The sequence below is a fragment of the Urtica dioica genome, chromosome 1 (assembly GCF_054948205.1).
Source record: "Urtica dioica subsp. dioica isolate 48M chromosome 1, U.dioica_male_clone48M_v1_H2, whole genome shotgun sequence".
Taxonomy (NCBI): Eukaryota; Viridiplantae; Streptophyta; class Magnoliopsida; order Rosales; family Urticaceae; genus Urtica; species Urtica dioica.
The window spans coordinates 9,354,315-9,495,413 of NC_142756.1; the positions used below are offsets into that span (position 1 = coordinate 9,354,315).

At 38.1% G+C, this 141,099-nt stretch overlaps 14 protein-coding genes across 24 annotated transcripts; 7 read left to right on the top strand and 7 right to left on the bottom strand.

Moving 5' to 3' along the window:
* Window positions 1-14,515: 14,515 nt before the first annotated feature.
* LOC149407060 (Nucleotide/sugar transporter family protein) lies at window positions 14,516-19,877 on the bottom strand. 5 transcript variants are annotated; one of them, XM_089610712.1, is made up of 13 exons: window positions 19,709-19,873; window positions 18,656-19,065; window positions 18,379-18,548; window positions 17,824-17,909; window positions 17,659-17,708; window positions 17,124-17,191; window positions 16,798-16,898; window positions 16,654-16,666; window positions 16,343-16,527; window positions 16,089-16,175; window positions 15,746-15,840; window positions 15,328-15,461; window positions 14,516-14,921 (listed from the first exon to the last, which is right to left on the bottom strand). In XM_089610712.1, exons 2-12 carry the CDS (start codon window positions 18,904-18,906, stop codon window positions 15,344-15,346), a joined length of 1,224 nt encoding a protein of 407 aa, XP_089466838.1. In that variant the 5' UTR covers window positions 18,907-19,065; window positions 19,709-19,873; the 3' UTR covers window positions 14,516-14,921; window positions 15,328-15,343. The 5 variants fall into 5 exon arrangements, with proteins under 5 accessions (XP_089466838.1, XP_089466827.1, XP_089466830.1 ...); XM_089610701.1 differs by having other exon boundaries at window positions 18,656-19,281; XM_089610704.1 differs by having other exon boundaries at window positions 18,656-19,281; window positions 19,685-19,873.
* Window positions 19,878-23,329: 3,452 nt separating this feature from the next.
* On the bottom strand, window positions 23,330-25,196 carry LOC149407061 (heat stress transcription factor A-4c-like). Its single transcript, XM_089610723.1, has 2 exons — window positions 24,767-25,196; window positions 23,330-24,367 (listed from the first exon to the last, which is right to left on the bottom strand). Exons 1-2 carry the CDS (start codon window positions 24,980-24,982, stop codon window positions 23,573-23,575), a joined length of 1,011 nt encoding a protein of 336 aa, XP_089466849.1. The 5' UTR covers window positions 24,983-25,196; the 3' UTR covers window positions 23,330-23,572.
* A 14,564-nt stretch (window positions 25,197-39,760) lies between these two features.
* ACD32.1 (alpha-crystallin domain 32.1) lies at window positions 39,761-43,263 on the top strand. The gene is made up of 7 exons (XM_089610738.1): window positions 39,761-40,092; window positions 41,003-41,143; window positions 41,243-41,368; window positions 41,720-41,972; window positions 42,521-42,635; window positions 42,740-42,889; window positions 42,989-43,263. The coding sequence occupies exons 1-7, from the start codon at window positions 39,997-39,999 to the stop codon at window positions 43,023-43,025; spliced, it is 918 nt and encodes a 305-aa protein (XP_089466864.1). The 5' UTR covers window positions 39,761-39,996; the 3' UTR covers window positions 43,026-43,263.
* A 5,302-nt stretch (window positions 43,264-48,565) lies between these two features.
* Window positions 48,566-55,583, top strand: TBL43 (TRICHOME BIREFRINGENCE-LIKE 43). Its single transcript, XM_089610742.1, has 5 exons — window positions 48,566-49,064; window positions 52,449-52,620; window positions 52,871-53,046; window positions 53,827-53,985; window positions 55,060-55,583. Exons 1-5 carry the CDS (start codon window positions 48,727-48,729, stop codon window positions 55,358-55,360), a joined length of 1,146 nt encoding a protein of 381 aa, XP_089466868.1. The 5' UTR covers window positions 48,566-48,726; the 3' UTR covers window positions 55,361-55,583.
* Window positions 55,584-72,597: 17,014 nt separating this feature from the next.
* LOC149407064 (Leucine-rich repeat transmembrane protein kinase) lies at window positions 72,598-80,381 on the top strand. Of its 2 annotated transcripts, XM_089610745.1 has the most exons (24): window positions 72,598-72,839; window positions 72,914-73,094; window positions 74,739-74,810; window positions 74,897-74,965; window positions 75,074-75,145; window positions 75,252-75,323; window positions 75,424-75,495; window positions 75,575-75,646; window positions 75,718-75,789; window positions 75,888-75,959; window positions 76,052-76,123; window positions 76,229-76,300; window positions 76,387-76,452; window positions 76,541-76,606; window positions 76,692-76,733; window positions 76,820-76,875; window positions 77,496-77,872; window positions 77,995-78,190; window positions 78,301-78,447; window positions 78,582-78,700; window positions 78,849-79,059; window positions 79,184-79,424; window positions 79,516-79,666; window positions 79,758-80,381. In XM_089610745.1, exons 1-24 carry the CDS (start codon window positions 72,710-72,712, stop codon window positions 80,130-80,132), a joined length of 3,075 nt encoding a protein of 1,024 aa, XP_089466871.1. In that variant the 5' UTR covers window positions 72,598-72,709; the 3' UTR covers window positions 80,133-80,381. The 2 variants fall into 2 exon arrangements, with proteins under 2 accessions (XP_089466871.1, XP_089466874.1); XM_089610748.1 differs by lacking the exon at window positions 72,598-72,839 and having other exon boundaries at window positions 72,959-73,086.
* A 129-nt stretch (window positions 80,382-80,510) lies between these two features.
* On the bottom strand, window positions 80,511-83,201 carry EMB2816 (Small nuclear ribonucleoprotein family protein). The gene is made up of 6 exons (XM_089610753.1): window positions 83,036-83,201; window positions 82,469-82,528; window positions 82,270-82,351; window positions 81,739-81,810; window positions 81,083-81,135; window positions 80,511-80,984 (listed from the first exon to the last, which is right to left on the bottom strand). Exons 2-6 carry the CDS (start codon window positions 82,469-82,471, stop codon window positions 80,898-80,900), a joined length of 297 nt encoding a protein of 98 aa, XP_089466879.1. The 5' UTR covers window positions 82,472-82,528; window positions 83,036-83,201; the 3' UTR covers window positions 80,511-80,897.
* A 1,440-nt stretch (window positions 83,202-84,641) lies between these two features.
* On the top strand, window positions 84,642-89,358 carry LOC149407066 (SWAP (Suppressor-of-White-APricot)/surp domain-containing protein / D111/G-patch domain-containing protein). Of its 5 annotated transcripts, none has more exons than XM_089610768.1 (9): window positions 84,642-84,746; window positions 86,419-86,883; window positions 87,506-87,635; window positions 87,743-87,852; window positions 87,947-88,093; window positions 88,279-88,392; window positions 88,513-88,695; window positions 88,804-88,982; window positions 89,096-89,358. In XM_089610768.1, exons 2-9 carry the CDS (start codon window positions 86,499-86,501, stop codon window positions 89,120-89,122), a joined length of 1,275 nt encoding a protein of 424 aa, XP_089466894.1. In that variant the 5' UTR covers window positions 84,642-84,746; window positions 86,419-86,498; the 3' UTR covers window positions 89,123-89,358. The 5 variants fall into 5 exon arrangements, with proteins under 5 accessions (XP_089466894.1, XP_089466900.1, XP_089466887.1 ...); XM_089610774.1 differs by having other exon boundaries at window positions 86,452-86,883; XM_089610761.1 differs by having other exon boundaries at window positions 86,473-86,883.
* Window positions 89,359-92,116: 2,758 nt separating this feature from the next.
* LOC149407067 (Amidase family protein) lies at window positions 92,117-96,385 on the top strand. The gene is made up of 10 exons (XM_089610791.1): window positions 92,117-92,648; window positions 93,471-93,782; window positions 93,910-94,089; window positions 94,192-94,286; window positions 94,540-94,615; window positions 94,782-94,859; window positions 95,092-95,185; window positions 95,286-95,335; window positions 95,742-95,855; window positions 96,041-96,385. The coding sequence occupies exons 1-10, from the start codon at window positions 92,166-92,168 to the stop codon at window positions 96,134-96,136; spliced, it is 1,578 nt and encodes a 525-aa protein (XP_089466917.1). The 5' UTR covers window positions 92,117-92,165; the 3' UTR covers window positions 96,137-96,385.
* A 100-nt stretch (window positions 96,386-96,485) lies between these two features.
* On the bottom strand, window positions 96,486-98,294 carry LOC149407068 (uncharacterized). Its single transcript, XM_089610825.1, has 7 exons — window positions 97,899-98,294; window positions 97,712-97,811; window positions 97,513-97,608; window positions 97,351-97,403; window positions 97,137-97,185; window positions 96,885-96,932; window positions 96,486-96,781 (listed from the first exon to the last, which is right to left on the bottom strand). The coding sequence occupies exons 1-7, from the start codon at window positions 98,174-98,176 to the stop codon at window positions 96,704-96,706; spliced, it is 702 nt and encodes a 233-aa protein (XP_089466951.1). The 5' UTR covers window positions 98,177-98,294; the 3' UTR covers window positions 96,486-96,703.
* Window positions 98,295-102,514: 4,220 nt separating this feature from the next.
* LOC149407069 (citrate synthase, glyoxysomal) lies at window positions 102,515-105,923 on the bottom strand. Its single transcript, XM_089610797.1, has 13 exons — window positions 105,493-105,923; window positions 105,242-105,422; window positions 104,932-105,017; window positions 104,640-104,744; window positions 104,458-104,520; window positions 104,241-104,350; window positions 103,937-104,056; window positions 103,773-103,848; window positions 103,600-103,673; window positions 103,399-103,519; window positions 103,189-103,286; window positions 102,986-103,109; window positions 102,515-102,880 (listed from the first exon to the last, which is right to left on the bottom strand). The coding sequence occupies exons 1-13, from the start codon at window positions 105,748-105,750 to the stop codon at window positions 102,749-102,751; spliced, it is 1,548 nt and encodes a 515-aa protein (XP_089466923.1). The 5' UTR covers window positions 105,751-105,923; the 3' UTR covers window positions 102,515-102,748.
* Window positions 105,924-106,130: 207 nt separating this feature from the next.
* On the bottom strand, window positions 106,131-109,642 carry COQ3 (coenzyme Q 3). 2 transcript variants are annotated; one of them, XM_089610813.1, is made up of 10 exons: window positions 109,476-109,642; window positions 109,079-109,372; window positions 108,898-108,987; window positions 108,387-108,465; window positions 108,153-108,230; window positions 107,662-107,710; window positions 107,232-107,281; window positions 107,003-107,152; window positions 106,463-106,543; window positions 106,131-106,387 (listed from the first exon to the last, which is right to left on the bottom strand). In XM_089610813.1, the coding sequence occupies exons 2-10, from the start codon at window positions 109,336-109,338 to the stop codon at window positions 106,277-106,279; spliced, it is 948 nt and encodes a 315-aa protein (XP_089466939.1). In that variant the 5' UTR covers window positions 109,339-109,372; window positions 109,476-109,642; the 3' UTR covers window positions 106,131-106,276. The 2 variants fall into 2 exon arrangements, with proteins under 2 accessions (XP_089466939.1, XP_089466932.1); XM_089610806.1 differs by having other exon boundaries at window positions 109,079-109,642.
* Window positions 109,643-119,475: 9,833 nt separating this feature from the next.
* Window positions 119,476-121,234, bottom strand: RLP29 (receptor like protein 29). The gene has a single exon (XM_089626543.1). The coding sequence runs from the start codon at window positions 121,158-121,160 to the stop codon at window positions 119,766-119,768; it is 1,395 nt and encodes a 464-aa protein (XP_089482669.1). The 5' UTR covers window positions 121,161-121,234; the 3' UTR covers window positions 119,476-119,765.
* A 3,222-nt stretch (window positions 121,235-124,456) lies between these two features.
* Window positions 124,457-125,242, top strand: LOC149407072 (uncharacterized). Its single transcript, XM_089618481.1, has one exon. The coding sequence runs from the start codon at window positions 124,457-124,459 to the stop codon at window positions 125,240-125,242; it is 786 nt and encodes a 261-aa protein (XP_089474607.1).
* Window positions 125,243-128,352: 3,110 nt separating this feature from the next.
* On the top strand, window positions 128,353-129,516 carry LOC149407073 (uncharacterized). Its single transcript, XM_089618495.1, has 2 exons — window positions 128,353-128,481; window positions 128,542-129,516. Exons 1-2 carry the CDS (start codon window positions 128,353-128,355, stop codon window positions 129,514-129,516), a joined length of 1,104 nt encoding a protein of 367 aa, XP_089474621.1.
* Window positions 129,517-141,099: the final 11,583 nt, after the last annotated feature.

Here is a 141,099-nt window from a genome sequence, read left to right on the forward strand (position 1 = left end):
ACCTGGATGACGATGCAGGGTGTCGCTCCCGGCGCCATGTGCCAAGCTTTTAGTCTTACCCTCGCCGGACCCGGCTTCGAGTGGTTCAAGAACTTAAGGCCGGGAAGCATCCGATCGTTCAAAGACCTGAAGGACATGTTCCTGGCACGCTTCGCTACATCTATGGTCCAAAAAGAAGACCAAGATGTACTTGTGGTCAATCAGGCAAGAGAATGGCGAGTCTCTTAGACGATACCTCGCCCGATTCACTGAAGAATCAAATAAGGTCGACCGTTCTGACGACAAAGACGCAATCACTGCCATCATTGAAGGCTTGCGCACAAGTGACTTCCTTAAGTCCATCGTCGGCCGTGTCCTTTCTACGATGGCCGAGTTAATGACTCGAGCCAAGACCTTCATGGGAGTCGAAGATTACCTCGATGGCCGCAAGGGCAATAATCAAAGCCCTCACGGCCGAGACGAGCCTAGCAACGAGCAAGGCCACTCCCGTAAAAGACGAAACATAGGGGGTCAGACTTCCAATAGCCGACCTCCGATGCCCCAAAAGCCGCGACTTGCGGAAAACTTCAAAGGGTACTCGTCGTTCACGCCATTGAACACGCCGCCAGAGCGGATCCTGGCTTTGGCACGTGACAAGTTCACTCCCCCGGCTCCAATAAGCAAAGATCCCGCGACTCGCGATAGATCTAAATATTGTGAGTTCCATCAGGAATACGGTCACTTGACCTCCGAATGCTACAGTCTTAAAAGGCAGATCGAGGCATTGATCCAACGGGGTGAGCTAAAAGAGTTCGTGTTACGCATGATTAGCGCTGCGGGCCCCACCTCGAACAGACCACAGTCTGGCAAGGGAGGAGGAACAGCCGCTTCTGCCGACCGAACCACCGCTACTGCCAATGTCAATCCACAACTCCACGTTGTGACCCCCATATTGGGAGGTCCACAAGATGGAGATTCGGCCCGACAACGAAAAAAATTCCTAAGGGCCGTGGCTCAAGAAGACGCTGCTATGCACGTCAACCTTACGTATGAAGAACCTCCGTCCATGCCTCACGAGACGATGTATTACACCAATGAAGAGGCCAAGCGAGTTGTGCATCCGCACAATGACGCGATCGTGCTCAAAGCCCAAGTGGCTAATAACCTGGTGAAAATGGTTCTCATCGATAACGGCAGCGCTGCCGACATAGTTTTCAAGTCCACCCTAGAGCGCATGAAGCTCGGGGGGCTACGTCCAACTCCAACCCAAACGCCTCTATTCGGGTTCACTGGGGAGAGAGTCATGACCGAAGGCATCATCGATTTGCCGGTCACCTTCGGAACTCCCGGAGACATTGAAGTCGTTCACATGGTCCCATTCCTAGTGGTCGATCAAGAGTCGCCCTACAATGTAATCATCGGGCGACCCACGCTGAACCGACTAAGGGCTATTACTTCAACATACCACCTACTGGTGAAGTTCCCAACTGAGGATGGAATCGGCATCATGGCTGGAGACCAACCCCAAGCCAGAGTATGCTACATCCAAGGAATCGATGGAAAGACTGCTAGAAAGACGGTTAACACGATCTCCCAATTCAGAGATAGCGTCGAGTCAACCAAGGTCCTCCGCGAAATCCACAAAGACCTCTGCATGACACCCAAGTGCAAGGTGCCGGCGTCCTCATCCCAAACAGGGGGAGACCCTTCAAAGTCTACCAAGTCATACATGACGGGACATACTACACGGACGAGACACCGATCCGTCGCCTGTGGAATGCGGAAAACTTGAGAGACTACTACCACTAGCAAGCACTCCCCCCATTTTATTTCTTTGCTTCCCAACATTCAATAAGGCCTACGAGCCAATGTTTTAGGATTTCAAATTTTTGCAATATTAATAAAGTTCGAGGTTTTTCTTTCAAAATCCACTTTATCAAAGGTTTTCAGTCATCAAAATACGATCGTAAACCCAAAAACTCGGGGGGCTAGTGACATAGGCAACGGCAAGTACACTCAAAACCCTCAAAAAAGTACGCTCCACAAAAAGAAAGAACGCTCCACCAAAACAAAACACCCGAACACAAACGGGGATGAGCGTTCAACTAAGACGCCTTCGCGGCGCGCCGTAAGACATCCACGAGATGCAGGCTAAGATGCCTCCGCGGCGCGCCATAAGCCATCCCAGAGATGCAGGCCAAGACGCCTCCGCGGCGCGCCATAAGCCATCCCAGAGATGCAGGCCAAGACGCCTCCGCGGCGCGCCATAAGACATCTCTGAGATGAAGGCTCAAGACGCCTCCGCGGCGCGCCATAAGACATCCCTGAGATGCAGGCTGAAGACGCCTCCGCGGCGCGCCATAAGCCATCCCAGAGATGCAGGCCAAGACGCCTCCGAGGCGCGCCATAAGCCATCCCAGAGATGCAGGCCAAGACGCCTCCGCGGCGCGCCATAAGACATCCCTGAGATGAAGGCTCAAGACGCCTCCGCGGCGCGCCATAAGACATCCCTGAGATGCAGGCTGAAGACGCCTCCGCGGCGCGCCATAAGACATCCCAAAGATGCAGGCTCAAGATGCCTCCGCGGCGCGCCATAAGCCATCCCAGAGATGCAGGCTAAGACGCCTCCGCGGAGCGCCATAAGCCATCCCAGAGATGCAGGCTAAGACGCCTCCGCGGCGCGCTAAGACGCCTCCGCGGCGCGCCATAAGCCATCCCTGAGATGCAGGCTCAGACGCCTCTGCGGCGCGCCATAAGACGTCCCAGAGATGCAGGCTAAAGTCGTCCCTCGCGACGCGCATAAGACGCCTACATGGCGCACTTAAGACGCCTACATGGCGCACCAAAGCCGTCCCTCGCGACGCACCAAAGCCGCCTACATGGCGCACCCAAGACGCCTACATGGCGCACCTAAGACGCCTACATGGCGCAACCTAAGACGCCTACATGGCGCAACCTAAGACGCCTACATGGCGCAACGTGAGACGCCTACATGGCGCAACCTAAGACGCCTACATGGCACAACTAAGACGCCTACATGGCGCAACGTAAGACGCCTACATGGCGCAACCTAAGACGCCTACATGGCGCAACCTAAGACGCCTACATGGCGCAACCAAGATGCCTACATGGCACATCTAAAACGCCTATACGGCACACCTAAGAAGCCTGCATGGTGTATCTTGGCCATCCCTTGCGACGTGCCTAAGACACCTAAACGACGCATAGAACCGTCTCTCACAACGCGCTCTGAGTCGCCACGAGGCGTTGCATATGATGACTAAATCGCAACGCACCTGAACCGTCATACGAGGCGCAGTTCATGCCATCTTCGCCACCGCCAACTAAACACGATCACACTCACCTTGGGAGACTCCTCATTCCATCCGAGTTAATTGAAGCTGCTCGCAAAGACTCGCGAGCCCCGCCTCTGAGCAAGAACCTCGCTCGGCCTGAACTAGCTGAGACTTCGCTCCTCGAGTCGAGTCACGCTCCTCGAGTCGAGCCATTCTCCTCGAACCGAGCCTCGCTCCTCGAGTTGAGTCATTCTCCTCGAGTCGAGCCTTGCTCCTCGAGCCGAGTCATCCTCCTCGAGTCGAGCTTTGCTCCTCGAATCGAGTCATTCTCCTCGAGTCGAGCCTCGTTCCTCGAGTCGAGTCATTCTCCTCGAACCAAGCCTCGCTCCTCGAGTTGAGTCATTCTCCTCGAGTCGATCCTTGCTCCTCAAATCGAACCATTCACCTCGAGTCGAGCTTCGCTCCTCGAGTCGAGTCATTCTCCTCGAGTCGAGCTTCGCTCCTCGAGACAAGTCACTCTCCTCGAGTCGAGCCTTGCTCCTCGAGTCGAGTCATTCTCCTCGAGTCGAGCTTCGCTCCTCGAGTCGAGACATTCTCCTCGAGTTGAGCCTCCCTCCTCGAGTCGAGCCACTCTCCTCGAGTCGAGCCACTCTCCTCGAGTCGAGCCTTGCTCCTCGAGCCGAGTCATCCTCCTCGAGTCGAGCCTCGAGTCGTCCTCCCCGAGTCGAGCCTCGAGTTGTTCTCCTCGAGTCGAGCCTTGAGTCGTGCTCCTCGATCCGAGCCTCGAGTCGCTCCTCGAGTCGAGCCTTGAGTCATTCTCCTCGGGTCGAGCCTCGAGTCATTCTCTTCGAGTCGAGCATCGAGTCGTCCTCCTCGAGTCGAGCCTCGAGTCGCTCCTCGAGTCGAGCCTTGAGTCGTTCTCCTCGGGTCGAGCCACGAGTCGTTCTCCTCGAGTCGAGCCTCGAGTCGTCCTCCTCGAGTCGAGCCTCGAGTCGTCCTCCTCGAGTCGAGCCTCGAGTCGTCCTCCTCGAGTCGAGCCTCGAGTTGTTCTCCTCGAGTCGAGCCTTGAGCTGTGCTCCTCGAGTCGAGCCTCGAGTCGCTCCTCGAGTCGAGCCTTGAGTCGTTCTCCTCGAGTCGAGTCCCGCTCCTCGAACAAACATCTGGAGCGACCTGAAGAACAGGTCAGCCAAAGTAGAGACCCGCGCCCGCGCCTGGGGAATAAGGGCCGATCTTCCGAATGCAGACGGGGAAGCGTCACCAGGGTGGGAATGGCGGATGCCCGTGAGACCGACTTATGCTTGATGCGTGGTCAATTTTTTAGCGTTGATCCCCGAGTAGTCGAAGTCCTCCGGTGCGGTAGAGCCTCCCACCACGTGCCACTCCGTCTTCTCGAAGCGTCAGCCCGCAGCATCAACTTCCATCTCCGAGACCTCGGAATGAGCACGCCATTGCGGAACGCAAAAGTGCAGTCGCCTTCCAAGCTGGCCGAGATGGACGCCATGATCTTCCCCCAATAGGTCACGATTACACAATCTTTGCCCTGCTAGTCACCGTCAAGTCCCATGGACTCCGGGATGATGATATCGTCAAAACAAAGCTCCATCGAAGAAAGACTTGGGTGTGACTTCACCAAAAGATCAACAGGCCACGACACGCCGGGCCGCCTCTACACAAATGCGTGCCCCGCTTGCCCACGCATGTCCCCTTTGCTCCGAGGCTAGAGCGACGGACGCAAACGCGTCTGCCTCGCCCACGTCGAGCTACGTCTCCTATCCGCTTGGATCCTCCTCCACGTGTCGATCACACGCTCGTGTCGAGAGAGACGGAAAAGCGAGAGAGAGCACTAGCAATTATGAGAATATTCTTTATAACCACAAAAGCTTTGTGACAGTGAAGCTCTAGGAAGTCTATTTTCTTCAAACACCCGGCGGAAACAACTAAAAGTTCACCGTCTGGGGTCTCCCGAGCAATGAACTTGGGGGGCTAATGTTGTCGGTCGTTTTCGGAAAACCCGAGACCCCAAGAAGGCACGTCGCTCAAAGGGCCGATGGTCAGGCCGGAGGTCCTGAAGAGCGGCAAGTCTTCAAACCCTCGCCCAAACTCTTGACTCCTTGAGTCGAGCCTAGCCCCTCGAGTCGAGACTTGAGTCGGCTCCCCGAGTTGAGCCTCGCTCCTCGAGTTGAGACTTCATTCAGACTCCTCGAGTCGAGCTTCGCTCCTCGAGTTGAGCCTTGAGTCAGTCTCCTCGAGTCGAGCTTCGCTCCTCGAGTCGAGCCTTGAGTCAGTCTCCTCGAGTCGAGCTTCGCTCCTCGAGTCGAGCCTTGAGTCAGTCTCCTCGAGTCGAGCTTCGCTCCTCGAGTCGAGCCTTGAGTCAGTCTCCTCGAGTCGAGCTTCGCTCCTCGAGTCGAGTCACTCTCGTCAAGTGGAAACCTTCATATTTCACGTGGTAAGAATGGAAATCGAAGACCCCTAAAGGCCCACAAGAGTCCGGCAAGACGAGCCATTCGCCGCGTGCGCAGCACGTTGCGCCGGCCAGCCATGCAGCAAGCCGCGCGCCGCGCCAGGAAGGCAGCGCGCCGCGCCAATACATGCCCGCGCCGTGCATCCCGCGCCGCGCATCCCACGCCGCGCCCGTTGACCTAAGCGCCGCGCCCCCTGCGCCGCGCGACGCGCGCCGCGTGTTGTGCGCCGCGCCTTGTGCGCCGCGCACGCCGTGCGCCTCCAATTGACGGTGCGCGCGACCCTAGTCCCACATGGACGAAAAAGAGCCTTCTAAGGCCCTCAAACACCTATAAATACCCCCTCTCATTGAGGGGAAAGCCATCCCATTCATTCTCAAGGAACTTGAGACTTCTCTCTGCTTCTCTGGATGCCATCCTTGGCCTGAAGCAGATTCTCCTCGATTTCTCGTTCTCAGAGATTCTGAAGCGCTTTCCGGGGACTCCCGAGTGCCGCCTCTCTTGATCGAACGATTAATCTTGAGCCCACGAGTGCTCTAACAGTTTTCGACTGAAAATCGCCTACGCGTCTAGCACCCTAGACGCGTCCACCATTTCTGACAAGAAATCGCCTACGCGTCCGGCATTTCCAACTAGGAATCGCCTACGCGTCCGGAATCTCCGCCACAACAAGGAACTCTTGACTTAGAGCCTTCCACGTCTCCAAAAGAGAGAAAACACACATTCTCTCTCGCTCCCGCGATCTCCGAGGTTCTGAGACGTCGCCGAGGACTCCTCTGCGCACCGTCTCCTTCGTCGAGTACGCCCCTCCATTAAGGCTCTGCGCCTCACACCGCGTTACATACGCTTGAACTACGTTCTGACCTTATCCCACACACGCGTACGTAGGCAGCCGACACCCAAGGCACGGTCACTCCTCCTCCTCACCCCCTACCTCTCCCGAGAGGCGGGTAGATCGGAGAAAAACCTAGCTCGAAACTATCGAGTTCACACTCTTGGCCCGGGTGCGATCACTTGGTCCGGCCTTGGATCGAACCGCCCGAGGTTTTCAATAGTTGTTCATTTTCGTGCGACAACAAAGGTGTTGAATTTTCCTCAGGAACACATGGACAGGGTCCGACAACAACGCGATGCTGATCCGAACGATCACACCACAGATGAAGAAATCATGAGTCAAATATTGAAATTTGGCCGCTCGTACACCAAGGGAATTGGACCAAAGTTGCCAGCGAAGGTTCTCCTTTATACACGTGGTGATGGAGCATCTATGCCGACGCATGAGAATTCATCTTTCATGATCGATGGTCTTCGAAAGGTGGCATCAAACGTAGAGAAGATTGTGGCATACTTGAAGTCGATTGATCCAAATTTTCTTTTTGAAAGAACAAATATCGAGTCGACCTCGCCTCAACACCCATTAGGAGACAATGACGAGGAAGACGATGATTAGGGTTAGTTTTCAAATGTGCTTAGCTTTCTTTTTAGTTCTATAATCTATGAATTTTTTTGTTTCACACTTAACAAAACACCATTAATGACTATGTAGGAGATTTTTAGCTTTCAAAATATATTTTGGTTACTTGTTCATATTTTTAACTGTGAATGATCATGAATATCAGTTATTTTTTATTATCATTTATATTTTCAAGATCAGCTGTGGTTAAAAATCGATATTATTAAAAAAAAAAAAAAAAAAAAAACCAACAGCGACTACAATTGTAGTCACTGTATGAAAGCGCGACAAGGAATCAGCGACTACAAATGTAGTCGCCGCTGTAGTCGCTGATTCCAAACAGCGACTACTTCCGTATGAAATAGCGACTACATATGTAGTGGCTGTTCTTATAATTTCTTGTAGTGATAATAAATTGATTTTGAGTTTATTAGTTTTGGGCCTTAATAGTTTTAAGCCCAAATATGTGTTGTAGTAGGTCCATATTTTAGAAGCTTATTCTAGAGAAATCCATAGACTATTCTAAAAGATAAGGAGAAGATAGGAAATGTGGAGAAAACTCAAGAGAATTATTTCCAGCCATTAGATTAAGTTTGTGGTGGCAAAATCCTATCCATTGATTTAGGAATGCCACTAGTATAAATAAGGATGATGTATTTGAGTTTTCATCAAGCCAAAATAAAAAGTTCTCTTTTCTACAAAGAAATTCTCTCTCTCTAGTTTTTACCCAAGCCTCCAAATTTCTAAACCTCTTCCCTAAACACCCAAAATATCTAAACATTTTATCCACCTACCCAAAACTTCCTTCCAACAAAGTGGTATCAGAGCTACAAGATCCTCCTAAAGATGGCGAATACCGATGTTCCCTTCCAAGTCCCTATGCTCACAAAGAACAACTACGGCAACTGGAGTCTTAGAATGATAGCTCTCCTTGGTGCACATGACGTGTGGGAGATAATCGAGAAAGGCCACGCTGACCCAGAGGACGAAGGTAGTCTATCTCAAACTCAAAAGGATAGTTTGAGAGACTCGAGGAAGAGAGACAAGAAGGCTCTCTGTCTAATCTACCAAGGGTTAGATGAAGACACGTTTGAGAAGATCTCGGGAGCAAAATCAGCCAAAGAAGCTTGGGAGAAGCTTCGAACCTCTTACAAGGGAGCGGATCAAGTCAAGAAGGTACGTCTTCAAACTTTAAGAGCAGAGTTTGAAGCCTTGCACATGAGAGAAGGTGAACTCGTCTCCGATTATTTCTCGAGAGTCTTGACGGTTACCAATAACCTCAAAAGAAATGGCGAGAAGTTAGATGACGTGAGAATCATGGAGAAGGTTCTTAGATCCATGGATTCGAAGTTCGAGCATATCGTCACTATCATCGAAGAGACGAAGGACTTGGAGGCCATGACAATGGAGCAACTCATCGGGTCGCTTCAAGCTTATGAAGAAAAGAAAAAGAAGAAGGAAGATATCGTGGAGCAAGCACTCAAGACACGAGTTGATTCGATAAATGAAGATCGTGGTGGAAGCCAACAAAGAAGAGGTGGCGGTCAAGGACGAGGACGTAGACGAGGTCGGAGGCCCAATGACAACAACAACAACCAAAGAGGAGAAAGCTCATCCAGAGGTTCGTGGGAGAGGAGCCACAAAACCAAGGTATGACAAGTCACGGATCAAATGCTACAACTGCGAGAAGTTTGGGCATTATGCTTCCGAATGTAGAGCTCCGCGCAACAATAGAGTTGAAGAGAAGGCCAACTATGTTGAAGAAAGAACTCAAGAAGACACGACGTTACTGTTGGCTCACAAGGACAATGAAAGGGGTTGAGATACACAATGGTATCTCGACAGTGGCGCGAGCAACCACATGTGCGGGCGAAAAAGCATGTTCGTAGAGCTTGACGAATCGGTGAAGGGGAACGTTGCTTTCAGAGATGAATCAAAGGTGGCGGTGAAAAGAAAAGGAAACATTCTAATTCGACTGAAGAATGGCGATCATCAATTCATTTCCAATGTCTACTACGTGTCAAACATGAAGAGCAACATCTTGAGCCTAGGACAACTCTTAGAGAAAGGTTATGATATTAGATTGAAAGATAGTAACCTTTCTATAAGAGACAATGCGAACAAATTCATTGCTAAGGCGCCGATGACAAGAAATAGGATGTTCATCCTCAACATTCAAAATGACGTCGTATAATGTCTCAAGATGTGCTACAAGGAGGAGTCGTGGCTTTGGCATCTTCGATTTGGGCATCTCAACTTTGGAGGATTGGAGCTGCTCTCCAAGAAGGAAATGGTCAAAGGATTGCCCTCCATCAGCCACCCAAATCAAGTCTGTGAAGGATGTCTACTCGGAAAGCAATTCAAAATGAGCTTTCCAAATGAGTCAAGCTCAAGAGCTCAGAAGCCGTTAGAACTCATACACACAGATGTGTGCGGTCCGATCAAGCCAAGATCACTTGGTAAGAATAACTACTTCTCTTTATTGATGATTATTCAAGAAAAACATGGGTATACTTCTTGAAGGAGATATCCGAAGTGTTTGAGAACTTCAAAAAGTTCAAAGCCCATGTTGAAAAGGAAAGTGGCCTTGTGATCAAAGCCATGAGATCCGACCGAGGAGGAGAGTTCACTTCAAACGAGTTCCAGAAGTATTGCGAAGACAACGGTATTCGACGATAGCTAACGGTGCCAAGAACCCCCCAACAAAACGGAGTGGCGGAGAGGAAGAATAGAACAATCCTTGAGATGGCAAGGAGCATGCTCAAGAGCAAGAGACTACCAAAGGAGTTATGGGCAGAAGCAGTAGCATGCGCGGTTTATCTATCAAACTGATCCCCGACTAGAAGCGTTCTGGGAAAAACTCCACAAGAAGCATGGAGTGGAAGAAAGCCCGGAATTTCTCATCTCAGAGTCTTTGGAAGCATAGTTCACGCTCATGTGTCGGACGAAAAGCGAAGCAAACTAGATGACAAAAGCGAGAAGTACATCTTCATCGGCTATGACACCAACTCCAAAGGCTACAAGCTCTACAATTCAGATACGGGAAAGATGGTCATCAGCCAAAATGTCATCGTCGACGAAGAATGAGAATGGGACTGGAGATCGAGCAATGAAAATTTTAACTTCTTTCCACAATTTGAAGAAGATGATGTGGAGCAGCCAGAGCAACCAGGAGAAGACGCGGCTACCCCACCGACTTCACCAACTCCGAGTTCTCAAGAAGGCGAAAGTTCAAGTGAAAGGACTCCCCACTTTAGAAGCTTGCAAGAGTTATACGAGGTAACAGAAAATCAAGACAACCTTACCCTCTTTTGTCTATTTGCGGACTGCGAGCCTATGAACTTTCAAGAAGCTTTGGAAAAGAAGACTTGGAGAAACGCCATGAATGAAGAGATCAAGGCAATAAAGAAGAATGATACCTGGGAGTTAACTTCACTTTCAAATGGGCACAAGGCGATCGGTGTGAAATGGGTCTACAAGGCAAAGAAGAATTCCAAAGGAGAAGTTGAAAGCTACAAGGCGAGATTGGTGGTAAAAGGATACAGCCAAAGAGCCGGCATCGACTATGATGAGGTATTTGCTCATGTTGCTCGATTAGAGACTGTTAGACTAATCGTATCTCTAGCAGCTCAAAACAAATGGAGGATACATCAGATGGATGTCAAATCGGCATTCTTAAATGGAGTTCTTGAAGAAGAAGTCTACATTGAGTAACCACAAGGCTATGAAGTTAAAGGAGAAGAAGACAAAGTCTTGAGGCTGAAGAAGGCGCTCTATGGGATGAAGCAAGCCCCAAGAGCTTGGAATGCTCGAATCGATAAGTACTTCAAAGGAAGAGGCTTCATCAAGTGTCCATACAAGCATGCACTTTATATCAAAATTCAAAACGATGATATATTGATTGTATGCTTGTATGTAGACCACTTGATCTTCACAGGGAGCAATCCAAGCATGTTCGAGGAATTCAAGAAAGAGATGACGAAGGAGTTTGAGATGACTGACATTGGATTCATATCTTACTACCTCGGCATTGAAGTAAAACAAGAAGACCATGGAATCCTAATCAGTCAAGAAGGCTATGCCAAAGAGGTGCTCAAGAAGTTCAAGATGGATGACTCAAACCCAGTCAGCACGCCAATGGAATGGGGAATCAAGCTGTCAAATCACGGGGAATGAGAAAATGTTGATCCAACATTCTTCAAGAGTTTGGTTGGAAGCCTGCGATACTTGACGTGTACGAGGCCTGACATCTTGTATGATGTGGGAGTCATCAGTCGACACATGGAGCATCCAACTACCACTCATTTGAAGGCGGCAAAGAGGATTCTTCGCTACATCAAAGGTACGACAAACTTTGGCTTGTACTACTCTGTTTCTAACGATTACAAGCTTCTCGGATATAGCGATAGCGACTGGGGTGGAGACATAGACGATCGAAAAAAGCACAAGTGGCTTCGTGTTCTACATTGGAGACACAGCCTTCACGTGGATGTCGAAGAAACAACCGATTGTCACTCTTTCTACTTGCGAGGCGGAGTACATAGCTGCCACTTCATGTGTCTGCCATGCAATCTGGTTACGAAATCTATTAAAGGAGTTGAGTGTACCGCAAGAGGAGCCGACCAAGATCTTTGTGGACAACAAGTCAGCAATAGCCTTGGCAAAGAACCCAGTCTTCCATAATCGAAGTAAGCATATTGACACACGCTATCACTACATTAGAGAGTGTGTTGCCAACAACGAGGTGCAGTTGGAGTATGTGAAGACACATGATCAAGCAGCGGATATCTTCACCAAACCTCTCAAGCGCTAAGACTTTGTGAAGTTAAGAAGTATGCTTGGAGTAGCAAAATCAAGTTTAAGGGGGGGTGTTGAATAATAAATTGATTTTGAGTATATTAGTTTTGGGCCTTAGGAGTTTTAAGCCCAAATATGTGTTGTAGTAGGTCCATATTCTAGAAGCCTATTCTAGAGAAATCCATAGACTATTCTAGAAGATAAGGAGAAGATAGGAAATGTGGAGAAAACTCTAGAGAATTATTTCTAGCCATTAGATTAATTTTGTGGTGGCAAAATCCTATCCATTGATTTAGGAATGCCACTATTATAAATAGGGATGATGTATTTGAGTTTTCATCAAGCCAAAATAAAAAGTTCTCTTTTCTACAAAGAAATTCTCTCTCTCTCTAGTTTTTACCCAAGCCTCCAAATTTCTAAGCCTCTTCCCTAAACACCCAAAATATCTAAACAATTTCTCCACCTACCCAAAACTTCCTTCCAACAGTTTTGTCAACGATGTCGAAATTGAGAGAACGAGTGAATTCGATAGACTTAATCTCAGCCGTCTAATCTTCACAACTGACATCTGATAATGCTTTTGATTACCCGAAAAACACGAAACCAACGATTCCGTATATGTAAAAGATGAAAACATCCAACGACTCGCGATCTGCACATACAAATTTGAAAGCTCAATCATCGAACAAACTAGCTAGTGTTTGTCTTTGATTAGTGGCTTCATCATCGAGAACAGGCTCTAGAAAAAAAAAAAAAAAAAAAAAAAAAAAAAAAAAAAAACACCGAATCTTGAATGAGGTCCGAGTGGGCGAGGATGACGAACTCACTGAGCGGAGGTCGGCGAGTGAGTTAGCTTCCGGCGAAGGAGAACGTCCGACGGACGTCGGTGAGTAATCTTCAGCTAAGACACGAAGAAAAAAAAAACCGTGTTTAGTGAAATTTAGGTAGAAGACAAATACTAAACCGCGACCTAAAATACATAAAGTTCCAAATTTTGTGTGACAAATATATAACCCGCGGACAAGATTCAGCGCTTTATTACATTGCCGCTGATGTCAGTGCTCTAATTTTAAATCTATTGTTCTCAAATTATATAACCCGCGAACAAAAATCAGCGCTTTGTTATATTATAATGGGTGAAGCGGCTATATAGCCAAATAGAACTTAAGTTTTTGCAAAATAGCCATAGTTTGTCAACTATAAGCAAACTAGCCAACTTAATCTAGGTTGGATTAAATTTAATCACAACGAACTATAAAGACATAATGTAAGGTTTATGATGGCTGGATTAAAATTAATCGAGGCAGGATTAAATTTAATGACAATCTGGAAATCCAACAGATCTGAAGCAGAACCGAAACGAGGATCTGAAGCAGAACCGAAACATCTCCTTCTTCGGCGACGCGATTCTTGCGTCCTCGATGCTCGCGATGTTCCCGATCGCTCCGACGGCGGCGGCGGAACCGGATCTTCAGGGCGCGCAACCGGCAGCGGCGGCTCTACACCAACGGCGGGGGCGGGGCCTACTGGAGCCACGTGGCGTTCCAGCACCCGGCGAGCTTCGACACACTGGCGATGGACCCGGCGACGAAGTGCGAGATCGTGGAGGACCTCGAGGCGTTCGGGGGGCGGAGGAGTTCTACAGCCGCACGGGGCGGGCGTGGAAGCGCGGGTACCCTAAGTCTGATTCAATCCTGGATTAAAGTTTTTGAGAGATGGCTATTTTACCAAACAAATGAAACTATGGCTATTTTGCAAAAGCAATAGTTTGGGATTGGCTAGTTCATACCATTTTTCCTATTATAATTGATCACTAATGATAGAAATTCGGGGGGTCCCACCATGTTAGGTGGATCTCACATCTATTTCTATCATCAGTGCATCAGTGCGCTGATGATAATCAATTTCGATTATAATTTCAATTTAGGGTTAGCTCATTAGATGTACACGTCGTAGCACATTGTTTGTGCAAGACCATTTCACGGAAGATAAATTAAAAACTGTAAACATAAAAAAATAAAGGAAAAATGATTATTTATAATTTAAAAAATGCTATAAGCACGCTTCTCTTCTGATAATGTAAAAAAAAAAACAAAAAAAAAAACACCACCCCTTCAATAAACAATTGCAACCATTTACTTCATTTTTTTCTTGACAGTTGTCATATTTACTTTGCATTTACCAATTTATTTACTGTTGCGTCAACATACATTCGAGAACTTTATTGGTATTATTAGGCCTTAATATGGTTAATAGGGGGCTCAACGTTTTACCGGGCGATAAACAAGAATAAATTCAAGCAACGCTGAGCCGTTTCCAGCAAATTAGCACCATTTTGATCATATCCCATCACCATCATATAAGTTTCTGTGGTAATATAATTGTTCTGAAATATTTATTTTACGGTCTTTCGCTTTTTCGTTTATTCGATTTCATCTCGTCATCGGGGGATTGTTTGTTTGAAGAGAAAATAAATAATAATCAAACACAGCCACAAAAATGAAAAAAAAAAAAAAAAAAAAAAAAAAAAAAAAAAAAAAAAAAATCTATTAACATAATAATGTTGTACAAAACTTTGATCAGAAAAATGGCCCTCAATTGGATACAGTTTGAAGTTGCTGGGAAGAAAAATATCCGGGAAGAAAAAACAAACCACCACAATTGATATTATAGTGTACAAAAAATTCATCAAGCTTGGGAGCTTTTCACTCCAAGTGAGCTTTGCACAAACAATAAGCCCCTGTTTCTATAGGCACAAAAATTTCTCAAGCCTCGTTTTTATCTCTCAACCAAAAAACAAAACAAAAAAAGACGTGATCCAGACCTTGCTCGGATAAAAAACTTCCAAAATATAAGAAGGCCGTCAGAAACAAATACACCTCGACAAAATCTTCAACAAAACGCGAACTTGAGATGTGTCGCTAGTTTTTGGCAAATCTACAAATATGTCGAGATAGATGATAATTAGAAAATACCGCACGAGCCAAGTAGAAGCAAGAATACAACGTAGTTTTTCTTAAAACACACAGTTCAGTTCTCCTAAAATATAATAAGTAATATAAAAGCAACAACAAAAACAAGAATTCATACAAGCTCTTCAAAAACTTGTCCATCTATTCAACTGTTCATTAATTGGCCAGGAGTATCAAAATCGAACCTAGATCAGAGATATTTGGGTAAAAACAGAAATATTACCCAATAATACAAAAATTAACCATTTACAGATATATTATTCACATCACACTGAAGTATCAATGTATTGTCAAGTAGTTGGATATCTATGTTTGTGCAATGTAAATAATCCAAACTGAACAAGATTAAGCAAGTTAATTATGAGGCCTACCTTAATTAAACACCTTTCACCTGGGATCATCATGTTCGTCCATTTCCTCGAGAATCACATATTTTGCATCTACATTTGATGTAAGAGACTCCCCCTTGTTTACACTTGTCTGATCTGCCTGAAGTTTTTGGTATCTGAAATGCAAAACCAAATTTATCCTTTACTTTGAAGTTATGAAAGGGTTGATGACCAATTCGCTGATCAATTTATAAATGTAATGGTCGAAATAAAAACAAAATATTGCAGAACTTTCTGGAAACAGATTCAATCAATATCTGGGAGAAATCGGTAGGTTTCAATCTAGGGGACTGCCGAAATAGTTCTACAAACCCACTATTCTTCACAACGAGGAAGGAACAAATTTTAGGCAATTACGCAAATATTATCAACGGATTGTATCTAAGAACTGTAGACTTACTTGAACCAGTTGAATAGACTAACACCAATCATAATCACAAGAAGACCAGCTCCTTTTAGCCAAGTAAATTCATCACCAAAGTAAATTACTGCAACCTGGTCATCGTTCATATATGATACAAGTTAAATATGAAATAGAGATAACAGAAAAACCCCATTAAACATATTTTTTGGGTAGAGAATTCAATTGGTTAGACCAAATAAAGGGGGGGAGGGAGATAGAGAAAACAATGTAGTTCGACTCTGAACGGAGGAATAGTAAGGGAACGAAAATGGAGTGGAAGAAAAAACACTATTGAGAACACCACATTTTTTAATGTGTCAAAAGAGAAGGAAATTCATACCAAAATAGTGAGAGCCTCCTTCACAACACCTGCTATCGTCACCGTAACAGCACTGGTTACTGAGATTAAAATGTATTCAGTCAACACCTGTAGCAATAAGTCCACTTGTTTTTCAGAAATTTAGATGTTCATTTAATACATTGATATACTCTTAAAACAGCACGAAACAAATATATATATATATATATATGATAATAAAAACAATAAAAAGAAAAGTTCATATGGTACCAAAAAACATGAATGTAAGGCCTTACCATGAAAAAAGCAAGTGCACCACCAAGAAGCATTAGTAAAGAGCTACGAGTCACATGCCATGGATTATTAAAATAGTTATTCACTCTAAATTCATGCCATGGGTCCAGTAGCAAAGAGAGAATAGCTGTGGTTATAGCCATCACAGGAGTTACATAGCTCATCAACGTAAGTGGATTTTTCAAACCTGAAAAATCAAATTTAAAAACCGTACACATCATTATTTGAAACTAAACAAAGTTGCTCAATCATTATATACCAACAACAAAGAATTTTCTATTAAACATCTTAAGGAGGAGAATATAACACATACCATAGCTTTCTTTCTTTACGAAGGTTAGGAATGTACGCACGAACAAGGATATGATCCCAAGAAAACGGAGAACAAAGAATGGTGAGCAGATACAAAATCCCAAAACAATTTGAATAGCAAGGCAAAAGGGAAAAAAAAGTATACCTGCAAAAGAATTTGAGTCATGCACCACCGGAAACCGGACATGACAGCAGCGAGCATAACAAGAATGAAGCCTCCAAACTCAAACTCTGACTCCTTTGCAACTGTAAAACAAAAAAACGTCCAATGTTATCAACTGAAATGAATAAATAAATAAAAATAAAAATAAAAATAAAAATTATGTTGTTAAGCAATCTTTCAAACAAAAAGGATTTTTCATTTTGTGCCTAATCAAACAAAAGTTCACTAGAAGGCTTCAAATGAAAAATAGATAATTATGACATGTAAGAAGGATAAACAAAGTAAATCACATCTAAGAAGCAAGTTACCTGTTAGTAATATCCCAATTGATATTATAAATATAATTCCTGAGAGTTTAACACTTGGAGTCTCCAACCTTTAAAAAAAATCCAGAATCAAAGAAAAATAAATTGAACTATAAGGTTATGAAGAAAGTCATGGGAAAACTGGCACTGCCTGAACATGGCTACAAACAATCAATACTGAAGCGAATTACAGATGTAAAGGCCCGAAAAACAAAGACCATGTAGTTCAAGATCTGTACAATTCCATAGACTAATAACTGAGCATTATTGGTATGAGAAACTCCTAGCAATAGACTCAAAACAAATAAGACAGGCTTAGTAACCATATCCACTCTTATGCGAATCCATCAGTTTCAATTCTTTAAAATAAGTATTTACAACACAACAATATGCCATTAAGTTGGGAGACATATAAAACATGTACGTGATACAGGTTTCCACTTTTACTTGGTGTTGCTGAACATATTTTGCGATAGACGCTTCACAAATGAAAGAAACAGAACAAAAAATTTATCACGTTCAAAATCAATAACATTACCTGAATGCAAAAGCAAATAGTAGAAGGAATATGGGGGCAGCTGATTTACACTGCAGAAACAAAGTTTAAGAGTCAAAACGAGAAAGCTTAAGATCACCATAGTATCACCCACACTTGCAAACTCAGCACATATGAAAGTCGTGTTTTTAAGGAAACAGAACAAACCATGGTGGCAAACGTGACAGAAATAGATACAAGAGATGCATTGCTCAAATTAATATCTGTTGCGGTCCCAAGAGCTGTCGGTACAACTGTGAAAGGCAAATTCCATCTGTAGCATTAGTTGATAGAAAAGTTAATTTTCAATTAATCAAGTAACTCAAAGTATTCCAAGAAAGATTAACAACTTGTTCAGTCCAAGGATAAGAGAACAGATATGGTCTAGAACAGGACAATTTTGGATATGGTCTAGACCAAATTATTCTGTTCTGCGCCCTGATAGTAAGCATTAACATGCTAGGAAAAAACCTAATAAAGTACTAATTCATTTGGACATTATATTCTAGAAAGCAAATGCAAAAAAACTGACCACCTAACCATTAATTAAATTTCATAGTTTTAGCAGCTACCCAAATCAATATCGAGAAATTTCTGAAAAAACTCAAACCACATTTGAAGTTTGAACACCAATAATCAGCTTTACAAGCAAAAAAATCAGCCATTAACTTGGTAAGGCTGCTCTTAAAGAAAGAAAAAAAAATAGAAAAGATATGAGCTTACCCCTCATGAAGTAATCCTTCCAAGACATAACAACACTAGGTTGGAATCTATGAGACCAATACCACGTTATTGAGTTTGATAAAACAGCTTGCATCGTAAAATGGACAGTATTCATCAACAACGGCGCTGGAAACTTCCCCAAATCGTCCCCTAACAAAGTTTTATTATACCTAAAGAAATAATGTTAAAACAATTAGATAAGGCAATATGACAGCCTAACAACAGTTTAGTTTACCGGTCATAAATTATTAAACGCAGTTGATTAGAAGTGACTTACAATGTCAAAAAAAGGCTGAATGTGTACCAAACCAGAATAAAAAATAAAGTCTTCAACACATCAGCAGCATTAACCGGGCTCGAATTTTGTGGCAATGGTTTGTGAATATGAACAGAAATGGAATCGTTGGCGACATCTTCCTCCCTTCCCGACCCACTTTCGATACCGAAAGGCTCGTACTTTTCTTCTCCATTTTTCTCAACATTAATAATAGAAGTATCATCCATACTATCTTCACCACTTGAGGGCATACTTTTTTTCCTCCTTCGATACAATGTTGCGTGTATCAGAAATCCTAAGTCTTATGTCCCAATTCAAATCAGAACCCTCACTGGTGCTCGCAAATGCACTCCCATGCGTTGATTCAATTGGAATTCCACCACTGCAAGAATATTGTGTTCTTTCGATCCCTACTAAGCACTTTCAACCATTATATACTCGTGAAGTTTATCCCAAAGGCCAAGTTGTTCCTAATAAAAACCTGAAGATGAGCAAGATAGTTCTCTATCTCGACCCAATCCAAAACGCACTAAAGCTGATACGGAATTTGGATGTATACTGTTAAAAATCAGCTCCAAATCTCAGAAATTTATATTCCAAGCTTAATCTTCCGAGTCCAATACTACCTATTAGGTATTAAAAAAAAAAAAATTTAAAAAAATTCCATCAAAACTCTGAACCGAAAATTTGCCTAATCCACAAATTTCAAATTATATGCTTCATTTGTATATTCTGAGCTGCCGAAATATCGTTCTCAACCCAGATAATCAACGAAATTCCTTAACATTCTCTCATTTTAATTAATCAAACGCATATCTTGGCAACCATACAGAGCATTGAAGATAAACCAGAGAAAAACACCACATTTTTCAAGCTATCAACTATATGAAACAGACAAATCATGCAAAATAAAAAGATTAGCGATTGTTCAAAAAAAAATCAATGAAAACACTGGTCAAATCGAATCGAAATACAAGGCTGTTAAATCTCCACTCGAAAAACACACATTGAAATCCGAAGAAGCATTACCAAGGTGACAGAGAGATTACTCACGAGTTCAATGCCTGATAATACCACGAGCCCTAGAGAGAGAGAGATAGGGAATAAGAGATCTAGAGAGACAGGGAGAGAGATCTGAAGAGAGTTTGGTTCTTCTATTGAATGTTTCTGATTTTTTATTTAATTACTTTTTTGCCGGTTTGTGATGGTTTCTCTCAGTTAACGATTGTGTCTATAATCTATATTGTCCGTCTGATTTTTATTTTTTACTTTTTATTATATGGTTTAACCAGTAATTTTTTTTAATACTATTTAGTCAGGTGACTTATTCCTTAATCTTTATCATTTTCGGAAGTGGAAGTCGATTTTATACCATAAGTTTTCTTTTTTCAATAGATAATTGGATTTCATTGTGATTAAGCATGTCAACTATTGATCTATCCTCAATAAGTTGGCTATAAATAATAATTAATTACTCTGATAACACCCAATTATAATTTCTGAATTGCAAATAAATGTGAATTTTAATCAAATAATTAAAAGCTAATAACAACTAATAGGAAAGCATTTTTCTCAAAATAAAAAGATTTGATGGAATTCCTTTTATGTAACTCTGTAATTGTGATTTTATTTTTTATTCTTCTTGTTGTTTAAAATAATAATATTGGGATATTGTCGTTTACTTTTAAGACTACGATGTTATCATGTTTTGCCGTTGTGCGTCTTGATCTGCCCAGATTGCTTTATGTAAAAGGGAGATCTTGATTCTTGAGGGATTATAATTTATGCCCACCAGAAAATATAAGTCATATTTTCTTATGATCCAACTTTGTTATGAAGTAGCAATCAATATTTAGTACAAGAGCACTTTCAAAGAAAAAAAAAATAATGATTAGAATAAGAGCATTGACAACCTAATGTAAATAGGTGATTCATAATTCCTCACGGTTCAAAAAGACACATTGTCTTCGATGTGGAGCTATGAAAAATTAGTGTAGGTCATCTAATAAAATCCTCATATAGACTCCAATAAAAGCATTCAACTCCAAATCTATCGAAAAAAAAAAGATGGACTTGTTGTCGCAATGTTGAATGCACGCTTGAGTTGTGACACGTGGAAGACCAGGTGGCAGGTGGATCCAGTCAGCAGCTCTAGTCGATACGCTACAATTCGACTAGATATTAAAATGTCTTCCTAATTTACTTATTAATTATGATCACATATGCCAGGTTAGCTCATAGGCAATGACGTACTTTGAAATCCTAAATAAAACTTGTCAAAATATTTCCCGCATATGGGCATCCAAGACCTATTCCCTTACTATCGAACTTCCAACTTGAGTTCTAAGGTACCCAACCCAAAGCTTCGGGGCAGCGTTGGAAGGTAAATATCAAGGTCATTCTATCGACTAAAACTAGTTCCGAACCATTTTGTCCCATAAAGATCGTGAGGACATAGAAAATGATGGAGATAATTAAGGGCCTCGATCATTGACAATTGTTAATGTCAAGATGTAAGTCGTTTTACATGATATAACAATCAATTAATTGTCAACGATAAGATTTTGACTTGACCAAGTGTCGGATGTTCGACTCCCAATTCAACAATATTATGGCTTCGGCTTGATCGAGCGCCGAACTACAATATATATTGGCCTTAGCCACGGAACGGCATAGTCGAGGCATTTGTTACCTCTTATAGCCAATATTCTAAAATGATATAGATGTGACTAATCGCGGTTAAAGCATGTTTTTGTTGTAGTGCCAGTGCTATAGAATGAAGGATATCCTTATTGACATTCTCTTTTTCAAATACTTGAGCGCGAGTAACATAGATACTTTCAATGACCCTCATTGCCTATAATGACTCCATAATGTAATTTGAAGCAAGCTTTTAAAAAAAATTCTTATTTGCCTTGTTTGCATAATGTATCAATTCTCAGATCTAATAGCTTCTAGCCTGAAAGTCTGGCACTCTTGTTATTTTCTTCCAGTAACAACATACAGCCAATGCATTTTGATAGGAAATAGTCTTTGCAATTCAATTTAGGATAAGAACAATGACTGTTTAATTAACTTTTTCATTACTTATGTCTTATATTAGGTAATGAAAGATGAGGTCATATTGATGACACCTAGTTTATATTTACACAAATAAAGAAGCTAACTAAATTTGACAATCAAGTGTAAACACATAAATAAAAATATATTTTAGAAGGTACGAGGAAGATGTCCCATGTGCCATTTTTTTTTTTTTTTTTTGTTACCTTCAACTTCAACTTTTCTTATAGTTTATTTATTTTTAGACTTCTACGAAAAGGTCTTGGCCAGATATAGCTTAAGCTCGTAGTTTCTTAAACGTCCCTTACCAAATGTATTAATTTAAACCTCTGAATCATAACTCATCTAATTTAATAAAATTAAAAACAAACAAACAAAAAAAAAAAAAAAAAAAAAAAAAACCTTCGAATCACAAGGACATTACATGGAAAAGAGAAAACATCGACACGTAAATCATTTAGTTAAGCTCGACACATATTGGCAATCTGGCATATATGTATTTAGGGGCAGTGTCGTCATTTTCACAAAATAATGACAAAGTAAAAATGACATCCCGAAAGTAAAAAAAACGACAAGGCAAATTATAATATAAAAGCCCGTACTTATTATTAAAAGATTCAAACACAAAGACATATTCGTGTCAAGACCTTCTCGGGACCGAGTACTCGGCCGTCATGAAGAAAGTAAGCACTGGACCAACAAAAAAAAATAACCACTCAGCCATCATAAGAAAATGATCAACCACTCGGCTGCCAAGAAAAGTGATCAACTACTCGACCGCTAAGAAAAGTGACCAACCACTCGACCGAGAGAGAGAAATGGTCACTCGACCACCAGCTCCAAACCACCTGGAGACTACTCCAACCACTCAGCCAATAGACAAAAATTGATCTCTCGGCCTCGACCACTCATCCACTCAACCATGACCACTCATCCATCAACACTCGCCCGTAATCACTCAGCCGCCCACCACTCATCTATCACCACTAAACTCATTGACTCCTATAAATACCCCATCAACTCACAACACAAGATAAGTTCTATCAACTTGTCAAAACTCCACACAATTGAGACCACGACTCTCTCTAAAATATAAAGAGGGGTACAAATCGTTCACCAAGATCGCAATACAACACGACTAACGTTGAACGTCAGAGCGCGCGCCAGGGGAAACTTCTATGCGTCTCTCTAGTTCACGTTTTTTGTCTTTTGAGGCGAAGAACATGACGAACACGGCGAATCCGAAGATCGCGAGGAACCCGAAGAATACGATAAACTCGAAGACTCGATTAACACGAAGAACGTGAAGAACCCGAAGATCGCGAAAAACTCGAAGAACATGACGAACCCGAAGAACTCGATGAACGCAACGAACACGAAAAACGCAAAAACAAACTATTGACGAAATGACGAGACGGAGACGACGAGAAGAGAATAATTCACCACACCCAACTTACGTGCGGTCATACAGTCCAACCCTAAATCGAACCACGAACGATTCTAAGTGTCAACTCAAAAACACGGTTGAATCACAATCTCACCATAAAAAAAAAATAAAGAAAAAAGTAATAAAAGATCAAAGCTGAAGTAGTATGATGAAGGAAAAAAAGCTCATGAACATAAAGTAACATAATATAATTAATCTATTGAGGATCAAAGCTAAAAACCCTATTACCTATAATATATATAATGTACATAGCAAAAACCGAAGAGAAGCTATGTCCCAATGACACAAGACACCCTAAGACAATGCGCAAAAATGTGATGTCTTTACTAGGAAGGAAAAAAAAAGTATACCATATAAGAGCCCCATCAAGTAAAGAAAGAAAATGACAAAATCAAGAACAAATAATTTCATCACATAGCTTTGGTGAGATGACCAATATCCACACTATTGCTCAAACTCCACCAATCTTTCCTCCGATTCGCCGCATCGGCCTTTTCGCTCTCTTCGCCAGGTGGCGGGGTGTCGGTCAGGCATTGCTCCCAGAAGAGGTCATTCACTTTCGCGGGGGGCGCTTCGGGCTTTGTCTCCTCGTGGGACTCAATCTCCACGGGCATCGCCGGTGGGCCAGGGCTCGGGCTCGAATTAACATCGATGGAGAACGGGAATAAAGCGACGCAAGGCAAGCGCGGCGGAGAATTGATGACGTCGTACGAATCCGGGGACGATAATCGCGAGACCGGAGAGTGAGGCCTAATAATCTCTGCAGGCACGGACTCTTGTTGGGCCTCGACGAGAAGCCCGTCGAGAAGCTCCAAGCACGACTCGATCCTCTCGACCCGGTCTTGGGACGAGGAAAAGCCCAGCCTCGAAACCCTCCTCTTCTTTCTTCCCTGCTCGGGCCCGCGGAGGAGCCCGGAGACGGAGGCCATCAAGCGGGTCTGTCGGAGCTCGATCTCGCGGAACCGACGGTCGAGATCGTCCTGCCTTTGGAGCTCCGACCGGAGGGCGTCGCGGTCGAGCCTCAGCCTCGAGATCTCGGTCTCATATTCGTGTCGCTCTTCGTCGGTCAAAGGGTTTCCTTGGCCGGTCAAAGAGTGGCTGTGGATCGGCTTTCGGCGGTGGATGTTCTTCAAGAGGTGCCTTTGCCCGCGAAGAAACTCCTCGTTGGCGAATTCCCATTGGTCCGGGTCGATCTTCCTAAATCCCTGCCCAAATATAAAATTCTACATCAAGATTTGACATGGCCAATCTCAAGTTGTGTCATTTCTTGCTAATTGAGAAATTGATGTGTAAATCAAGCCCAAACCATATAGAAAGCCATAAATAAAGCAAGAAGAGTGATCAATAACTCTCAATTAGTAAAACGCTAGAGACACTTTCAAGTTCTTGAGATGTCTTGATCCACACAACCATGAATCAGAATTCAATGTCTCCTAGTTACCGCAAGCTCGTTTATTATATACTTTAGAGTCCCTATTCTGTACTTTAATTCAATGATCATGAACAAAACTAGACATAATTACCAATTAAAAAAAAATGGGGTTTGAAAATAATTAGGAATTTAAAAGGCGAGAGAGAGAGAGAGAGAGGAACAATAGACTTACATAAGTATTAAGCTGCCTCACAAAACTAGAGAAATTATTGTGCTTGAAATACATGGGAAGCAATTCCTTGGAAAACTCTGTTTGATTCCAAACCACAAAACTACAACCGTTGATATTCCAAGACACGATCGCGTCCGTTGACCGGTCATCGACGAGCTCGTAGGTCTTCAGAAGAAACGGTGCCGGCGCACCGGAGCTACCCTGTGACCCATCCATGCGATCAAACCCAAATCACAGAGAGATCGGAAACCCAGAAACCATATGACCTTGAAAAGTCAATACACCACTAAGAAAGTGAGCTAGCTTGTGTTGAGCAATTATAAAGAGATTAAGGAAACAATTTTCACCGCTTGCTAATGGGAAGCCAAAGAGGATTCTTAAGGAAACAACTAAAGGGAACTACTGCTGGGCTTTTGAAGAGCTCTGACTTTCTGACCAAGCAAAATAAATAAAAAATAATATGCTGGAATGGAATGGTCTCCAAGTTTGAATTTCCAAGCACTAGCTTTGACAAAAGCTAATTTTGTGGGTCGTGGAAAAATCGTTAGTGGGGTCTTTTCCTTTTTTTTTTTTTTTTTTTTTTTAAATCTTTAATTTTATTTTTGTTGATATATGGGAGTATATAGTCAGATTAATACGCGGTGTTGGAATTTTTCTTGTGAAACAAAAAAAATCATTCGAGTATCCTAAAAAAAATCACGAGAGAGAGCGAATTAATATATGGAAAATATCAAAGATTATCCTCGTGTTTAATCGAAATGCGATATTTATCTCCTCTATTTATATAAATATCAGACATATCCCTTCAGTTTAACATAAATAACATATACTTCCCCTATAAAAAAAAGTTATATTACAAATATCACTATTTTCGTTTACTTTTTACAAAAAAAAATAATAATTTGAATTCTCCAAAATACCCTTAATAGAATAAATATTTATTAACTATTTTTATTAAAAAAAATCAAAATCTCTCTTTATAAAAAAAATCCTTAACTTTTTATAAAGAAATTTTTTAATTTAATTTTTTTGTATATAGAATAGAAAATAAAAAATTATTTCATTAAAGATATTTTGGGGAGTTTAAATTATTTTTTTATAAAAAATAAACGAAAAAATGTGATATTTGTAATATAACATTTTAAAAGGATGTATATGTCATTTATATTAAATTGAAAAGATATGTCTGATATTTCTTGAAATAGAGAAGATAAATCTCGTATTTTCACGAGGGATAGAAGATAAATATGTCTGATAAACACGAGGGACTTTGATATTTTCCAATATCTATATATATATATATATATATATATATATATATATATATATATAGATAGTAGTTCTTGATTGTCTTAAGAACACCGGCGTTGACTGAAGCATTTGTTTCTGTTCACCCACGTTCAACGAATCAACATGAGTGACCCCACTTTGGTTTTGTGTAAATAAAAATTAATACATGTATATATGTCTTATATAGTCACGTTATTAAACACAAATGTCTTTTAGTAACGTGACGTTTCATGACGCAAAACTCTTTTATTTTTATTATTATTAATATTATCTGCAGGTAAAGAAGAAGAATGTTGACTACGTAAATCTAATAAAATATAGTGCACCTAAATTTAAACTCAATTTTATTTTTTTCATAAATTTAAAATTAGACCTATGTTGTGGTACCTAGGATAGCCTAGTCGTAATTCCACACCACTTCCTGTGTGGAGATCGTGGGTTCAATCCACACTGCAGCAAAGCTGTCTTCAAAAAAAAAAATTAGACCTATGTTTCGTATTTTAGGCGAAAAGTATATATGACTTTAATTTGCATGTGTTTGATGTCATTGAATTTTGATGTCACAAGTCACAACCCAATAATCCAGACGAACTCACATTCTTTATTAAAATGATCCATCAAAATTCGAAGAAATTTGATTTATTACCGACCCAAACAATAAATTTGTTGGGTTGGGTTGGTTTGGTTTTTTATGACCGTGCGATCGGATTAAACCGAACCAATCTGATGACCTTAGTCTTTTATTTATTTTTTAAGATTACAAATATTTTATACGAAGTACTATTTAAAACGGCAAATGCAACTAAATTTGTTTGTTTTTTTAAATAATAATAATGTGGCTTAACCGAATTAAACAATACTCTTTAGACTTTATTGATTGAAACTACATGTAAGTTTAGTTACTAAGAGTATTACAAATTTTATTTTAATATGTAAATTTTCTCAAGATGAGCAAAACTTTGATTTTTATTTAACATAGTGTATTATGTAAACATTTTTATTCTCAAGAGTATTGGACATCCTCTCATCGAGTTATTGAGGTATGAAAATGTAGATACCCGAGTTTTGGCTCCATAGACTCTTAAGGAACTCATATAAGAACATGTACACCTCATCTATCTTAATCGACGGTCGGTAAGAAGACTCAGCTTGATAAGCATAGACTAGCGAGCGCCACGTTGCCGCTCTCACGCATCCATGTCTACTCATGCACCACGTTGTTGGGCATCTTTTGTTCGTTATCTCATTGGACCATCCTATCATGCGATTGCAATTATTTGAAAAAGTTAGAAAAACACTAAGTATATATAAGAAAAACATATTGTTAAAAAGTAAACTTACAAATTCAAAATGAGACTGGTTACTAATCCATTAATCGTTTGTCTTCTCGTACTGCCTTTAATGATGCTGGTTACTAGTCCATTGTTCATTCCTCAAAGTCTAGAGTTTAAAGAACTCAAATGCATTATAGAGACCGAGTGTCATTTGATAGGAAAGTTTATTAAGGTTACAATACAATCTGAATAGCAAGATGCAGATACAATATGATCTGGGTGAATGGTAGGAAACCCTGAACAACCCTACCAGGTTATAGAAATAAATGGTAAATTATAAATGAGTTCTATAGATAAATAAATGCAGTTTTAGATTTGGTGTTAATGATAAAAATGAGCCCACTGGACCTTTCAGTAGGATTCAAACCCAGATAAAACTCTGACCATATGTCAGAGAAATAAGAACAAATAGATCTTGTAGGATTCCCAATAAATTATTTGATTTCTTCCGAAAGCAGATGATTATTCATATGCTTCTCACGTTCCGCAAATAGTCGAGATATTGAGGAATACCCAGAAAGGCATTTAGGAATCAGTATGATTCTATCTTTGTTCGTTCCGTTTAAAGCAAGGAATGATCCCAAAGAATCGATCTTTATTTTAGTTGTTGAATCTCTCTTTGATTGATCAATGTGTGATATTCTGAATCCTCATTACTAATGGAATCAAAATGATATTTGGGTCGATAAGAAAATCCTTTCAATTAGCTATAATCCATTACTTTAACGAAACTAGATTTTGTGGATCATATTTAATATTTGACGATACATTCCGTACCTTGCTAAAAAAAACTGATCCTTGTTTTCCAACCACACACTGTCTAACCAAACATAATTCTCTCTCGATATATTCTTCAAAAAATCCGATTCGTGCGGATTCTTCCCTCAACTAAAGAAGAGATCTTGGTGTAATTTCCACATATGAAATTGAGCACAATTTTGCAAAGAGAGAGCTCACTTATTTCTCGAGAAGAAGAGGAAAACATGCTCTATATCATTTGATTGAATAGTTGACCTAACTTCTTGTTGTTTGTAGAAACCCTCTGCTTCAATTTCCTTTTTTTTCATGAAAAGCAAACATGAGATAACAAATCCAGTCTTTCACTAAGATTTCGAATACACTACTACAAAACTAGGATTCTACAACGCTTAAAAACAGTTGTAGAATGATTCTACAACGCTTCTCAAGCGTTGTAGAATCCTGCGTTGTAGAAGCTTCTACAACGCTTAAATATCCGTTGTAGAATCCAAGAGCTTTCTACGACGCTTAATTATCCGTTGTAGAAACCAAGTTTCTACAACGGATATTTAAGCGTTGTATAAGCTTCTACAACGGTATGAATCCATTGTGTAATTTTCAAATATTTTTAAACAACTCGCCGCGGCGACGTATAATTCTCGCCGCGGCGTGATATTCTACAACGGATATTTCTATCCGTTGTAGAATCATGTCGTCGCGGCAAAAATTATACTTCGCCGCGGCGACGTATGTTCTGAGCCGCGGAGACAACATTCTACAACGGATATAGATCCGTTGTAGGAGGGTTCTGAATATTTTTTTAAAAACCCGTCGCGGCGACGTTTTAGTTTCTCCGCGGCGAAACCCAAACGTCGCCGCGGCGAGATATAGATTTATAAATAATGTGCTCTCGGTATCTTTTTTACCGCGGCGACTCTTATTTTTCGCCGCGGCGAGCGTTACAGGCCGCGGCGAGATGTCTAATTCGCCGCGGCGAGAGGCATCTTTTTTTGCTGAAATCAGTTTTTACAGGATACTAAAACTCGTTGTAAAAAAACTGGCACCTGAAAATAATTCAATCCAAAAAATAATATCTACATCTTCAAAACATTCAAAAGCAAATATTTACATCTAAAACTAATCCAAAATTTAATAAAAAAAACTAACTAATCATCACAATTAATAAATGTTTGTACATAAGTTACCAATTCTTCCCTAACTCTCTCTAAATCCTCCTTTGTATAGTATTTCTTACTTTCTAATTTTCCTACACCTCCTACGACTATATCGCGCATATAAGAAATCACAAAATACCCGCATTCCGTGTTTCCGGTTTGTCTCGGAGCGTTCCAAGCCTTGATGTACGTTGATTGTCCGTTATTATGGGCGTTTTGGTGCTCGAGCTTGAAATCCACAAAAACCCTATAACACGGAAATCATAAGAGAAAAAACCTCTAGAATGATTTATAATAAAAATAGTTTAAAAAGTCAAAATATTACCTTTTTATCAATCGAGTTAAATCGATTTGAATTTTATTTCTTAACGGCTCGAAGAACATAGCACTATCTCTCTAAGGGTCGAGGACAACGAGCATCCAATGCGCACCTTTATTGTACGGCATCAAAGCTAGTTCACCAAATTTGCATTTTCGTACCATGTTTCCAACGTCCTTGACTCGTTTTGACAAATAAGCGTCCTCGTCGTTGTTTGAGATGTACGAACTTAAGCCCGGATTTATAAAACAATAGTCTCGACTCTTCTTCGCCTTTTCTAGCCTCGAGCGTAGATAGCTATGAAAAACAAGTATTTGGTTGATCAAAACACTAAATATTGAATATTTATATTAAAAACGCATATAAAGAAAACACTTACTCCATATAAACCGTTATGCTCCCCGCGCCAATTTCCAAGTATTGCAAAAAATCGAAAACATCTTCAAATGACACTGGAATCGGGATAGCCGCGAGACTTGGACTAACATTTATCATATTCACATCCCCTTCCGGTAAAATTACTGTGTTGGCATGTTGAGCGAGCAATCGAAACTTCGGATTAATCACCTTATACGGAATCTTCTTAGCATCATCGATGCTAGGTTCACTCTCAAAACCGAGCTTTGAGAGTTGTTTGACAACCGGACCGCGACTCTCTATTCCCGTGTCCATTTCTATCAATCTCTTCGGCCACAAGACAAATTCTCCTATGGCATCTTCAATGGGTTGAGCTTCTTCGGTGGGAATTGGCAATTTTTCTTTTTTAATCAAAACCCCCAAAACGGTCACGCGTACATTTCCTTCCTCCAAAGGTAAAGAGTGAACTACGCTCCCATTTACGTATGCTCGCCCATTTGCAACATGAATCATCCCTCCTATCACAACATCACCAATGAAAAGAAGACACTCGACGCTTTCATCCGAAGTCGGTGTCACCGGGGTGGTTGGATTCAATGAGCAACTAGCACAAACACTATTAGGTTTTTCCACAACAATAGGATCGATCTTCGGACGATCATCAATAATGATAGGATCGATCTTCGGACGATCGCAAACATTGTCGTGTTCTAAGCGAATCAAGAATATTATCAATAACTTAATACCAAAACATTTAGCTTTATTAATAAATTAGATATAAAAAAAAAATAAACATACCTAAAGAGACCGCTTCATTGACGTGTTCTTCAACATTTGCCATCTCTTCATCATCAACAACCTTCGCGTTGAGATTCTCTTCCACACGCTCGACACTAGGCGACTCGACATTAGCATCTCCGACATTAATGCTACCATTTCCACCGAAGGCCTTCATCACCAAAGATTTTAACTCGCTCATTTCCCGACGCATCTTAATTACTTCTTCGTTCGGCGGTGGAGGAACAAAGTACTTAAAACGCGACGTGTGTTTAGATTGACCGCAAACTCGCAACGTTCCCAAAGCTTCTTGCAAAATGCTCTTTCCCGATTCCGGCACCCATGTCCCTTGCGTTGCTTGTTGTGATAACGTTTTCTACACATAAAATTATTTGAAAATAAAATTACAAGATTAATTGTTATAACAAAGGTAAAGAACTTACGATTTTTTCTCCCATTAATTTGTCTTTCTCATCCTTGTAGTTATCTACGTCTTTCATTCGCGAGTCAATCCAAAGTTCCTCTTCCGTAGGCCATTTCCCCGTTTTGTCATGCTAGTAAGAAGTAATTATATAATAATTTAAAAAATAATTGCAAAATTTGGAATAACTAAAAGAATAAATGAATCTAACATTTTCTTGATCAAGCTTTCAATATCCATTTCGGCCCGTTCGAGATTTGTACACACTTTTTCCGATATTTGATTTCCCATGTTCCGATGTTTGTTTGAACATTTCGGTTCGTCTATACTCAACAAATGCTATCCAATCTTCTTCGGTGATACTTGTATAGAATTTCAAAACACAAGCCGGTCTCTTTAAGGCGATTGGTTCGTTGATGATGTCTTTGAGTAGATCGTTGTATACCTCATGACGAAATAACCTTGCCGCTTCTCCGACTCTCATAAGGCAATCGTGTTTTTGTTCGATAGGAATCGTAAATCCTTCTTGCATTTCGTTCCAAATCCGTTCATTAATTTGGGTGTTCTCTTTACATCTCTAATCACTCATCGAAAGTGGAACGTGTTCTCTTGCTAACACGCCAAAGTAACTCGACAACTCATCACCCTCCTTACCCATTAGTTTCCCTTTATCATCAAATTATACCGGGATTTTTTTACCAAGTGTTTTAACCTTACTAACCCGACCCATAAGAGTGTTTCTTCTTTTTCCTTGTTCATCGGAGTTTAGCGCTAATTGTCTTCTAATTTTTCTTTTACCACTACCGCTAGAAGTAGTAGTAGTGAACGACATGGAATCTAATATACAAAATTCAAAACATAATCTCAATTTCTAACTCAAATCCAATCCGATTGCAACTCAAATACAACTTCAAATCAATATCAAACTCAAATATAACAAATTCAAATCCAATATACTAAAATCCAATACAAATTCTTCCTAACTTCAAATAAATACCAAATTCTAACTAAATAATAACATAAATCCAATTAAATTCAAACCAAGTTAGGAAATAACATACCCGGAGGCGTGGCGGAGGCAGGGCGGAGGCGTGGCAGAGGCAGGGCGGAGGCGAGGCGAGAGAGAGGCGAGGTGGAGGCGGGGCGGGGGCGAGGTGGAGGCGGGGCGGGGTCAAGGCGAGGTGGAGGCGGGGCGGGGTCAAGGCGGAGAGGGGGGTGAGGACCGGAGAGAGAGTGGCGGGGAAAAGAGAGGGTGAGGTAAGGGCGGGAGAGAGAGGGGTGGCGAGAAGAGAGGGTGAGGGCCGGAGAGAGAGGGACGACGAGAAGAGAGAGAGAGGGGCGGAGAGAGAGGGACGGCGAGAAGAGAGAAAGAGGGGCGGAGAGAGAAGAAGAAGAAAAATGAATGAATGAATGAAAAAGATGGAAAAAAGACGCTTAAGTCTGAAAAATGGGCGGGAGTTTTAAAAAAAATGAAAATTTTTGGTTTTAAAATGCTTCTACAATGCTTAGTAAAGCGTTGTAGAAACTCCGCCGCGGCGACGTTAAAATCCCACCGCGGCGAGATGCTTCTACAACGCTTATAATAAGCGTTGTAGAAGTCTCGCCGCGGCTACGAGTAGAACACGCCGCGGCGAGTTATACCCAGAAAAGTATCACCGCGGCGAGAAATATTCCTAGCCGCGGCGAGAACAGATTCCAAAACCTAAACGTTCTCGCCGCGGCGACGTCCATATCTCGCCGCGGCGAGATGATTCTACAACGCTTTTACAATGCGTTGTAGAATCTTCTCGCCGCGGCGACGTCCATATCTCGCCGCAGCGAGATGATTCTACAACGCTTTTACAATGTGTTGTAGAATCTTCTCGCCGCGGCGACGTGTATTTCCCGCCGCGGCCTACATATCCCGCCGCGGCGAAGATTGTACATCGCCGCGGCGAGAACATAATTTCAAATATTCATCCTCTCGGTAAGTATCTCGCCGCGGCTAAGTGTTGTTCCCGCCGCGGCGAGAACTTTCTACAACGCATATAAAAGCGTTGTAGAAAGGTCTCGCCGCGGCGAAGTCGTATTCGCGCCGCGGCGAGAAACACGAGGCTGATGATATATATTTTCATTTCTCTTTTTTTCACTTAGAACTCTCATAACCTCACTCGAAAAAGATTTCCAGCACCTTTTCGACTCATTCTACTACGTCCTCGTTTACAAGTCTCATCTACACATCAAAATCTTGTAAGTTCTTCTTTAATTTGCTCCAAATGTTGTTCTCTTGATAGTTTACTAATTAGAATGAGTTTTTTTTTTATATAATTAGGATTTTTTATGAAGATGAGAAAGTGGATGTGGGAGAATAGATTAAACGAGATATATCGTAAAGGTGTAGATGAGTTTTGTGATTTTGCTAGAGAGAACATGGTAGATGTGAAATCTATGCGTTGTCCTTGTATTCAATGTGGAAATCATAGATATTTTTCGATTGATGTCGTTCGGACCCATTTGTTTGTATATGGAATAATGACCTCGTATCAAAGATGGTTCTACCATGGTGAGGTTTTTCGTTCTATGGAAAACGAGGATAACAATGATGTTGAAGATGATATTGATGATATGTACGGAATGATGAACGATTTGGAGGATGATTTTTTTGAGCGACCGGAATTGTTTGAGTCCATGATGAATGATGCGGAGACACCATTATATGAAGGGTGTACAAGCTTTTCGAAGTTGTCATTTCTAGTTACATTATTTCATTTAAAGGCGTCGGGCGGTTGGACAAACACTAGTTTTACTCTATTGTTGGAAACACTGAAAGAAGCATTTCCGGAAGATAATAAAGTTCATTTAAGTATGTATGAAGCGAAGAAGACTTTGGGCACATTAGGCATAAAGTACGAGAAATTTCATGCGTGCCCAAATGATTGTGTTTTATATAGACATGAGTATGAAGATCTGGATGAATGTCCGATGTGCAAATAGTCAAGGTGGAAGAAGGGTAAAATTCCATGTAATTGGGTTAAAGGAGTTCCAGTCAAGGTACGTACATTTTCATTACTTGATTAAGAAATACATGTAGCTCATATTCATTATTAATTATTGATTTTCTTTAAATATATTTCAGTCATTATGGTACATTCCTCCATTGCCGTGCTTCCGTCGAATGTTTAATAGTGTCAAACACACGAAGAACATGGTTTGACACTCCGAAAAGCGTATCGATGATGGTATGTTGAGACATCCTGCTGATGCTTCACAGTGGAAATCCTTCGATTTAGAGTATAAGGATTTCAATGAAAATTGTATCCATTTCTCGCCGCAGTGACGTTGGTTTTGAACCGCGGCGAGGACTTTCTACAACGCTTGAGGAAGCGTTGTAGAATCTCTCGTCGCGGCGAAGTATAAATCGCGCTGCGGCACCAATTCCATGCCGCAGCGAGAACTGTATATCGCCGCGGCGAGATCAGAGTATAATCATCACATCATTCATATTTCACTTTTTTTTCCCATATTAAACCTGTTTTTCAACAAAAAAATTACCATTCAAATAAAAAAAACCTTCACACATTCAGATTTCACAAGCAGTACACATTAACATCTTGAAATTAAGATGAGTCTCAAACATAGAATCAAGTCTCAAACACACATTAAATAAAACGCAATAATCTAGTTATAAACATAAACAAACCAAGCGAGTCTTAAACTTAACTTAAATTGAAAAAGAGTCTGAAATTGTTATAGAAGAGTTGGTGTTGTTGGTTTCTTGGAAGTTACTCGTCATTCGGTGGTGGTGGTGGTGGTGAGTGCGCCGGATATTGAGGAGGTGCCATATGCGGTGGCCACTGTGGTGGTGGGTACAGATAATCGGAGTATTGAGGATATGGAGGAAATAACACCTGGTTCTCTTAGTTGATGTCCCACCGAGAGTAGAGATCGTTCAATTGATTGATGTGAGAAGCGTCATACTCCGCTTGTTGGTGCATGTACTGTTGCGTGTGCTGAAACCCGCCGACAAGATAGCTAGAGCAATGAGCAATGTAGTCGATGATGGTGGGGTCGACTACCGGAGGTGCTTGTAAGCACAATCGAGGCTCGTTGAGTGGTGGTTCCTCTTCCCATTCTTCATCCTCTTCCTCCGCTTCCTCCGCTTGTGGTTCCTCCCCAATCTTGTACCGATCGATGATATTATTCGTAATAGGCCCCATATGACCCTTGATCGTATCCCTTTTCGAGCGTCCTACCCCCACATTTGTACAAAGGCCGGTAATGATTGACGGATATGGCAAACCGTGTCGTTCATTAGTATAGTCTAGACTCTTCATCCAATTGTAGATGAATCGACTGACGTTGATAGAATAACCTTTTATGATGCAGAACAACACCTGGATACGACCCTCCTCAAGAGTGGTGAAGTGCTTGATCGGAAAGAGGCGAGCGCAAACAAAGTAAATCCAAGCTTTAGCAATCCTGGTGAGTTGGTCACGCTTGAGTACCCTTTTTTCCTTTTTCAAGGACCCAATCCTCTCCTGGAATGCACAGCAACCTCGCCATCTCCTCGTGGCTGCAATTTCTTAACCATTGCCGATAGCCTTCATTCTCGAAAGGCACATCTGGGGTCCCAAGCAAATCGTTGATAGCTTCGACACTCACATCGACCGGTTTACCTCGGACCATCACAACATCTCCATTGTTATCTGGTAAGTTTGCGTAGAATTCGTACACGAAGTTTAAGTTTTCCTCGAACTCGGGTACGACACAATACTTCACCCAGTCATGACCTTGAATACTGTTGCGGATTAACACTCCTATATCGGTGTTAGAGCTCACATTGAATCCCCGCTCAGGGATCACACTACGCAACGAGATTTTGTCGTAGCGATCCTCTGCGGCCTTGCTAGTGAAGATACTTGTATTATAATCTGCTTCAGGAGACGCTTGACGAGCTGGCTTTCCTTTACTTTTACTAGGACCTTTGGAAGAGCTCGGAGCCGTGGCGCCCGCCGGAGTTTTTGTTCGAACCATTTTTCACCTTCACAAAGCATAATCATAACAAATTCAATCTCGACATCTACAATCAACATAACCATTTTAAATACTAACTATGTCACAACAATCACAAATTCTATATCAATTCCAACTTCATTTAAACATAACAATATCAAATTCATAAACAATTCCAATAATCAGAAATTCATAAACAATTCAAACAATCAGAAATTCATAAACAATTCAATATCAACATTAATCAATATAACCATTTTAAATACTAACCGATGTCACAATATGTCAAACACTATCCGGATATTGCAATGTAACTCAAATTCATTCTAACACAAATTCTAACTCAAATTCATTCATAATATGTCAAACAAAATCCTAATTTCGTGTTCTAAACAGAGAAAATAAAATAATAAAAACCCTAATTTTGTGAATTAAGAAAATCAAACAACATGCAACTCGGGAAAATAACATAAAATCCATATCAACAACACGAAATCCATATCAACAACACGAAATTAAATCAATAACCACCTTAAAAAACTTAGAAAATCATATCTTACAATGTTAAAGAGAGAGAGAGAGAGAGAGAGATAGAGAGGCGGTGAGAGAGAGAGAGGGGCGAGAGAGTGGGGGCGGCGAGGAGTGGCGAGCGAGAATGGCGGAGAGGACAAGGCGACGGCGAGATTTCGGGCGGCGAGGACGTGACGAGGGAATTTGGAAGAAAAAATCAGGACAGAATCGGCCGAAATGATTGTCTCGCGTTTGTATTTTGAAAAAAATGAGAAAAAAAAAACTGAAAACTGCCTGTTATAGTGAAAACCTAAAACCCATCGCTGCGGCGAGAATATGTTTTCGCCGCGGCGAGAAGATCCTACAACGGATTTTATAACCGTTATAGGATCATCTCGCCGCGGCGGGATTCCTTCATCGCCGCGGCGAGGCAGTTTCATAAAAAACTGCTTGGCCACGGTATCCTTCTCGCCGCGGCGGAGAATATTTCTAGCCGCGGCGAGATAATGTCGCCGCGGCGAGAGATGACTATCGCCGCAGCGAATGGATTCTACAACGCATATAACAAGCGTTGTAGAAAGAGTCGCCGCGGCGAGGTTGAAATCGTGCCGCGGCGAGGTTCATCCTTCTACAACGCTTTTACATTGCGTTGTAGAAACTTCTCGCCGCGGCATAAATCACGTGGTGCCGCAGCGAGGATTCTACAACGGATAGTCTAAACGTTGTGGGGAATCTGAAATTTATTTAATTCTACAACGCTTAACCACAAGCGTTGTAGAATCACCAAGTTTGTACAACGCTTAGCTATAAGCGTTGTAGAAATACCCAGATTCTACAACACTTAGCCATAAGTATTGTAGAAACATCAAGTTTCTACAACGCTTATGTTAAGCATTGTAGAATCCCTAGTTTCTACAACACATATTTTAAGAGTTGTAGAAAGTGAGTTGTATAATCCAACATTTGTAGTAGTGATAGTTGTCCCGAATTCAAGTTGATTATGTTTTTCCTCTTCCTTAGAGAAAGACGATCAAACAATTCTCAATCATGGTCCTTGCTGATCGGATCATCCATATAGTATACAAAAAAAACTCCAGATATTTGATATCTTTCTCTTTGAATGAGATCACAATTCCAGTGACGGTTTCATTAGATATCTTACAATTAGGATCCCTCTTTTTTTCGAGCCAATTCCTCCGCCGGGTTGTTCATGCCTTTTATAGACCAGACAAACAACTAGTTCCGGCTATATATGAACACCAATTTCTCTTTTTGAGTTATACAAGAAAGATTGCTAGATTGATTTCCTAACAATTAGCATTTTTCTTTGTTTCCATTGGTATTCGTAGGTCCCATAGAATAAAGGTTTATTTTTTCATTCACCTCATTAAAGAGCATTGATTAACTTTAGTACAATACGGGTATCAGAGAAAGTTAATGTGGATAACAACAATGCAAACAAAGATGTCAAAGTAACAGAATCATCTTCGAGTATCTCTTTCAGGTCATTATGGTATTTTTCGAGCTTATCTCACATTCATCTCACTCCGTTCGATACCACAACAATACATTCAGCATAGAGTATCTTCGATCCGATATCTTATCTTTGATGTTTTTCAGCTAATCGACAGTATCTGCATTTATCTTTCTTTGATTATATCACTCTGTCATTTCGATTGGTGCCTCGTATATGATGAATGTCATTGAACTGCATTAAACTACATGAATGATCTACTAGCATTAAACACCAATTAAATGACATTACCAACTCCGTACAAAGTGAGATACTCGAGGAAAGATACGAGAAGTATCGAAATAACGGGGTGAGATGCTCGAGAGAGTTGTTTTCCATAGACGAGCAAAGATAATACTTTGAACAAACAACTTTTCAGGTACCAAAAGACATGATAGACTTGGCTTTAAAGGTTGTACACCGGGATCGATCATCCATATGATCAAGACAAATATGATACGGAAACATAACGTGACTTATTTGAATCATGGAATAAAGAGTTGAATACCATGAACAACCCGGTCGGTTCTTTAATGAGGCTTTGTCATTGGTTCGTAGCAATGAATTCAATTTATGTGATATCTTTCAAAGATAATGCCATGATGGTTTGTTTCATGATTAGCGATAAAGTTGTCAAATATTCTATGCCATCAACGCCATACAGTGACAACTTTGTCGTCGAATAAACTATGCTAGCAAATTATATGCTATTATCCTTGTAAAAACGATGTTTACATATGTGAGCTAACAAGATTTATAAATGTCATAAATTACTCCTCTCATAGTTAATTGGTATTGAGATGAAATCTCGTGATACTTCACATTGCCTAATAACCCATAATATACTTCCGATCAAATTCTTTAATATTCAGCCCAAGATGATTAACCATTCTATAAAGAGTCATCATCTCGAGGCATGTTAGAAATCCCACGTGAAAAAAAATGGGAGCTAACAAAATTTATAAATGTCATGAGTTACTATACTCATTAAAAAATATAATGGTATTCTAATTTGTCACCTAATTATCTTTTGATGCTTAAATTATTGAACACTTGTACATATTTGTTGTGCTCTTGGATAAATCAGCTGGCGTTTTAAACTTTGCATGTCCTCGGGTTGGAGAATGGACATTCCACTATATTTATGGGCGTTTTCAAGTTGGAGGTTTTCTTACTCTTCCATGGCCTCGATCTTTCTAACAAATGCAAACATGTTCATCCTCGTAAGAAGGAAGTGCACTACTTTATGTGGCTCTCTCATATGGGATGAGATAAGTACACCTTATATTTTCTCAAATAATAGACGAGCCAAGTCGGACTTCTAGCAATTTTCTCGTTGATTGATGATGAGCAAGTCGGGCCTCTAACCATTTTCTCGTTAATCGTTGACGAGATTGGCGATAAAACTGGACCACTAATTTCTTCTTTTTTATCTAAAAAAAAATCTTACAACAAATTTTTTATTTTTATTTTTTATATATATGCAACCACAACAATTACAATTATAAAATAACGTTTAATAATTTAAGATAGGCATATGCGATATTTTTTTTCTCGAGAAAGTGAATCTTGTGGACTTTTCAGTCGCATCTTAGCCCATGTACAGACAAACAATATCTGTCTCTCACTCATTTACACACGGATCATCATTCATCACCTCATTCCCTCTCTCAACAGCTCTCTTTACAGATATTTATTCCCCCATATACTCAATCTTCGGATTCGGAGATCTCTCCAGCTAATCTGCATAATATACTTTTTCCTTTTCCTTTTTATTTTGGAAGTTTCAGTTATTGAGTTAAAAATGGAGGGTCAGGCTGTAAGACGGAGAATCAGCACAATCACAGCCCACCTTTTACCTTCTGCTGATGAATTCTCTGCTTCCCATGTCTTGCCCATGGTAAAAAACCAAAATATAATTTATTAAATTGAAGTTACAATTGGTGGGCTTCTTATCTGTTTGGCTTATGAGACAATCATCAAATCATTGATAATCTTATTTTTTTAAGAAAGTAACTTTTTTTTTTTTTGTTATTGTGATTGTGAATATGATTATGAAAAAGGTTCAGATCGTGCTTCTGTTATTATAACTATGCTTAATTTCTTATTATATATATATTTTTTTGCAAGAGAATTAGATGCTATAACTCACTTTATTAGTCTAATATTATGGTTGATGAGCCCCAATACAGATTCCGCTTTATAGTATTGAAGAATGGTAAGGAAGGAGTATTGTTTACTCCTTTTTAATCAATGAGTATTGTTTGCTTATTTTCATGATGGGAATGTGATAAGCTAGTTCTGATTTTCACATTAGAAGTTTCTAATTGGAAAGGAACATTAAGAGTGATTCTCAATATATTTGATTGCATTGAAGATAGTACAAGGACATTATTATTTTAATTTATCGGTCGGTCTTAACTCTTATCGTAATCAATTCTACCAATTGGCCCAAATCCCACTAATTTCATTCCATTCCCAATTCGCACATGTTCTTGCACAATTTAAAAAAAAAAAACTTTTGTCAATAAAAAAATATAATATGTATTGAACCTCAGACAAATTCTTGTTGTGTGTTTATGATTGAGTTGCAGTTACTTCCTTTTTCAATCTGGACAAACTGAAGAAGAAAAAAAAAATCCACAATCACAATTTGTTAACTCTTAGGTATATTTTAAATAAGCTCAGCAAGTAAAACCATAAGAATCTGATCACCAAACAATTCTGCAAGCTGCTATAAAAGCTTACTAATTCTAATTTCTACATTCACTCAAAGATTAATTGGTAGATTTTTTTTTTTTTTTGTCCAGAATTGTAGCAGCACTCTAAACTCAGTGATCCGAAGGTATGATAGCAAGTTGTACTTTGCACGGCAAGGAGGCGCGTCTCAGTCCACTTTCATGAGGCAAGGCTCGATCGAAGAAGAAGCCACCGAGACCGAAAACCTCACTGTAATTCCCTTCTTTTTTTTTTTTAAATTTATTTTTGTCAATGCATCATATTATTATGCTATTAAATAAGCAAATAACTTAATAAAAAAACTTTTATAGTCTCAGAACAACGGCAACGCTGTGCCTGGTGGGTGGGCCCACAGACGCGACAGCAAGCTGTTCTTCGCTCGCCAGGGCTCGCCTCACCAAGCCCCTTTCATGAGACAGAGATGCGGCCACGACGAGGTTTCACGACCTTTCTTTTCTTTTGTCATGAATGAGTGTATTGTTTATACATTTATTTATTCAATTAATTGAGTAAGTAAGTCACCAATTATTAACGAATATTTATTTAATTAATTTAAACTTTTGTGAATTAGAGTCACTATTTGGACGTTTTTTAGCATTTCATTTATGTCTTTAGAGTCTGATGGTTATTTACAATTATTAATGTTTTTTTTTTACTTTGTTAATACAATTTCGTGGCTATTTACTTAAAATTTTACCAAACGTTAGTTCTATGGAAAAACTTGAGTTTTCACATGGCTATATATTTAAAGAGTCCGTATTTGAAATTTATGTATTTTTTTTTTCCAGGTTCTGTTGGCTGAGGCTGAGGCTGACGTGGCGGTGGTCAAATCCACTGCCCCGGAAGCAGAGTACTCGTACTATGTCTCGCGTGAGAGACCATCGTTCTCTAGACCAAGAACCGAACCGCGATTCTCGGCATTTCAAGGCTGCGATATGTCTGTGGCCGATCCTCCCAAGTTTGCCGCCACGAGCGGAGTACTCAGCCACCCAAACAAGCAGTGCTCCAACAAGAAAACTCACTCTTCCTCATCATCTCATGGTTGGTCTTATGCTCTTGATTGTAATTCTTTTTAATGTAAGAGTCTTAAACAATTCAAAGCTAAGAGACATGAAAGACGATCCGGAAAATTCGGGAGAAAATAAAAGTTCAATGGAAAATAAGAGGGAAAATCAAAATTCCATGTTGTTTTGAAAAATCATGGAAAATGAGAGGAAAACAAGAGGAGAACGTGAGAAAATTGACACAAAACTGATCTCCGTGGATAAATTTGAATAGATTTCATTTTTTACCCTATTTTCTATGAAAAATAGAATCCCTTCACTAGTCATATATTTTTCCCTCTTATTTTCCTCTCTCTTTTATTTTCTCTCCATAAAAAAAAACAACACTAAGAAAATAAGAAGGATTCCATTTTCATTTTGCTCTTATTTTTTTAGTTCTAAAGGGACCCTTAGAATATTAGAATATGATAATAATCTCTTGAATTCAATTGATAGAAGACTAAACCGATGAATCATTCCTCTAAATAATCATTTATAATACTGCTCTGAATGGATTAATAAATCAAAATTTTATTTTTGCAACAGTTACAGAGTGGTCCCCGAGAATGGACGTGGCGGAATCGGGGCGCGGCTACGTCGTCACCGTCGAGATTCCAGGCGTCAACATCAACGACATCAGGGTCGAGGTCGACGATAAAAAGTAGTCCTCAATCTCTATCCAGCGAGCGATTTTTAATCTCCGATCTACTTTCAGATGCGATAAAAGTGTCACCTTTATTTTTTTTTCTTTTCTTTCTGTGGCAGGTTGGCTGTGACTGGTAAGCGATCTTTGTCAGGTTGTTCGAAGAACTCTGCGTCTGCGTATCTCAGAAGGGAGATTGTGGATGGACCGTACTCGGTGATCTGGCCACTCCCGACCAATGTCAACAAGGACTGTGTTTCGGCCGAGTTTATGTGAGTCTTGCAACCATTTCATTCATCACATATTTTCCTTGCAACTTTGTATATGCTTCAATGTGTCCGATTTTTCGGGCGTGTTTTTATTTCGTGCAGGGACGGTTTTCTCCGAGTTGTGATTCCGAAGCTGTGAGAAGTGTGGAGAGCGAGCCCTTAGTAATGTTGAGTCACCATAAATAAAAAAAAAAGATAGCCATGAGAGAAGAAATAAAGATGTTGTCTGTGTTTGTGTATGAGCTTGTTTATGTGAACAATATTATTGTCTTTGGGTGATGCGTCTATATGACTCTGCTATGATACTACGCTACACTATACGGTTAGTCTCTGAATGAACATAGTTAAATATACATTATGGGAGTTCTTGATTGTGATATTCTGTTAAGACCAGGGGTTTATGTTTACTGGGTTGTACTTGTACTGCTAAAGGGCTCGTCTTAGAAATTAGAAAAGCCTAGATAAGAAAGAGAAGAAAGAACGGTTAGATTTGTCATTATCATTGCCTTTTTTTATGGCAGTATATTCCACAAGGCAGAGGCAGTCAACAGGGACATAATGAGTTAGAAAATCAAGATAATAGGATAACGGAAATACAATCTCAGTTAGGGGAGCATTTTTAAATAAAAAATAAGGGGGTAAATTTAAAAAAAACTAATGTACTTTTGAGCTAAAAATATAAAAATAATAAAAACATTATGGTTTACAAACTATAATTTTTAAAAGTTCAGGAGTAGCGTTCGCCCTGCTAATCCTCATGTCCTTTGCCACTGGGTGTGGCGGATTGTGTTAGGAGATGGAAATAACAAGATTTATAAAGCCACGTGTTAATTTTTTTATTGTCAATTTAAAATGAAATCTCGTGATGTTTAACATGGTATCAAAATCCAACAAAGCCTCTACACGTGCACACATATATATTTGAGATTCGGTCCAAAATAAACGAGCGTAAAGAGTCATCATCTTGATGAGACAAGTTAGGCATCCCACTTAAAAAGAAGAAAATGTACTAACAACGTTTATTCGGCCTTAAGTTACTCATCTCAATGTCAATTAGTTTTCGGAATTTAATATTGAAATTATGTTTAGACAGAGACAAGATGTTGTACACAATGTAGAATCAATATGTTCGACAACCTGTTCTAATGCAAGCGATGGATAATAAAATAACAGTGCGTAAAAGTAGATGACACAAAGAGTGGTAACTCAGTTTCGGTGCAACGTCACTTACTCTGCGGAGCTCTCAACCCAGTGAAAATGAATTCACTAAACCAATAAGTAGCCAGTAGTACAACAATGGACTCATATGAACAACATCGGTCTCAACGCCCTTTTCCTATTACTACCTGTGAATACCGTCCCCCTGATTTGAGACCCCTCTCAATTTCACTCTTCATATACGCTCCCGATGTTTGGTTTCCTTCAATGTCAACGCATGTGAAGACTCCAATCACGCAACCACAAACCCAATACATCTGAACACTCAGATTTTTTGAAAAGTGTTTAGAGATTTACACCACATGAATCAATCAATTAGCTTCTCAGTCCGCCGATCTTGCACGTCTAAGAACCCTAAAAGTTTGATGTGTACGTCAAGACTACTAAGGGTGTAGCACGCGGCTTTTATAGTAGTCATACAAGCCTGAAAGTCAATCTGAGATTTCTTTACCCATACACTTGTGAAGATCCATCGAGTAAAGACTTCCATGAATCATTGTGGTACAACAGGAAACTTGTCAGAAATACAGTCTACTCTCAAAAGGCAAGATGTTCCAACATATCCTGAAGCATGTTGACCGACATCTTTTCATAACAGCTTGCAATAAAAAATAAGCCAACACAAACGTAACAAGAAATATATTTTGTCTCTTCTAAGACGTTTGATGAAAGAAAATAAGTAAATCGTATATCACAATTTCCATTTGAGTTTTGTTTACTATTGACTCACACTCAAGACTTGGATCAACATAAAAAGAAAATAAAAATAACATATAATTACATTTTGTTAATAAATAACAATAAGTTATTGGTGCCTCCCTTTATCTGTGGCAGCCTCAGTGGTCTGAGCGGAGAGCTTAATATTTGGGTCGATGACAAGGCATATGTCATTTTTCATCCTAGCATTCTAGTTTCTTTGTGTTGGTCAATGATGTATTTTCATTGAGAAATAATGATACTGTATTTTCCTCTTTGAGGAAATGCTTCAAGTTCCAAGGTCTTTGACTTTGAATATTAGATGACAATACGGTTTTCAACTTTACTATCTTTTCTAGATCATCTCCGGTGATTATGATGTCGTCAACATATACGCACTCAAAATGGTATGTTCGTGCAGAGTATTTAGAGAACAAAATGTGGCTTTCTTGACTTTGTGAACCATGGCACCGTTTGAGCACCCGTATTAATTTCTTGAACCATTATCTTGGAGACTGCTTCAGATCATAGAATGATTTCTTGATCTTACACACCTTGTTGGGAGAGTTTTATTTCTGAATCCCGAGGGTAACGGGATGTATACTTCTTCTTTGAGCTAAACTTGTTGTCAATCTAGATTGGTTACAATGGATAGCAGTAGGAGTACAATGTTGAATTTTACCATAAAGACAAACGTCTCTGGATAATCGACTATGATGGCTGAGTGTACCATTTTTCCACGAGCCGAAACTTCAATATCTCCATTGTTTCGTCGGTTTTGTATTTGATGGTGAACAATATGGATGACAATTTTACCCGCTACACGTTACTCGGTTTAAACGGGCTGGGTAATACCCATTCTTATCGTGTAAATGCGTAACCGAGTAGGACCCAGTACTAGTCTACCCGTTAACCAGCTTGTTAACACTTTTTTTTTTTTTTTTTTTTTGTAATAATCGTTTTCGGGTCCATTGGCTCTTTCAATTGTTTGCTACCACTTTCTTAAGTATTCTTGACGTTGTTTCTAATTGAGTTTCTTATCATTAGGTCGTGATAAAAACTATATCAGTCTGGTCGATTATTCTCTATAAATAACGAATCTCGCTCTCTAAATATAAGAAACTCAATCTAAAAAATTTATGAGAGGATCCTGATCACTTGAGATCACCGAGCTTGAGGCTGGTGAGCTCGAGCTTCTAGAAAAACTTTCTACAAACATATGTTATAATGAGTATAGAACATAAGTACTTGAAATAAAATATTGGACACAAAAATAGTGTATGCATATATATTAAGATAAAATGTTGAGAACACAAGCAATGTCATTAAATAGGGTGTCTATTTTTGCGGTGCTTCGTCGCATCATTTTTCACAGGTCGATGCAAGCCTATGATCAAGTTGCATATGCGCACATGACTCATGCAAATTAAATATTTATTTCACACACGCACAAAAAGTCCTAGCTAGAAAAAGAGCTAGACTAACCGAAAGTACTCAAAATATTTTTTTTTTTTTTTTTTTTTTTTTGGTGTCACGTTGCCGTAAACATTATAAGAAAACACGAGTTGCTCGTTCACATTTTAATGGAAATGAAGGAGTTATAAACACGATTAACATCAACAAGTGTACACTCTTTCCATGTGAGACAGATCCTGCATGAGGCTCATATTTAATAATGTTTTTAATGAAATGGATGAAGTTTAATTAGTTATATAGTTTTAGAATAGAAGTTTAGTTGTATCCCTTATATTAATATAAAGGATATAAGAAAAGGCTAATCTCAAATGTACAATATTCATCTGCACACAGCTATATATACATACCAATAAGTCACGCTTGCACAGCTAAATTAATTATAAGTTTTTCTTTCATGGTAATTAATAAGAATCTATTTAATATTTCAAAGATTATTATCAGTATTTTTATTTTTATTCTGTAAGCTTCTGCAAATCTGTGTCATCTCGAAGAAGAGTATGTATTCTTAAGTGGTTCATTACGGAATCCATGATAGAATAGATAAACAAATTTTTCTTTAAGTAGCCAACATTCCGAATATCATTTAATAATAATTTGAATTTCTAGTGGTGCTACTAGCAAGGTTTTAAAATTGAAACCTAACCTGCATATACATTTATATATATATATATATATATATATATATATATATATGTGTGTGTGTGTGTGTGTGTGTGTGTGTGTGTGTGTTATATAAATTTATAGAAGACAATCAGTATATAGTACTCAAATGGACAATTAATTGGACTGGAATTTGAACCACTTATTAAGCTTAATATTACTTGCTATATTATATTATTTGTAAAACAAGTAAATGATTTTGAAGTCATTGTTTTAACATATGTACAATCAAATTGAGGTTAAAACTTTGATCAATATACGATGGAGGGAGCCTATAGGGCATTCTTTAAGGAGTACAATAAATTGATGCCAAATTTGATCAACTAAGTATACATAAAGTTGTATTGGTCTGCCAAATATATTTTATTAATTTATTTTTTAGTCTATTTTAAACATGGTGTCTGATTTACAAGTTAAAAAAAATTATTGGTAGAACAAACTTCTGTTCTGCCAAAGATAACATTTTTTGTCTTCATTACTCGTCAAAAAAGTTCAAATACGGAGAGATACGATCTCCGGTGGGAATCCAGTGATTGGTACGGATATCAACTCTTTGAGCTGGTATGGCCGTATGGGTTCTGTAGAAAATAAGTATAATTAAAGGGTGAAGAAAAAAAGAGGGAAAAGTTCGTCACACACACACTCATATTAACTCGAAATTCAGTGATTCCAAATCATACGAATTCGTGCCGAGCAGAGCTTCAAAAATAGATACATTGTCATTAATTTTCAATTTTTTAAATTATTTACATTTTTTTGGTTAATTATAACATGTTTAATGAGGATATTTAAGTCAAATATAATTGTCATTGACTATTTTTTTTAAACATTGGCTACATTCCAATTTTATAACTTATTTTTTGTTACAAATCTACAACGCCTTATTTATAACTTACTCTCTACTCTCTATGAATATTCAAAATTCTTTCCTAAGAGTGTATTACAAATAGGAGGAGTTAGAAATTTGGGTATATTTATGGAGTTGAAAAGGAATTAGAATTATATAGCAAGAAAGATTCAATGTTCAGCAGATATATTACTATTTTTTGTGCAATGCATTAAAATACATTTACTTGAAAATTAATTATTTAGCGTAGAAAATAAATCATGTGGGCTATACTATAACTGTTTTGTTTTCTCAAAATCTTGACTATATATTCCATTTATTTATTATACTGAATGTAGTTTTCCTCGTTATCTTTAATAAAATAAAATGCATGCCCTTGGCCTTGAGAAATTAATTTTCTCCTTGAGAATAAATTAGTATATCTACTGGGATATTTGGTTATCCAGTTTGGAGAACACCAAATCCACCAACCATTAGGGGATTGAAGATTCCCCGGATGTGGGTCTGTTTATGTAACTAACTAATAATATATTTAGGTACACGAAATGTTCATTCTAATTTGTTTTTTTCGTAATTTTTTTTTTTTTTTGGTGAGTAAAAATGACATTTACATTTTTAATACGTACGTTATGTCGTATTTACATTTCGAAGGCTCATATCTCTCGCACTTACACGTACGACTTCCTTTAATGTCTTTCGTCGCCTTTATTTATACGCCAAAAATCGAAATAAATTGTTCTGTCCTATTTTTCCCCGTAAAAATCCTCGCGAATATTAAAATAAATAAATAACTGATACCACCTCAGAATTCCCACGTCCCTTTATATAAACAAAACTGTCTCAAACTCATCTCTTCTTCAACTACAACACAGAGTCATCACGTAAATCGTGATAGACCTAACGAAAACCCATATACCCTTCTCTCTCTCTCTCTCTCTAAACAATGGATTCTTTAGCCATTGGTCCAATAGTACGACACAGAGTGTTATTGCCATCACTCTTCGCGGTGACGATCCTCTTTGCCGTTAACGGCAACGTGAACGGCGTCGAGGATCGCAATAACGGCCGTCAACGCTTCAACAAGATGGTGATAAACGACAACAGCTACGACGAAAGATGCGACGTGTCGCAGGGAAACTGGGTGTACGACGAGTCGTATCCGATGTACGACACGTCCACGTGTCCGTTTATCGACCAAGAGTTCGATTGCCTCGGAAACGGCCGTCCCGACAGGTTTTACCTCAAGCTTCGATGGAAACCCTCTTCCTGCAACTTGCCCAGGTTTTTTTTTATTACTCCCCCGATAATTTATTATTCTAAATTACTTTTATTTCGTAATTATTACGGTTTTCCTTATTGTTCTTTTTGTGTTGACGTGTGTGTGTAATGGGATCTTCGTCCTGTTTTTATCGGAATCGAAGTATTGACTCTACGGTTAAGCATAAAAAATGTGCTCTAAAAAATAATTCATTAGTCGAAAAATAAGTTAATAATTCATTAAACAAGTTTATAAATAAAGGAATGTTTACATAATATAAGATATTAGTCATATGACTTTTAATAGTTTTATTTGGGTTTCTACTTAGGGTAACACCCCTTGAGAATACTTGAATGATCAGTTAAAAAGAATAATTACAATAATTAAAGCCAAAAAGAATATGAAAAAGAAAATCGATAAGATGAAGATATAAAGTTTTGACTGAATTTTACTACCTTAATTTGTCCGAATGTATTTGTATAACTTGATTTAGAAGTTTAAATATAAATACTCCGTTAAAATTTGAGTTTGAAGTTATTTTTTTTTTCCTTTTTTTGTTTTTATTGAAATTGTCACGGAAAGTTTGTGTGCTCGAGGTTTATTTGTCTTATACTCTAGTGATATCTTGTATATACGCTTCCTTTACGGTATTATATATTTTTTTATGAGTAATGTATACATATTTTTAACTTTGCATAGTTAGACAATTGATCATCATGCAGGAATAATATGTAATCTCTGATGTGTAGAGAATTTTCTCTTATGATTTTTTTTTTTGGACGTGCTAAATTATGTGTTTTTCCACTTCATGATTGCAATTTGATATTGTCAGACTTCTGAACAACTGTTAAGTGAAAACAGACAGCTTGTTGGTAACCAAATTGAAAAGCAAGACTTAAACAACTTATATTAGTTAAAATATATAAACAATTGCAGCCAACGAAATCACTTTTTATATTATATTTTTTATATACTCTTATGCGTTCTTATAAATATTGTTTTTAGATTAGTGGATGTAGAAGAATAAGAAGCTAATACATGATATATATGATAGTGCTATGTATACAATAAATAGTTATTTGTTTTATATTAACGGTATATCAAAAGTTTATGCTTCCTAGTTAATTAATGCAGTTAATTATAAAAGCATGAAAGCTTCTATCATAAAGTGAACTGTCTAAAGATCTCGATCGAGTTGTTGACCTAAATTCTTAAACCATATATGAGTATGACTATATTCTGTGGAGCAGATCATGATCGGCAGTCAATAGGAATGGAATATTTTCTTTTGCCTTTCAATTTTTTAATAAAATGTCCATTATTACGGACTCATTTTTTTCAACGGAATACAGAGATTTCAAAGCATATTGATCAGCGAACAAAGATGCGTTGATTAGTGGGGTGAAATGATTTTCTGTGCTGTCTATAAAACTCATAATTTAAATAACAATTAAGAAAAAAGTACAAGAGAATATAGAACTAAGTAACACATACATAAATTAATGTGTGATTAATAATATTAATATATTATATCCAGCTGTCAGTGGATGCGTCACTTTCATGTTGTAGACAATTCCAATATGTGGTTGCATGGGTCTATAGATTCAGAATTTGAGTCTCTCTTTTGGCTCTAAAAGAAGAGCATATAATTTACCAAAAACTACAATATTGGAGGATAAAAAACGAAGAAAAAGACTCAATTTGTCGTTGTCTTTATTTACATTTGTTTGTCTTTGAGTGCACTAGAGTTTCCATAAACATGTGAGTGTTGGGTTTGTTTGTTAAACAAAGGTACCTATATATATATATATATATATATATATATATATATATATATATATGTATATACACACACACACACACATAGGTTTACTTCAAAGGCTAAATATAACTTGTTTATTTGTCCACTCTTTGTTTGGTGGATGAAATTTCATCTCACTCAGGCATAAGGGCAAACTAGAAAACACCTTAAATTGGTTGATGTTTTTCTTTTTCATATATTTACTCAACCTTTATCTTTACAGTGTTCTTAGCTGTTTCTTTATCAACGACTTAATGATGTTACCACTTACCAGTAACATATTTCCATACCCTAGTTATTTGTTTGTATAATATGAGTGCATGTTTAGAAATTAAAAGACGCATGACACATGGTTATTAATCAAGGACAGCTAATCTATATGTGTCGTCCAAAACTATATATATATATATATATATATATATATATATATATATATATATATCATATATATATTATACATGAGAATTTCACGTTTAAAAAATTTAGGCCGCGAAAAGAAGGATGGCTAACCTGTGAAACGATAGATAGTACTCTAATCAGACTCCCATGTGCAATGTTTATCTGCATGGCATACAAAGATTAGACGAGGTTTATCTCTAATGACGTGGAAATATAACTCCTAAAGATTTTTTTTCTTCTTTTTATTTATATTTTATGATTTAAGGATTGGAATGGCCTTGTCACTCAAATCCAAGATAAGCCCCCATATCACCCATATATACTTGCGTGTAATTTAAAAGGATGGCATGTCAATTTACTTGTATGCTATTTTTCATTGAATAAGACCTTCATATATCAATATATATATATATATATATATATATATATATATGTTTGAATGTCAAGTCCATGATAGGACCACAATGTCGTGTGGGTAAACGAAGCGAGAAAAAAAAAAGGGTTTATGCTGAATAATTTATAAAGACATATTTTTTTAGTATTTTCTAGTGAATAGTCTTTAATTTGAATTTACATATAATTTTCAAAGTTACTAAGCTTAATAACGATTTTTTAGATGCTACTGAAGATTTTTTTTTTTAATTTCTTATCTTTTACTTTTTTTTGAAAAAAATACAATCTTTATCATCTCAATTTATCTATTTTACAACTGTATTTTGCCGTATAACATACCTTAACGATTTTTTTTAATATTTCATTATTGACCTCATATAACATATATACACCAACAAATATATTAATATATTACAAATTGCAGCACAAATTTAAAAAAATATATATTCAATTTAAAATGAAAGATGCATTATGGATATCCAATCCTTATTATTATTATTATTATTATTATTATTATTATTATTATTATTATTATTATTATTATTAAATAATCGACCCCCCTGAAAATTAATACTAATATTTCGGAAATTAGAAAGGTTATATATGCGTTGAATTTTATGCAGCGCGTATATGAGGGACCGAAAGTCTGTCTCACATCCAACTAAATTTCTTTGCAGATACAGCTTTCTATTTCTTTACTTATTTTATATTTTGTCTAACATTAAATGCTTGAAACTTAGTTTGTCTATAGATTCTCATATGAATTTTTACTACATGAATTATTTGAGCCTCAAAAATTAAATTATTGATGCAGGTTCGATGGTCAGGATTTCTTGAGAAAATTTAGAGGAAAAAGAATAATGTTTGTTGGGGACTCTTTGAGTTTGAACCAATGGCAGTCGTTGACTTGCATGCTTTACTCGTCTGACCCACATACGCCATACAAATTGGTTAGGATTGGAGGCCTTTCTATATTTTCTTTTACGGTAAGACCTATTATATTATCATAAATTTCATTTTCTGATCTACTTGGCATATTTAGTATAAAGCATAATCACGTTCTACAGAGTTGAAAATAATGAAGTCCACTTGAAGTAGAAAAAAAAAAAAATTAATGGATACCTAATTGAAAATATAGCCTATTTGTGAGCTTTCTCAATAAAGGGTTGTTATGAAGATTAATGGCAATATTTATATAAATAAATAAATAATTATACATATACTTTTTTTTTTCAGGCCTATGATGTGAAGGTAATGTTGTCTAGGAATGCCTTTTTAGTTGACATGAAAAACACAAGTTCGGGGATTGTTCTTGACCTGGACTCCATAGAAGGTGGTGCAATTTGGAAGAACATTGACCTGTTGATTTTTAACACGTGGCATTGGTGGCTTCACGTAGGAAGAAAACAGCCGTAAGTACAATTTACTATCACGTCCACACACATGATATCTTCATATCTCAATTATGGTATCTCTAACAATATTAGAGCTGATTATCATATTCATATTTTTTTTCTTCCACTTTTTGTAACCATGATCACAATTCACGCATAATTGACCATATAATCGACAAATACTAAAAATTATTCTGATAAGGACGTTCAACCATACTTGAATTAGAGATAAGTTCTAAAATCATGATTAGGCTTACAAATACTGGGAATAAAATTAGATAGAAATACAAGTTGGTATTCATGGGCAATGATGGAATCAGCATATCATTATATCATCCTCTAAACTTTATTTTACATATTAACCTTCCTAATTTACATTTTTTCAGTCCGTCTTTGTTCATATGCATATGTTTAGATTGACCTTTTTAAATTATAACCAAATATTCACTTATATTTTTCAGTAATAAATATCCAGTTTATTATTCGAAACTCTAAATTTAAAGACTAAATTTAAAATAATGTTGGAATATGTTTGAAATATAAGACTTACAAAAACATATTGGGGATGAAATTATGAAAATTAATTAGAAAGTGAAAATAAACAAGATATTAGAATAAAGTTCACAATTATGAAATAATGTTATAATTCAACTCATTCTGAGCTGATTATAAAGTTCACAATTATCATACATACATACGGGATTATTTTTTTTTTTTTGGAAAGAAAATACGGGATTGTGTTTGGTATATATGTTGTATTATTTATGGAATAATTAAGCTAGTTTTGTGGTGCGGTAGATGGAAATGGATCCAAGACGGTGACGTTTTGTACAAGGACATGAATCGATTGGTTGCTTATGAAAAAGCTTTGAACACATGGGCTAGCTGGGTTGACACCAATGTGGACCCCACAAAGACTAGGGTCTTCTTCCAGGGCATCTCTCCTGACCATAACAAGTGAGTACCCGACCCAACTTTTCACCAAACCCTACTTAGTAATCACAAATATACCTATCAAAATAATAATAATAATAATAATAACAACTTTAAGATATACTTTTTGCAGGTTTTTATTACTGATAATTCTATTGATATTTTTAAATATGTTTATTTATTTTTTAAAAAACTTAGTTGGATTTAACTGTATTATTAATATCGAAATGTTAAATTGGGGTTTTTTTTCTTTTGAGAACGAAAAAAATGAGAATCTCTTGCATATTCATTGTTTTGAATCTTTGATTGAATTGAGGAAAATTGGAGGAAAAGAAGGTTTAACAAGGAAATTTTTTAAGAAAAATGTACAGTTGTAATTTAATTTTGGGGTTGTTCAAGTGGTGAATATATCAATTGTCACAAGTTCGACTCACAACTGAAACAAAATTTTCTTTCGAAAAATAATCAAAATTTCATTTTTTTTCCTCGTAAAGAAACTAGTGGAGAATAAAAAATTCATACTTATTTACACACGGTGGAGCAAGCCATACATGTCTCTACTCTTAATTCCCTCCATGTGTCAAATTTTAATTCAAATTATTATTTTTAAAAATCCATATTTGAAAGAAAACAAGCATCTAACTTAGGTGGCACTACCTCCCGCTTGTGAGGCCTCATGCATGAGGACATGAGTTTAATTCCCCGAGATAGCGATTTGTCTCCATTATTTAATCTTTACAAGATTTCTTTGTAATCTGAGAAGTGTTCCATCTAATCAAATATATGAATTGTATGAATGAAAAAATTGTCAAAAAAAATTAACGATATAAGCCACATAAACATAAGTGTTTGCGTTTTAGCCAACGTTTTGTAAATTTTTTGTAAATAGCCAAAAACTGTTGGAAATATTTCGTAAATAACCATTTTAACTAGAAATTTACTCTGCATTTTTTGTTATTTTTATAGCGTAAATAGATTTATGTGGCTATTTACAAAAAATTAACGAAACGTTGGCTATTTCAAAATTTTAACGTTTCATATGGCTAGATAGTCACTGGACCCTCGGTAATCAATTCTTATTCGCAATGTTATATATAGCGCTAGCGATTGGGGGGAAGGGAGCAGAAAGAGTTGCGGGGGACAAATGAAGGCGTTGGACGCGCTGAGCTTGAGGGCGGGGCGGCATCCCGCTGAGATGGTGGTAGAAAGAGTGGTGGGGTCCATGGGGAAGCCGGTCACACTTCTGAACGTCACGGCTCTCTCGAGCCTCAGGAAGGACGGCCACCCATCGTTCTACGGCTACGGTGGCCGCCGCGGCATGGACTGCAGCCATTGGTGCCTCGCCGGAGTTCCCGACACGTGGAATATCCTCCTCTACGCCGCTCTTTCCAAACCCTAGTAGCTATATATTGTTTGTTTGATTATTAGCCGTGTACCATATAAAAAAAATTAATGGTAGTTCTGCTATATCTATACTATACCATATATATTGTATTGAATGAAATTGTTATAATTCTTGTAATGGTCTAATGAACAATAAATGAACAGATATACATGTAGAGAATTCTTATATTTTTAGATTATTTTGGAAAGGTTGTGTAAGTATGTAACCTTTCTTTTTCTTTTTTTATTACCTTTTTTCCTTGTAATTGCAAGTCGACGAGGGGTTTTGTTTTGGTCATGACAAACATTACGACGGTTACTCCACATGCAGAGGCGGCTCAATGAATTAGGAGCCTTGAACGAGAGGCAAAAAATGAGCAATTTAATAATTTTGATTTCTATTTCTTATTTGATTTAAAATCGTATTATCATTTTCATATGGATATTTTTTAGTCGACATATTCGAGACTAATTACTTTATATTTACAACTACAAGAACTGAAAAAGAAAAAAATCACACTAATTAAAATGTTTTAAAATAAAAATAGTATGTTCAAGATGCGTATATATTCTAAGACTTTTTTTTTTCTAATAATCCGTGACATCTCTTATCTCTTGAATTCTAATCACTTTTTTTTTTTTTTTTTTCGTGGACTATGAATATTTTAAGATCAATGAATTAAGTGGCCCAAAATATGGTTTCAGCTTATTAAAATCGTTTGGTTTGTAAACATTATAATTTTTTAAATGTTATTAAACTAAAACTAACGTCATTTTTTGGGAAATGATCTCAACTAGTAGCAATTTTGATAACTTGGACAAAAGTAATAGCAACTATGTTTTTGGACAATTGTTGTTAATCTACATTTTATGACAAATGTGTACTTTCATGTCTACAGTTACTAGTAAAAGTGTCAAAAAATATAATTATTTTTATTTTGGTCCAAATTATCAAAATTGCTACTAATTAAGACAATTTCCCAAACTTTATTAGACTTATTCGAAGTGGGCTCTATTGTCCAAAGGCTACACAGCCCCAACTAAGTCAATGACCTTAATAACCCAGAAAAATAAAAGGCCACTGTAGTAGATAATAAATTATATAGGGAAAATTATATAAATAATTTAAAATGAGCGTCATTTTTCATATCTCACTCATATTTTCAAAATATTTTTGCAGTAATCGTTTTTTGTTTTTTTGGGACAAAAATACCTTGTGTTCTAAAATCGGTTTACAATTTTTGAAATCTAGTTAACAGTTATTGAAATCAGGTCAACAACTATTGAAATTTGGTTAACAGTTTTTAAAATCTGGTTTATAGTTTAGGTTTTAGAGCTTTTCATTTGAGGTATTTTTTGTTTTGTTTTTTTTTTTTTACTATTCAGTTTGTGAAGTTAAAAAAATGCATTTGAGTTGTTTTCCTAATTTTTTTGTAATCAGAAAAAAAATGTTTGAAAAGTCTAAGAAGATTTTTTTGACATCTTTGTCAAAAATTTAATAGAATGTAAATAAATATTCAAAGATGAACGAATTTTCTTTGCCATAAAATCTGATGTAAATAAATCACTAGATTTATTGACAAACATGTTTGCCTCAGCTGGTGGTTTTTCGGGCAACTTCAACATGTGCTCAATTGGTGGCCTCAACAAAACTCTGCCACCACTTTTCACCTCAACTTCCACGCTATTAATCATCATAGCCATACATCATGCACATACCCATAGAGAACTAATTAATTAAAAATAAAAAATTCAATAAATTGGTCTGAGATGTTACGGAGCTGGGATATGAGAGTAATAACTAGAGGAAGAAATCAACGTATTAATCGAAATAATCTATTGATTTATACACAAGGCGAGGCATCTTGAGTGGGTGTGGGCTCTCAACCTCATCATCTCTAATAGAGCCGGAAGATTTAGGTCAAAGTCCCTGTGGGCCGTGTTGTGCGAAGTGGACCCCACTCCTTCGGATGACATCACCAACAAAGCCGAGGCGGCGGCAGCGCTTGGGGCCGCCTAGAGCCTGTCCGATCGGAAACGTCTTGTGGCAGATCGAGCACTCGTGACTCTTCCCGCTCGAGATCACCGACGCTGTAGAAACGTCGGGGATGTGATTGCTTCGCACGCCATTTTTTAAAAATCTTTTGTTTCATTATTTTATTTACACAGTTTTATTATATGAGAGGAAATAAAATAATAAGGTCATAAAGGTAATTGTACAAATATAAAGTTATATTTTTGAATTAAATTAGACTTATTGAATTTCGGTCCAAAATTATTGAGAAGGTCGTATCTGTGTTATTGCAGTCTTTTCGCCAAAAGGAAAACCAAAAATAGAGATTAATTATTAAGGGTGCAATAGTAAATGGATTCGGCCACATTTGTCCCATTTTTTAGAGGTAGGCATCTATGTCAATTTCAAATTTGTTTCTAAATTAATGTCTTTTTTAGTGTAAAATTATATATAAATGTGAGACATTAAAATGGCCTAGAAGCTTATCATTTTAAAAATATGGCCAATTTATATCACTTTTACAATAATAAGCTATATCATCGGAAAATATTTAAACAATGTTATATATCAACGAAAAAAACGAAAAGTTAGATAAAAGTGTAAATTTTTGTCATGTACGCCATTTCAGTCCAGTCAATAAAAATAATGTTTGCATGAGAGATTGAATGCCATGCAATCTCCATTAACTCTAATAAATTGTCATGTACGCCATTGTTTTGTACTTGTTATAGGTTTTCTAGCACACCCATTCAAGTTTAACAAATCGTGTGTGTAGAATTACATAAAACAAATTCTCTTTAATGTGGAAGCAATAAATTTAGCTAATGGTATCCTTAACTTTGTTGAAAGAGGTGTTAGCAATATTAGATTAATATTGTGCAGAAAATAAAGACAATATTAATTTAACAAGTATCCGAAAACTAAAAAAATAATTTTAGAAAATAAAATAAAAAGCAAATATACCAAAAAAAACAAAACAAAACCGGGTAAACTTTAACCGGTGTGAACAAAAGAAGAAATGATAAGAAAAGAAAGCGTCGATACCCATTTGACGATTTTCTTGAAGTTTTTTATTGCCCTCATGTGGGTGCTGGATTACTTGAGCAAAAGTCTCCCATGATACAACGGCGGATCAAGACAAGCACAAGACTTGACTTCGGCAAACAAGAACCCGAGTGCCAGAAACAGTCACTATAAAAAAAGAGACAAACATTTTCGGAGAGAGGGAGAGAGGATGATTAGAAAGACTTGGTGTTAGGATGAGAGACTCCGACCTCCTTTTATAGGAGAGATATAGAACGGTTAAGAGTCTCCAACATTGATACTCGACAAGGCCTTTACTACGCCTTAATGCTCCACTTGAACGTTTAAAACCGTTCACCATTACCTCAGCAATAATGCACGCTTACAAACCGTTCAATTGTGTACTTAATGGCCCGGTTACACCATTAAAACAAAGCAATTAACAACACCAATTAAAAAAGATTTTATTTTATTTAAAATAAAAATAAAATCTGAAGGAAAAAGTTTTAGAATTAGGCCCGAGCGCAACCTGACCCGCCCGACCGGACGGCGGTGCGCGTGTATGGTGGACTCAGGCTTCCCTTACGTCCTTGCCCCTCTATAAAAGTGGGTCATCATTGGGAACCCAAACACTTTTCACCAAATTTGGTATATAAGCTCATACCAAGTCCACATATCTCTTCCATGTGAGACTCATGTAAGAGCACTACCAACCACAACACTTTTATATTTCATTCACAATTATTAGTATTTTTCAACCCACTTTGAGTATTAATTTCTCATTCAATATAGCAGTGATTTCGGCAAATAAATATTCAACCTTATACCCGTCACAACGAGGAATAAGAATACAAAGGAATTAATCAATTCCGATTAGTGGAACTCACTCAAATCTTAACCACAAATCAGCTACAGAAATTGTAATAAATACTCTTACTATATTTTCAACAAGAGGAATAGTACATATCTCCCTTTCTTTTTGCATGCTGATGGTAACAAAGTATCGATTTGACGGTGGAGAAAGCAAGCTTAACGAATCATTCATAATCATCCAATCGCTTTATTTGTGACTCATTCCCGGTTCCCGGGATGTCGTCTCCCCGAATAACGGAGAAGTGGTGGGAAAGGGAATGAAAGATCCAAGCTCCCCCGAACATCTGAGCCTTTCTTTTGGAAAGTGGGAGAAATTCGATTCGCACTACCGACAACCTTGATAAGCTTATTGTAGTCGTTGCACTCAAGGAAAGGAGTCCATTGTGTTAGACTTTATTTTATAAAGCCCACGTATGTGTGTGACCCAAGTGTAATACCAATTAGTGGGCTTAATATATAATCTGGTTAAATCCTATTGGTTAATTAAAATAAAGGTAACTTCCCTATATATCCGGTGATTCCGTCACCGCCGTCACTCTCGTCATGGATCGATGTACGTTTTCTTGATCTCTAATGTTTTGTGAAAATCATCTAGTTCTAAGATCTTGGCTATTTAAGATCGTTTAAATTATGTTTATATGTGGTATCGGAGCCTTGATTAATGAACTATTGATTTTTCGATTGAATTGTTTTATATCTGCTATGTCACCGTTACGATTCTTTATCGCATCCTAATTTTATGATGTGTGATATTCAATTCACAATCGGTGTATGTTTGTTTATTATGGGTATTAGATCCAACAGTTTTAAATCACCAATTATTTTAATGAATGCGTGTTTCTGCTCGATTGAACTTTTTTACACCCAATTTTTGTATTTGCGTTGATTCTCTCTCATGCGGTGTGATTTTACATCTGCCATACCCAATTTTGAATTGAATATATAATCTGCTTAACACATGATGAGTGCGAATTTTTTTTTTTCTTTATGGCATATTGAGAATTGTGTTGCACTAATGAAATTTTTTTAGCTGTTTTCTTTATGCATTGTAGAATGATTCATTGATCAAGATATAAGTATGTTAATCACATGTTTGGCCTTTGATCGTTATGATGGTTTCCTTATTTTATTATTAATGTATTATGTTTCATGAGTCATACAAGAATTAGTTTTGTATCTTTCAGTATAGATTTACGATGATCATGTGAATGCTCAGTAAGTTTTCCTTTATTATTTTATGAAATTTTAGTCAAGTAATCACAATCCAATATGTTACCTATTACGATTTCATTCAACATATTCGGTTATTATGTGAAGATCATGTTTTGGCTAAAGTATATATTTTTAAGGCCAGTGCAAAATAGCTAAAATGAAAGTATGAAATTTGTTTTTAGCCTATGTTTCATAACTTTTAGGGAAATAACCAACAAATTCATGTGGTAATAATTAAGGTCTGATTTGCCCTTATTTATTAACAAATTCGTCATTTTCTCTCTCCTATTTTTTTCCTACACTTTTTTTACATAAAAACTTCAAAAAACTATATATATCTCATATGAACTCGAAATTGAGTGATTCCAAATCCTACGGATTCGCGACGTCAAGATCTTCAAAAATAGATCCACTGTCTTTATTGAAAAATCATGTTTAATATCATAGATGTAGAAAAATCGCGTTACTACCTTAAATATGGAAATAACTGAATTTTTTTGAAATTATCAAAAAAATAAATGGAAATGTAAATATGATGCATTAAACATATTTTTTCATCAAACACAATGGGTCTACTTTTGAAGATCTCGACGCCACGAATTTGTAGGATCTGAAATCACTCAATTTCGAGTTCGTATGAGAAAGATACAAATTTTTGAAGTTTTGATACAAAAAAAATTATTTGAAAAAAAAATATGAGAGAGAAAGTGACGAATTTGTTAATAAATAAGGGCAAATCAGACCTTAATTATTGACACATAAGCCATTTGGTTGTATCCCTAAAAATTATCAAAAGTAGGCTAGATCCAAAATCACATGTTTAAAGTGGCCTAATTAGTTACAAATATCATCTTTTAATATCTTCATTTTAAAGATATTTAGGTTTGCTAAAGTAATTTATCACTGCCAAATCATTTGACATTCGCAAGTTATTTTATTTTGATATCTATATATTATGTTAAATTTGTTAGTCACCAAAATGACCAAATTATAAAGATTTATAGTTATCAGATTAAACATAAAATTATTTTATTTTAATATCCATATCATGATTAATTTGTTCGTCACCAAAGTGGCCAAATTATAAAGTTTCTTTTGGATATCAAATAAAATAAATTACCCATGCTTATGTGATGCTTTTAAGTTAAATGACATTATGATATTTTAAATTTTGGTATGAGTATTGAAGTTCGTGGTTATAAAACCGTTCGGATCGTTCAAATGTTGATTATTCGTTATATAATTCATGAACATTATCGTGGTAAATTGATATGTTTGGTTATGTATGTTTAGTATATCCAAAGATTACAAATATATCTAATTGAAGTATGTCAATTACCTATTATATGTGAAAAATTATTTTAGTATCAATTATGTTTACCTTATTGTATATATTGTTGATCTACCCAAATGTGACTTCAATGTATATCTTATGTTTATTTATGTATCTGAATCTGTGTTATAGATTAAGGTTATTTTCAAAGCATTAAAGTGTGAGCATATATTACGTACTTTGTAGCCTATATTCTTGTTTCTCTTCAATCACAAGCCGCATCTGTTATTAAGTTCAATGGTCTTAATTTCTCTGAATGGTCTGAACAAGTTCAGTTTCACCTCGGTGTTTTGAATCTATATTCGGCACTCTTAAGTGAGGAACCCGCTGCTCTTACTGATAAAAGCAACGCTGATCAAAGATCTTTCCATAAGGCTTGGCAAAGATCTAACAGACTAAGCTGTAGAAAACAACCTCAAGTCAACAATTAAGAAAACTGAAAGTGCTAAGGAATCTATGAAATATGTGGAAGATAGCTCTGGGTCCGACTCTACTAATAAGTCTCGTGTTGTGGCACTAATGGAAAAATTGAAGACCATGTGAATGGGAGTGAATGAAAATCTCCAAGTAACGTTCATCTTTAATTCTTTACCTTCTGAGTATGTCACATTTCATGTGCATTACAATACTCTGAAGGATAAATGGAATGTGCATGAATTACAAAGTATGCTCATTCAAGAGGAAGCCAGGCTTAAGAAACTTGGAAATCATTCAGTCAATCTCGTTGGCAGCTGGAAAGAAACCATTGAAGAATAATGGAAAGGGCAAGCAAGGACTATCAAAGCTTAATCAGTCATCTGTCCAAATCCACAAGAAGGAACGAGCCAAAGATATATGTCATTTCTGTAGAAAGATTATCAGAATGATTGCCTGAAACATAGGTATGCTTCGAAAGAAAGGGTAAGCTTAATGCTTCAGTATGCTTTGAATCAAATATGGCTTATAAGTTCCTTATAATACTTGATGGATTTCTTCTAGTTCTACATGTCACCGGCTCACTTGTGTCATAAACGTATGGGTCATATATCCAAAGAAAGAATGAAAAAGGCTGGTAAAAAATGATATCATACCTGATTTGGATTTACTAATCTTGGAGTTTGTGTTGAGTGTATTAAGGGAAGGCACACAAGACACATGCTTAAGAAAGCAGTCACAAGAACTCACAGCTTTTTCAAATCATACATACCGACATTTGTGGGCCATATAACGTTCCATCACTTAGTGGAGAAAGGTATTTCATCACTTTTATCGACGACTTTTCGCATTATGGATATGTCTATTTGTTGCATGAAAAATCTCAATCGGTAGATACCCTAGAGGTGTTTGTCAATGAAGTTGAAAGACAATTAGATAAAAATGTTAAAATTGTCAGGTCTGATAGAGGTGGTGAATACTATGGAAAATATGATGAAAGTGGACAGTGTCCTGGTCCATTTGCTAAGTTCCTAGAAAGCTGTGGCATCTGTGCTCAATACACTATGCCAGGAACACCACAACAAAATGGTGTAGCAGAAAGACGTAATCGTACTTTAATGGATATGGTTAGGAGTATGTTCAACAATTCTTCTTTACCCAAAACTTTATGGATGCATGCTTTAAAGACCGATGTATATTTATTGAACAGGGTTCCTAGTAAGGCAGTTCCTAAGACACCTTTTGAACTGTGGATGGGAAGAAAACCTAGTTTAAGGCACCTGCATATTTTTGGTTGCCCAGCGGAAGTAAGAATTTATAATCCACATGAAAGGAAACCGAACTCAAGAACAATTAGTGGTTTCTTCATTGGTTATCCAAAAAAATCTAAAGGGTATCGATTCTATTGTCCTAACCATAGTACGAGAATTGTTGAAACTGGTAATGTTAGGTTCATCGAAAATGGTGAAGTTCGTGGGAGTTTGGAACCACGTATTGTGGAAATCCAAGAAGTTAGAGTGCAAGTACATTTACCTCTACATTCTTCTCAAGTTGTTGTTTATGTTCATGTTGACCATGATAATGATTTACAAGAACAACAAATTAACGATCAAGCACCACTGAATGATGTCGTACCAAATGAACCTATTATAGATGAGCCACAATAAATCGCATTAAGAAGATCTGTAAGAGAACGAAGATCCGCTATTTCTGATTATTATGTGGTTTATCTACAAGAGCCAGAATACGACTTGGAATTGATAATGATCTAGTTTCGTTTTCACAAGCCATAGAAAGTGAGAATTCTATTAAGTGGTTAGACGCCATGAAAAAAGAGCTAAAATCAATGGATCACAATGAAGTTTTGGACCTTGTTGAATTGCCTGAAGGTTTGTAAAAGAGTCGGGTGCAAGTGGAAACTCAAATGGAAATATCGAAAGACACAAGGCTCGACTCGTTGCCAAAGGTTTTACTCAGAAAGATGGTGTTGATTACAAATAGATCTTTTCACCTGTCTCTAAAAATGACTCTCTGAGGATGCTATGGCTATGGTAGCTCATTATGATTTAGAGCTCCATCAAATGGATGTGAAAACTGCATTTCTGAATGGGAATTGTTTGGTAGTTAACTCAAAAAGTTTTTGTTTTCTATTTTCTAATTTTTGTAGTTGTACTGAAAAATTATTTTGCAGTTGTTTTCAAAAAGCTGTTTGGTACAGTTTTCATTTTTGTTTTTGAAAAAATGAAAAGAGAAGATGAGGAGAATGAGGAGAGAAGAGAAGAATTTTTTTTTTCCAAAAACACATTTTATTAATTTTCAGTTTTCTTTACTCTTTTACAAAACAACTTCAAAACTTTTTAAAAAAAATTTCCAAAAACACCTTACCAAACACATTTTCCAGTTTTGTTTCCTATTTTCACTTCTTGAAAAGTCAAAAACTCTTTTCAAGAGCATAACCAAACATGCCCTAGATGAAGAAGTGTTCATGGATCAGCCTGAAGGTTTTGTGGTTGACGGAAAGGAACATATGGTATGTAAATTGAAGAAGTCAATATACAGACTTAAACAAGCCTCCCGACAATGGTATCTCAAGTTCAATGATACATCGCATCTTTTGGATTTAAAGAAAACATCGTTGACCGATGTATATATCTGAAGATCAGTGGGAGTAAGTTTATAATTCTGGTTTTGTATGTTGACGACATCTTGCTTGCTACTAATGATCTTGGTTTATTATGTCAAATCAATGAGTTTTACTCTAAGAACTTTGAAATAAAAGATATGGGTGAGACATCCTATGTGATCGGAATAGAGATATCTCGTGATAGATCACAAGGATGGTTGAGATTGTCTCAGAAAGCATACATTAATAAAGTTCTTGAGAGATTCAAAATGGACAAGTGCTCTACAGGTGTTGTTCCAATTCAGAAGGGAGATAAATTTAGTCTCAATCAATGTCCAAAAAATGAATTGGAACGCAAACAAATGGAACAAATTCCTTATGTGTCTATTGTTGGAAGCTTGATGTACGCACAGACTTGTACCAGGCCAGACATCAGTTTTGTTGTCGGAATGCTGAGCAGGTAGCAAAGTAATCCAGGAATAGATCATTAGAAAGCTGCAAAGAAAGTACTGAGGTATTTGCAAAGAATGAAGGATCGTATGCTCACTTATAGGAGATCTGATCACCTTGAGGTGATTGGATATTCATACTCAGATTTTGCTGGATGCGTGGATTACAGAAACTCCACTTTTGGCTATTTATTCTTTTAACCAAATTAGTGATTTCATGTAAGTGTGAAGCAGTTTGTCATTGTTGCATCCACTATTGAAGCTGAATTTGTAGCATGCTTTGAGGCTACGATTTATGATTTATGGCTGCGGAACTTTATTTCAGGACTTGGAATTGTCGACATTATCGCCAAGCCGCTGAAAATTTACTGTGATAATTCCGCAGCATTCTTCTTTTCTTAGAAAGACAAGCATTCGAAAGGTGTTAAGCTTATAGAATTGGAATACTCCGCCGTTAAAGAAGAAATTAACGACTAAATGTGTCAATCAATCACATTAGCACAAAGCTTATGGTTGCAGATCCATTAACGAAAGGATTGCCCCTAAGATATTTACTGATCGTGTTGAAAAAATGGGGATCCTTGGATGTCATCCTTAATGTATGTTTTATGTGATTGACACTTTGATCTCGTTTGTTTTGTTTTTTATATGAAGTAATGAATCTTGTTTTCTATTATGATTAGTATATACATGAATGCATTATATTATCAATATTCGGACCGTTATGAATACCTTATTATGTGTCATGTTAAGTGTGAAGCTAGTATTGTGATACATTGAAGGGACTATGTCGACAAATTGACGTACAACCGCTATGATCCTTATTAGTTTTCATGCTTAATGGAGACTTTATGATGTAACCAATATTATGATGGATTAATCTTATACTATGAGCACTTACCTTTATTATTAAGCTATATGATATCTAATGACACATGGGCTAAGTGGGAGAATGTTAGCCTTTATTTTATAAAGCCCACGTATGTGTGTGGCCCAAGTGTAATACCAATTAGTGGGCTTAATATATAATCTGGTTAAATCCTATTGGTTAATTAAAATAAAGGTAACTTCTCTATATATCCTGATGGTGGGTCTATATAAAGTTAACCCTAGGGATTGGTCATTTCTCAACCTGTTATGTAGTTTTCCTGAGCCATCACAAGAAAGCTATCAAGACTTAAGGGGTCAAGAGAGAGAAATCAATTCCGGTGATTCCGCCACCGCCGTCGCTCTCGTCATGGATCGAGGTAGGTTTTCTTGATCTCTAATGTTTTGTGAAAATCATCTAGTTCTAAGATCTTGGCTATTTAAGATCGTTTAAATTATGTTTAAACATTGTTCATGCTCTATGGAGTTGCAAGGAGAGTGTCTAAGCTGAGCCAGAAATGTAAATTGGGGAAGGGGGGAGGGAAATTTGTAAGAACATTTTTAGGAGGTGCTAATTTATTAAAAAAAAAATGTAAACTAAAAAGAATATTGAAGGGGGGTATATAGTCCATATGTCCAAGTGTGGAAAACATTAGGATGATAGAAGTTAATAAAAGAGTTTTATATCGGGGAGGTATTACGTCTTTTAATCCATTTTCAAACTCTTCTATCCCATCGGGATTTTGAACTATTTTTCGTGTTGATGTAGACTGTATGAAACTGTACGTCGGAACAATATGATTCACAATAATGCGATAGGAACTTTGGCTGACCTCATCAATTGGCTAGTAGGATACCTCGACAAGTTTCGACGAATGCCCTGCGATGCGCCCCCGTCCGGTCCTTTGTGTTTTGTCAAGGTTGGTTATGTTATTTCCGCTTGTGTGGATGTGCCTATCGAATCCGTTGACAAGAAGTGGGGCATTGGAGATATTTTCTGAATTTTTTTTGGCATAGCTATGAGCTTATATTATTGTATCCCATGCTCGGTCTTTTAGTCTCAAATGGTGGAACCTCTGGCTAAAAAGACCGGTTAGTAAAAAATTATATTTATCCGAATGAAATTGGTAAAATAAAAAAATGTTGGGATCTATAGTTTCCAATGGGGATCTCTTTGGTTGGTTCAAAATGATCAAAACCTTTGGACCATGGAAAAGTGTGAGACAGCTCATTAGATTACCTAAAAAAAACAAAAAACGTAAACAAAAAAAAAAATCAAATGGACACTATTATTTTGTCTCTCTTCTTTGTTCCTTATGCCTTACTAAGTTAATCAATGTATGATCAAGACATGAAATATAGAAACGTGAAAATGAATTGTGTTGCGTCATATCAACCTGACATATACTTGATTCAAGCTTCACGTCGTATTTTTTAACCGAGAATAATTTATCAAAAAAAAGAAAAAGAAAAGGAAAGAAACAAATGTATAAAGTTTAGTTCTAATCCAAAAACGCGTTCTCTATATAGAGAATAGCCCCACCCCACGCCACGCATGTATTGTGCAGGAGAATAAATGTGAGAAATTGATATGATTGCTTTTTTTTTTTTTTTTTTTGAAGGTGGTAGATATTTACGTCCTATTATAAGTTTTAAGGTGAAAGATATTTATGTCCTATTATAAAAAAAATCTGGAATATCCTATCCTTCTAAAAGTAAATACAACCCCCTAATAATAATACGACCATCTTCGACGATCGCCACTTATCAAAAACTTCGTACTTCTTGCAGTTTCTATTGTTAGGATCAATGATTAACTTATCAGTTATCGTTATAGGACCGTGACTTCAATTTTACTAATTATGGCTTATCTTTTGTGATATATCGTGATAAGTATCGAAAGTTTATCGCGATTTATTATATAAATAAATAAACGAATATAAATAAAATATGAGGTATCTACGAAATTTATGAAATCTTAGGTTTACTAGAACACACGAGAGAGGGTAATGGATAATTTTGATAGAGTGAGATTAACATCCATATGAGTAGATTTTATTTTTTGAACCCGAAATCTCCGACCTAGTTAGTTTCAATGAAACCGTGACCCTCGCTTATCCTTTATTAAAAGCTCGTGATTATTCTTTGTTTTTATTTTAAATATTTATGTCAATCGTTCAAAACCATCTCCCGTTTACTCAAAAATCAATTCGAGAAAAATTAGATTAAGTCATTAATTTTTGTAGTACTCGTGGGTTCGACACTCGTTTTTACATTCACTATCTTATTTTATGGAATGGTGAAATTTCAAAAAATTCAAATTAAATAAGAACTCAAGAAAAAATATTATAAAATTATTGTATTTTACTATATTCATATAATATCTAAAATAGTAAATTGTGAATATTTTTTTAATCCTATGTTTAACAATTTTACTACGCATCAACGCGCGGGTATTTTAGCTCGTATATAACTAGTAATCTCGAAACTAATCGACAATTAAATAAATAACTCTAAATAATAACCCATATCTTTATAAATTTATATTAATTTTCAAACCGCAAAAAAACTAGTTTATATATAAAGACAATTAGGTCAGTAGTCTAATAACTCACATTTAAAAAAAAATATATATCTAAAGTTTCATTATATTAAAAAAATAACCCACCGTACCGAATTAAATTAAATTAACTAAAACAGTTAATAAAAATGAAATTTTAACTATAATATAAAAAAAACTAACATATTATTCATTAAAAACGTCTCTACGTATGAGCAAGAGAAAGAATTGACATATGAGCTGGCACTGCCGGTAGCTAAAAGATCATATATTGAAGTGTTGTTAATTTCATAATCGTCAAAAGTTGAACCATGCAACTTTAATTAAGACGCGTAACAGATATTCAATATTTAAAGTTTAAACACTCGCCACTTATTTTTTTTAAACCGAATCTCTCACGTCTCACCATTCCTTGCATTTATTATAGACACATCTCTCCTTCTGTATTCTAGTGAACAATTTGACCAATATGGAAAGTCAAAGTCTAATGTTCGCACTAGCTAACGAGATCTCTCTTTCTTTTTTTTTTTACAGTTCCATCACTACTGCATATTAAAGAGAATTAGATAAATTCTATTTTGCTGGCCAAGGCAGACTAGTGATACAACAAAAATTCACGTATGATAGAATTTCCATAATTAGTGTCCCAAATGTTTCTAAATGCCATTAAGCCTCCTTAGACTATCGCTAACAAATTGAGACTTGTTACTGAAACAACTAAGAATCATCAGTTTTGTCATGTCCATCGTGAAGAAAACATGACTGCCAACGCCCTCAGTAAATATGGCCAGTTTCTTAATTTTTGCGAGATTTTAGACTCTCATGCGTTACCACTTAATGTCAATTCTTCCATCGTAAGAGATTGCAATGGGTATAGTATCACAAAATATTTGTATGATATGTACCTCCTAAAATCGTTTTTTTATTTTTATTTCGATTCTTAGTTTTGATTTTATTGAGATATATTGATTATTGACGGATATATAATTTTTTTTAAAATATTTCAAATACCGTTATCAATGTATCGATAAATTTTTTTTATTGAGATATTGGTTATTGACGAAGATATCGACAAATCTTCTATAAAATAATATAATAGAAAATAACATATAGATTTATCAAATCAATAAAAACCTTACAAATGAATATTAATTCTATAAAATAATCTTACGGTTCCAATGTTTTTTTCTTTCATTATGAGACTTGTCATTTGAATGTTGAGATTATCACATGAGTATGATACTTGACTTGATAATATTATGCAACAATAAAATGTACCATAAATTAATGAACAAGTCAATAACCAGTAGTCAGTAATGGCGCAACAATAGTCAGTAGTCATAAAATGTACCATAATTTTTGAGAAATGGCCTCGTTTTTATGTTAAAATATCTTCTTTACCATATATTTTTTTTTAAAAATTAGTCGATCTAAGCCACCTGAAACGTTGAAATTGTAATCTAGCCAACGTTTCGTCCAAATTTTCACTTTAGCAAAAAATGATGACGTGTCTTAATTATGTAAGATGTTAATTACTATAATATCCTCTACTAGAATTTGGTTACAAAACTTGTAGCCCACGTTTGATCAACCAAAATTTTCGAAGTTAATACACGTGTATATATTTAGAATTAAAAAAAAAAATTCTATATTTGGCAAAGTTTGTTATTGAGCGTTTTCTTATTTCTTTCTAATTTTTTGTTAATTTCCGCTGCTTTGTTAATTTCTGTTAATTATGGTAAATTTACATATGTGCAGGTAGAGGTAGATGGTGTTATCAATTGATATTTTTTTCTTTCCTTTAATACGCATTTTAATACGGTGTTATTCACAAGCCGATCAAATTTTCAATACGAATTTTCGAAGTTAATACACGTGTATATATTTAGAATTTTTAAAAAATTATATATTTGGCAAAGTTGGTTATGGAGCGTTTATTTCTTTTTATTTTTTTGTTAATCTCCGCTGCTTTGTTAATTTCTGTTAATTTCCGTTTATTTTACGCACGATAAACTTCGGCTGGCTGAAACGTTGGCTAGTATTTGGTTTATATGATTTATGTTACATAAGGGTATTTTCGATATTTTCTAACCGTTTATTTCTGTAAATGGCTAGATTACAAAATTTACCAAACGTTGGCTACATCCTTAAAACCATGTTTGAAATTGGCTACGTTGCTAGATTACCCTAGCTAAGTGTAAACGACACGGGACGGGACTATGAAACAATGCCACCATTTTTACGCAAAAACGACACATCAATGTCGGCAAACTTTTGTAACGTAACACATAGCAACTAACGACAAAATATATTTTAACATAAAAACGAGGCCATTTCTCAAAAAAAATAATAATAATAATAATAATCTTTGTCTAATATAACACAAGTATCTTATAAAAAAAATCATACAAATAAAATATTGAAAGCTAATTTAGACTTGATGTGTTAAAATTGTAGTTGACTATCTTATAAGTAAGATAATCGTTTAAATTAAGAAACAGGTATACAGCATGTTATGAGAGAGCGAGATTGCTACATTTTTAAATATTTGAATACTTAAAATATAAGTTTAATTGATGTAATCTATTCAACTATTTTGATACAATTTTTTCGAAATATTGAAAAAACTTCTATCCCCTCTCCTCTAGTGGAAAATCCTGACTTCTGTACTGTGTGTGACTTGATATAATATTGGATTTTTTTTAATTAAATAGTCAATTCAAACTAAGTGTTTAGTAAAATAACAAATGTTTTATAAGTTAATTAATTTTAGCTATTTATAATGTAAAAATATTAATATATATTTGAGTGAACCCGTTTTTCTAAGATTTCAAAATAATTAATCTAAGTGTCTAAAATTTTAATCTACTATTTTTTTAATGCACTTTTTATGCATACCAAAAATTTAAAAACTAATTTCATCATCAAAACTACAAGACAACAAGTTTTCAAAAAAATTTAATCATGTCTTCAATTTCGTTAATCTAGTTTCAAAATACACAAACAAGTTATATGATTTCAGTTAAGGTACATGATTTAAAATTTTTAATCGTATCTTCAAAAAGTGTAATACACTTTTACAACAGAAAGTTGTAAACAAAATGTCCAGATCTTCTATTGCTACAGACTTCTTTTTGTTGTTTCTCTTCTTATTTTCGGGATTTAGTCTTCTTTGAAATAGTCATTTGCTACAAGAAGACAATGTCAAAACATTTAATCCTGGTTTCAAAATATTTAATCTATTTTTTCATAACAACAAAAAATCAGATACTCGAAAAATTTAATCATACTTTAAAAATGGTTAATCAAGTCTTAAAAAAACACTCACAAAACCAAAATCGTTATAAAACTAGACTCAATCATTCAAAAATGTTAATCATTTAACACTCAGACCAAAGAAGAAGAGCACGAGATGGACATCGGTGATGACGGAGATCGATGGCGATGGAGATGACAATGAAAATCGGCAACGGTGGCAACGATTGACGGTGATACTGACGACAGAGATCGACGACGACAATGACGATGACAACTGATGACTATGCCGACGGAGATTGTCGACGACATCGAGTTCGACGACGACGACTAGCTCGACTGCGACATAGATCGACGGTAATAACGACGGAGATCCGACGATGAGTGCGCGTTCGACCACGGCAAAAGCGACATCGTTTGGGCTAGGGTTTGATGAGTATCGAGTTTTGCGTTTTGGAAAGTCATGAAGTCTATGTCGTAACATAAGAGATAAGCAAAAGGTAATTTTGTGATTTTAATTTATTTTTTTTTGGCTAGTTTACTTTAATTTTAAAAAATTGAGCTAATTTGCTAAGTTCAAACTTTAAATTTATTAAATAGCCCCATCACCTTATAATATAAATTATAATTAAAAAAAAAAAGTGAATGGTTCCAAAAACTAGGGGAAAAGAGAGAGATAAAAACAGAGAGAGGAAAATGAGAAAACACATCACACATTTTGATTGGCAGCTCAAAAAGAAAAATGGAGGCTGATCAAAAAGCATTGGTTCTTATGAATCTCCTATGCTCTTCCACATTGGTTCTTCTCTTCTTTTCCAGCTTCGGATTGGCTACCAATACCACCACAACACCAAAACTTCACACCGCCGAAGGTATTTGCAAAAAAAAAAAAAAAAAAAAAATTGATATACCATGGTTGGTAATTTATTCCAATAATTGTTTGCAGTGAAAGCGATGAGAGAGATTACGAAGAAGTTGGGGAAGAAGGATTGGGATTTCGGGGAAGAAGCTTGCAATATTGGCGGAGGAGGAAATTGGAGCTCTTTGAGTGAATGGAAAAGCTCTGAAGCTTCAATTTCCTGTGATTGTTCATTCCGAAACAATTCCACTTGCCACATCGTAAGCATGTACTCATTTCTTTTCCCCTCCTTTTTTTAATTAAATTTAATCATTTAATAATCCCTCCTGTTCTTCGACTCAAGTTCAACTCAGCAACACATCATATTAGTCGTCTCTTCTTCTAAACCCTGTTTTTTTTATTGATTAAATATTAAGTAATGTGGGTTTGGGTTGGGAAAGAGAGAGAGAGAGAGAGATTAAATTAATTAAGCGTCGAAATTGAGACTTTTTTTTTTTTTTTTTTTTTTTTGCTTTTGAAAGAAGAAAGACAAAAATAAAAGTCACGTGGGTGTGAATGATGATATTAATAAAATAATAAGAGAACAGAATGGTAAATTAAATATTGGTTATGAACTTAGGGTGGATTTTAAATTAGATTTTGAGTCTTTCCTTTTGAAATAAAGAAAACAGTTTTGGCAGTTTTTTACTCTTCTTTCTCTCATCTTAATTTACTAAGCGAAAATAGTAATCACGTCTCGAGATATATCTCTTTCGTGTGATTATTATACCATAGCTATTCGTTTTTTTGTGTATGCGTGTTTTTTTCTTGATAAGTAACGATACACTAAAATACAAGCATAAACAAAAGAGTGATTATTTTGTTGTCGTATTGCCTAAAGCTGCTACTGGTATTTATGAATGTGGGCCACAAGACAGCTCTTCTACGTGTTGAAATGCTGAGTCGTTGACTTGGCCCATATCGATATGTAAATGGCGTTTACTATCTCCAAGAGATTACCGACGAAGCCAATATACTGTTCTTATATGGGAATTGGACCAGTATATTTAATAGTCCGCAGATGAAAGAAGTCTGAATTATTATGGGGGATAATTTCAAAAATTATGACCATTTGAAATTGTTTGGACTAAAATTCATTAAATGCTTGTAAATAAAAAACTATAATTAAATTTGTCAATAAACACAGTTGTTTACGGATATGTTTGTCAGTAAATGTAGTTATCTATTGACAAATTTGTCAATATTTAGTTATAATTTTGAAATTAGAAGCAATTAATTGATTTTTGTCAAAAAAATTTAAATGATCATAGTTTTGAAATTATCCCATTATTTTGTGCACATTTGCACAGTGAAAACATTATGCAAAAATAAAAAATAAAAAAAATCATGAAAAAATTACATATTTTTCCAATTCCCTCCTTTCAATTTAGGATGTTCAACATTTTGGGTTGATTATGTAAGCTTTGATAACATGTTAAAATTTAGAGAATTGGACACAAATATTAGTATTTTTCGTGTATTTTTTTTTTACGAAAATGAGTTAATTTTTTTTTTTCCATGTCTATTATCAAACTTGTCACTAAATCCTATATATTTGTCATTAGATTCCCTTTTTAATGACAAAATTGTCACGAAATCTTGTATTTAATGACAAGTTTGATAATAAATGTATCAAAATTACTAATGTTTGTGTCTAACTCCCTAAGATTTATAGAGCGTTACACCAATTGGAACTGAGTGTTTTTTTTCTTTTTGGCTAGCAATTGGCAATGAGTAAAATATTCCAATTCTTTACATATTAACCTGACCAACAATGCATACACTCTTTGAAGCCCTGGTATAGTTTAGAATGGAGTTTGATTGACATAGTAGTTTTGTACTTGAACATGAATCCCTATATATATATTTACAGAGCGTTAAAGGCCCAGAATATCTCAGCTTCAGTACCGCCGGAGTTCTCAAAGCTTCGCTATCTTACTAAACTGTAAGCGAAAAAAAATCTCATTTTTAAAAATCACGAACACGATTTCATCCGTATCATCGTGACATTTTTCACACCTTTTTGTGCAGAGATCTGAGCCGAAATCACCTCAACGGTTCTATACCCCAAGAGTGGTTTAAAATGAAATTGAGCGAACTGTTAGCCACGAAACTCGACTATCCTCTTTTATTAAAACAATGTATTATCGTCTGTTTAATCGGGAAAAAAATGAATTATTTAATCTGTCTTTGTTAAATAATGTGCAGTTCTTTAATGGGAAACAGATTGTCCGGTCCATTTCCGAAAGTACTCACCAGCATCACTACCCTTACTAATCTGTATGTTCGATAAACAATATATGTACTCGTTTCTGAATTATCTGAATTATGTCAATTTTAGTGCTTAACAGACACTTCTGTTTTCTTCTTCTTATTACCGATGCAGAAGCGTTGAAGGAAACCTATTTACAGGTCCAATCCCACCGGAAATTGGAAAGCTCGTTAATCTTCAGAAACTGTGAGTTCAACACGCATACTAGTCCATAGATGGCCTGAGTTTTCTTTTCTTGCGCTTCAAGTAATCACGGATCACCTAAAGCCCGGTGTTGTTTTTTCAGTGTTCTCACTTCAAACGGATTCACGGGGGAGTTGCCGGTGGAATTGTCAAAGTTGATCAACCTGACTGATATGTGAGTATACGAGTTTTCCGTGCTTCATATAAAAATAATAAATATAATTAAAAATCTCACACATTCGCGATATGTACAGGAGGATAAGCGATAACAACTTCTCGGGAAGGATTCCCGATTTCATCGGAAACTGGACGCTGATTGAGAAACTGTAAGCCCTTGTTAACAATTTCATAAAAATAAATAAATAGTTATAAGAAACCCGTGTTCTGTGTTTTTCAGGCAGATACAAGGTTGCTCTCTAGAGGGTCCGATACCTTCGACGATTTCAGCCTTGACAAAACTAATTGATCTGTACGTTAATGTTACTCAACATGACATTTCTCTACATACTCTCTCAAAGACTATGATTTAACATTTATAATATCTCTCATCTTTCAAAACTTCTTCAGGAGGATAACAGACTTGAAAGGGAAACGGTCACCTTTTCCTCCGTTGAGTAACATGGAAGCCATGAAAATATTGTAAGTTGAGCTGATATTACTGATGTGTTTTCAAGCATAAATGTTTTCCTGTTGCTTTCATGACTAATAAAAATTCCGTTTCGGTCGTTCAGGATACTGAGGAAGTGCTTACTTCATGGTGAGATCCCTGAATACGTTGGGCATATGAGCAAGCTGAAAAACCTGTTAGTAATAGAAGCAAGTTTATTTTGAGCAAAGAAATAATTTATTTCTGTCTTTTCATATTTTTATTTAATATATTTTTTTGCATTCTTTCCTTATCAATATAGAGACCTCAGCTACAACGATTTGACTGGTGAAATCCCGACCACGTTTGCTAATCTGGAAAGAGTTGATTTCATGTGAGAACATACATCTTCCAGATAATTCATTTTATTGGATATGTATATATAATTCATCTTTTTTTTTTCCTTTACTTGATATTAAGGTACTTGACTGGGAACAAGCTTACCGGGTCTATACCGAGATGGGCTCCGGGACGAAATAACAATCTGTATGCTTTCACTCCTCTGTGTCCTCATTCTAATTAATTTGATCATACTACTAATACAATCTCACTTTGTTGAATTATGGGCTTGCAGGGATATTTCAAACAATAACTTCACTTGGGACAGCGTGAGTCCGGCGGAATGTCCCCGAGGAAGCGTGTGAGTGATATTTTTCTATTTTAATCACTTATTACAACCCACTGAATTTTCTCTAAGTCTTTGTATGTTCTCTTTTTTTTTTCAGAAACCTTGTCGAAAGCTTCTCACCATCAACAGTTAAACAGCAGTAAGATTTTTATGTACAATTTAGTTGTATCCTTGTCAAGTCCAAGTTTAGCTCAAGAAACTCAACGGTCACTTTTTGTTTTGCAGAAGAAGTCATCCATGTCTGCAAAGAAATTTCCCTTGCCCCGCTCCACACAGTCGACGTAAGTTTCTGCAATCTTTCACCAACTTTTTTTTTTTTTCATAATCGAGATGTTCTGAAAAGAATTCCGATCCCATGCTTGTGTTAGGACCCTAGATATTGAGGATGCTATAATAACAATAGATAATTAGAAGGTAAAAAATAGAGGATGCTAAGAAGTCAGTTAGCTTAGATATACGAATTAGCATAAAAAGATGGATAAGAAGATTGTATGAGAAATTACATTAGAGGACTGTATACTTTTAAACTATTATTAATAGAGTTTAACCAATACCAATACTAACGTTCGTTTTGAATGGGTAATTATTCTCATCTTTCTAGTTGATTTAATTGGTTTCCGTGTAAGAGTGGTTTTCGTCGATTTCTACTTGGGATATCGAAATTTTGGAATTCAAATAGATGGTATATTTCAATGATTTTTTTAATTGGTAATTACTAAAAGTGATTCTGTCGATGAATTTGCGTTTAATCTGGGGAATAGCTATTTTGCAATGTATACCAAACGTTGGTTACTTTGCGAAAATTAGGTTTCAATTTGGCCACCTAACTTTCCAATTATAGAGTTTTGTTTTGTTCGGTATGAACTGAAAAAACCGGGTTTCTTTCGTTTCTTCGAAAAAGGCCGATACTCGCTGCACATCAACTGTGGCGGGAGAGAAGTGGAGATCGGAGGGCAGCGATACGAAGCAGACAGAGAGCAGAGAGGCGCTTCGATGTTCTACGTGGGCCAAGAGTGGGCTTTGAGCAGCACCGGAAACTTTCTTGACAATGACGTGGACGCTGACGCGTACACGGAGACCAACACCTCGGCTCTCTCCTCCAACGCGACCTCCGAGCTCTACACCACGGCTCGTGCCTCTCCGCTCTCTCTCACCTATTACGGTCTCTGTCTCATCAACGGAAACTACACAGTCAGGCTTCACTTTGCCGAGATCACCTTCACCAACGACGCCTCCTTCTTCAGCCTTGGAAAACGAGTTTTCGACGTCTTCATACAGGTACGAAGAACAACGCGCAATCTCGATATATATTTCGAAGATTAGTAAATACTCTCTTTTTGTAAAGCTGGCACTAAGGCGGGTCAAAATTCGAACCTTTTTTTTTCTTTCTTTGTGTATAGGAAAAGCTGGTGATGAAAGATTTCAACATAGAAGAGGAAGCTGGCGGGGCAGGAATTCCCGTCGTGAAGAACTTCACCGTGGAAGTGAAGAGCAATACGCTGAAGATACACTTTTACTGGGCCGGGAAAGGGACAACGGGAATCCCGGAGAGAGGATTCTACGGCCCTCTTGTTTCTGCTATATCCGTGGATCCTAGTAAGCGAGCTTTGACATTTTTGACAATGTTTAGGGTCTCTCATTGCCAAGTTTTGCTGTTTAACTGGCTCTAACGTCATTTTTTTACTTTTTGTTATGATTATTGCAAGACTTCAAACCTCCTTCGATAGAAGGGAAGAAGAATCATCTCATGTTGGTGGCGGGTATATTGGCTGCTTCTCTATTCCTTTGTCTTATCGTCTATGGTGTTCTGAAGAAGAAGGGCTTTCTAGGAGGCAAAGAGTCCACACACAAAGGCATGAACTCGTAAACTTCAAACTATAATACCTCGTTAAAGAAAAATTGAACATCCACACAAAAATAAATTTGGTGTCAGAGCTGAGACTGTATTGTACAGCAAAATAACAAACTTATTTTGAAATGTGGACAGAGCTGAGAGATTTGGATCAGCAAACCGGCATATTCTCGTTACGGCAGATTAAGGCTGCCACCAAAAACTTCGATGCCGAAAATAAACTTGGAGAGGGTGGGTTTGGTGCAGTGTACAAGGTATTTATACTTTACCTTAATATGTTTTATTATATTTGTTGTGTCACCTGAGAACTAACTTGTAATAGCACAGAAGCATCTCTCAGGCGAATTATATATCCTCGAATAAATGTTTTCTTTTTCTTTTTTCTTCAAATTTTGAATGTAGGGTCAATTACAAGATGGCACTATAATAGCAGTGAAGCAACTATCAGCAAAATCGAAGCAAGGAAATCGCGAGTTTGTGAATGAGATAGGCATGATTTCTGCTCTGCAACACCCGAACCTCGTAAAGCTACACGGCTGCTGTGTTGAAGGAAACCAGTTGATGCTAGTTTATGAGTTCATGGAAAACAATTGTCTTTCCCGGGCACTTTTTGGTGAGACCAGTTTTCTCAACCTACTACACAATATAGATTCTTTTCATTAAAATAAATACATGAATAAGAAAACAAAAAACTTTGAACAGAAGAAGGAATTTGAATGGCCTTTTTATTTTTACAGGTAAGAACACAAGGGAGAGACTGAGACTAGACTGGTCTACCAGGAAGAAAATTTGCATCGGCATAGCAAGGGGTTTGGCTTTTCTCCATGAAGAGTCCAGAATAAAAATTGTTCATAGGGACATCAAGACCAGCAATGTGTTGCTCGATAAGGATTTTAACGCCAAGATATCTGACTTTGGACTGGCAAAGCTCAACGAAGATGACAACACCCACATCAGCACTCGGATCGCCGGAACCATGTAAAGTCTTTTTCGTACGAGAAAAAACTTTAACCGACTTCTTTAGCATAAATTTTAAGACTAAAGCTGTTCTGAATGTTGATTCTTTTAGCGGCTACATGGCTCCCGAGTATGCAATGCGAGGTTACTTAACGGACAAGGCAGACATCTACAGCTTCGGAGTCGTCGCATTAGAGATAGTCAGTGGGAAGAGCAACACAAATTACAGGCCAAGGGAAGAGTTTGTTTACCTTCTTGACTGGGTAAACCTCAACACTATCAAACCCTTTATTTATTTATTTATTTTTGGGATCTGCATTGCTGATTTTCTTTCTAAACCTAATTTGGCCACAGGCTTATGTGTTGCAAGAAAGAGGGAATCTATTGGAGTTGGTCGACCCGGCATTGGGCTCCCACTATTCGTCAGAGGAGGCGATTCTGATGCTGAACGTGGCTCTGATGTGCACCAACGCATCGCCAACGCTGAGGCCGAAAATGTCCCAAGTTGTGAGCATGCTCGAGGGTCGGACCGAAGTGCAATCCTTGCTCTCCGATCCCGGCTTCTCTTCAAACAACTCCAACTCCCGAGGCTCCAGGGCTCACTTCTGGATGAACGGTTCGCAGAGCTTGTCCACGAATGACTCATGCACCGATAGCTCTAGCTCGCGTCTTGAACCGGAACAGAAGAGCCAGCCTCTGAGAGCTACTTCTGTCAAGTCTGATGTCTGACTAGTATTAGTCAGAGTCTTTATTTAATACGTTACATGAGGCAAAGAGTCACCCAACTGTATATATATATATTATATATGGGCTCAGTGTATAAGCTATGACTTTATATTTATAGGTTTGGAATGTTCTTACAGTATACCTAAGAATGTCAATGTTGTTTACTATTATAATTACTGATTTGCGGTCATTCTTTAGGCAAAAATAATTTGTTTATAAATGACTATTATAGTGATACTTTTTTGCTCCTTAGATGATCAACTACTCTTATTACCCACTTGCAAAATTTATACTAAAGAAGGGAAAAGGAATGAATCACCACTAATTCACTATCAAGCGAAAAGAAATAAATCATGACTAATTCACTATCGAACTCGATGGTTAAACTTGAAGTCCACAAAAAAGGCAACTTCATTTTGGTGATTTTTTTTTTTTTTTTCAAATGTATCCGACGTTACAAACTTACAATGTTTCAAATGCTGACAGTAGGTTGACAATAGAACATTGAATTGGAAAAGAAAAATGTCAAACATTGCAACTTCTAACAGAGCAACGATTCCCATGATAGCACCAAAGTGCACAACTACATTTCACTATATATCATGTCGCTACCGAAACCATACTTTGGAAAGATAATGTCTAAATAAGCTAACCTCAACAAAAACTTAAGAGATTACATATTGAAGGCGTTTGTAAAGCAGTCTTCTTCACGCAAATAAGCTGAGCTGAACATCAGAGATATGAAGTCAGTTAGCATGGTAGCCATTTCTAAACCCCGTCGGGTTGGAAAGGATTAGCGATCTCATCTGTGCCGTCGGTCGGAGACACGAGCATCACTGCCGTTCCTCTGCAAACCTGCAGTGGGAAAAAAAACATTATAATTGGGGTTTAGAGTTTTCTTATAAGTGTTAAGAAGCAATTTAATGAAAATGATTTATGGCTTGAATACATACTATCAGGCCAAGGCTCCTAGTCTGGTCTGTCGTCTTCAACGGATCATCCGCATCTGCAAAGAAAAAAAGTTTTCAAGTGTAAAGCATCGTGTAAATGCAAATTTAAGTTGTTCTGTAACGCAATTAAAAACAGTTTCGACAAGAGTTCAGATATTCCGGTGCGGATCATGAGTGCATATGTTAATGTATCATGAACGGTGTGCGATTCTCAACTATACATTCTACTACACTGTATAAACACACACAAATATACATATACATATATATATATATATATATATATATATATATATATCTTATTTGGGGTGTTTGTTAAATGACTTAAACAGAGCTGCATGGTCAGATGTACTGTGAAAAAAATAATCAGTGGCAGAACCAGAAGAAGACGATTGCAAGGGAGCTTCCAAACTGAAGTTTATAGAAAGAAATAAGAAACACACTTTTTATATACAATATTTTTATCATAATTATTTAAAGATTTTAAAAAGCATTATGTCCCCATTCGAAATCTACTTTAACATCTTATCTCGTAATAAACTAAATTTTTTGTGGTATTGATACTTGGTCCCCGTTTGTATAAATTCATGGTTAGCTGTTGATAACAACAACAATAAATAGACGTTAGAAACCAACACATTTCAGTTCAGTGTAATTACCTCTGAGAAACTCGACTGCTTCATCCAGAACAAGGTTTAAGAGCTGATCATATCCTTTCAAAGTACCCGTTACTGCAAGTATAACGCAGAAAAAATATAATTACATTCATAAAACACTTGAAAGAGTATCAAGCATATTAAATTATCTTTTGCCCGTCTAAATGCACATTCCAAACAGCGGGATATTCGAAAGAGCTAAATTCATCCCGGGTCCCAGTAGATTTAAATTTCTTTAGGCGGAATACTATAGTCTACAATTGTCGTTCCAAGTCAGACTCCGCTGAAAATCTCTATCAAGCTAGAGAACCAAAACCCTGTAAGCCATAACTGCAATATTGACGAGTCTCCAATATTCAATCTCAAACAACTGAAGGAACAGTCACCTCACTTTGACAGTGTTACATCTAATAAATAATAGCATTCTTCATAAGAGATCTTGACCATTTCGACATGATTGGTTAAGTTCATGAAAGTAAACATAATCACGTGTTGAAGAGATGGTAACTATTTTGCTGTCATAAGCGTACTAACCTTGTCTACCACCAGTGAGCTTCACTTGAACACCTTTGTCAACAAACTTTGCAAGGTCCAGAACAGTTTCTTTTCTACCTGACTGAAACACAATTCACATGAATTCTATGCCTTGACTTGAAGCTGGTAAATCAATCAACCAAATCTAAAGTGTGCAATTCAAAAAGAAAAACTCAAAGAAAGTTCGGTAGAAACCTACCATTTTGGATTAACTATTAGGTTTCTTGGGTTTGACTCTTCCACTGTGCTTCGCCAAACCCTAAAACAGCTCCGGAAAAGAAACCAAGTGAGAAGAAAAACTTAAAACTGTTGGGCTCAGCGACATCCTAACATTCGAACTTACAATTAAAAAAAATTAATCAATATCATACTCTTAACTTTGAATCCCATTATAAACACTAACTTCACAAAAAAAAAAAAAAAAAAAAAAAAAAACAATTTCCACAATAATTTTCGGACTAAATTATAAAAATCAAACAGAGAAAAAGACCAACAGTGAATTCCATCAATAAACAAATGAAGCCCAACTGAAGACAAGTCTTTATTTAAACCCTGAGTCAAAACCCACAAATTTCTCAAGATTCAAAACCCTCGGCTTCAATTTCGGACCCAATAATATGAAACTAAGAAGAAAAATTCACTCAATCAACGCCACAACAACAATTAACAGACCTACGAGCTTATTCAGTCATCAACTTCACCACAAGCAAAACCCTAAATTCTTTCTGGAATTTTCGAGCAAGAAGAAAAAAAAATGGAGATTCACCTTGCAATGGCGTTGGGATTCACCTTGCGCTCTCGCTGACTCTCTCTTTATATATCTTGTCTCTTCTCTCCTTTCTTTCGGGTTTTCCCTCTTTCTTTTTTTTTTTTCTTTTTTTTTTCACGACTGCCCTACCCTAAGCCAACATAACGCTAAGTTTCTGTGTTTAACGATGACAAAAATATCTAATGTTTTTGTTATCGGAATTGATTTTTGTCCCGATTCATGATTAGTAACGATCCACTCACGTGTTGACACGTGGCAACGAACTGCCACGTGTCAACACGTGAGTGGATCGTCACTAATCGTGAATAGGGACAAATAGCATTGCTCTTTTGTTATTTATATATATATATATATTTTTTACGTCAACAATATTATATTTTAATTACGTCGTAAATATTTATATGTTTTCTGTTAAATTCGATGGAAAAATACGAATATTTTTCATTCGTTAAATTGTGCTGACAATAATATCTAATCTACGTATATTTGCGCCGTAGCAACTAATTTTACGTTTTAGTTGTTGATTAGTTAATATCAGTAAAAATATCTAATGTTTATAAAAAAAGATACTTATATTTTTTTGCATCGAAAATAATACTTAATGTTACATTTTAGTTGCGCCGTAGGTACTTCCTCCGTTAAGTTGGATGAAAAAATATGTGGGAACTTCTGATTCGATGAAAATTAATATTTTTTTAAATTAATTCAACATTAAACATAAATTTTTATAATACAATTTTTTTTAAAAAAATACCACCTAGCCATATGAGTATAAAAATTAAATAAAAAAACTCTGAAAACTAATTAAACATTAATTATATCAGTTTATAATACAAAAATTTAATAACTATATTTTTTTAAAACTAGTTGGATTAATTATATTATTTTATAACACAAATACAATATTATTATTAATATTTTGTTAAAAATGATTAAACATTATTATATTATTTTATAATACAAAATATATCAATATTTTTTTAATAATACAAAAAATATTTCTTATAATATTTTTTGTATTAATGAGGAAAAAGATATTTGTTTTCTTTTCAATTTTGTTTGTATTATACAATAATATGATAAATGTTTGTTTAGTTTTAAAAAGAATTAATAATTTGTGTATATTAATGAGGAGATTTTTTTTATTTTTTATTATAAAATAATATAATTAATGTTGAATTAATTTTAAGAAAAAATATTAATTTTTTATTAAATAAGAAGATGTAACGTGTTTTTCAACCAACTTAGTGGAAGAAGTACCTACGGCGTAACTAAAACGTAACATTAAGTATTATTGTTGGAGAAAAAAAAAATATAAGTATCATTTTAGGTAATGATTAAATATTTTTTCTGCCATTAATCTTTTGTTAATATGTCTTATGTTTATCTCAATATTCAAAATATAAGGATGATATACCGTAAAAAATCCCACACTCTAGGTAATTATATATATATATATATATATATATATATATATATATATATATATATATATTTTATAAACTTTAACTCTTTAGCGGCATAAAAATGAGATGAGATAAACCAATGGACACATCAGCAAACTTTCAAACTTGGCCTATATTGCCTTAAAGCCCTCATAAAAATAAAAATAAAAAAAGGAGAAAACATAAGAGGGAAAACCCGAGAGAAAGGAGAGAGAGAGAGGAGAAGAAAACTCGCCGAAGTTCGATCTCAACGCCATTTCAAGGTGAATCTTCGATAATTTTTCTTGCTCGAAAATCCAAGAGGAGAAATTAGGGTTTTTCTTGGATTTGGCGAAGTTGATGCTCGAATTAGCTTGAAGGTCTGTTGATTGGAGTTATGATATTGATTGAGTGAATTTTTTCTCTTGATTTAATATTCCTGGGTCCGAATTTGAAGCTGAGGGTTTTGGAATCTTGAGAAAATTGGGGGTTTCGACTTAGGGTTCAAATAAAAACTTTTCTTGAGCTGGGCTTCATTGTTCATCGATGGAATTGACTGTTGGTTTATTTTTATTTTTTTATTATTATTTTTTTTTTAATAATTTCGGCCAAAAATATTGTATAAATTGGGGCTTTCTTGTGAAGTTAGGGTTTATTTCTCTTGTATACGGTATTTTATTGATTACATTTGTTGATTGTTAGTTCGAATGTTAGGATGTCGGAAAATTGTTTTGAAGCAGATGATTTTATGTTGATTTCTGAGTTCTGTTTAGATTTTTAAGTTTGAGCATCTAAAAAGGGTTTTATTTGTGTTTTGAATCGGTAAAGATTGAGCTCGAATGTTGGGTTTACATTTCTGGTTTTTTGCATCATAATTTTTTTTAGTTGTTTGATTAATTGAATTTGGTGTAGTTTCGTGCACAGTTTTTGAAATTTCTCAAAGTAGTTACATATATAATTTATGATGATTTGACTCTAAAATAATAATAAAAATCCAGCCTTACACAAAGACAAAAACTAATTAACCAAGCAGTCACATTTTTTGTTATTTATTTATTTTAGGGCTAACCAGCGAACTGAATCTAGGGTTAGATCGATCAGCAAGGCGAGTCTGTTTTGACTCTCAGGTTCGCCTTTAATTAATTTAGATTCCCATGGACTGATTATTGTTGTTTGATTTCTGATGCGAAGCGGTATTTGAGCATTGACTTTGCCTTGGGGTCTCTGAGTCGATTGATCTTCGACTACATATAAATATATGGTTTCAGATTGAAATTTGGTTATATATCTTAAGCTTTGCCTCACACGTAAACCTAGGTTTTTTCACATGCTCTTATTATTGTTTATAATTAGGTTACCTCTACTTGAAATCTTGAATTTTTTTTTTTTTTTTCATTTTGTTTTCTTGAAAAACTGGTTTTTCATGGCAAGCTATCTGATTTTCTAGCATAAAATTTTTCAGATAAATTAAATAAGGAAATGTAAAAGCAAAACCAAAGTATGAAGTGTTTCAGATGACGAAAGAGCAAAATAAGCTTGTTATTATGTAACAGTACAACTTTGGTTTTTTCCTTCTTATTTTCTTCTTCTGCAACCACTATTCCTGTTTATGTGTGTGTGTTTTTTCTCCCTCTTAGAACTCTGTTATATCCAACCACCCACACAGAGTTTCATTGAAATTCCTTCCCAATATTTGATTCAAGGAACCTTTTGTCTAGATAAAAAAAAAAAATAAATAAATAAATAAAGAATCCACTCTGATATTTATGAGTGAGTTTGAGTTATTCTGTCCTTGTTTGAGTTGGGAATAAGATGATCGTAGAAAAAAGACTCAAGGTTGAAATGCTTCTGTCCTGACAAGTAGTAATCTTGGTATCAAAATGTTTGGGCATTGCTGTTTTTCTTGAATTGTACAAGCAGTGACACAATTTTCTGTGTATTCAATGTGGAGCATAGAAAAGTCAATTCATTGTCTGAAAAACCTGGAAGCTTTTGATTTCCTCTAAACAGCGTAATCAGAGATTCACTCATTCCCAATGGACAAAGGAACGCCACCTAGTCTCTTTGTTAATGATGGTTCGTTCATGGAAAGGTTCAGACAGCTGCAACAAGAAGACAAGAAGAAATCGGCTTCTGAATTGATCAGACCGGTCACAATTGAATCTGCAACTTTGACTCCCAACTCTACCGTTGGTAAAAACAGTTCTGCGACAAGGAAGACTACAACGGGCAGTTCGACTGGAAAGCTTGCCTTCAGCTTGAAGACAAAGTCCAAACTTGCGACTCCTGCCATTAAGTTGGGTGAAGACGAGGATGAAGACGAAGCAGATGATGGAAATGTTTCAGGCGATGGGCCAACAAAAAGGATCAAGTTAGAAAGGTCCGATGATCATCATCGATCATCAGGGAACTCGGATGTTGGTAATCACCGCGTACTTTACATTGTCTTTACTTGCTGATGCACTAACAATCTGAGGATGTTTAGTTGGTTCTTTCCTTCTTTAACTCTTAACTATTTCAGTTTTCTTTATTTCAAGATCATAGTTTTCATGATGTATATGAATTTAGGGGAATCGTCTTTGCATTTTTCATTGTACTAGTTAGGAAAAGGGTTTAAACTTAAAATAGGTGCCCAATCCTCCTATGGAAGATGAGTACATATAAAAAGGACTTTGGTATGAAATCCAACATGGTCCTAGGTTCGTTTACTTTTGGGTATTTGATATTAGGTTCGTTTTTGCTTTCACATTTACTTATTTGAAAAATAAAATAATGCCTCTCCACCAGATAGACATTCCCTGTTATTGGAAAATTCAATAAAGGAGCTATCTTCTCTACTCTTAAAGTGGCGTTGAAGAAAAGGGCTAGACGTTGTTAAATATTCTCTGTCTCATGAATGCAGCTTATACTTTAGTTCCTATCAACAAGGTGGAAAGAGGTGTTCATGAAAGATATGGAATATATGGCACGCCTTGCTACAAGAAAAAATTGCATTACCTCGTTCATGCTCTTGGTTTTAATCAGTTTTATAAGTGATATGCAGCACCACCACCATCCCCAACTGATCCTACAGTGAAGAAAGTTGCTGACAAACTAGCAAGTTTCGTGGCCAAAAATGGAAGGCAGTTTGAGGATGTTACACGTCAAAAGAATCCCGGGGACACTCCATTCCAGTAAGTAGCGTTTCTAGAAATTTTAGCTCAATGGAATCTGACTTATTATTTTGGGAGTCTTGCTCACTTACAACAATTCTCATGCTTGGATTCTATTATTTTTCTAGATTTCTATTCGACAAGGGTTGTTCAGATTACAAATACTATGAACATTGTCTCGCTGAAGAAGAAAAGGCTCTTTCGCGGACCAAGGATATCCAAACACCTCAAACTCAAAGTGCTTGGCCCTTCATTTCACATGTTATTTTCCTTTTTTTTTTTTTAATAATTAGTTCATTCTTAATGAAATTATGAGCTACTAATCGTTATAGGTGGGACCAGTACTTCTGCTCCTAGACCCACGTACGGAGATCAGAAACCTTCCCGACAGCATTCAAATTATCAGATCCCTGCCACTGCTTTGTACGAACCCACCGAGGATTTAAGTTCTTATCAATCAACATCATCTGGAAAAACTGGTAATGTTGCTCATTCTCAGCACTAACCCATGAAGTGATAATACTAAAAAACTTATTCATGCCTTGGGCTTATTCACGACTGTCATCATCTACTCTACTGCTTGATATGCTTGAATGTTATTTTCTTCTACACCTGTGAATAGGACAGTAATATCTTATCTGTTTGTGGCTTATTTGACTTTTAGGCTCCGATCCTATTGCGATGATGGAATTCTACATGAAGAAGGCTGCTAGAGAAGAAAAGATGAAACAGCCTAGACAGTCAAAAGACGAGATGCCTCCACCTGCCTCTCTTCAAGGTGCCAAGTACACTCTGATCGGTTTGTTGCTTGGTGGTATTAGTACCTAGTGAAACCATGTAGCTGTGTTTTTTTTGTCAATATTAACACTCTTTATTTTCTTCCGGGGTTGGTCCAAAGGTGGCGCTGGAAAGAGAGGTCACCACATGGGAGATTACATCCCACTGGAGGAGCTCGACAAGTTCATGTCCACTTGCAACGACGTGTCTGCCCAGAAAGCCGCCCAGGAGGCAATGGAGAGATCGAAAATCCAGGCCGATAATGTGGGTCACAAGCTTTTGTCCAAGATGGGTTGGAAAGAAGGTTCGATCTCCTTCGCTTTACACCTAAACAGAATCAAATAACTAGTTCTTCTAGTCTCTTTTTTTTATTGTTATTTTATTTAATAGTTTTGAGTGGATCAAATTATAGGTGAGGGTCTGGGGAGCTCCAGAAGTGGGATTGCAAACCCGATCGTGGCAGGTGATGTGAAGACGAACAATTTGGGGGTCGGTGCGAACAATCCTGGGGAGGTCCTTCCTGAGGATGACATTTACGAGCAATACAAGAAACGAATGATGCTTGGTTATCGTCATAGACCAAACCCTCTGGTAATGAGGCCTTTACTTTCCACTTCCTTTCCTTCACGGTTTTTGTCTCATAGAAGGCCATTTTCTTACCAGCTTACGATTCTAATTCTATTTTTTTTTCTTCTCTCTGCCAGAATAATCCGCGAAAGGCATATTACTGAGTGTGATGTTCAGAATCATCGTAGTGTTTTATTTTCTTTCCCATTGAGATATAGCTGTGATATTGTATTTGTGAGAGGAACAAAAATGCTGGAGTTTCTTTGGAGTGTGAACAAAAAAAAGTCTCTGACTTGTCTCCTTTTCTATCGGTTTGGTTGATATGTTTTTGTCTTCCTTGATAATATGTGCTATTAAAGCTGTAATTGGAAATTATAAAATTCCAGCTGTTTTCTTTTTAGGGTCTCAAAGTGCAAACTTATATATAGTCAGAGCAGCAAAACATTTTGTATCATGATCTCTTCGGAGATTCGGAGAATATGCACTATGCGATTTTGTCGAGAACGTAATCATGGACTTGATCTTTTTGGTGGGACGAGGCCGTTGCCACTTATTTCTACACGAGGACGGGGAGCGTTCCTCGGTGTAGACTTGATGTCTCCTCTCACCCTGCTCGGGGTTCTACTCGAGTTGTTTTCCTCGCGTTTGGTCCAAGACATGTCCACTTGGCAAAGCTCAACTGGAATTGACCAGTGTCTTGATGTCTTGCTGTTGGCTTTCTTGGGACTTCATCGTCTCTCCAATCAACTTTGTTGAGACATATCGTCCAGATCGGGACATGGATATGATAGTTAGGGTTAATGTGTATCGAGACTCTGCAAAGGAGGTCATGACTATGAGCCGTTCCCGCTAGGTGGCGACCTTTGTCGCATGCCTAGCGTTTGGATGCATGATATTGTGCCTTGTTGGTGGCAAGACAAACGGCCTCTTTTTCAAACGGCCTTATTTGTGAGGCCTCAATGTCATTGTAGCGTTTCTCGTGTGCAGTTTTGGGCATTGACTTTTCATCATCACGCCTTCTTTAAATTCAGTAATTTGGCGATGCGCTGATATGTCTCATCGACTTGTAATCTGGACGTCTAGTACCTGCTTTGAGACAAATGCTTGTTGGGCTTCAACCTCCACCAGACGTTGGGTTTCTCTTTCATCCACTTAACGTGTTTCGACATTGGTGGCTTCATTTACCTTTTTTTTTAGTCATTGAAAAAAACAGAGGAATCAAATATGTTTATAAAGATGTTAATGTTGGTATTACGATACTTGGAGGAATAGGTCATCCTTCTAGCGCCATATGTTGATGTTGGAAATTTGCTCAACCAAGACAACGGAATCGTTGGTAGAGCTTTTGATTCTGACAGTCTTCTCAAACCTCGTATAGTCAAAGAATCTTGCTTTGATCAAGGCATGTATCTCGCTCAAGGTAGAGATTTGGCTAGATTCTACGCTATAGCCTCTAATACCTTTTATAGAAAATATTGTGGTTCTCGTGTTTGTTGCAATATAAGAGGAAATAATTATCGTAATCCTAATATCATTATTAGAAATTTAGAAAGAGGATTCTTTTTTTAGTTGAACTGGCGTATTTTATATCCGATAATATGCTTAGCATCATTGTCTAGTCAAACATCTCAATCTTGACTTAATTGAGTATACTAACCTTGTTTAAGTCAAATTATCTATCTAAACGGTCCAAAACCGGCCAAAAAATCGGACCGGACCGTTCAAAACGGTCCAAAAAAACCCAAACCGGACTGGACCAAAAAACTGAAAAAATCGGACCGGACCAGACCGTTTGAATCGTGTAGACCGGACCGGACCGGACCGTTTTGAACCGTTTGGCCCGTTTTGAACCGTTTAGACCGGACCGTTTTGGACCGTTTTGAACCGTTTTACATAATTAAAATTAAAAAAAACCATTAATTTTCCACCAAAACAAAAAAATATAGTCATGTATGTGAGGGAAATACATGCACAAATGTCTAATTTGGCTAATTGGACATTATCAATTTATAGATATAATTTTTTTTTTTTTTTTTAAATAAACCGGTCCAGTCCAGTTTAACGGTTTTTTTTAAAAAAAAACCGGACCGGACCGTTTGAAGTGAGTAGACCGGACCGGGGAAAAAAAACCGTTTTAAACCGGACCGGCGGTCTAAAAATCACCGGTCCGGTCCGATTTACGGTTTTTACGGGTTTTTTTGCGCCGCCCTAGCTTGAGGTTATGATTGCAGTCTTATATTATATTATATCTATAAATTGTGGATATATATATATATATATATATATATATATATATATATATATATTAATATCTTACCCCTAATTATTTCCGACGCTATTTATTTTTTACTTTCATAAACTTCACTCAATATTATTAAATACCTATAAATTTATCTTATTAAATCAGTTGCGCCTAAAACATTTTTGAAAAAATATTTTATCTTGTCCTTTGAATAATAAAAAAAAAATTAGAAGTAGTCTATTTAAAAATCAAAGCGCAATATATCGAGATTTTGATAAAGTTAAATGTAAAAAATGTTCATTTCCATAATCTTACCCAATGTTCTAAATACCAACGATTCCCGATATATCCACGATATCAAGGAAAAATTGGAAGTTCGGTAAAAAAATTACTATAACAGCTTAAATATGGACTTATTTAAATTCATAAAACCACATAGGTTTATATGGACTGATTTCTTTAAATTTTTTAATTTCACAATAAGGTGAACTTTATTTGTTAGCTAAATAACTTCAAAGAGTTTTATTTTTTATTTTTATTTTTGCATTTCTTTGTTTCAAATTAAAATCAAGTGGTTCAAAATTCAAATAAATGTTATATATATTTATAGATATATATATATGTATATATTTATTTAAAATATAATTTTATATGTATCATTAAATTATATATACATAATATCTATTTTTATAGGATTTTTGTTGTTATATCCGTCGGTAGTCACCGATAGCATCTAAAGTCAGTATTGAAATTGTTATAAGATATCCGTCAATATATCCGTCGATACTCGATATATCGGTAAAATCAAAACTTCGGATCGATATCGGTATCGATATTTTAATTTTTTTTTTTTTTTTTTTGTCGTTTTGTCAAACTCTAAAACCGCGAAAAGCCCTTTTTAAGGTTTATCCATGTCCAAATCCTTCGTAGAAGCGCAAGTGGTTTCCTTTCCTCTCCGCCCAAAGATGCTCTGCTCCGTCCAACCCACGCGGTGGTCCCAATCCCACCTCCGCCGCCTGAGACCCCTCTCCTCCCTCTCCGGCGCCTCTCAGATCCTCACGGCCCGCAAGTCCCTCCTCTCCGGCGACACCACCGCCGTCAACCTCGCCGAGCAATGCCTCTCCCGCCTCCTCCGCGCCGAGCCCCAAATCCACTCCTTCCTCCACCACGACGCCTCCGCCGCCCTCCGCCAAGCCAGCCTCCTCGACCAGGCCATCGCCCGAGGCCTCGACCCCGGTCCCCTCGCCGGCGCCGTCGTCGCCGTCAAGGACAACATCTGCACCGCCGACATGCCTTCCACCGGCGGATCCCGCATTCTCGACGGATACCGACCGCCGTTCGACGCCACCGCAGTACGGCGCATCCGCGAGCTCGGCGGCGTTGTGATTGGGAAGACTAATCTTGACGAGTTTGGGATGGGAAGCACCACCGAGTCCTCTGCTTTTCAGGTTCAACATCTTAACCATCGCTTTTTGTTTTCTTTTTTTTTTATTCAGTGTCCGATTCTCCGAGCGTAAGTTCAAACATTGGATGATTTAGCATGTCATTCCATTATATTATGGCTTTTCATTTGAAGAGTTGAGAAATCGAGAGCCTTATAGTATCATTGTGTCTTGTTCTACATTTGACAAGAATGACAAATAATGTACTGCTTTACAACTACCAGGCTTTATATTGATACTGCTGTCACGATCCAGTATCATTGTGTCCTGTTCTACATTTCAAATTTCTGATTTTGAAACTCTTAAGAGTCACTAATAATGTACCAGGCCTAATATTAGCATTTTTGTCACGATCCAGTGTGCCCTTACTGTAAAATAAAATAACTGGTGTACGAAAATCTGTTTCACGTTGCTCTTAAATTGTTCACCAAATGAAAACTCTGTACACCAGATTGAAGACTAAGGGAAAACTGTACTATAAGAGGATGAAATCCCAATAATCCCCGACCAACTGTAGCATAGGCTGCCGATTATTCTCGTCCTCGAAAAAGGAGATTCAGTGGGGTGTTTTATTGAAGGGTCCATTAGGTAAATAGCCACATTTACAGTTTGACATTGCTAAATAGCCAACGTTTCGTAAATCTCAGGTAAATAGCCACTTTCATATATTTAAAGACCTAAATTTTAGGTAAATAGCCACTTACATTTATTAGGCCATGTCATCTTTATGACTATCTACCTAAGATTTACGAAACGTTGGCTATATAGCAATTTCAAAGGTTTAAGTTCGCTATTTACCTAATTTTTTGTTGCTTGAATGATGTTTAGGTGACGGCAAACCCGTGGGACGTGTCGCGGGTGCCGGGGGGGTCGTCGGGGGGGTCGGCGGCGGCGGTGTCGGCGCGGCAGTGCACGGTGGCCCTCGGGAGCGACACGGGCGGGAGCGTGCGGCAGCCGGCCTCCTTCTGCGGAGTGGTGGGACTGAAGCCGACGTACGGCCGCGTCTCGCGCTTCGGCCTCATGGCCTACGCCTCCTCCCTCGACGTCCTCGGCTGCTTCGCCACCTCCGTCGCCGACGCCGGAATCCTCCTCCACGCCATCTCCGGCCCCGACTCCCTCGACGCCACCACCTCCAAGCAAGTAATTCTTTCTTCTTTTTTCCTTTTTCTTTTCTGGGTCAATTTATATTTAATTTTTTTTATCGATCGTGACCTTTCCGGGGTTTTTATTTTTTATTTTTTATTTTTTATTTTTTATTTTTATATAGGAGGTCCCGGACTTTGCGTCTCAGTTTGGTTCTGTGGATTTGTCGGAGTCCAAGCCTCTGGAAGGGCTTAGGGTCGGCGTTATACGGGAAACTATGGAAGAAGGGGTTGATGCTGGAGTGGCGTCTGCGATACGCGGTGCTGCTCAACATCTCGAAGGACTCGGATGCATTGTATCAGAGGTCTCTCTTTTTTTCTTCTTTTTTTTTTTTCTTCTTCTGCTGTATCCGGTGAATTCATTTACTTTTTTTTGTGTTCTTTTGAATTTGAATATGAATTTGCAGGTTTCGCTGCCGTCTTTCTCCCTTGGGTTGCCGGCGTACTATATCATTGCCTCCTCAGAGTCGTCCTCTAATCTATCGCGTTACGATGGCGTCAGGTAATATCTTGTTGTGTAATTTGCATGAAATTTGACGTCTCTATTTGAAAGAAGAGATTTGTATTGTTAGGATGTTATACTGCTTAAACTTACTGCAAGAAGTACGAGATCTTAATTTTTATATGCCTTTACAAAATTTGTTCCAGCAACAAATGAAATCGAGCCAACAATGTGGTGTAAAATTGTTGATAGTTTCTTGGTTTTTATTAATGCTTATTATTTAAAAAAAAAAAAAATTGCACGATACATCCAGGTACGGAAACCAAGCTGATGCAGATGAGATAAAAGCTCTGTATGAGAATTCCCGAGCTAATGGGCTTGGTCATGAGGTACAGAGCTATTTGCGAAGAGCATTTTTTTTTTCTTCTTCTTCATGTCCCGGTTGTGAATGTTCTGAAACTGAAATAACTGTGTAAATGTATAGCTATTATACCTATACATTAGGAAATTCTAAAGAATTTTTTTACTTATTGTGACGTGTTGGCGAATGTGCAGGTCAAAATGAGGATTTTAATGGGAACCTATGCACTTTCTGCCGGATATTATGATGCATATTACAAGCGTGCCCAACAGGTAAGCCTCACAATGTGCCAAATCTTCACCAGATTCTTCAACCCATTTCAACACCGCAATTCTTAGCGTTACCGGCTTCTGTTCTTGCACTCGCACATTGATCTCAGAATCATACTGTTCTAATCATTTTGTGCCACCGTTGTTTTCAAGCGTTATTGCCGTGATTAAGCCAAATATGTACTCCGAGGTTTGTTGTTTTAAGAGAAAACTGATAATTGTTGTAGTGGTTCAGGTGAGGACAATAGTACGGAAAAGTTTCAAGACCGCTCTCGCTGAAAACGACATCTTGATTTCACCCGCCGCCCCATCCGCTGCTTACAAGATTGGTATGTCCCTTTGAAAAAATGTCATCGTTTTTTAGGTTATGTTATGCTGTGTTTTTTTTTTTTTTATTATTATTTACTTGCTCGGTTGTTGCGTTTACAGGTGAAAAGAAAAACGACCCGCTAGCTATGTATGCCGGCGATATAATGACGGTAAGCATTTGAAACCCATTCAAACGCCATTCATAAAGTACATTGACAACCTTAAACCTTTTTTTTTTCTTTCAAATTTTTCTTTTTCTAGGGCACTAGTCTTGATTATTTTTCATATAATTGGGAATTAAAGTAGGTTGGTTAGTGTTTGGTTTGAAATTGAACCACAATTTTAAAATTTTCAATGAAGTTAATTGGCAAAAATCAATTCTTTTTAATTAGGTGAAATAAAAACATATACTAAGAAGTCATCCAAGGCTAATCTTCTCTGATTGAAATATTATATTTGAATGATTTCTTTGAATATTCTGTTTAAATTTGTCTATTCAAGTTCAATCAACGTGTTTGATTTTTTTTTTTTTTTTTTTCCATTAATAGGTAAGTGTATTATTTTTAATGTATGCAGGTGAATGTAAACTTAGCAGGATTACCTGCATTGGTGTTGCCTTGTGGATTCGTAGAAGGCGGCTCTGCAGGCCTTCCCGTCGGTCTTCAAATGATCGGTGCAGCGTTTGATGAGGTATTTCACTTTATTGATAATTACCAAACAGCACTAACTTTCAGGGAACTTTGTCGACTTCTCATGCATTATAGATTTAGAAGAGAGAAAAAAAAAACACACACATACACGCAAATACACGTCCCCGATTGAGGCTTTGAATTAATCATTCTAAAAGTTATCGCCTTTGTTGATCTTATTCTCAGGGGAAATTACTAAAAGTGGGTCACATCTTCGAGCAGACTCTTAGGGATCACAGTTTTGTCCCTCCACTAGTAGCAAATGATTTTGTTTCAAGTTGAAACGGACGATCTTTTTGCATTTTCGAAGATGAAGAGCCCACATCCAGATTTTTTTCCTCGAGGAATTGCTTGTGTTATGGTAAATATTTAAGGGTAAAGCTATTCTTATGGTTGATGAAATTTTAGGAGTATCAGTATCCTCACGGTTAAGCCACCTCTGCTCTTAGCAATTTGTTGTATTACTCACAAAAGAGTTTTGCTTATTGTATTCAACTACTTGTGATTCATTAACAAGGATGTTCAAAATAAGATACATTTTTGTTGAAACTAGGCAGTTTACTCTTTCCGAGCTGTCCCTTCATTTTTCTCTGGAATTATTTGATACAGGAGCAAAATTAACACGCCTAAAGACTTGAACATATATTTTATTCAATTATTCTTTTATAACCAAATAAACTGGCCATTTTATAAATGGAACTTTACTGTACATTTCACCTTCAGTCGATATTCTTGTCTGCATATTCTCTCCATCAATGCGATTTTACATAAATGTATGTACGCACAAACTATTCAAATCAGCGGAGAAATATCTTGAACAAGATTTTCTCCAACAAGAAAGGGTTTGTTTCACTTGTAGCTCTTTGCATATGTTGTGAATTTCTCTAACCCGTTTCTGAGTAAGCCTTCGAGAAATGGTTGCAGAGCCTGAGTGCCGATCAAAGAAAATCAAGACCATCATAGAAAAGAAAGAGCACACATATAATTATCACTCGAATTCGAAAAAGAAAAAGAAAAAAAGAACACTTACTGATGCGACCGGAGACAAAATTTGAGGAACTTCATAAGAGACGGTCAGCTGAAAAAGCAGAATTTCGAATGAAAAAAGTGAGTGACTGTATAACCTTATTTCATGTTTCTGCTTTGTGCTATAAATTCTCATGCCTAGTACGAATCATCATCTCCATAAATCCATTGGAAATACAGACATGCCTTATCATGTAGACATGAAAAAAGAAACTAATATTTGACATTTATTTCATTTTATTTTTATTTTACTCACTTCTACTATGCACGATGAAGGACCCTTGGGATAAAACCGAACTACGCCTCTGCAATCCAACAATACATCAAGCATATCAGTCCCGATTCAAAAGCTATAGAAGAACACTAAATTTTTATTACAGGATCATAAAAATGAAATATATAAAAATAAGTCCCGTTATGTTCAAAATTCTGTGTTTCATAAGATCTATAACTTTAAGGCAAAATACTACCTGTTAGGAAGACCCTCCAAAGACCTCCAATGGATTTTCTGATTGCGAATGGGCTATATATACAAACAAGAAATGATAATTGAATAAAGATAAGATGAACTTTTATTTATAAATAAATGAATGCATGATGAATTTTCATTCAAGGATTTGTAATCGAATTGCCTGCATATTTCGAGCGAGCCACGAAAACTCAATGTCGCGACCGAAAGCTTTGTACTTGAGCGACCACCGCGATAGATCAGGCTTGTCTTTCAACACCTGCCAAACCAAATCGGAATTCATGGACTTTTGAATGAGTTCTATAAAACGGAATACGAATAATCTAAACGTTTATTGTTCTTCAAGAACTGTGTTAACAGACCTCAACAGAGGAAATAAATGGCATCCAGCGAGGAATTGCTTCTCTATCGGCGTAGCAGTCATACGCAACCGAAACCGGCACATCTGCTTCCTTTTTCACTCTGCAACCATTAAAAAAAAAAAAACCCTAATTTTTACTTTTCTGGGTTTTTCGCCGATCGGTACTGAAAAAGAGGGGGTTTAATTACGTGCAATCTTGCCACTCCATGACGACAGATCGTAACGAAGGTCTGCGCAGAGACAGGCATGGTTGTGGAACTCTGAAGAAATGCTTCGAGAGAGACACAGACGACGAGAGACTTGACGACGATGAAGAACTGTTCTTGACTCGCCGATTCCAAGTGGGCGATGAATATGATGAGAAGCTCAGCTGAATGGCGTTTCTGGATTTGTTTCGAGTTCTTCGGCAGAAATATGCCGAGCTTGTTGCACTGGCAATGGAAGAGGAAGAAGATGATGATGACATGAGTGTGGTTCGTTGTTTCGAAGAAGTTTGAAAAACAGAACAAAAAGGGTCAATGATTTTCCACAGCCACAAATAGATTTCTTCTTCTGTTCTCAACAATTAGAGGCATTTTTTTTCTTCCACTGCTTTATTATATAGTTCGTTAAGAAAGAAGAAGAAAGTTTGACCAATCAAATCCATTTTTCTTGTGGACCATGTTCATCTAGCCAACTAAGTCTAAAGACATTAAAAACAAAAAAAATAATTGACAAGAAATTTAATCATATATATCATAACACCTTAAAAAATTTTTTAAAAATGATATGTGTATATATACTTTGTGTTTAAAACTTTAAATGAAATGTTGAGTTTATACCATCTGTTTAACTAAAATGACGAAATTATACTTTAAAATATATAACAATGCCACAAATCTTTTTTTTATTAGTTTTTTATTGACGTTGACTATAATATTTATATAAAAACACTAATTATTTTTATTCATTTGCGCTATATGTGTAATTTATATAAAAACGAAAAAATAAACAACAGTCTCTGAATCGTGAAGAACACAGAAAGAGGCAAGAGGTAAAATCGATAGTTGATAATCATTAAAATTACAGATTCGAACAGAGAATTCAAGCTTCAAGGTTGCAATCCGAACACGGAATGAAGTCATCTCTTGGAAGATATGAATTTTATTATTTAATTTCGATTTAAAGCTATTTTTATTCCAAAATTGGGTATTTGGAAGTTAAGGTACTGATTTTGATTTGATTCGGTTTTTGTTATATAAAAGTTAACATCAATGAAATGGAGATTTGTAATACTATTATCTATTTCATGGTATAATTTCGTCATTTCAGTTAAACAGAAGACATGAAATCGACATTTTTGAAAATCAAAGGTTAAACTCGATATTTCACTAAAACAAATGGTATATATGTGTTATTTTCCATTTTTTTTGCATAATTATTTATAAATAATCAAGCAGTTTATTCACCTCACTTTTCTACTTGCCCTATTTCCCTCCTCGCCAATTTCACGCGCCCTAGCAATGCGCTCTGAGGACCACCATATGACACGTGAGGGAGTATCAGAGCCCGTTCTGTAGCCAAATTCTGAGTCGAGGATGTCTCGCCGCCACTGCTGCACATGCTCTGCTTTCGTCCTTGAGCGACCTCTACCCAATCCCCGAGCGCCATGTTGCACCTAATCGCGTCTCCCTTCCACGTCACCAGTTCTTTTGTCCCCATACCAGCACACCCTTCGTCAGAGATTCAGTCACGCTCTCCCTGGCTTCCACCAGACTGCTTCAACGAGTCTTGCACCTCCGCCGGTGTTTCATGAGAAAATTCGTTGATAAGAATTTTCCTCTCCAGCTCATCCGAGAAGTAACCGACGTTAACATAATCTTCTCTCCACTCCACCGCGAACTTGTGTTTCCCTCTTCATATTAGGAATTCCAGATACGTGTAACAATGCTGGAAAGTCGACTCGGCGTGGATCCAATCCCCATAAATGATAACCCCTGGCGAATGGTCAACATTTATTCTCGCATAATATTTTCGGTTGCAGTCGAGATCTTCTTGGCCCAGATACCCACATTTATAGCATAACTTCTCCAGCTTCTCATATTTCCCATATATCCACAGTGATAGCATTTCATCTCTGTAAAAAAAAATCTAGAAAAATCCATTTCCTCATGTCCATCAGGACCTTGAATATATCATGTCATTTCCTTCACGCCCTTCATAGCCAAGGAACTTCCCAAACATAGGGCCGAGCCCCTCGGTGCTGGCCTCGTTATGGTACTTAGGAGGGAGACCACGAAGACGAACCCAAATCGGCGTGAACGAGAAGTCTAGTTCCTCCACTGTTTTAATGTCCGGCCAATCAACTACCACCAGTTGAAGCCCCTTCATAATCCAAGGTCTCCTTCCCAAAATTCGGTTCACATCTTCCTGATTCTCGAATTGGAATTGCACAATTCCGAGCTTGATTTCCTTGACGAACCACCCCTTCTTGCAACGCCACACGTCAGAGAAGACCTCGAAAACACACTCCACCCCTATTTTCTATCATGATGCTCCTAGTAATGACTAGGTTTTTCGCCATGAGTGAGGTAGCTAACTCCATTTTTTCCTTCCAATCTTTCTCTCTACGGAGACTAATTTCCCTAGCACTCTCAAAACAAAACTCACACTCAGTGTTTCCCAAGCCCACCTTCCCTCGTGTATCCCAACCCAGAACCAGCTAACCACACAAAGCACACCCTTCCCAGAACCAGAAAAAACCGACGAACGTACCACCACAAAACTAAACCCACCAAGAAAAAACCCCAGGACCCAAAGCTTTTACTTTCTAGAGAGAAAACAATCTCACAAAACGACAAGGACTAGCCTCACAACTTGATTGGGATGTTACCGAAGTAGCTTTTTTTTTGTTGAAAGTCAATAAAAATTTATTTGCTTCATTGGTAGCTTGGAACAAATATCTTGCAGTAGTTTGGAGCAAGGATTGAAATGCCGTTACTGATATCGTACCGAAAATCAGATTTTGTTGGGTTACCGGGAGATACCCTTGGTTTACCGGGGTATACAGTGAAACTAAGGGTAAACCGTACTGGTGAACTTACCGTTACCGATGTGGTTTACCGGCAAATACCAGACTTACCGAATGGGTTTTCAGTGAACAAATATTTATAAAAAAAATTAATAATATATATATATACATATATATATATTTTAAAAAATATCATCACTCATAATATAATTAACGTTAGTATTTATTAATATATGATATATTATATTAGTTATTAATTATTATTACTAATAAGAAATAATATATATGAAAAGACCAATCACAAGAGGTAAGAAACATATATTTATATATATTTATAATAATTACTTATATATAATAGAATATAAAAAGTACATTAGGCATTAGGCTAGCTATAGACATCGTGCATGAATGAGGTAGCTAACTCTATTTTTTCCTTCCAATCTTTCTCTCCACAGAGACCACTTTCCCTAGCACTCTCAAAACAAAACTCACACTCAGTGTTTCCCAAGCCCACCTTCCCTCGTGTATCCCAACCCAGAACCAGCTAACCACACAAAGCACACCCTTCCCAGAACCAGAAAAAACCGACGAACGGACCACAACAAAACTAAACCCACCAAGAAAAAACCCCAGGACCCAAAGCTTTTACTTTCTAGAGAGAAAACAATCTCACAAAACGATAAGGACTAGCCTCACAACTTGATTGGGATGTTACCGAAGTAGCTTTTTTTGTTGAAAGTCAATAAACATCGTACATTAGACATTAGGCTAGCTATAGACATCGTGCATGTATTGGCTATTGAGTCTACTATCTAATATAATATTGTTATTATTATATGAGAGTATTTGTTTGTACTATGACTATTGATAAAAAATCAAGTCCAATCAGAAGTGGGTCATTTACAAACTCACTCTTCTCTCTCTCTCCCATTTCTTCTCTTCTTCTCTTCGTCTTTTTCCTATTACAAACTCTCTCTCTCTCTCTCTCTCTCTCTCTCTCTCTCTCTCTCTCTCTCTCTCTCTCCGCCTGTAAACCATACTACCATTGATATTGAAGCTTAATTTTTTTTTTTTGCGATTTCAAGCTTTAGTTGGGAGGCAGGAAGATTTCAACGTCGAGCTGCCGGAAAGTGGACAAACTCCGCGAGAAAAGACGGTTCGGCGTGAAGATCCTTCACTTGGGCGACGGGAAATCTTACCTTAATTTTTGGCGTAACTGAGCAAATGGTAGACGAAACTCGTTTTTATACCCCGATTTTTATAAAAAAATCAACTGAACCACGTCGGTTTTTGTGAACCGGGATTTGGGTCGCTTCCCGTCCGGTTCCCACCGGTTCTCACGGAAAACAACAGTTTTGTACTGAACCGTTCTGGGGACCCTCCGAATCCGTCCGGGAACCAGAGGGAACCCCGGGATTTCAAACCTTGATTTGGAGTAAACATTTCAAAAAGGTTTAACCTTATTTATACAAGAGTTTATCACGTAGCTAGTCCTTGTCCTTGCTCCGTTAACGCAAGAAAAAGTAAAAATATGAGAAAAATAAATATTAAAGGAAAAATAGGCGAAAAACTAAAATTTCACGTGAAGCCATGAAAAATACAAGGGAAAAACAAAACAGAAATTTTGGATGAATATATTTTCCACATAATTTTACTTTCCCACCTATTTTCCCTCAATCCAAACCACAAATGAAAAATAAGAGGATTCCATTTTCATCCTATGAGAAGACCTAAATGTGTGTGTATACAACTAGAAAAACAGAACGATAGGATCAAACTCACAGCACATAAAGATAGTAAAGAAAATCATAATTAAATCCATTAGAAAGCCACAGTGCAAAATCATTCATTTTTCAGAACCAATTTTTGTCAATACTACAAATAAGTGAAGTGGATGAATTTCCACTTATTTTCAAGTTGAAAGACATATACGCATCACTTTTATGTTTTATTTTTTTATTTTTTATTTTTTATTTTTTTTTTGGTGTTTCAAACTACCATGACATCGAGAGACACAGCTGAGTCGGGTTAAACCCCGGATCCGGCCAGACGGCGGCGAGAAGCATTCGAAACTGAGACGCGGCCGAGCTTGTCAGCCTCGTTCGTTACAATCCTTTCATTCAGTGGCATGTAGTGCCTCAACCACACACCCGTATAAACCTGGAATATCGTTCACATCAGACAATCACGAAAAAAAACACCACAATTCTCGAAAAGTACTGACGAGAAAAACCTATACCCAACTGTAAAAATGCTTTCTATTACCTGTTGGGGTCTCATTATCTTAGTGTCGGGGTCATCTAGAGACTCCCTCCAGTGAGCAAGGTAGCCAGCCATACGAGGGATTGCGAATAATACGGGGAAGAACTCTGTCGGAAATCCCATTGCCCTGTAATTAATTAACAGACAACATGAATTGACAAAAACATTGTTTCGAGTCAAAACAAAATGCAGGGTATTGAACGAACCTATAGATTAAACCAGAGTAGAAATCCACGTTCGGGTATAGCTTTCTCTTAACAAAATACTCGTCGGAGAGTGCAGCTTTCTCCAAAGCAACGGCGACCTACACAAACGATGATAAGATGTCTCTTACTATCTTTAATATCGCATACTCTCGATACTAAAGTAAGTCCCAATTTGAATGAAGAGTTAAAGCTTCACTAAAGACTCTTTACCTCAATTAGGGGGTCACGGCCAACAATCGAGAATACTTCCTCGGCCAGCTTTCTGATGACTTTTGCTCTCGGGTCGTAGTTTTTGTACACACGATGTCCAAAACCTGACATCTTTCTCTTCCTGTAGAACGGAACTGCGTAAGAATCTTGATTGGAAGTAATCATGACACGTCTCATACACAAGACATAAAAACTACATACCTGTTTTTCACACCCTCGATGAAATCGGGAATGTTCTCAACAGTACCAATCTCAGTCAACATCTTGAGCACAGCCTATATAAAAAGAGAGATTATGTTAATGGAAGAAATCTGAAGAAATTTTATTATATGCCACGGGTTAAGGGATTCCTAGCAGCTCAAGACTTCATATACCTCATTTGCCCCTCCATGTAGAGGACCGTACAACGCTCCAACAGCACCAGAAAGAGCAGTGTAAACATCAACTCCACTGCAAATATATATATAAAAAAAAAGGTAAATGTGTCGTGAAAATAATTTATAAGATACTCTTCTTCGTAAACTGAAAAGTTGGGGACCTCGACGCAAGATGCCGTGCAGCAGCAGTAGAGCAGTTCATTTCATGTTCGGCGTGAAGTATGAAGAGAATGTCTATAACTCTAGCGAGTCGAGGATTGGGTTGATACGTCCTATTGCCTCTGCAAGTTATGCAAAATAGTAATCGTATTTAGAAAGAAGAAAAAAAAAATGTTCCCTGAATTTTCATCTTTCGAAAAACTGGATGAAATTGCCCAACAGAGAAGGATCGTAGTGTTGTGGCGGCTCAATATCTCAAAAATCCATATCAAACTTAAAAGTGCAACAAAATCGAGTATAACATACAGTGAATCAAGCATGTACAGAAAGTTCTCTGCATAAGAAAGATTGCTTGAAGGCAGAACCGCAGGTCTTCCTGCCAATCTCAGATACGCAGCTGCAGCGATTGTTGGCGCCTGAAAATGAGATGCGAATTATAAATTATTATCAGATTCAAATTAGCATATACTGTAGAATTAATAAAAGAAATGCTGATTCTAGCTATATAAGAAAAGAAAGCAACCTTGCCGAGAATACGTGCTATTTGTTTGTCTCTGACTTGTTTAGAGCGATATAGATCTTGTCCCTACACGAAAAAAAAGAAGGAAAAAAAAACATAATCAACTTGTAGAGTTCGAAATTCTATTACCACGAGGGTCCAGGGGAAAAAAAGAGAAGAAGAAAAAGTTGCAGTTTTTAACTTACTCTCAATGCGGGATTGGCATCGGGATGAAAGACCGAAAGAGCACTCATTGCGCTGACGAGAACGCCCATCGGATGAGCATCGTGAGGCATTGCATGGATAATATCCTGCCATGCGAAGGAAAAGGAAACACAGAGCGCCGAAAATGAAAAATAATAACATGAAAGCCACGCACGCAGAAAATGACTATGCGCATTGACGAGATTTTTCTCATTAACTCAATCGCAATTTTGAGGCCATTTCAATGATAACAAATCTTCCACAGCACAAGGAAACCTCTAATGACGAACTCACCAAGACTCCCTGAGGCACAGCAGAGTGTTGAGAAATAGCGAATTCCCAATCGGCCAACTGACTCTCCGATGGCAAATTCCCATACACTGAAAAATGGGAAAAACAAAAAGAAATCAATCCAAATTCAAAATTCATATACCATAAGCTTCACGGAATAGTACACCATTGCTTCTAAATTCACACACAAAGATCTTCATCAAGGAAAATTATAAACGACCCACACAACAAGCCATACAAAAGAAATACAAATGATACACACTCAAGAGATTTTATGACTCGAGGGTTTAATTGATTAAAAAGAGAGACATACTCAAGAGATAAGCGACTTCCACGAAAGTACTGCTCTCTGCCAATTCCTCGATCGGAAAGCCTCTGTACCGGAGAATTCCTTCATCGCCGTCGATGTAACAGATCGAAGACCTCACCGGAGCTGTGTTCAGATACCCCGGATCGTAAAGCTTCAATCCCTTATCATTCCTTCCCGTCGTAATCTGCAATAATTAAAAAAAAAAATTAAAACAATCATAACTGATTAATCTCCGGTGGCGAAATCGAGATAACCTTCTTGAGATCGGTGGCCTTGATGGTTCCATCTTCGGAAACATCGATTTGGTACTTCTTTCCGGTTCGTTCGTCAACGACGGTGATGGTGCCCTTGAGATTTCCCGGCGGAGGGACGAAGGTCTGAGCGGACACGCAATTGCGGTGGAGCGTCGTCGGAGAGGCGGAGAGGTCGCCGGGATCGACGGCGGTGAGGTGAGCCGTCAGCACCGCCAGGCGGTTTCGCGAGCTCGCCGGCAATTCAACAATTCTCGTCATTTTTTTTTTCCTTTTTTGTGTCTGTTTTGTTTGTTCAAAGCTTGAAGCTTTTTCGGAAACGGGATCGATAAAATAAGCCTGGCTTTGTCTCGAAATGATGGATTATGAGCTTTTACGTAACTTACAATCTATATATACACATAGTCAAAGTAATCTTGATTAGTTGTGATAATTTTTAATCTTGCTTGCAAAATTCGGATAATGTTCCTCTGTTTAATAGAGAAAAGTCACATCGAGTAGGTAATGGTGATCTCGGGAAGCTCAATATTTATAAAATATGACGTAATTATTAGTTCGTTATTATTTATTTTCATTATCCCCAATTTTTTTTTTTTATCTGCCTGTTGTCCATTTCCAACTTTCAAGACAATTCACTCACGCAATTTAATTTGGTCGCTGCTTGATATATAATATTTTGCAAATGAATAAATAAACATTACATTGTTGAGCAAAAGCACAAAAAGAATAGAAAATACAAATTTTTATTTTTTTTGTAAATTTTGGTATCAGTGAGAGATGTAGTATTTTATGTGGAGGGGCTTTTGGCGGCATAGACGATAAAATTAACACTAATGTCGTCACTTAGAAACCATTTTCCTGTCAACGGGTTGTATGCAAATCCAGCCATCTCTTTCACCTACAGATATAAAAATAATAATTACAATTACAATGATATAAAAACATTTTATGAGTTATGTAAATAATGACTTACAGACACAGAAGCTCGTTGCAAGATTAGGACAAGCTCTTCAGGGGTTAGAAAGCGAGTCCACTCATGCGTACCTTTAGGAAGCTGTATAATTGTATTCAGGAAAACATAAATAAAAAAGCTACCCAAACGGAGAGTTATTACCTTTTAATATACAAGTATTGAAAAATTTGACAATTCAACCCTTCTAACCCCAGGTGGTGAGTGGTGTGACTTCTAAATTTTATCAGGTTCCAACTATTTTTCTAGTTCTGTGTTTGATTCTGTTAGTTTATAATGCTCAAGAGAAATGGAAGAGCCATGATTTGATAAACAAATTTGATTATAAAAATCATATAATTTTGGCAAAAAGTGTAAAAAAAAAAAAAAATTGAATTTTGCTCTTAGCTTAGCTTCGCCCTTTGCCCAAGAGAATCATGTTTCTCAAATATTATAACAAAAAAAAAACTTATCTACTTGCGCATTGGGCAAAGTGTCATAACAAGGTCCTATATTTAGAGTTCAAGTTTGAGTAGAATGATCTCCAGAGGAAAAGAAGAATACCCAATGGAGGATATACTCTGCGGCCACGATCGCGGTAGCGTATGCTCTCATTGATCTGTTGATCGTTGAAATCATGATCGCACCGTTTGGAACGCTTAACGCCGACAGAGACTTGCAGAACTCCGCCGGATTCGCTACGTGCTCGATAACCTTTTTAGAGTAGTCAGAATTCAGTTCACATTACAGATCAGATTATAACTATGTGTGATGTCTAAGTTAGTGATCATACCTCTAAGGAAATCACAGCGTCAAAATTCCTTTGTTCTTCAACCAGCTTTTCTGTCATGGTCGTAAAACAAGTTTATAAAAAATCATGTTTAGACCAAGCACTCTACACATAAAAATTTAAAATATATCACATACAATATGAGAGACCCATTTTGTCCTCCCTGCTTATTTTATTTTAATAACCAAAAAAAAAACTAATTTATAAACTACCTTAATTAAACTGGTATAGATTAGCAATACCATTTTTTTATTATACCTTTTTAGCCTTTTAATAATATTAAAAAATTGAGATTCCGAATAATGCAAAGCAAAAACTTCAACGCTACTAATTTCTTTCAAATGATTTTCAAATGACAATCCTTTCTCCCATATCTAGAGTTTTAAACCGCGTACTTTAAACTACAAATAACACGAACGAGTTTGTCACGTACCAGCGGTTGTGCAACAGTAGTCTATATTTGAAGTCAATGGATCGCGTTGCTGTTCATAGAAGTAATAACAACGCATTAGCAGAACTCTTTGAAAACAGAAAATTCAATCAATTATTCACAGGAGTATCACATAAGAAACAGAAAAGTATTAATATAAGTGAAACTACCAGAAACTTGATAAGAATAATGCCAGAATTGACAGTGATAATGTTGAGCAAGACATTGCTTAAACCCCTTTATCTCACTCACTCAGACAACAATAATTTAACTACTCTTTTTTTTTTTTTTAAATCTAAGAAGCAGAATGTTTAATCCTGAATATCATACCATAAGCGTATGTGAGAGGACATACTAAGTGTATATTGCAATAAAGCACTTCATATGACTAACAAGAAGCAAAATCAAATCAAAAGTGGCTTCTAAAAGATGCTTAGAAATCAGCAAAAACATTAACATTAAGGTCTGAGCTTGATGATATACTATATACATACGGCATGAAGACGAGCAATTGTGATATTTTTCTCGACAGCATCAACTCCTGTTACAGTAGCTCCCATACGCGCTAAAGGCTGAGGTTTCAGAAAACAAACAAAACAAAACAAAAAAAAAAACAAACAAAAAAAAACAAAAAATTGGTTCACATGCTTTTGGGGAATCAGAGGATGATAAATTCTGAAGCACCCGAGATTAATTAATGAAAACTACTCAGAAGATTAGACTAATACCTCCGAAAGAATCCCACCGCCGCAACCGACATCAACAAATTTGAGGCCTTCGAAAGGCTTTGCAGAGTATGGATCCCTCCTAAAGCAACACAATAAAGACCCAGATAAACAAACTTCGATTTCCATTAATGCAATTTCATGTATGAATTCACCATCAAACAACATCTCTAATCAACCAGAAACTCTAATTTGTCACAACAAATGAAACCTAAAAGTAAAAGTGTGACTCTAATCCTGAATCAAATTGTATCATATACTTATATTCGGACTCCTGATCAACTAAGTGCCAAGCCAAAAACGAAAAAGTTACATTCTTTACAAACTACATTAACTTTGTCCTAAACAAAACCCATCACACACAGTAAAAAGCATAAAAAATAATCCAAGCCTACATCAAATAACCCTAAGAAATCCCCCCAAGTCTACAACAAGATAGAAAAAAAAAAAAAAAAAAACATTGGAAGAGATTTTAAGCGCGTTTCCACTTTAACAACGATCTCAATTCATTTACCCAAAATGTCGACAAAGAGTTGATCGAACGAAAGCAAGTCTCGTCGGGTTCATCGCATGCAATGGCTTGAACGGTCCTTCAGAATCCCACCTAATTCAACCACGTGACGTACACAAAATTAAAATCTTTTACATTCATATAAAATGCAGTCAATAGTATCTAAAATACAAAGCTTGTTCACCAGGTTTCGGCGATGGCTGCGAATTTCTCGAGCTCTCGGCGATTCAAAGACGACAAAGGCGAAGAATCACCGCGCGAATTAGAGCTCGGAAGCTTCGGAGTAGCAGAAGAAGGAGGTTCGGGAAGAGATGGCGATTCAGAGAAGAAACGTCCAATCACCGATTCGCTAGGATTCGCAAAACGAGTATCGAGAATCCCGCGGCGGTTCGCGGCGGCGCGGAGATATCGGAGGTGACTTTGGAGCTTGGGAAGTGAAGCCATGGCCGTCGGAAAGAGTCGGAGAACGAAATTGCTTCTGAGCAATGTCGGTTTCACAGTTCAAATTTCATCCACAAGGTAAGCACATTTCGGGAATCTTTGTCAGCTTAGATACGAAAAAATTGACGAATAGAAAAAACCTGAATCGAATCCGAAACCCTAAATAAACGACCCTTCTTCACTCGATCGACGCAGATGAACAAAGAAGATGGCTGAGAAGAGTTGCCGACGTGGCAGCAAACAGGTCGTGGACGCCGCGTGGAGCGAGAAAGGTCACCAACGTGGCGGTTAAAAAATCAAACATTGCCTTCTTGTCGTTTAATGGAATCACTCACCAAATTAAAACAAGGTACTCTAGCAAACTACCTATTTTGAAACGTCGTAATTGTAATCTAGCCAACATTTCAAATGTTTAGTAAACTAGTCATTGCCTTTTATTAACTTACCAAAAACATCATTTGCCACCTATTTCTTTTTGTTTCTTTAAAAAAAAAAAAACTAAAAAAAAAAATTTGAAAAAAATATCCTTCAAATCAGGTAACAACTTACCTAAAAGAAGAAATAAATTAATTAAACTGAGGAAACAAAATTAAAGAATAACTGCGAAGAAAATCCAATTATGAAATATAGACTATTAATTAACGAAAATTTACAGCAATTTACGAAAATTTACACCATAGAAACTAGCAAACCATAAACGTTAAAACATGAGAAGAAATCATTAACGAAAATATGCATCATAGAAACTGACCGACCATTGATGTTAATTAATGAAAATTTGCAAGAATTAACTGTACAAGCTTCAACAATAGGGGAAATCATGAAAAAAAAACATTGATTTTTTAAAATAATTACAACGCGTTGTCGTCGTCTCGACTTCATCGCCTAGAGTCCCGCAGATCTATGCCCGCTAGAGCGCCGCTATCCAGAACGGTGTTCGTCGGCGCGAAACGAGCATCGTCCTCCAAAAGTCATGGCGAGAAAATCAATGGCGACAATTGACAAGTCGATGACGATGGTGAGAATCGACGAAGACAATTAGTCCACGCGTTAGAGTGGACGCTCGCGCATTTCTTCGGGCCGTACGTCTAAGACCCAGCCGTTCAATCTCGTCCTCGTTCACGCCAAACTCACCACCACATCAACAATTGGTCTTAATGGCACCTTGCAGGTTAAAAAAAATAATAATAAAAAAAGTAGCCCAGATCTGGTTTTGTGGGGTGGCTGTGGAGAGAGAGAGAGAGAGAGAGAACGTGGATACTAGGAATTCAAAATATGGTAACTACCTGCTACAAAATAAGAACTTAACATGCCTGATAACGTATCCGTATTTATTAATAATTAATGAAAAAATAGTAAGTGCAAGTTATTATAAAGGATACGATTGGAATTTTAATTCAATGATTTACGTGACAACTCATCACTTTGGCTATTTACTTAAAAGTTTTTAAACGTGGACTATATTTCAAACGTGATGTTTCAAATGACTTAATAAGTTACAAATTTCATTAGAATAGGTTGAATTAGGCATATATATATTCCATTTAAATACTCCACCTTAATATTCTTGTCGAAATTTTTAAAAATTAAAAAAATAACTCAAATTCAAACGAGATGTAAGTTGAACTATTTTTTTAATATTTAAATAATAGATCATTATTTAGCTAGTTACAACAATTTTATCAGTAAAATAAAAATTATTGGCAATATAAATATCCAAACTCTTGTATCACTATTTTTTTCTACGGTAAAAATACCTAACGTTAATATATTTAAGATCATCATTAGTTTTAATTAGGTTAAAGACCACGCAGACTGTCAAAATTTAACAAAGCCAATTATCTAATAAATAAATAAGTTTTTGAAAGTTAACTGATGTATATAATGTTATTCAAATCTTTATAATAATAATAAAATCATTAATCAAAACACTTTCAACCTAAATTCTTAGTCTGATGAGACTAAGCTGAATCAAACCCAAAACAAACAAAATCAGAATAAATGGTGAATCGCTCGCTATGGAAAGATCGAAGCGGACCTGAAGAACCTCTTTCACGCCTACAACAACCTCGAGCAAGCAAACTATCAGTTGGAGAACAAATGGAAGTCTCCTCAGAGTGGATCCGCCTCGTCATCATCACATCAAGGCCGAGAAGGAAAGCGAAGCCGAGGTGAATGACTTGCTGTCTATAAAGTTGTGCATTTTATCCAGTTAAAATTAACTGATCGGTTAATCTACATTTTATCCGGTTAAAATTAATCGAGCGGATAATTTTAACTATTCGATTTGGTTAAAATTAATTAAGCGATTAATTTTAACTTGTTCGTGTTGGAATAGATATAGGATTAAGAAAAGATTATCGCTTCTAGCAAGAGCCGAATATAAAAATTTCTTTAAAAACACGTAAAACGATTTTACTACCTAGACAAAGTACATGAGCGTATAATTTAAAATTTAAAAACTACTATGAGTTTTCACTCGGTACCAACCTTGATTGAAGCTTGAGCGTTGAGAAGCTTTCGGAAAAGTTGAATCGCTCGTCTCCCCACTAAGCTTGTCTCCATCGAGTCTTCTTGAACCTGTGAGTAACCACGAGCGTTTCTACCACTAGAGTCTTTCGAGTTTGGTTAGGATTTAGTGTGTGGGCACTTTTAAACACTATTACTCAAGAACTTGTCTTTGAGCCAAAGAGTTAAAATAAAATGCTAGGTATAATGAGGACAAAGGTGCCAAAACAAAAGAACAAGGAGAGAGAGAGAGAGAGAGAGAGAGAGAGAGAGAGGCAAGGCTAGAGAGAGAAGCTCTCAAATCTCTAAAACTTGTGTGTTCAACATTATGAATGAGGTGTGGTATTTATAGGAAGAGTGATTGCCTTGAGGAGGTAGTTTCTTCTTTTCTATTGAATATCAAATATTCATGAGAAAAATCTTTATTTCACATTCCTATCAAAATACCAAAGTTGGAAGTAGTTTCCTATTTTCCTCATAGCCTTGGACGCCCAACATGGTGCTTCATGGAACAAATTTGTTTCCTCTAACTTCTTTTGACAAATATCTTCATACATCAATGCACAAAATCATTTCCCTTTCTCTCTTATAATGGTGGACGCTTTTGGAGCTTCTAGAACAAGCTTCTAGATGTTTCTTTATTTGTTCATGACAATATAATAAAAACCCATGTAGAATTTTCACATAAAATTCCATACAATGAAATTCAATCCTCAAGGCTCAAATTCCTAATGTTGGCCGAGTGGACTAGCTTCATTGTCATCATATGACAATGTCAAAAACTTATTTATTGACATTCATACCATTTTATGTCCTAATGGACAAAATTACCCTTTAGACAATTTTCGTAAAACTTGTCTAGTTCAACATTTGAACTTGTTTTGACTTAGCTTCTAGTTTAACCGATCCTACTCTAATGACTTGTGATAGTGACCTCATGGATCCAAATAAACAAAGCTTGAGCTAGCATACTTAGACTCAAAAGTTCACAAACTTTTTCCAAGTTCTAGCTTAATGTCAACTGACTCCACTTAAGAGCCGACACTGAAATATCTCGGTTCAAATGAATATATTTTCTACTCAAGAATTCTACTTAATTGTGATGAGTGGATCCATTGAATATTATCTATGTTTACCTTTCATGAATATCATCAACTAGATAGGATTTACAAAATTACCATTTTACCCTTCTAGTTGTTATTTCCTCAACTCATTTGTCGCTTGTGAATAAGTTAGAAATAATGTATTGACGAGGAGCTCAAGTCACATTGATTCATCCAAAAGAGTCATGACTCAATTTGGACACTGACCAGTTCATTTATTTATTCACATTCCAATGAATAAAGCATGAGGTGATATACATTGCATTTCAGCAATCTTGTACATGAATTTCATATCTATGAGATCTTCACAAAGTTGTTCATGACATCTTCACAACTTAGTACTTCACCAATAAGTCTTATCTATATCACATAGTGAATCTAGAACTCTGACTTTCTCAAATGAGAATAGGTAAGCTATGAAATGACACGTCTCATTTCTGGATTGAGGTATGCATGACGCAATTCATACATAGTAACTCTGAGACATAAAATGTTAAATGGTTTGTTCTTACAATGTCTCTAGAAGTGCACTGACCAATTCAGTATCTTCAGAAGACACATAAGAAGAATTATAGAGTCTCCAACTCTCTATGTCTCATAACCAGACATCATAGATTATCCTAACAATCATACTAAGATCAATAGCCCTTTGATCCTTAGATTGTGAATATGTTGTTTTAAGCAAACCATGAAGAGTTTGTTCATGCAAATCTATATTTGACTCTTCATTTGTTGTTAGGTTTGTTTAAGGACTAAAGACTAAGGTTTATCATAAAGCTTCAAAAAAACAAGGAAGAATGAATGAAAGTTTCAACTCTTTAGTAATCATTCAGCAGTTACAAGCAAGAGTCTTCGTAAGACTTTATTACATCAAATGTATATAAGTTATGACTACTACTCTTCTTGTGGGCACCAATACCAACAGTTCGGACGGCCATGGCAACCGAAGGGAATGATGAGGACATCACAAGCATCTAATGTGAAGAAAGGCAAATGAACTCATCCACAAATTTGGACGTTTTTCTTACTTGTTTTATAACCTCTAGCTTTTAATTTTCATTAGTTGGCGGTTTTATTTTCTGATTGGGGTTATTGTTATTTATTTTTGTGGTTATGTTTTTTTTTGTTCAATTGGTTTTATAGCCATTGAATTAGAGTATGTAAGGTTTGTGTCTAGAGGTTATTATCTAGACTATATATATAGGCTTGTAAGCTCAAGTATATGGGCATGTTGGAAGATATATGAAAAAAGTGTGTTTGTGTTTAGAGAGGATTAATTTCGTCTAGAACTTATCAAGAATCTGTGCTCAAAATTCTTGTAGTATTCGTCCGATTTATCGACGGGAATTCCGCAACCCATTGTGACATCATTCGATCCATCCTAATTCGAAGGTTTTGAGCACGAAAACTTCGTCTATATCCGAACATTTCGATAGACGGTCCGCTCAAATTTGAACTCCGACGAGTTCACATCAAATTCCTATGAGATTCAATATTATCTTCATTAATTGATACATAGTCTAAAATGAAAAAAAAAATTTAAAATTAATTACACACGTATTTCTCGTAGATCGTCGTAGTTTGTCAGAATCTGCCATGGCGAGAGAGAGAGAGAGAGAGAGAGAGAGAGAGAGAGAGGAAATTAGTTAAGTTTAAATGGTTTGAGGTGTATTTTTGTTTGAAATAGGAGCAAAAGTGCCTTTTGAGATGTTTCCTAATTAAGAGGCTGAATGATGATATTTCTCTAGTTATTAGGTCTACTTTTTTAATACTATTTCTCAATTTGAACATATTCTTTTGAAAAAGATTTGAGTTATTTATATATTTTTTTTTAAATTCTCCTAAATTTAGCTAGCAATTTTTTTAAGAAGAAACTAGATTTTTTTTTTTGTTATATAGGTGTATAGCCATTTGGTTATAGAGGTTTTGTTTTTAGCAAACATTTTGTTAATTTTCAGTAAGTAACCACACCCACTAATTAATAACTAATTAAAAGACCAAACAGACCTCAATAACTATCTCGCTCATTTTAAACTGAATAATAAAACATAATTACAAAGATTTGGTCATCATAACTGTCGCGCTATTCGAGGAAACAAATTAAAAGTCATTAATTTGTTAGCTCCTCAACCTAACCATAATCCCGAAACAAAAAACCAAAAAAAGAAAAAAAAATACCTAAAATTCCTCTGATTGTGGAACCACCTCCGTCGCCACCATCGCCATTCTCCAGAAGAAGAATGGAGAAATCACCACCGCCCACTCCCACGCCTCATCCTCCGCTCCTCAATAACAACAACAGTGTGGCGATTCTCGAACGAAATGTTTGCATTGGTTCGTCTTCGATGCCGAGAACGACGAGGTCGAGAATTTCTTCTGATCGAGCTTCATTGTTGTTCTTTATTTTACACATGATTTTTTTTGTTGTTCTTTATTTTACACATGATTTTTTTGGTTTTATTTTCCTCTTTCTTCTTCGTCTTCTGGATGTAAATTGGATTTGTAAATAAGAGTCATGTAAATTGATTCATTTATATGTAAATTGATGTCATGTTAATAAGAGAGTTATTTACAGGTTAAGAAAGGATAAAATTTGAATGTAAAATTGGATCAAGAAAGATACAGCCAAAATAAATAACAGATTTCCAGATTTACAGATTTTATTCCATAATTAATAGCCATAAAAATAGAAACAACTTAGCTAAAGTCAACGCAAATTCTCACGTCTAAAAACCCTAAAATACACATTAATAAATCTTTCCAAATCAGTAAGATTCAAAATTAAAAAAAAATTCTCTAATTATAATTAGTCAACGTAATAAATAAGGGTAAACATGTAAAATTATTTCAATTAATAAGCTGTCACGTAAGCAAGATGACTATTTACAGAAAATTAACGAAAGGTTGATTAAAACCAAATTGCTAATCTTAAAGATGACTACGTCGCCATTTTTTTTTTGGAGAAATTAGCATCTTTAGAAACATCTCTAAGAAACACTTTTAAAAATTAGCCATAATAATAATAGTTTTGCTAAATAAAACACCACGAAAAGTTACCCCGAGCTGATAGACACTAATAATATGCATCAAGAGATTCAAAACGACAGTGGATGCATTAACAAGCACCAACTAACAGACATACAAAAGCATTTACGCATTAAATAATATCACCTTATCAATATCAAACAGGTGTGTGTGACATGACAAGTAGTCTATAAAGTTTTAGATTTCAACCAAAAAAAAAAAGTCACTGAGCTTAGTGGGTAAATAGTTAGTCAGGGCCGGGTGTAGACAATAATAGTGCAGATGAAGTGGTACAATCAAACTGTTTATAAATAGTGAACTAACACTTCAATATATTTTGGAGGACTCGGATTCTGCTCTTCACAATTTTAATGGTGTGTGTGTCCTTTCGTTTTGTCAGTCTTGTTTCATGTCAGTATACAAAATTCACTCCTCTTTATTATAATTTCTTTCAAATAGCGAGACTGGCTTTTTTTTTTTTCAACGTCCTTAAATATTTGGTAGGACTATATTGCACCACCGTATAAGGGAGATTTTCCGAAGTGTTAATTGTAAGGGTTCCCAGCAGACCCTAGACCCCAGGGAGTGTTTCTACCAAGTCTTAATGATTATTTTAACGGTATAACGCTTTAATTATATTTTAATATTTGGTTATGAATTATAAACTATTGATAAATGAACATTGCACACGTTGGTCAGTCGAACACTGGGATATCATATTTCTGCATTATAATATTGAATTTAACTAATGAAAGTAGTAGTAAAAGTGTGGAGCAAATTACAAACTATATTATTTTTTCAAAAATAAAAGTAATTAACTTTTTTCTAAAAAAAAATACTACATCATATAGATACTCTTGATCTAGATCGTTTATGCTAATTGTAAAGAATAAAGTAATTCCAACTCAAAACTCTATCATATAATCCTCATATATATTTGAATTCGTATTTTTTATTTTCCTATCCTCATAATAATTCAACTATATATTGTTAAATAAAAAAATTATAAAGATTGAGTTGGAGATGTCTTAAATAATTTAAATTAATGTGAATATATATATTTTTAACTTCACATAATATAAACAATTATCTTAGAGTATCTCCAATGGATAACTATAAAACTCTATAAATACAGTTAGAATACTAAAAACTCTAAAATTTTATAAGTCTATATTTGGTGTCAAGATTACATCAAATATTTAAGCATTATTATAATCTATTTAATTTGTAATCCATGATTAAAAATACATATTTTAGTTAGTCTCAGTTTAATAATTATTTTTTAATTATTTAGAGCTTATTATTTCATTCAATACAACTTAAAATTTAGTATGCTAATTTTTTATATAATTTTTTTATTTTTATAGTAATTAATTTAATTAATAATATGTAATTTTTATATTCATGTTTTTTAATGGTGTATTATTTATACCCAAGAAAAATGAAGTACTATCTATGTAGTTTATTCATTTTTAATTTTTTATAATTAAATTTTAATAATTTATTATTAATTTATACTAAATATTACACATAATTAATAAATAAAATATAATTATATTATTATATATAATTAGTAACTAATGAAATGAAAAAATTTAATCTAAAATAATATTCTTAGAATATTCTCTTTCGTGTAAAGTTTGGTGTTGTACACCATTAGAGGAAAATAAAAATTTGATATATAAGATACGCTAAATTAAGTGTGAAACTTACACCAAATATGATGATGTTAGCATTGGAGATGCTCTTAAAAGCTATTAACGAAAGAGCTATCGTGTTGGAAATATTGTGTCTACAACTATCTGATCAAATAAATTGCACCCTTCTATTCGGGCTGATTTTGATGTCTCAAAATTAATTTGTTGGTGTCTTCTAAAGGTCCCCCAAATGAATTCATTTGATTGTCCTATAGTTCTTTTTAGGCAACAAAATTAAAAAGTCCTTAGATTGGAACAAGCACGAGTCTTGTGGCACTCATAGTCATAGAAGTTGTTCAGAGAATTCACATTACATACCCAATATGTTCCTAAGATAGTTCCAAAAGATGTTTTCTCGTGCAAGTGTAGTACCCTCTAAAAGAAAGTGGTCAAATCTCGATAAAATTGAAAAATATTTATAGGAATAACTTTTGCAGAAAAATGGAAAAGACCGTTCTTTTTAACCCCAACTATAGTAATGGAAAATTGAACGGTTGGTGCTCGAGTATATCCAATTTAATGCTAGAATATAGGGCTGTACAAAACCGAACCGAAAATCGGATAAAACCGATATCCAAACCGAACCGAAACCGAAATTCGGAGCCACGTCAGCTAACCGAAATTCGGATTCGGATAACCGATCCGGTTTACAAAACTGGACCGGATATCGGATTTGATTTTGGGAAAATCTGGATATCGGATATTTAACCGATTTTTTTTAATTAAAAATAAATATATATTAAAACAAATTTATGTCACTATTATTAACACATGATGGTCAAGTTGTCATAGAAGAACAAACTTCTCATATTTCAACTCATACTGCTACTATAACTTGATTATGTGATCTATAAAGATAACACACAAATTCAATTGTTGTATGGTTTATTATGATCATTAGGGTAGTAATTTTAATTTTATATTATGATATTTACATGTGCAGGTAGTTGGAGACGAGTGTCCTTTTGAATTTTATTTTTTTACTCAGTTTTAGATTATGTATTGTCATTTTGGAGCTTTATAAGAGTCGTTTGTACTCGTTTTTTGAATTTTTACAAACCGGATTTGGATTTTAGAAACTGGATATCCATTTTATAAAACTGGATATTAAACTGGATCTGAAATTTTACAAACTGGATAACCGAATTTTAAAAATTGGATACTGAACTGGATACTGGATTTAAGAAACCGGATAACCGAATATTCGGATAACCGAATTTCGGTTTTAGACTAAATTGGACCGGATACTGGACCGAGTTTTTAAAAACCGAAAATTCGGATTCGGATACTAAAATTGTCAAAAACCGAACCGAACCGATCCAGTTTCACCCCTACTAGAATACTAGTTTGTGTCAATTATAATTTTTTTTTTTTTTTTTTTTTTTATATATAACGAATCTCTCATATTTATATTTAGGATAAAATTTTCATAAAATCTGACATTTGCTAAACTTCACAATTTTATTTCTATATGTTGACATCGTTGCTTTAGTTTTCTATCCGTAAATATGACACTTCGAATTTATTTCACCAGCGTAGGGCGAAATGCAATACAACCCGTTCATTCGACCATTACGCATCAACGTATTACATCACAAAATTTCTAACTATGCTAGTTGCTAGGTTTATTTTTTTTTCTTTTCTTTGTCTTCACAATAAGGGGATTAGATACAGTCATACAAAGAATAATTTTGAATTTTTTTTTTTTACCAAAATCAACTATTAATTTCACATATACTATCAAACTTGTCATTAAATCTCATAAATTTGTCACATGATTTTGTTTTGTCAACGAAAAATTTGTCACGAAATCGAGTAATTATCAAGTTTAATAATTGATATGTGAAAACTGAAAACATCAACAAACGTCACCAAAAAAATAAAAAGAACAGATAGATTCTAGTGAATCTCTATCATCAGATTCTCTAAAACTACCCTATACTACTACACATCAACAATATTTATCTACATGTCTAGTTTCAAAATAATGACACACGCAACATAGAAACACGCTAAAAGGGCTTAACAATACAACCACTTACATTAAAATACGTGTTACAAATTTTTATAACACGCTAAAAAAACAAAACAAAAACATTCACATAATAAAAAAGTGCATTAGCAACACAGACGGACAAACAAAGAGCTTGTACTGTGAGGCCATGGAATCACCACCACCACCACTATGAACCATCAATGGCTTCTTCAGAGACCCATCCTTGTTGCTATCTCTCCCACAGATGACAGTGACGCCAATCTTGAGGCTAAAATCCTCGGAAGATCTCAAGCAACAGAGTCCAGGGTTGCCACTGAGATCAAGGTTCCTTCCAAGCCTGGCCAAGAAGCTTGACCCGAAAGGCACAATCCCGCTCAACGAATTCCCGCTCAGATTCAAATGGTATATATGTTGAAACCCACCAAGCCCGCTCGGAATCTCTCCGACCAAATTGTTGTTCTGCAGCGAAAGAGTCGTCAGATTCCTGAGCCGGGACAGACTCTCCGGGATATTCCCCGAGAACCCACACCCAGCCAGCCTCAGCTCTTGGAGCCTCGCCAAGTCTCCGAGCTGACGTGGCAGTGCCACGTCGGACATGGGATTCTCGTCCATGATCAAGCACTGGAGGCTCGCCAGGCCGCGGATGGTCTCCGGGAACTTCTCGCTTAGCCTGTTGTTGCTCAAGGCCATGAAAGTCAACTCGGTCAACTTTCCTATCGTGAATGGGATTCCTCCGGAGAGAGAGTTTGAGCTCAGGTCGATCTTTTGAAGCCGACCCAAATCGCCGATCGAGGACGGGATTTCTCCCGAGAGCTCGTTGTAGCTCAGGTCGAGACCGGCTAGGGCTTTGAGGCTTCCGAGGCTTTCCGAGAGGTTTCCGGTGAGCTTGTTGTAGCTGAGGTCCAGGTGGAGGAGAGAGGTTAGCTGGTAAAGCTCTTCCGGGATTGTTCCCGAGAGCTGGTTCTGCGAGAGTGTGAGGACTTTGAGGGATTTGAGGTGGGATATCTGAGGCGGGATTTGACCGGTGAGGGAAGGGTTTGACCGGAGGCTGAGCTGTTGGAGCGAAGAAGAAGAGGAAAACGACGCGTCGTTTCTCGCGGGGAGAGCGAGCGTCGTCTTCGCGGCCGTGGATGCGAAGCAGTTGAAGAAGAAGAGCGATTGGAGGTTTGGAAGGGAAAAGATTAGGGTTGGGAAGCGTGCCGTTTTCTTGCAAGTCGGGTTTGGCGGGTTTCCGAAGTCCAGCCTGCTGACGTGGAGCTCATTGTTGCTTTCTTTGCATTCCAGTCCCGGCCACGTGGAGCCAGGCTGGCAGGGGCTCGGGTACGAGGACCTCCATTGCTCGTCGGAGGAGATTGAGTCCATGATCTTGAAGAGCGTCTCGGCTTCGGAGTCTGGGAGCTTGGGCAGATCTTCGTCGTTTGTTGCATGGCTGAGAGGGATCAGAAGAAGTAAAACGACAAGGATGTGGGGAGAGAGTTTTTGTGGAGGACACGACATTATTGGTTTTGTGTTTTGTGTTGTGTCGAGAGACTCATCACTGGTCAGCAGTGTTTGTTAGGAGTGATATTGTGTTTGGTGTTTGGACTTGGATTGATGTTTGTTTGTTGTGTTGTTGTGAGTGATAGTGAAAGTCTCTCAAACTGATCATCATGTTGTGCATGCGTGAGAGAGAGAGAGGGAGAGAGATGTGATTGACGTGATCTTTGTTGGGGTATAGAAGAAAAGAGGGTAGAGATATATGATTATTGAGTCATTGAAAAATACTTTAAGAGGGAGTTTTTATCTATTTATTATTTGATGGACATGTTGTTGAGTGAGAGAGTAAGAGCGTGTGAGTGGGTGAAAAAAAAATAGAGTTGTTGGGGGGTTTTGGTGGATTGAGAGAGAGTGTCTCATTTTATTTTTCTCTGACAATATGTCTCTTTACTCTTTAGGCAGTTTTAATTATAAGTACTTTTTGAAATGTGAAGATTTAATCTCTATGCAGGGCTCTTTTTTTTTTTACAAGTAGTACGTTTGAGATGTGAAAAATCATATGCAGTAGAAGTAAACCAGCCAGAGGAAATCACATGCTGTTTTTCACTAAATGTTTTCATGATATTTTTTCAATAATGACTTGTTATTCTGTATACACAAAGAACTATAATTCTCTTTGAAAAACAATACTGCAGATTTACTATTATCAAAGCTAGATGAGTTGGCAGACGAGAATACATATATTTTGGTTTTAATTTGAAAAAAAAAAAATTATACATGGCATTATAACAATCCCACTCAAATTGTCATCACATTCTGATTCAAATGTCTTTTTATTGCTTACAGAAATTTGTCACATTATGTATCCCTTATTTATTAGTCCCCAAGAATGTTGCTTTGTTGAAAAGTCTGGTTTGTATTTTCATCGTAGCAACGATTGGGTAAAGACAACTTTATTAGGGTGAATAATATGAATGTGTTTTAATCCTTTTTTTCCCCTGAAATTTGAATTTTGAAGTCAAATTTATTAAACATCAATCAGCTAAGGAAGGGCATTTACGTCAATAAGCTTCACAAAAAATATAGTAATAATTTTAAGAGAAAATAATTTACTTCTTCTCTTGTCTCCCAAGTCCCAACCTAGGGAAAAAACAGCTGTTTTCTTGCGTTGAAAATTATGTTTTGAGTTTAAATATATGAACTATCACTGAAAATCATGGCATCAAAAGACGCTAATAAATAAATATATAAAGTACTATACAGGGAAAAAAAAGTTATCAAACTATTGGTACTTACTTGGTAACCAATAGATATATTGTCTAACTTATGGGTTTTGCTGAGATCATTATTGTCTCACACCCTCAAAATAAATTAAAAAAGGTTATCCAATTTTTTTTTTTATCAGAAAAAAGGTTATCCTATCCATTGATGCAACACTTATGCTGCTTATATATCGCACAATCCAAGACCGTTATATTTGTAACTAAAGGTAAGAATGATGTAAAACTGTTAATTATAGTCCAAGACTTAAAATATCGGCGATATCTCTTTATATATCGATGATATATCGATTTTTTTTAAATCTCGGTAAAATATCATAAATAATCATTACAATTTTATAAAATATCGTTTATATAGATATATCGTCGTTTTTTCAAATTATCACGATATCTTGGTAAGGTTTAAATAGATGTATATTGTCTAAAAAATTAAAAAATATCGACCGAACCTTACCAAAAGAAATTGACAGTGGCTTTGAAGTTCTTATATGATTTCGACGATAATCACCGTCGCGCCTTCATCTCCATGGAAAATCGCTGACCATGGAAGAAATATTATGCAATAACGACGATAATCAGTGATATATCGACAATGAACGCATGGTAAGCTTCGAAAATATGGTTTTGATGTTGTGGGAGCAGAGATCGTCTCCCCACGATCCAAGACGAACTGGATCGGACAAGGCCCAGAACAAGCTCGGCCCAAGGCAAGGGAAAGGCAACCCACGTCTACGGGCGGACACCGGCTGAGCCCAAGTAAGCAGAGCGACCCAAATCAAAAGCCCAAAGCCGATACACAATTCGTTCTCGAAGGATTATCCCGCCCAAAGAAGGTTCAAACTCCAATCATCCAAGGGAAGCGGTCAAAATCCCTTAAAAAGGGGACGAGCTCCGGGATCGACGAGACAAAGACCGACCTCGACCGTACACGTAGAGCAAGCTTGACGAAGAAGGAGGATGAAGGCGAGCTATAAATAGACCCTTCAGCTCCACCAACGAGAACCATGGAATTTTCTTCGAATTTCTCCAGATAACCTCATTTTGCATCAATTGTCTTACAATTTCCAATTCGATAAGGCTTCCGTTTTGTTTTCGCCAGTTCTCAATTTGATAAAGAAATAAGCTCTCTTTCGCATCTTATATTTTCGATTCATTCATAGTGTTTTGATCTCATTTTTCGATCTATTTCTTTATAACGGAATCCTGAGACCCCTTCCCTTGAATAAATATACGAATTTCATATTACTCCTATAATAATTGTTTTGATTGCTTGGATCGAGAAATCGGTTCAACAATTTGGCGCCGTCTGTGGGAAACTATCAGAATATCTAACTCCGAAGAAAACAGATTGAACCGATCTGAAGAATGTCTTCCAACAGCGAGCATGAAGTCCCCATTTCTGGAACCGATCCAGCAATGCGGGCTCTTCTGCTGAAATTGTTCGAAAGCACCACCGAATTCCAAAGATCCACCCGATCTCAGCTCGACAGCCTGACAGCGGGACAATCTTATCTTCAGGAGCAGCTCGACGCCGAGCGAGCTGCCTTGCTGAGCTTGGTGGGTCCAGTCTCCACGAGCGAACGCGGCAGTCGGTTCACTTCGCTTGGGAGACGCCTGGATTTCTCCGGGATTCAGATGACGCCCAACACGGCCGGGCCAAGCAACCCGGCCAGAATGAATCTGTCTAAAAATCAGGTCGAGCCCGACGCTGGGCAAACTCGACCGATCCAAGACGAGCTTCCACCCCCGCCCCCAGGAGGACCCCCCGCAGGTCTGAAATGGAGCTGATCAGTTCGCTGTCGAACCCCCAGGGGCCGACAACACAGCTTTCGACGCTTTCCGCCTGATGGTGGAAACGAAGTTCCGAGCTGTCGACTCCCGAATGCACTATGCCACAAGCTCAGCTTCCGAGATTGACTGCCTTATAGCAGACACTGGGCGAACTCCTTTCGCCCAGAATATCAGCCGGGTTAGAATTGGGGATGCTGGAAGGTTAGACTTCCCAAGTATTCCGGAACTTCTAACCCAAAATCATATATGACGGCCTTCTGCATCGCAATGGGTCGGGCATATTTGAGAGACGATGAAAAAGAGGCCGGGTACTGTCAGTTGTTTACTGAAAACCCATCAGGAACCGCCTTAGATTGGTTCTCCCGTCTCGAGGAAGGATCAATTAGCACTTTCCAACAGCTCTCGGCTGCCTTTCTGAAGCATTATTCTATGCTAGTAGAGGACGAGGCGACCATGGCTGATCTATGGAACACCCAACAAACTCGAGACGAAACCCTAAAGAATTTCATGATAAGGCTCAAAACTGTCATGTCAAAAACCCCTTGTGTCGAGGGCGAATCGGCCCTAAACGCCCTTAAAAACGGACTCTGGCATGAATCCAAGTTTCGAGAGGAAATGACGGTAAATATGCCATCCACCATCGAAGATGGGATTCATCGCGCTTCGAACTACGCAAAGGCCGAAGAGGAAATAACTTTCTTAGCAAAGAAACATAACCCGAAAAGAATTCCATCAGTAACGCCCGTTTCGGCCACTACAAAGTCACGGGGTGCTAGACCATTTCGAAGCAACGAATGGAAGAAGCCTCAAGGCGCTCCAGATCATATTTATAACGTGAACGACGAGGGCGCCTCGGAAGAGGGCAGCTCAAAATGGCCCCGTGACAAGAAGAAATACTGTGATTTCCACAAGAGCTACGAACACGATACTCTGGATTGTGTCATAGCTAGAAAGGTTCTTATTGAAAAATATAAGAATGGAAAATTGAAGAACATCGATCTGGGTCCACCACCCCAGAAAAAAAGAGTATAACAATGCAAAACCACGAGGAAATCCCTCTCCAAAAAGAGGGAGATCCAAGGAAGATGACAATAACGCACCCCAGGCAAAACTAAGAATCTACTACATCATGTGAGGTTCAAAGTTTTGCAAAGAAAGTATCAACTCTATAAACGCCCACCAACGCCAACTTAAAGGTGCACCAAGATCCCCCAAATTTTGAGAAAAAATCGATACCATGATCTCTTTTAGTGAAAACGATACCCAAAGGCTGCATGGACCCCACGACGACGCTCTAATCATTGAGCTAGAAGTAGGCAACTGCATAATAGCCAGAATCTTAATCGATGGCGGAAGTTTGGTAGATGTCATATTCAAGACCACCTTGGATAAGATGAATATCAAAGAAGCCGAAATCAAGCACAGACTCAACCAGCTATCCGAATTCAACAGCGAAATAACCCTATCCCTAGGTGTCATCAAACTCCCCGTACGAGCCGGGGACGTAAATTGCATGGTCGAATTCACTGTACTCGACTGCCCCTCTCCATTCAATATAATCCTTGGGAGACCATGGATACACGGAATGAAGGGAGTACCCTCAACATACCACCGATGCGTACGTTTTTTGACCCCTAACGGAATCCAGGAAATCAGGGGAAGTCAAGAGGCTTCCCGAATCTTTTATATGAGCAATCACAAGATGATCGTTGAAAAGATCAAGTCAGAAGAAAATAAACCTGAAGAACCCTCCGACAACGAAGCCAACGAAAGACAATAGCAATTAATGACTATCGGAAGCGGAACCACAGACCCGATTCTAAAGAAAGAAAAATTAGAAGAAAGAGACGAACCATGCATAGAAATGGTAACACAAAATTAAAATTGATGGAACCGATCCTGAACGATGCGTAGGCATAGAAGCTTAAATGGAAGGAAACATCTACCGAGAGTTGATCGTTTTCCTGAAAAAGAACAAGAAAACCTTTGCATGGACCACAGAGGACATTGTGGGAGTAAATATCTCTCCCCTTTATCTAGCGAACTGGATCGACCAGGCCCACAGCGAGCTCGGTCCAAAAGGAAAGATAATCGTCAGATCGGCCCAAAGCCCAGTTCGGCCTAATAAGCCCAGAACGGTCCAAGACATTATTCCGGATGGAAATCAGACTCGACCCGGGCCCATAGACGTTCCCAGACGGTCCCGCCAAGGAATTAGAAGTTCGAAGTCATCAAAGAAACGGTCAAATCGCCTAGAAGAGTGGAGATGAGCGCAAGAATGAAGGATCGAAGACCAGTTCTGCACGTACACGTGCATCGATCTGAAGATGAAGGAAAGTCGGCAAAGTAGCTATAAAAGCTCATTCCATCCTCGTTGAGAGGGACGGATTTTTGAAGAGAGAGAGATTGCGATATTTTTTTTCTGAAGCTTATTATCTGTTCATTTCCATTCGAATTTTTCTTGTTCTGATAGAGCTTTATTTGATTATCAATAAAAAAAGGAACATCTTTTCGCCCTATTTATTTTGCTATTTATATCGTTTATTATTTTCTTTCGGATTCTAGTCTCTTCTTCATAAACGGATTCTGAGACCCTATATTCATATAAATAAATATACTAGATAAATCGAAATAATCCAGTGTAGATTGTTGAGTAGAGAAATCGGTTCAACAATTTGGCGCCGTCTGTGGGAAGCTTACCAGAAACCTAACGCCGAAGAACACAGATCGGATCTGAGAGAATGTCTTCTAACAGCGAGCACGAGATCCCGATCTCCGGAGCTGATCCAGAGACACGGGCTCTTCTGCAAAAACTCGTTGAAACCACCGCCGAATTCCAGAGATCAACCCGATCCCAGCTCCATAGCTTGACAGCTGCACAATCTTCGCTTCAAGAGCAGCTCGACGCTGAGCGAGCTATCCTGCTGAGTTCGACCGATCCGCCTACCATAAACGAACGAAGGTTCGCCCCGCCCGGGAGGCGGTTAAGCTTCTCTGGGATCCACATGTCACCCGACACGGCCGGCCCTAGCAATACGGCCGGGATGGGTCAGTTTGATGGACAGGTCGAAGCCAGTGTTTGGCGAGTTCGACCGACTCAAGGCGACCTACCACCCCCACCTCCAGGAGGCCCTCCTCCTGGATATGTTCCCCAGGTCATCAATTTCCCCCGCGAGGGAGAAGTTCATGAGGAACCGAATCATTTCGAGCCGATAGCTCGCCCGAACTAAGGAAACCATCAGAGAGGAGAAATCCGAACTGGGGGAGAACAGTTCGCCGAAGGAAACCCTCAGAGAGGAGAAATCCGAACTGGGGGAGAACAGTTCGCCGAAGGAAACCCTCAGAGAGGAGAAATCCGAACTGGGGGAGAACAGTTCGCCGAAGGAAACCCTCAGAGAGGAGAAATCCGAACTGGGGGAGAGCAGTTCGCCGAAGGAAACCCTCAGAGAAGAGAAATCCGAACTGGGGGAGAACAGTTCGCCGAAGGAAACCCTCAGAGAGGAGAAATTCAAACTGGGGGAGAGCAGTTCGCCGAAGGAAACCCGAGGGAGGATCACCCCGCGCTCAATGCTTTCCGCCAGTTGGTGGAGGAGAAGTTCCGGGCTGTCGATTCCCGAATGCACTATGCCACGAGTTCGGCCCCTGAGATCGACCGATTGGTGGCAGACACCGGTCGAACTCCTTTTGCTCCGTGCATCACCCAGGTCAGGATTGGGGACACCGGGAAAGTCAGGCTCCCCAAGTATTCCGGTACTTCCAACCCAAAAACCTACGTAACAGCCTTTCGCATCGCGATGGGGCGAGCATGTCTGCGAGATAACGAGCGAGAAGCAGGGTTTTGCCAGCTATTCGCCGAAAATCTATCAAGAAGTGCCCTAGATTGGTTTTCCCGACTGGAGGAAGGATCCATAAGTTCTTTTCAACAGCTGTCGGCCGCGTTCATCAAACACTACTCAATGCTGGTGGAAGATGATGCGATCATGGCGGATCTATGGAACACTCAACAGGCCAGAGACGAGACCTTGAAAAGCTTCATGACAAGGTTCAAAACCGTCATGTCAAAAATCCCTTCCGTAGAGGGAGAGTCGGCTCTGAACGCTCTAAAAAATGGACTATGGCACGAGTCCAGATTCTGAGAAGAAATGACCGTGAACAGACTGCCCACCATCGAAGATGCAATTCACCGCGCTTCGAACTACACCAAAGCTGAGGAAGAAAGGGCCCTCATATCAAAGAAGCATAACCCAAGGAAAATCCCCTCTATGACACCTGTTCCGGCCATGACTAGGTCACCCGGGATGAGACCTTACTGAAACAATGAATGGAGGAAGCCTCCGAGTGTCCCGGAGCACGCCTTTAACGTGAACGATGAAGGAGTTCCCGAAGGAAGCACCCCGAAATGGCCACATGACAAGAAAAAATACTTCGACTTCCACAAAAACTACGGGCACGACACTCTGGACTGCGTCGTGGCCCGAAAAGTACTTATCGAGAAGTATAAAAATGGAGAGTTAAAGAACGTCGACCTGGGGCCACCACCCCAGAAGAAGGAATTTAACAACAACAGAACCCGAGGAAATCCCTCCCAAAAAAGAGGAAGAGCAAAAGAGGACGACAACGACGTCTCCCAAGCAAAACCCCGGATCGACTACATCATGAGAGGTTCAAAATTCTGCAGGGATAGCATAAATTCGATTAAGGCACACCAACATCGACTTAGAGGAGCGCTGAGGTCACCTGGGTGCCAAGAGGAAGAAGATGCCACGATCTCATTTAGCGAAAACGTTACTAAAAGGCTATACGGGCCCCATGACGACGCTTTAATTATCGAACTCGAAGTGGGTAACTGCGTAGTAGCCAGAATCTTGGTCGACGGAGGAAGCTCCGTGGATGTTATATTCAAAGCCACTTTGGATAGAATGAACATCGAGGAGGCTGAAATCGAACACAAACCCAACCAGCTATCAGGATTTAATGGAGAAGTGACACCTTCTCTAGGAATCATTGAACTCCATGTACGGGTTGGAGACGTAAACCGGATGGTCGAATTTACCGTTCTCGATTGCCCGTCCCTGTTCAATGCTATCCTAGGGAGACCTTGGATACATGGGATGAGGGCGGTACCATCAACTTACCACATGTGCGTGCGATTTCCGACCCCCAACGGGATACAAGAAATCAGAGGGAGCCAAGAGGCGTCCCGAATTTGTTATATGAATAATCACAAAAGGATCGTCGAAAAACCCCGGCCAAAAGAAAATGATTCGGAAGATCCAACTAGCAAAGAAGCCAGCGAGGGCCAATAGCAATTAATGAACATCGGGGACGAAATCACCTTCTCGCCTCCGAAAGAAAGTTCAGAGGAAAAAGATGAGCCTAGTGCGGAGTCAGTAACACAGATTCATATAGACAGAACCGACCCCGAAAGATGTGTAGGCATCGGAGCCAAGTTGAAAGGAAGCATCCGCCGAGAACTAATAGCGTTCCTAAAGAAGAACAAGGGAACATTTGCATGGACGACAGAGGACATGCCAGGCATAGACCTCGAAATCGCCGCACATCAACTCAACGTCGACCCCAGTTACAAACCTGTGAAACAGAAGCGTAGGAAACTCGGCCCAGAAAGAGCTAAAGTGGTCAACAAAGAAGTAGACCGCCTCTTAAAATCCCGTTTAATACGCGAAGTAAAATATCCCGATTGGCTCGCCAATACCGTCGTCGTCAAGAAAAAGAACGGTAAATGGCGCGTATGCGTCGATTATACCGATCTTAATAAAGCTTGTCCTAAAGACAGCTTTCCTCTACCACACATAGAACGCTTGGTGGAAGCCACCGCCGGTCATAAAGTCCTGTCATTCATGGATGCATTTTCAGGATACAACCAAATCCTGATGCATCCCAACGACCAGGAAAAAACCGCTTTCACAACCGACAAAGGTATCTATTGCTATAAGGTGATGCCCTTCGGGCTGAAAAACGCATGAGCCACGTATCAACGCCTAGTGAATAAAATGTTCGCCGACAAGATAGGAACAACGATGGAAGTTTATATCGACGACATGTTAGTAAAATCACTACAAGAAACGGACCACGTCTCACATTTAGAGGAGTGTTTCAAAGTCCTAAACAATTACCAAATGATGTTGAACCTGTCCAAATGTACCTTCGGGGTATCTTCTGGAAAATTCCTCGGATACATGGTAACTCAGAGGGGAATTGAAGCCAACCCGGACCAAATACAAGCGCTCCGAAATTTACCTTCCCCCCAAAACAAAAGAGAAATCCAGAGGCTAACCGGGCGAGTGGCAGCCCTTAGCCGATTCATCTCTCGGTCAACCGATAAATGTCTTCCTTTCTATAAACTCCTAAGAGGAAATAAGAAGTTCGAATGGACAGAAAAATGCGAAGAAGCGTTCGAACAACTAAAACAATACCTAGCCAAACCCCCAATCCTAGCCACACCAGAAGTAGGGGAACCACTATACTTGTATGTCGCCGTATCGCACACCGCGGTCAGCGGAGTACTCGTCAGAGAAGAGCGAGGAGACCAGAAACCTGTATTTTACATCAGTAGATCACTCGTTGACGCAGAAACAAGATATCCGGCAATGGAAAAATTAGCATTGGCCGTCGTCACAGCAGCCCGAAAGCTACGACCATAATTCCAATCCCACTCGATAGTCGTAATGACCACTCAACCTTTACTATCATTCTTACACAGCCCCAATCAATCAGGAAGATTAACAAAATGGGCCATCGAATTAAGCGAATACGACATCGAATATCGCATAAGGACATGCGCAAAATCACAAGTTCTAGCCGACTTCCTCATCGAGCTCCCCGCAAACGAAAGCGAAACCACGGCAAGCACCGGATGTTGGACCCTTAAAGTCGACGGTTCCTCCACAAAACAAGGGGCCGGAATCGGGATACATTTGGCATCGCCACATGGAGAAATAATCGAACAATCCTTCCGATTGGATTTCACCGCCTCAAACAACGAAGCCAAGTACGAGGCACTAATCGCGGGACTACGCCTGGCAAAAGCTGTAGGAGCAAAATCCGTGTCCGCCTTCTGCGACTCACAACTCGTCGCAAACCAAATCAGCGGAGAATTCGAAACAAGGGATGAGCGTATGGAGGCATACGCACAATTAGTAAAAGAGATGACAAAACAATTCGAAAAATTCGAATTAACCCGAATTCCTAGAGGAGAAAATACCACAGCTGACGCCCTCGCCGCCTTAGCTTCACAATCAGATCCTGCCATAAGCCGAATCATACCGGTCGAAGCAATAAAACAATCTTCCATCACTACCAAAAGCGCGAGCATAATGGTAATAATAGAAGATGGGGACTGGAGAAGGGATATAATCAGATATATATCCGAAGGCCACACCCCGACAGATAAACAATTGCGCCGAAAACTAATCAGCCAAAGCGCAAGATTCTCCATAATAGACGGAGTGCTTTTCAAAAGAAGTTTCTCCGGAGTATACCTGCGGTGTATAGGAAAAGATGAATCCAAACGCATCATTTCCGTAATACACGAGGGAGAATACGGGAACCACGCGGCCGGAAGAGCTCTAGCCGTTAAAATAAAAAATCAAGGGTACTTTTGGTCAACCATGGTCGCCGACTGCGAACAACATTCATGGAAATGCGACCAATGCCAAAAGCATGCCCCAAATATCAAACAACCAGCCGAAGAACTATCCTCCATATCCGCTCCGTACCCATTTCTAAAATGGTCCATGGATATCGTCGGCCCCCTAGCCACAGCACCCGGAGGGCTGAAATTCCTCCTTATAACAACAGACTATTTTTCCAAATGGGTAGAAGCCGAAGCATTCGTCTCGATAAGGGACGTGGACGTAAAAAAATTTATTTGGAAAAACATAATCTGTCGACATGGAGCGCCGCAAGAAATGATCACTCATAACGGCGCACAATTCATATCAAAAGAATTCCGACGATTCTGCGCAGCAGAAGGAATCACTTTACGATTCTCGACGCCCCGATACCCGCAAGGGAACGGACACGTTGAGGCTACCAACAAAACAATCGTTGGTAACCTGAAAAAGAAACTACTAGCCAAGAAAGGACGATGGGCTGATGAACTCCCCGGAGTACTTTGGGCCTACCGCTCGAGTCCGCGAAGGCCTACTGGGGAAACCCCATACTCCCTGGTCTACGGAGTCGAAGCAATACTACCCATTGAACACGAAATCCAAACAATTCGCACCATGTACGCGAACGATCACGAGGAAACTAACAATAAAATGCTATGCGACTCCCTCGATTTGACAGACGAAAGAAGAAATCGAGCTCTAACGCACATGAGTTTATACCAACGATCAATCGCCCGATACTACAATAAAGGAGTCAACTTCCGAGAATTTCATACGGGAGATCTCGTATTGAGGAAGGTGTATCAAAACAGAGCCGAAGAAAATGCAGGAAAATTGGGAGCAAACTGGGAAGGACCATACCGAGTCTCAGAAATCCCACGAACAGGCGTCTACAAGCTTGAAACGCTCGACGGTATCCCAGTACTCAGATATTGGAATATCATGAACCTAAAGAAATATTACTGTTAAAAAGTAATATCACAACAATCGAACTACGTAATGGCTTGATCCCAAACATGGGTACGTAAGCAGCCTTGAGACAAGGTTCAGCCCCCACCTCACATAAACGAGAGAAACTTGAAACGAACAAGTTCGATTCAGATCAATTCGCCAAACGCGACGGATTCGACTTACACCCGCAAATGAACACACCTAAGGCTTCGTTCATGCGTAGTGTACGATAAATTACTATAAACCTAACTCAAGAGCAAAGGAAGACGACGAGTTTTGGTTCGGAAAAGGCAAATCACGTATAAGACATTACCTGGTGGCACGACGTATACGTAATCCCAACATGACTAGGGGTTCGACTGACGATGGCCGACACACATCGTGCGAATAAGTTGTCAACAAATAAACGCCATAGTAAATCAGTGCGTTCGTTCAAATACAAGGAAAAAGATAATTATGCATTGTCTATCGAGGCCATCATTACGCAAGCAAAATAAGAAAATAAACATCAATAAACATTTAACAAAATCCATGGAATATGTTCGACACAAATAAAAATGAAAGAAAATAACGATAATAAAACAAAAGGAGTTCGACAAACTTGCCCAGATATCGGGCCCTTGGCGAGCTCAGCTTCCTCTGAGTTCTCCCCAGCCTCGTCGATCGACGTAAGTACGGCCTCCGAGCTGTCGAGCATCGAGCCGAACTGATCAGCGACCTCGGAAGTCCCGGGCACAGGCGCATCAGGAGGAGAGCGATCGTCGTAAGGGGTGAACTCGAGATCTTCAGTCCAGGCAAGAGAAGGCAAAGGAATGCTGTCGAGCTCGGCTTGAAGCTTCGCCAGTTCATCCTTGGCCTCCTGCAACTCGGCATGAGCGTCAGCGATCTCCTTGTTGACGACCTCCTGGAAGATCGACGATGCCGCCTTGGCTTGGTCGAGGTTCCGCAGGATGGTCGTCCTCTTCTTCCCGACCGCGATGAACTGGCGGTAGGCCACCAGCGCCCCCTTGTACTTCGCCCCGGCAACCTTCCTGCCCGAGCGAATACCATCATCCTTAGCCGAACGGTAAGCGCGGTACAAGGAACGATTCCCCAGTTTCTCCTTCGCCAGCTCGGCCTTCACCCGGTCCAGGTCGGACCCAAGGTTGCGATGGGAGACCTCGGCCATATCGAGCTCTCTCTTCAGATCGACCCGCGTCCTCTCAGAATCTTGAAGGCGATCTTCAAGATCCTTCACACGACGGGCGTATGTCTCCGCCTCGGCAATGAGGTGGTCCATCTGGCCAAGGGAACCTTGGCACTTCGTGAGCTCGCCCTCGGAAGCCTTCAGCTTAGTTCGCAAATCTTGGTTCGCGAGGGAGAGGCGGACGTACATCACCTCGTAACCGAGAAAGCCCTTGTTCAGCTCGGCCATGAACTGCAGAGGAAAAGAGTTAACCTTAAAACGAAAAAATATATATATGTAGTAATTCGAAACTTACCCGAGAGCCCGCCGCGCTGACAGAGCGGTAGTAGCTCGACCCGTGCATTCTAGAGACCATCGGGAGCCGGTATTCAGGGAAGTTGAACTGGCGCATGAGACACGCCGCCGCTGCCAGATCGTCGCAGATCGGCTTGTCAAGGTTGTAGTTGAACGCCAGCTTACAGGAGCTCGGCTGAGACATCTGTTGCTGACCAGAGCCCTTCACGGCCTTTCCTCGGTCCTCAGCTCGTCCCCTTTTGGGATCGTTTTGCTAAACGCCTTCTACCTCCTTCCTCTTAGCTTGAGAGGACGGAGCCGATGATGATTTGGCCGCGGCTGCCAAAGCCTTCGCAACCTCGGAGGACGTAGCCTTGGCAGAAGGGGCTTCGACGTCTTTGGCGGTCTGGGCATCCTCGGCGGCCTTGGCGACCTCGGGCTCACCGCTGAGCTCGATGAGCAGCGTGGCCGGAGGAACCACCATTAAAGGCTCCTGGAAGCCGGATATAGAAGCCGGCGCTGTCGGAGCGGACAGGTTGGCCTCCTCGGCCGATCCGGATGTGGTCCCGGCATCACTAGCCGCCCTAAGGGCCTTCTTCTTGGCGCGCCAGTCTACGTCCTCGTTATTCATCTCGGACGAGGAGGGGAGTTCGTCTGAAGAGTCGCTTAAGGAAAAACAAATTAACAATAAAGCTTAAAACTACGAAACAAGGTAAAGCTCGGAAATAAAAACCGACCTGAGGAAACAGAGGGCCAAAGATCGGCTGCTACAAACCGAGCTTCGGAGAAAGACTTCCAGGAGACTTCGCAAGCGCGCAGCTTCTGGACTTTTAGATCGAACGCGTCCGACGGAAAAACAACGATCTTCTCTGCAAAGACAGACAACAAAACGTCAGTTCGCCCCAGGCATGTGATAGATAGCTCGCAGATCGCCCGAATATCCCCCCATTACCACAGTCCGTCTTCCACGGAACGGACAAACAATCCTTCACCACCTCAACCGTCATTTTGCAGATTTCGAAATAGAAGTATTTCGAACCCCAGTTCTTATCCTTGCCAGGGAGGTCAGTAACTATACCCTGGCGAGGTCGGTTCGCCAAATAGAAGCACACCGGATGGTGCTTTGAGTTGCGCTTCGCGATCAACAGACGGCCGAGGTCATTAACGTCTAAAGAGACCGCAGCCTCTTTAGACAACAGCAACAGAGCCATCACCTGGCGAACAAAATTCGGACACATTTGGGCGAACTGAAGTCCCAAACGGTCACAGAATTCGATGAGCAGCCGGGGGATAGGAAAACGAAGTCCGCATTCCTTGAAGAATACCTGGTATGCACAAACAAATCCAGGGATGACTCGATCGGCGGACTTGCCTCCTACCTTCACCCGGAGCCCGTCGGGAAAGTCGTATCGCTCCCCCATGTCGCCAAGGTCACGTTTCGTCAACAACGACGGCGACGACAACTCATGATTGGGCTCATCGCTCTTCCTGTCGAGTGCCGACATTTCTCTTCACAAGAGCCGGTTCCAAAGAGGGAAAAGCAAGAACCTGGAATCGACCAAACCTAGAAGGCCCGACACCCACTAATATAACCGAAGAAAATCCCGAAAATTTTCACAGCCGAAAATGGCGAATACAAAGAAATTCAAGAAATGCAGAAGAAGAAAAAGAAAAAAAAAAGAAAGAAGAGAAAGTTGCGATTTTTTTTTACCTCTGGGATGTGAATGAATTGATATTAATGAGAAAAATCGAAGGGTCACAGCTTTATTCTAGCGTCAAATCGACAGTTGAGAATCCTGAGAAGATCGCTATGATTTAAAAAATCTTTTGAGTTATCAAAACATGGACGTAGCGACACGTGTCTATGGCGCCTGCTCAAAAGTAACCAAAAGGTAGAAATACCCGAATATTTCGTCAAATTTCAACAAGATTCCAAAAAAATCTCGGTTCGACAAAGTATATTCTATATTATTTTATAATATAGAAGATACTGGGGGACTGATTGTGGGAGTAAATATCTATCCCCTTTATCTAGCGAACTAGATCGACCAGGCCCACAGCGAGCTCGGTCCAAAAGGAAAGATAATCGTCAGATCGGCCCAAAGCCCAGTTCGGCCTAATAAGCCCAGAACGGTCCAAGACATTATTCCGGATGGAAATCAGACTCGACCCGGGCCCATAGACGTTCCCAGACGGTCCCGCCAAGGAATTAGAAGTTCGAAGTCATCAAAGAAACGGTCAAATCGCCTAGAAGAGTGGAGATGAGCGCAAGAATGAAGGATCGAAGACCAGTTCTGCACGTACACGTGCATCGATCTGAAGATGAAGGAAAGTCGGCAAAGTAGCTATAAAAGCTCATTCCATCCTCGTTGAGAGGGACGGATTTTTGAAGAGAGAGAGATTGCGATATTTTTTTCTGAAGCTTATTATCTGTTCATTTCCATTCGAATTTTTCTTGTTCTGATAGAGCTTTATTTGATTATCAATAAAAAAAGGAACATCCTTTCGCCCTATTTATTTTGCTATTTATATCGTTTATTATTTTCTTTCGGATTCTAGTCTCTTCTTCATAAACGGATTCTGAGACCCTATATTCATATAAATAAAAATACTAGATAAATCGAAATAATCCAGTGTAGATTGTTGAGTCGAGAAATCGGTTCAACAGACATGTTAGGTATCGACATCAATATCGCATCACATCAACTCAATGTAGACTCTAGCCACAAACCCATAAAACGGAAACGAAGAAAACTCGGCCAAAAAATGGCCAAAGTGATCAAAGAAGAAGTTGAACGGTTATTAAAGGTAGGGCTAATCCGAGAGGTGAAATACCCTGATTGGTTAGCCAATATGGTTGTAGTTAAAAAGAAGAACGAGAAGTGGCGCGTATACGTCGACTATACCGATCTTAATAAAGCATGTCCAAAAGACAACATTCCTTTACCCCTTATCAAACACTTAGTTGAGGCAGTGGCCAGCCACAAGATCTTGTCCTTCATGTATGCATTCTCAAGATATAACCAAATCCTCATGCATCCGAACGATCAAGAAAAAACCGCCTTCACGACCGATAAAGACATTTATTGTTATAAAGTCATGCCATTCGGACTCAAGAATGCCTGAGCCACCTATCAACGATTGGTGAATGAAATGTTCACCGAAAAAATAGGAGAAACCATGGAGGTTTATATCGACGACATGTTGGTAAAATCTCTACGGGATTCGGACCACGTCACACATTTGGAGGAATGTTTCGGAATCCTAAACAAATACCAAATGAAAATAAATCCCTCTAAGTGTACCTTTGGAGTATCCTCCGGGAAATTCCTTGGGTACATGGTAACCAAAAGGAGGATAGAAGCAAATCCGGATCAAATACAGGCACTCCGCGATTTGCCTTCACTAAGAAATAAGCGAGATATTCAAAGGTTAACATGCCGCATCGCAGCCCTAAGACGATTTATATCTCGATCAACCGATAAATGTTTGCGTTTTTACAAATTGTTAAAAAGGAATAAGAAATTTGAATGGACCGACCAGTGCGAAGACGCTTTTAAACAACTAAAACAATACCTGGCCGAACCCCCAGTACTAGCTAAGCCCGATGAGGGAGAATCTGTCTACTGGTATGTCGCTGTCTCGCCTGTGGCGGTGAGCGGAGTACTCGTCAGAGAGGAACGCAAAGACCAAAAACCAGTTTTCTACATTAGTAGATCACTCGTTGACGTCGAAACACGATACCCTGCAATGGAAAAACTGGCTCTCGCCGTCGTTACGGCCGCCCGAAAATTCCTCCTATACTTTCAATTCCACTCAATAGTCGTAATGACCACATAACCACTATGCTTTTTTTCTTCACAACCCTAACCAGTTAGGAAGGTTAACCAAATGGGCTGTCGAATTGAGCGAATATGATATAGAATATCGAATTAGAACTTATGCGAATTCACAAGTCCTAGCCGATTTTCTTATCGAGCTCCCCACGAACGAATGCGAGACAACGACTGATATCGGAAATTGGACACTCAAGGTCGACGGCTCATCAACAAAACAATAGGCTGGTGTTGCGATACATCTGGTATCGCTTCACGGGGAAGTGATCGAGCAATCCTTTCAACTGGACTTCGCCGCCTCAAACAACAAAGCAGAATACGAAGCGCTAATCGAAGGATTACGCTTGGTGAAAGCCGTATGAGCAAAATCCATCTCCACTTTCAGTATTCGAACTCGTTGCAAACCAGTTCAGCGGAGAATTCAAAACGAGAGACGAACGCATGGAGACATACGTCCAAGTGGTAAAATAAATGACAAACCACTTCGATAAGTTCGAATTGACTCGCATCCCTAGGGGGAAAACACAACCGCCGACGCCTTAGCCGCGCTGGCTTCGACGTCGGACCCAGGGCTAAGGCGCGTTATATCGGTCGAAGCAATAACACAACCTTCTATCACTACCAACAATACGAATATAATGGTAATAATAGAAGATGGGGACTGGAGAAATGATATAATCAAATATATCTCTGAAGGACACGCCCCGACAGACTAACGATTGCGCCGAAAACTAATCAGTCAAAGCGTAAGATTTTCGCTCATCGACCGGGCACTTTTCAAAAGAAGCATCACCAGAGTTTATTTACGATGCGTAGGAAAAGACGAGTCAAAGCTCATACTCTCCGAAATCCATGAGGGAGAACGCGGATATCACGCGGCCGGAAAGGCTTTGGCCAACCATGATCGTAGACTATGAGCAACATTCACGAAAATGCGAACGCTGCCAAAAACACGCCCCGAATATCAAACAACCAGGGGAAAAGCTATCATCAATCTCCGCTCCATACGCATTTCTAAAATGGTCTATGGATATCATAGGCCCCATGCCCAACGCACCAGGAGGACTCAAATTCCTCTTAATCACAACGGATTATTTTTCGAAATGGGTCGAAGCCGAAGCATTCGTCTCAATAAAAGATGTTGACGTTAAGAACTTCATTTGAAGGAACATAATCTGTCGACATGGCACTCCACAAGAGATAATCACAGATAATGGATCCCAGTTCATATCAAAGAAATTCAGCACTTTTGCAAAGCCGAATGAATTACCTTGCGATACTTGACCCCCCAATACCCGCAAGGAAACAGACATGTGGAAGCCACCAACAAAACCATCGTCAATAGCTTGAAGAAAAAACTCACCGCCAAAAAGGACGATGGGCCGACGAACTCCCAAGAGTATTGTGGGCCTACTGTTCGAGTCCGCGAAGACCCACCGGCGAAACCCCGTATTCCTTGCAAAGGGTAAATAGTTACGAATAAAGTAATTATTAATCCTAAAGCACACAAATAAAAAGGAAGCAAAATAATTATATGTTCCAAAACAAAGATAATAAAAACAAAATCTTGTTCAACACAACTGCCCAAAACAAGGAGGCCCAAATAATCCAAAAAGAAAAGCCCAACACACGGGCAACTTAACAAAAACTTGACAGAAACTGAAGCTTGACCCAGCCGAGGGCGAGCTCATGTAGAAGGCTTTGTCGAAGACTCCCCGACCTTCACTGTCTCCCCATCCTCGCTGATCCGCTCTAGCACGACCTCCGAGCTGCCCAACATCGACCCGAACTGGTCGGGGACCTCGCCTCCCTCGGTCATGACCACGTCCGAAAGAGACCATTCCGAGTAGGGAGTAAAGATGAACTCCTCGACCCCGGAGAGAACAGGCAGTGGGACGGCGTCCAGCTCAGCCTGGAATTTCACCAAGTCCTCATCGGCATCCTTCAGGTCAGAATGAGCGCCTTCGATCTCTTTGTCGATGACCTCCTAGAGGATGCCCGCCGCCGCCTTGGCCTGGTCAAAACGACGCAAGACGAGCGCCCACTTCTTCCTGGCCGCCACGAACTGACGGTAGGTGGTCAGTGCGCCCCTGTATTTCAGGGTGGCCGTTTTCCTGCCAGACCTGATGTCATCGTCCTTGGCGGACTTCCACGCCTTGTGAAGGGAGAGTTTGTTCACCCGTGATTTCTCGAGCTCGGCCTTGGACCTCTCCATCCCGGCAGCCATCTTCTTGTAGGAGCCCTCCATGAGATCGAACTCATTCTTCAGCTCGGCGCAGGATTTCTCGGACGCGTCGAGCTGACTCTTCAGCTCATTTTGGCAATGGAGATGCTCGTTCGCCTCGGCCACCAAGTGGTCCATCTATCCCAGGGACCCTTGACACTTCTCCAGTTCGGCCTCCGAGGCCTTCAGCTTGGCCTTTCCTTCCTGGGCCACGACAAGGCTCTTTTCCACAAGAACCACATAGCCAAGGAAGCCCTTGTTCAGCTCGGCAAGGTACTGTCAAAATGAGTTAAGATTAGAATGATAAAAAAGAAGAAAATGAGAACATACAAAGTACTAGCTTGGAATAACTTACTCGAGCGCTAGCTCCGCTGACAGCTCGGAACAAGTTTGCCTCGTGGAGCTTGGTGACCGTGGGGAGCCGATACTTAGGGAAGTTGAACTACCTGAACAGGCAAGCCGCCGCCGCAGGATCCTCGCAGATCAGGCGGTCGTCGTTCCTGTTGAACCCCAGCTTGCACAACTTCGCCGGGGCTCCTTGCCTGGAAGTAGGCTGGTAGGCTGGGGGACGAGGTTACGGAGAAGAACGGGATGAGCTCATCACGTTCTTCCCCTTATTCTCCGGACGACCCTTCTTCAGGTCGGCCCCCGGTTGGGAAGTAATATCACATCCCTTCCTCTTGGCCGCCGTGGCCAGAACGACGGAGCGGTTGATTTGCTCGGTCGAGGCCTTGGGAACCTCGACAATCGGCGGATCCACCTCCACCAGCATCACTGTGGGCAGAGCG

Excerpts from the sequence above, each read along its gene's own strand:
- LOC149407060 (XM_089610712.1), bottom strand. The coding sequence starts at position 18,906 with ATGCCCTCAAGTGGTGAAGATAGTATGGATGATACTTCTATTATTAAT. Across the intron at positions 17,910-18,378 it reads GAAGGATTACTTCATGAGGG|TTGTACCGACAGCTCTTGGG; the intron begins GTAAGCTCATAT and ends TGCCTTTCACAG. Across the intron at positions 16,176-16,342 it reads GTGCACTTGCTTTTTTCATG|GTGTTGACTGAATACATTTT; the intron begins GTAAGGCCTTAC and ends TTATTGCTACAG.
- LOC149407061 (XM_089610723.1), bottom strand. The coding sequence starts at position 24,982 with ATGGATGGGTCACAGGGTAGCTCCGGTGCGCCGGCACCGTTTCTTCTG. Across the intron at positions 24,368-24,766 it reads TGAGGCAGCTTAATACTTAT|GGATTTAGGAAGATCGACCC; the intron begins GTAAGTCTATTG and ends ATATTTGGGCAG.
- ACD32.1 (XM_089610738.1), top strand. The coding sequence starts at position 39,997 with ATGGAGGGTCAGGCTGTAAGACGGAGAATCAGCACAATCACAGCCCAC. Across the intron at positions 41,973-42,520 it reads CTCTTCCTCATCATCTCATG|TTACAGAGTGGTCCCCGAGA; the intron begins GTTGGTCTTATG and ends TTTTTGCAACAG. Across the intron at positions 42,636-42,739 it reads GTCGAGGTCGACGATAAAAA|GTTGGCTGTGACTGGTAAGC; the intron begins GTAGTCCTCAAT and ends TTTCTGTGGCAG.
- TBL43 (XM_089610742.1), top strand. The coding sequence starts at position 48,727 with ATGGATTCTTTAGCCATTGGTCCAATAGTACGACACAGAGTGTTATTG. Across the intron at positions 49,065-52,448 it reads TCTTCCTGCAACTTGCCCAG|GTTCGATGGTCAGGATTTCT; the intron begins GTTTTTTTTTAT and ends TTATTGATGCAG. Across the intron at positions 53,986-55,059 it reads ATCTCTCCTGACCATAACAA|CGCTAGCGATTGGGGGGAAG; the intron begins GTGAGTACCCGA and ends TGTTATATATAG.
- LOC149407064 (XM_089610745.1), top strand. The coding sequence starts at position 72,710 with ATGGAGGCTGATCAAAAAGCATTGGTTCTTATGAATCTCCTATGCTCT. Across the intron at positions 75,496-75,574 it reads TTGATCAACCTGACTGATAT|GAGGATAAGCGATAACAACT; the intron begins GTGAGTATACGA and ends CGATATGTACAG. Across the intron at positions 79,060-79,183 it reads TCTTTCCCGGGCACTTTTTG|GTAAGAACACAAGGGAGAGA; the intron begins GTGAGACCAGTT and ends TTATTTTTACAG.
- EMB2816 (XM_089610753.1), bottom strand. Across the intron at positions 81,136-81,738 it reads AGCAGTCGAGTTTCTCAGAG|ATGCGGATGATCCGTTGAAG; the intron begins GTAATTACACTG and ends TTTTCTTTGCAG. Across the intron at positions 80,985-81,082 it reads CTAGGAGCCTTGGCCTGATA|GTTTGCAGAGGAACGGCAGT; the intron begins GTATGTATTCAA and ends TTCCCACTGCAG.
- LOC149407066 (XM_089610768.1), top strand. The coding sequence starts at position 86,499 with ATGGACAAAGGAACGCCACCTAGTCTCTTTGTTAATGATGGTTCGTTC. Across the intron at positions 86,884-87,505 it reads ATCAGGGAACTCGGATGTTG|CACCACCACCATCCCCAACT; the intron begins GTAATCACCGCG and ends AGTGATATGCAG. Across the intron at positions 88,696-88,803 it reads CAAGATGGGTTGGAAAGAAG|GTGAGGGTCTGGGGAGCTCC; the intron begins GTTCGATCTCCT and ends ATCAAATTATAG.
- LOC149407067 (XM_089610791.1), top strand. The coding sequence starts at position 92,166 with ATGCTCTGCTCCGTCCAACCCACGCGGTGGTCCCAATCCCACCTCCGC. Across the intron at positions 92,649-93,470 it reads CCGAGTCCTCTGCTTTTCAG|GTGACGGCAAACCCGTGGGA; the intron begins GTTCAACATCTT and ends AATGATGTTTAG. Across the intron at positions 95,186-95,285 it reads ATCCGCTGCTTACAAGATTG|GTGAAAAGAAAAACGACCCG; the intron begins GTATGTCCCTTT and ends TTGCGTTTACAG.
- LOC149407068 (XM_089610825.1), bottom strand. The coding sequence starts at position 98,176 with ATGTCATCATCATCTTCTTCCTCTTCCATTGCCAGTGCAACAAGCTCG. Across the intron at positions 97,609-97,711 it reads CATTTATTTCCTCTGTTGAG|GTGTTGAAAGACAAGCCTGA; the intron begins GTCTGTTAACAC and ends TTGGTTTGGCAG. Across the intron at positions 96,782-96,884 it reads TTTTGTCTCCGGTCGCATCA|GCTCTGCAACCATTTCTCGA; the intron begins GTAAGTGTTCTT and ends ATCGGCACTCAG.
- LOC149407069 (XM_089610797.1), bottom strand. The coding sequence starts at position 105,750 with ATGACGAGAATTGTTGAATTGCCGGCGAGCTCGCGAAACCGCCTGGCG. Across the intron at positions 105,423-105,492 it reads AGGCCACCGATCTCAAGAAG|ATTACGACGGGAAGGAATGA; the intron begins GTTATCTCGATT and ends TAATTATTGCAG. Across the intron at positions 103,287-103,398 it reads GCCGTGACCCCCTAATTGAG|GTCGCCGTTGCTTTGGAGAA; the intron begins GTAAAGAGTCTT and ends TCGTTTGTGTAG.
- COQ3 (XM_089610813.1), bottom strand. The coding sequence starts at position 109,338 with ATGGCTTCACTTCCCAAGCTCCAAAGTCACCTCCGATATCTCCGCGCC. Across the intron at positions 107,711-108,152 it reads CAATTGCTCGTCTTCATGCC|CAACGCGATCCATTGACTTC; the intron begins GTATGTATATAG and ends TTCTATGAACAG. Across the intron at positions 106,544-107,002 it reads CAGAGTATATCCTCCATTGG|CTTCCTAAAGGTACGCATGA; the intron begins GTATTCTTCTTT and ends ACAATTATACAG.
- RLP29 (XM_089626543.1), bottom strand. The coding sequence starts at position 121,160 with ATGTCGTGTCCTCCACAAAAACTCTCTCCCCACATCCTTGTCGTTTTA.
- LOC149407072 (XM_089618481.1), top strand. The coding sequence starts at position 124,457 with ATGACGGCCTTCTGCATCGCAATGGGTCGGGCATATTTGAGAGACGAT.
- LOC149407073 (XM_089618495.1), top strand. The coding sequence starts at position 128,353 with ATGACCGTGAACAGACTGCCCACCATCGAAGATGCAATTCACCGCGCT. Across the intron at positions 128,482-128,541 it reads AAATCCCCTCTATGACACCT|CCTCCGAGTGTCCCGGAGCA; the intron begins GTTCCGGCCATG and ends GAATGGAGGAAG.